We start from the raw sequence: 121,084 nt of genomic DNA, 5'->3' as shown, positions 1-121,084 counted from the left end.
TTACCATCGCTGAATCCCCCATCAACAACATCCTGGCTGTTACCATTGATCAGAAATTGAACTGGACAAGCCTTATAAATACTGTGACTACAAGAACAAGTCACAGGCTGGGAATCCTGCAGCGAGTAACTCAACTCACTTTGGGGCCTCCCCAAATCCTGACCGCCATCTACAAAGGACAAGTCAGGAGTGTGATAGAATATTCTCCACTTGCCTGGATGTATGCAGCTCCAACAACATTCAAGAAGCTTGACACCATCCAGGGCAAAGCAGCCTGCTTGATTGGCTCCTCATCCACATTCACTCCCTCCACCACTGACACACAATAGCAGCAGTGTGTACTATCTATAAGATGCACTGCAGGAACTCACCTCCTTAGACAGTACCTTCCAAATCCACAACCATTACCATCTAGAAGGACAAGAGCAGCAAATGCACGGGAACACCACCACCTGAAAGTTCCCCTCCAAATCACTCACCATCATGAGTTGGAAATATATCAGCATTCTTTCACTGTTGCTAGTTCAAAATTCTGGAACACCTTAATAGCACTGTGGGTGTACCTACATCACATGGACTGCAGCAGTTCAAGAAGGCAGCTCGCCACCACCTTCTCAAGGGCAATTAGGGAAGGACAATAAATAATGGCCTAACCAGCGATGCCTACACCCCATGAGTAAAAAAAACTTAAGAAAAACACTAGGATTTTCGTTTATGGTGGAAGATCTCTAAACTCCTGCAGAAAGCCTGCTTAATCAAAATTATTTGAAGTTGTATTTTTTTTAAATTAAGAATAATGCTAATAATCCACAGCCTTATTGTTCCATTCGGCTTGGGCAGTTTCGCAGTCTTTTGACAGTATGTTTACAGAATGAACACTTCTTATTGCCGTTTGCCCAAGTAAACCATTTTAAGGGAAGTCATTTAACATGCAAAATGTAGGTTTGCTGAACTAATTTTGAGCAGAGTTCATGGGTGAAAATGTTTTTCAATGCTTTATGAAAGTCATCACAATAACCAGCAGCTTTTGAAAGGTGGGTGGAAAGAGAAAAGAGAATTGGTTAAACTTAGTTCAAGCCTACAACCCCTAAAAATCATTCTAAAAATGCCTAGTCCAGTCCAGATGCACTAGTTCCTGGCAAGTAACTCGTCCAGGTGGCCCAAATGAAACCTACCTGAGAAAGATCTCAAAATGCTATAAACTCGTTATGTATGGCAATGACCACAAAATTCCCATTAACACTTTAATAACTGTATAGTATTGAGTCTTGTGTTTCATGAACATTTATTAAAGACAGGAAAGCTTACAATGATTAGATATTTTCAAACAGTAAAATCTCCCAATAGCCTTCTTACAACTTCACTACATGCATTTACTTCCAAAGCTTCTTGATGCTCATGTTCTTTTCACTGTCCTTTTGCATAACCTGCAAGGAAAAAGATTTGCTGGTAAACAGGATTGATCAACACAAAGAACAGCAGAGCCTAAGTGACCAACAAAGCAACCTTTATTAAATTAATCCTCATAGATACTAATGGGTTCTAAAAACAGACTTGAACAGTTGTGTTATTATTGAAAATAATATACATGACAACTGCAGTCATAGTCAATTTCACTGATCAAGCAGTGGCCACCAAGGCATGGGAAAGCCTGCCACAAGTCACTAATCAAAGTCCTCCTCTCTCCTACCCATTAGGTCAGATCCATGCTTCAGCATTCCAGCAAAACACCAGGCACAGAAACATTCTGGACAGCTTTTGTTTCTGGCACTTATACAGTGGAAATTAGAATGAAAATTTAAAAAGGAGGAAAAAAAACTCCCTTATTCCCTAAAAACATAACACATGGGAGGAATTTGTTTGAAAGACAGGAAACGAGTTTGTTGCTCAGACTGAAGGGCTGAAAACATGCATCACATGAACAGTGCTGGAGCCAGTTTAATTCATATCTATCAGTGTGAGAGGGAGAGAGAAAAAGAGAGACAGAAGAACTGTAAAAGACTTGGGGAGGGCAGACAAGGAGAAACTGCAATTTAATGTAGGAAAATGGGAGAAAACATTTTAGGCACATAAAGGAGGAACTATATACAATGGAAAGACACTGGAAAGTGTTGATAAAAGAGACTAGAGGCTCAAATTCCCTGAAAATGTAGGCAAATATAGCCATATAAAAAGGCAAACTTCTTGGGTTTTATAAATAGGGCTATGAGAGTACAACAATAAAGAAGTTAAAAAAGCACTTGCACAAAACACTGGTTCGACCTTGGCTAGAGTAGTTTTAGATGTACCATTATAATCATCTAAAGCCACGCATATTGATTCATCAGGATGATAATAGTTATGAGGTCGGACTAGACATTAGGATTATTTTTCAACAGGGAAGGTTAAGATGATTTAATAATCATCTTTAAAATTATTTTAAGGTTTTGATAGAGTGAATAGTAGGGCTATTCTGGTTGGGAATCACTGGTGAGAGGATCATCTATTTAAAGTGATCACTTGAATGCAACAATGCACAACAATTGAAAATGTGCCATGCAGGAAACTAACGCCACACACAAGCAGCGGTCCCTTTAAGATGTACTCATGCATGAGTAATCTTAAAGCACTTTGAAGTGCAACAAATAGGACACGCACAGTGAAGAGACATTAAAGACAACATTGCTCGAACGAGGAGGGGTAAGAAATTTCATTACCAGGAGCAGTTCTGGTGCACAGAGTGCTTTGCCGTAAGGAGTAGTTTCAGATTAAACAGTTTTGTGATAAAGCTTGTGGATTTTATATGAGAAACAATTTGCAATGTATTATTGCTTTTGGTCATGGAAAATTATAGGATTTTCAATCAGGTAAGATTCATACAATGTTTACAGTATCTTACCTTGGCCACTGCCATTTCAAAATCTTCTTGTGTGACATGAACTCTTCTTTCTCTTAAGGCATACATGCCAGCTTCTGTGCACACTCCCTGCAGAATAAAAGCATACCTCAAAAACTGGCAGAAGAGTCATCTGGACTCAAAACGTTAACTGTCTTTCTCTCCACAGATGCTGTCAGACCTGCTGAGTTTTTCCAGCAACTTTTGTTTTTGTTGTATGTACTAATCCATGTTGTATTAGAAAACTTTAATAAACTACAGAATCGTTCTAACTGAGAGGTTTTGCTGATCTACCATCCAGTCAGATGTACCAAGTGACAAATTAACAAATGGGCAGCAAGTTACACAAGGCAATTAATTTTTCACAATAAAACAAAGTTTAACTTAGTGAAGAACTTTACAATTAAAAAGAGCTTGCAATTTTGTTTTGAACAATTTGGCTCAATATGCTTTCTTGCTTTACTACTTGGTTGGAGTAGATTCAAGTGTTGGGAAAGACTATTGCTGTGTATGACATGCAAGATTTCATCAACACAGCCAGATTTGAGAAGAAAAAGTCATGGGGTTGGCAGTAGTACAATTTCCAATCACGCACACAGCAGAATTATGCCTGGGCCACTCTCTCACCTTAACCTCAGCTCCTGATGCCCCTGGCATCAGCTCAGCAATCTTGCGCAGATTGATACCACGAGTTAAGTTCATCTTGCGAGAATGAATCTTCAGAATGTCAAGACGAGCCTAAGGAAAGGGAAGGATGAGGAAGCAAAAACACCATTCTCACTAAGCAAAGCAGTTCAAGTTTGTGCACGCTATTAAAATGTGTTGATGATCAATGGATTTGCTTTTACGAGAGGCAGTCTATTGGATTTGCATCACTCAAAACAAAGTCTGGGAACACTTGGCTTTTAAGAAGAACAAAATTAGTAACTGGCCACATGGAATTTCACAAGTCACTGTGAATCAAAGTGCCGTGGCCAACTCATAACTAATGCTGCAGCAGCAAAAAAAAAAAAACTGCTTTGGAAACTCATGTTTAACAGCAACACCCTTTTAATTAAATAGTTCTAAGCAATAAGGAAACTATATCAAACATACTTGAATAGGCACAGAGCTCCTATTATCAGATATGGTTCATAAAGATGGCCAGGGAATTTACTGTTTTACTTTGGTGGCAGTCACTGTGCCACACTCTATGCCTCAACACAAAACATAAAAAAAGTAGAGTCACAGGATATCATCTGCAACTAATTAATAAAACAGGGCCAAAACAGATGCAGAGTTTCCATTTACAAACAAATGTTGAATTATTGGCAAACATAAAAAGCAGATATCTTTCCAAACAATGTTATTTTATGACTAAACACTGATGGTACAAGGCAAAGTTTAAATTTCATCCTGAAATATAAAGAAATATCATTGTGGTCATCCACTTGCATGATACAATTCCGAACTCACCTCTTCATTTGGAGGAGGGAATTCAATTTTTCTGTCAATTCGTCCTGGTCGCAGCAAAGCAGGATCCAGGATGTCAATTCTGTTAGTTGCCATAATTACCTGTGCCAAACATGAAAATAGCTGGAATCAATGGTGTGCAGAGCCAATATAATTTAGAATTTTGTTCAGGACGCACACAGGTTATTTTCATTTCTTTCTGGCCTCACACCAACCACATATTTATTCCTCTAGCTCTCTATTTATTCAATCAATCAATGAGAGACACTTCACTCATTGCCAAGACAATTGCCAGTTTGGCTCAGCCACGAATGCATGCACAAAGGGACTTACTTCTCCACATAAGCAGCCATGGCCCGTTGCACAGAAGACAGTTTCCAATGAATAAATTCTTGACATTTAATTATTTTTTCCCAGCAGTATTGGGACATGGAAAAAGAGAAGCTCACCTACATGAAAAGGTTTCAAATAGTCTTTTCTCTTCCTGTCTTCCCTGCCTGCAGTTGAACGACGATGTTTTGTGCACATCGTGTTAGTTCATGTAAATAAAGACAACACTTGACAAGATTAAACTGTACCTTAATATTCTTAGTGGCCTCAAACCCATCAAGCTGGTTGAGAAGTTCCAACATTGTGCGCTGCACTTCGCTGTCACCACCAGAACCGCCCTCCAATCGCGAGGAACCAATAGAGTCAATTTCATCCATGAAGATAATAGACGGGGCATGCTCTCGAGCCATCACAAACAGCTCACGCACCATACGGGCACCTACAAAAGTAAGGTGGTTTTAGAAAACAGAAGATTTCAAATGTTCAAGCATATCAATCCGAATTACAAGTTTTGTACGCCCATAGTTGGCCAATGTTTATTAAAAATGTATACGTATACACAACCTACAAATTAGTGCCTGCTAAACCTGGGCTAGTTATGTAGAAATTGTCACCTGTTCAGTGATGTTGTTTTCTGTTAAATACACAGGTTATCTGGCCCAATTTTCATGATTTGGGAAAGAGGAGAATGAATCAAGCCATCCCACCCAATCCAGATCTATTCTAAATTAAAAGCAGCTTCAAAGTCGTGACCTTATTTCAAGACTGAGATGTCTGTCAACTGATCCTTTTGATCAGATTAAAGATGGTAACTTTCCAAATGGTTCAGTAGGTAACTGCAACAATCTAGTTGCACTGGGGACCTCAGACCAGCATAGTACCAAATTTTAACAGAAATAACTCAAAGGACTGTCGAACAGTTATAAAACCCCAAGGAGTTCGAGATCATATTCTTTTTACCAGCATGTAATTTCTATTGCTGAATGCCAGTACACTTTCTGCAATAATAGAACCAGTTCCTTTGGACAGTTGACACACTGATCCCTGGAGGTATGCCAATATTTGTGAGGGATCCTCAGGAGTGTGTTGATATTTGCAGAGTCACCTATACAAAACCATTAGATTAGGAGATCTCAGCCAAAGCAGTGCTACCCTACTGCAATGGCCCCAGTGTCTCCCATGCTCAGGATGCAGGGGTCAAAAAGTCAGGATTCTTACTCATGATTAATATCCAGTAAAATCCACTGAAAGTATTGGTGTTTGAACATCAGGTGAAGAAATCAAGCTTGACTTTGACATTCTTTCTTGCTATTTAGTCATCCTTACTTTGTTGAATAACATATCATGACCTAATGTCTGGGCAGCCACATGAAAAACAAGCACCTGGACATAGTGAATGGCTGCTGACACCCATGGAATTGTACCTTGGATCTTTGCTTAAGCAGACATGAAAGAGAACTGAAAAAAATTACAGCCTATATCTCACCCCCAAAAGTCATATACATGTAATCACAAAGATCAGCTATTTTCTCAGATCTGTGGTGAGTGAACTGATCTCAGCCAGACCTTCTGAGGTTACAAAAGCCTTGATACTCTGGCCTAAAGGGGGGTGGTTTGTAACAGGCCAGCCTGGATTCCTAACCAATGGGTATGCTGGAAACTGCTCATGTGAATGTTGAATATGAGGACAGGGTCAGGCACTGTCATGACTCACATGAAAAACAGCCAACTGAATCTAGATAGCCAATGCGCTTAGAACAATACCCAGGCACCAATAATTAACTCTATATAAAACACAGCCAACCAGCTGAAAGAGTGCAGGGGGGAGAAGAAACAAAAATGGTGAATAAATTCCGTCACTTATATAATGTACACAAGACATTTGCTTAGCCTAGGTTCGAAACACTCATGAGTCAGAGGGTTCTGGGTTCAATCCAACTCCATGACTTGTGCATTTTATCTAGGCTGGCATCATCTGAGGAAGGCCACATTGTCAGAGATGCCATCCATCAGAAGAAGGATTAAACAAGCCCTCAAACACATACCCTCGCCAATGAATTTCTGTACAAGTTCAGAGCCAGATACGCGGATGAAAGTGCAGTCAGTGTGGTGGGCCACAGCTCTTGCTAGCAGTGTCTTCCCAGTGCCTGGAGGTCCATACAGCAGCACACCCTAAAATGTATTAAATATACAGATGAGATCTAATGTCTACTGTTAAAACTTTGTGGAAACAGACTTTACAACAGATTCTTTGCCAGTTGCAATTGTAGTTTAAAACCAAGGAATCGACAAAGTTTAACTCAGTCACACAGAGGATTTGGCTCTGTCTGAAAAGGTGTAACAAGAACATTTTCGCTACATAAAATTTTCTAGAACCTATTGTTAATGAGAAACTAAATTTTTTTTGAAAAAGGTGTATGGCCAACTAAAAGTAACCCTCCACCAACATCGTCTACTCAAAGCAGCACAAACTAAAGCTTATTGCCATGGTCACCAGCACCATAGAACACATTCACCTCAAGCACAATGTGGAAGATAGAACAGAGCTGCCCTGAACTTTGAAAGCTTAAATATTAACCAGCACCATTCATGCACAGAAAGTGAAAGATTAAAGGATATTTATTTTTACTGATGTTCAATTAATTTACAATAAATTTAAAGCTGTTAACCTTCGTTATTACTGATTTTTTTTTTTAAACTAGAAAACTGAAATTTGTCAATTTATAATTTACCAAAATGTCTAAAATGCAGACCCTTTCTGACAAGGAATAATAACTTGTACTTGCATAGTGCCTTTAAAATATCTCAAGGAGTTTCAGCTGATTAACTTGTGAACAGCTCACAAATGCAAGTTATTGCTGATCTGTTGCAACTATCAAGATTAAAGAGCTCCAGCAATAAACAGAACATCAATATGCAGTGCATTGAGTGATGAGACAAGGATCCTCCACACTAAAACTTCAACTCCTCTGTGCTCCCAATCTTCTCCCAATGTCAAGAGGCTAACAACATCCCCACAGCAATTTTTTTTTAAATGAAGGAAACAGAATTGTTGCCCCTTATTCCTCACGGTTGATTCAAAAAGCACAAACATTTGACGTTCTTAGCCTTCGGCAGATCGGTCACAGAACATGCATTCTTTTGTCAGAGAAATTAGATCTGAAGATGTGCAAAATTCTAGCAGATTCAGGATAAACCTTACAAAATTGAAATAAACAATCCATTTGCTTAACAACAAAGTATTGTTAAAGCCCTATAAATAAACCTTATTCCACAGGAAATGACGGCGTGCTGCAATGCACCAAGAAAACACAGCAACAGGCCAAGAAACCAAATCATTTATAGTCGAATAGAAGAAATGGGCAAAACACAAGAGTTTCAAGGCTTCCTTTACTATAGCATTCCTGTAACCTAGCCTTGAAAACAAAATTTCTGGCCTGGCAAGAGCCTATTTTGTAGCACATTTTGCAAGGAGTGTTGCTTCTGGAAAACAGCTTTCAAACGCAACTAGCTTTTGGCTCCCTGTCCTCATTCAAAGCAATTTATTCAGCTCTAATAAACATGACACGTTGTAAAATATGTAAATAAAAGAAGCTTGATGATAATGTTTTAATCTTCAAGAACTCCTGTCTTGATGTGACCTAGTGGCCAAAGGATAGCTAGTCACAACGTAAGATTTTCAACATGCTCTATTTTGGAGATTCATTCCAGCTTATATTTATTTTCAAACTTTTTGAATAAAAACGGTGAAAAGCTACACATGACTGTACAGCAATAACTGAACATTTCCATAAACATCAGGCACATAGTGGGCTTGTACACCAAGTACTTGGATGTTATACAGATCAGTTGTCAGCCAGCACCTTTCAGGCCGGCTGTTTTTTTCCCTGAAATAACAATCCAAACTGCTTCTTAGTAACCAATTACAGATTAGAAATCAGTTAAAGTAACACATTTGAAAATTGAAATTCTACAATCTGGAAGGGGCAGAGATGAAAGTGGAGAGAATCGCACAGGACTGAGCATTTTGAGTGAATATTTTGTTTCAAGGCACTAAAGTTCACTACTCAAAATATCAAGTACCTCTGAGAGGAAGTTAAAGGGTATTCACTTATACTGATGTTCAGTTCACCAATAAATTTATAACTGTTAACCTTTCAGATATTACTGATTTTTAACCAGAAAACTGACAAAATTGTCAACTTGTAATTTATCAAAATCAGAAAACCTTTCTGACAGAAACCACTTCTGAAAGATTTTAAGTATGAAATGAAGATATTAATTTCTATATTCTTGTACTGCAATTTTTTCTATATCAAAGTTTCTCCTTCTGGAAAGGATTACTCCTCATTGAAAAAGGAGCAGATAATAACACTTTTCACTCAAAGGCAGTAAACAAACATTGGTGCAGAGTGCTGGAAATCCAGAGCTACAAGTCACAACACAAGGGTTTTTAAACTTAATTGGATAACAAATTTTAAAAATAGCACCAGAAATTAAATCATGCAATCTCCCCCAATCCACACATTAAGTATGGATAGCTCATTATATTTTCAATAGAATTCTAGTCAGCCTGACTTGGACTGTACAGGAGCTGTGCAATTTGTTAGACATTAAATAAAATGCTTTCAAATAATCCACTATTATAGGAATGGTGCTACCAAATCCAAGCTCCCTTGCAGCTGTACACCTGGAGTCTGGAGCTGGAATTATCTTCCGAACTATTTGGAGCTTTGTGCAATTGCAAAAACATTACCAAAAATTGCACGTGGGAGTGAAACTTCATTATGTAGCATTTAAATTCCCTGCTGCCTGGCTGAAACACACATTTTTGCTCAATACATTCTTAGGGGAGTATGATACAAATGAGCAGGATTACAGCTGGCAGCCAGTGACGTTAAACACTGCCTCTCTACAATGGCAGAATCCATGAGCAAACCCCATCTGCACCAGACACTTCACCTTAACATTCACTAGGAAAAGCAAATCCAAACATCGAAACAGCGATGCTGGCAAGTAAGAAAGAAAAATAAAGCAGGAAACAAACATTTTACCACCAGCTTATTGAAACAGAGGTTCACTACAACAAAGTACCAAATACTTAATAAGATATGTTATATTCAATTTAAAACAACGAAATGCTAAAAGTGGCCCCATTTAAATACAACCAAATGTCGTTAATAGAATAGGTTTGTTTAAAAATGTTACAGGTATTCATTAAATTTGGTTGAAACCAGTTTGGGTTTTTTTTGAGAAGGACAGAACAGGTATATACAAGAGAGCAAAATATAAGGAATGCAAGAAAAGTCAAAGATGAGAAAAGGTCTCAGTCCACTGAGGATCACCCCTCTACTAGCTTCATTTTGAATGCACTTAAAACTTTTTCCTCTACTATATAACTTAACAGAGTGTTTCAAATATTTGCCATACCGATAGTTCTTAAATTAATTGTAAAACTATTTCTCACTAATTTAAACACTTTCATGACTTAATACAAAGTGGTATTCTGGGTTTACGCCATCAATGCCATTTCATTGCTACGTACTCTACAATGAGACCCCAGTGACCCAGCTTCTTTTCTCGAATACCACCATAATGCTTTAAACCAAGCAAGTGCCGAAGAAAGAAAACAACTCAATGACTGGTTCAACTTAAGTGAAGTCTAAATCAAAAAAATTTATACTTATGAAAATTAGGGCACTGATTTCACACCTATAAGAATAAATTGCTGAGGCATTGGCAAGTTCGTAGGCTGTTGACTGCAAATTAATCTTTAGCCAGTTGGAAGATAAAACGACGAGGCCTTAGCATTTGAAAAAAATAATTTTGACCTAGAAAGATTAAGGTACATCTTCCTTAACTACACATATAAAAGCACTTTCTTGGTTTTCAAGCAAAGGTTCTGTGTTAAATCTTCAACAAATGTTAAAGAATGATCAGCAGATTGTTGGTTAATCTCAACTGGGAACAGGAAGCAAATAGGAGGTGGCAAAAAAAAGAGAAAGGTGCACTTGCCTTTGGTTGCGCAATGCCGAGAGCTTCAAATAGTTCAGGATGCTTCACAGGCAGTTCAATAACTTCCTTAATTTCCTTGATCTGTTTGTCCAAGCCACCAATCATTTCATAGGTAGAATCTGGAACCTTCTCGACCATCATTAGAGATACCAGAGGGTCCACTTTGTTGGGTAGGATTTTGTGTAGAGTATAGCTGTCATTTCTCAAAGCTACACGGCAATTAGGAGTCACCTTTAAATGTATAAAATACCCAAGTTATAGGCAACAACTAACACAAAACACAGCTGATCCCTGTAAATAAGCCAAACATTATCAGCAACCAGCAAGTTTCCAAAATCAAGAGATAAAGAAAATCTGAGGGGAAATATCAATTAGTGATCAACCTGTTTACATTAAATGGTTACAGAAAATTAATTGCAGACAGCTAGCCTCAAACTTGAATCTCCCTCGTGCATACTCCATTACCAAAGAAAATAATGTAGCTATTTGGCAAGATCAGCTAAGGCTTTTTTTTTTATATATTGGGTCATGGGATGTGGGTAGTACTGGCAGGGCCAGTATTTATTGTTCATTCCCAATTGTCCTTGAGGAGGTGGTGGTGAGCCCCCTTTCTGAACTGCTGTAGTCTATGTGGTATAACCAGTGCTGCTAGGGAGAGAATTTCAGAATTTTGACCCAGCAACAGTGAAGGCACAGTGATATAGCACTCGAGTGACTTGGAGAGGAACTTGCAGGTGGTGACATTCCTATGCATCTGGTACCTTTGTCCTTCTATGTAGTAGAGGTCACAGGTTTGGAAGGTGATGTTGAGTGGGAATGGAAAATCATAATGTGGTAGGGGTTCATTCAGGATGAGCTGCATAGAGGTTTGGTTACATCCCGGAATGGATAACATTCACTTTGATGACCAGAAACATCGCAATAAAGATAACATTTCAATAAAGATTTAATACAGTATAATTTTAGCAGCAAACCACATTTAGGCAAATATACTGAATTCCTATCACCCAATGAATGCCAGGCTTTCAAAATAGATTTAAATCCAGTTTCAGAACTTAATTTAAAAAATCACAGGCACTCTCTCCACAGAGAGTTCTTCATCTTGGATGTAGATCTACTCAAAAACATTCAATCACCAACTACATTTACACACAAAAATTTGTTTTATAAAAGCATCTCCCAACTCCTGAGAGTATTCCAGCGAAACTCAATTTGCACGATTCAACTCTGACAGCTGCATTCAATGGAAAACTCTCTATTTCGCAGCCAGTGAGCCTAAAGCAGAAGGTTAGAAATGTGTCTATTCTCTTTTTTTAAAAAATGATGCACTGGTTTACATATTGGTATTTTTACACAATTTGAATTTGAGAAAATTGTGGGAGCACACAGGAATACAATATAACCGTGGTATGGCAAACTCATCTTGAATTGAGTTTTCAGAACAGATATTTATTTAGCTGAATATATGTTATTTACCATTTTTGCTGGTGTTCTACTTGATGGTAATTGGATTCTTAGCCTCATTTAAAGCATACTAATTTAAAATTCATGGTCTCCGGTGAAATCAATGTTGAACTCCCTTCCTAACAGCACTGTAGGTGTTCCTGTATCGTATGGACTTCAGCAGTACAAGAAGGCAGCTCAACACCACCTTCTCAAGGGCAATTAGGGATGGGCAATAAATGCTGGCCTAACCAGCAATGCCCACATCCCGTGAATGAATAAATTTTTAAACAACTGCCTTAACCTACATTATTTATTCCTTTCAGCATTATTTAAAAGCCAAAATGTGTCCCTCATTCCTTTCCCCAATGAATTTAAAGTTTTTAAGTCTCCATAATCTAGGGCTTCTGGTCTTTGAACCCCCTACAATGTAGAAGGTAGGGTACCTAAAAAATTCTAAATATGACTTCCTATGGGTTATACAGAATTAAAAATAATCAATTTTTAAACACACAGCATATGCATCTTGAGGTGGGACTTATTAATTCTGTATTGACCACGGGGGTTAACATTTTAAATCAATGATATCACATTCAAATACTTTTAATTTGATACAATTGGTGAGTACTGAAGAGTAAGTTGTACACTCAAATTCAGCAGTTGCAATACCATACTCACATCATTAATGTCAATGTTCTTGTCAACATCCACAACAAATTTTCCCTCTGGGTGAACCTACAAAAGAAAAACATACAAGATTTGGTCGGTATATTTATATAAAGAAAAATAGCTAACAGTCCTTTCATTTTAATACAAATAAGATTTGAAAAGATCAAATAACCACTTATGTAATACATGAAAAATAAACTCCTGAATTTTTTCAAGAACCTCTCCAAGCTTGCAAGAATTTATCAATCCTACCACGAATGACCTCAAAGCGCAAGGGTGCAGCCAAATCTCCCCCCACCCCGGGAGCGGTGCAGCCAAATCTCCCCCCACCCCGGGAGCGGTGCAGCCAAATCTCCCCCCACCCCGGGAGCGGTGCAGCCAAATCTCCCCCCACCCCGGGAGCGGTGCAGCCAAATCTCCCCCCACCCCGGGAGCGGTGCAGCCAAATCTCCCCCCACCCCGGGAGCGGTGCAGCCAAATCTCCCCCCACCCCGGGAGCGGTGCAGCCAAATCTCCCCCCACCCCGGGAGCGGTGCAGCCAAATCTCCCCCCACCCCGGGAGCGGTGCAGCCAAATCTCCCCCCACCCCGGGAGCGGTGCAGCCAAATCTCCCCCCACCCCGGGAGCGGTGCAGCCAAATCTCCCCCCACCCCGGGAGCGGTGCAGCCAAATCTCCCCCCACCCCGGGAGCGGTGCAGCCAAATCTCCCCCCACCCCGGGAGCGGTGCAGCCAAATCTCCTTCACACTGGGAGCAGTGCAGCCAAATCTCCTTCACCCCGGGAGCGGTGCAGCCAAATCTCCCTCACCCCGACAGCGGTGCAGCCAAGTCTCCTTTACCCTGTAAAGAACCTCCTGTCTTCTATCTCCACACAATGGCTCAGCTAAAATTTTGAAACTCGGCAGGTAGGAGGGAAGAGAAGGCCATTCACACCATGGCACTGCACTGTGCCTCACCACGGGCATTCTTATTAATGTCTTATTCATTTGCACACCAAATCAAGTATAACTGACTTGCCCCTCATTGTTCCAATTACCACAGAATTGGATTTCTTCACACTTTCCAACCTATATACCCCAAAGTCCAAGTTTCTTCTCCCAAGCCCTCCACCAATCCGGCCCCATAACTAGTTGCTGGGAGGTACAGACCTTAAGTTGAGGACAAACAAAAACTTTGCCCAATGTAAGCTCTGCAAGATGAAAGCCAATTTCTTCAGCTTCTACCAAAATAGTTCCACCCCATCCCACCACTTGAGATTCCATCCTCTCATTCAGTCTGAACTCTGTAGTTTTCAACTTCAGTGCCCTGAGCTGAACTTAAATCCTCATATCCAAGATTGTCAATGCTACTTCTTTTCACCTCCACACTAGTGCATCCCCTCCTTCAGCTGACATACTTATCCACGTTATCAACACCTCCAGACTCAAATTGTCAATTGGAGTATTGGAAAGTCTCCTAAATTCCATCTCAAGAAAACTACATTTCTAAAACAGTGTCACCTGCATCCTATCAAGTCCTGCTTTCTTTCACCCTTGTCCTAGTCAGTCAATCTTTACATTCTCCTCTGCAGCAAACTCAATAAACTGGACTACAATTCCTTCTATAATCTCATCCCTCTTGCTGCTCTTTATGCCAGTGGATGCCTTCTACTCTTCTCAATCTTATGGCCTTTGCACACCTCCCCTCCATTTTTTCAGCTGGCACAATCCGTCTCATATAGCCCCATTTTGGATATTTTCCTACACTTCTCCACTTGGCTGTCACTTCAAAAGTTTCCACAAAACTTACCTCTTTAACCACGATTTGGTTCACTACCCTTCACTCTTCTTCCTTCAGAGCTTAATGGTCTGTTACACCTCTGCTTCTGGACATATTTATGTTAAATGGGCTATAGAAATGCAAATTGTCACTGGACAGTGGGATGGAATAAATGAACCACTCTACGGGATTATAGCACCTTGCAGTGGAGGTCAATAAGTGATTATTGGGAGGGGGCGCGAGGGGGGAAAATGTCTCAAGTGCAAGCCAGTAACCTTGCACTCCATGAAGCAGCACATTGCGACTCCAACAAGCGGTGCCACTTAGAGCTGGCATACTATTTAAAACACTCATCAATTATTAATACGGAAATCAATCTTTAATAATTCCATTCAATTACATGCCCCACATACTGTAAGAAGCAACTGAAAAAAAAAGTTAAAGAGGAATGGCAAGATTGTACATGTTGCATTAGTTGAGGCAAGGTGAGCAAGCAGGCTGTAAATCAGCACAGAAAAAAATTCCCACAATGAATTCCTACCCTATTCCTACTATGTTAAAGCTTAAATAGTTGATTAAACAACAGCCCTGTAATCCACTACCATAATTCTAACTGCCTGAAGGATCGGTTAAGTGTGGAATCTCATCTTCCGCATCAGTGCCAAGGACATTATGTTCCACTAATCAACACACTCACGCTTCACCACAATGTGTATTGAAAAAGAAAATACAGAGTACAGGAAGCTGCTCTGTATGAAACGTCATGTGAAGACTCACTTCCATCAGACAATACTGCAGAAACAGTAGCCAGTGTGGCCAGCAAGGATAGGGCACAGACGTAAATGGGATATGAACAATCTTGGTAGGAAAGCTGTTCAACAAAAGCCATTCGTATAGTTCAAAGCTTTTGTTGTAGAAACTACAGGCAATCTTGGGCTGTCATCAATAGTTGGCCACTATTGCACATATAGATTCATGCCAGATATTCCTGGAATTACACAGGTTTTAATTTTGGGGTCTGAGGGCAAGCAACACTAAATAGGAAATTACTACCTGAATTAATCTATACAGATTCAGACAGAAATGACACAAAGTCAGGGTTAGGTATTCAAATACAGGGGGGAAAAAAATCATACAACAGATGCGAATTCACACAAATTACAATTTTGCAGGTAAATGCCATTAGCTTTGTTGTCAATAAAAGAGGTTTCAAAATTCAATTAAAAGCAAAATACTGCAGATGCTGGAAATCTGAAAAACCGAAAAGGCTGGAAAAACTCAGCAGGTCTGGCAGCATCTGTGGAGCCCTGAAGTCGTCTTCCAGCCTCAAAACATTAACTCTGTTGCTTTCTCCGCAGGTTTCTCCTGAGGGAGACTGCACACATTCAAACTGTACAATCTAAACTAAACTCAGAGTCATAGCTCAGGCTGAACATATTAAATCCACGCACATGCTAATAGGGCAGCTGAGATCTTGAAATAATAACTTTAATGAGAGCAGCGAAAGTGTCAAAAGTCAATGCAATTATTTATTTTTGAATTTTTAGTTTAAATCTCTATGTTGAACATTAGAAACATCATACACTAGACTAAAAGGTATTGAGAGTTTTCAAGTTAATCACAAGCCCTTTGTATCAAATATAATTATAGAAGTCAGTTTCTGAACGAGAATATTCACCAGAAGCACTATAAAATTTATTCCATTAGTGAAAAAATAAATATTTGCAGCATTCAAGTCATCAGATCTTTGCAGATTAGACCAAGTTCTGCATTCAGTGTGTATCCTTCGACAGCCATAAGAAACTGAAAAATTACCTTGACAAGCACCTTCTTCTTGTCCATAGCTCTAACCACCTCTCCTACATAAGACCCCTGTTCCTGTAATAGCTGTAGTTCTTCCCGCAGCATGCGCACTGTAAGAAACATTTATAATTACATTCATGCAAGTTTCAGTATTATACAAGGTTAAGTCATAGATTGATACCACCTCATAGATCAACCAAAAAATACTTTTCACAGAATAAAAACAGATAAAATAAATCTCATCATGAGGTCAGTTAGCTCTCATAATTTTTCATCATCTGAGCCACTAGGAAGAGAATTTTCAGGATAATTTCCAAACAAATTGAGTTCAGTCTTTAGATTAAATTTCTATTAAGCTTTGCTGAATAACTGTAGAACAGATAACAGACTCCAATATTAACCTTGTTGGTTGTTTACTACAGAATTAGTGTATTCCAGATAAAATAGAAGTTACTGAACTGAAACTAAATCCAAGATAAATACTAAAATTAACCAGTCGCATCTAAACTCATAGCCCCACATGCAATCCTTTGTTACAACAGGACTACGTACATTGTAGAAGGGAACTGGTGGTTGGATAGGGTAGGGCATCGAAATTCATTGGACAGAAGCCAACGGATGAGTGATGCCATACGGGTTACATCTGCATCCACCTTTTATCAACACCTAGGTGTCCCTGGTGTGAATCAAATTCTGTTACAATGGCTACTGGAACCACAATTAATGGTAGATAATGGACAGATCTTTACCATTTGCTGGAAATTCATTTTCAATCCCTTTGCAGCACTAACAGACAAATAATTGAGAGTTCACACATCACAGGTAAGAGATGGAGCACAATCGCAACTCAAATGAGATACAGCAACACCATACATAAGCATTTTTAATTACCTTTGGCATTGAGTTCATTTCTTTGAGCCTGTAGGCGCCGGAGATTCTGACTCTTATCATTAACAATAAGCTTTAAGAAAGAAAACGTTAGAACTGATGACTTTCAAGCACAGTATTATTCATTTGGAATGGTATCAATTCAGAAAGGCAAGATGCTAACAAACAAAAGTCAGAAGAGAACAAGGAGGGGGCACCTCGTTGTTTGTGAATTTGAGCGTTCAGTTATGCTGCTACTAAAAGAACATTGTTAAATCTAGACAGAGTTTTCATTATTACAGAAATGATTCCTAATGCACTCTGTCTTTTTAACCAAGAAAAGGTTTCACCAATTCTCAATAATAATAAAACAAACAGGCTGCAGTGTTGAAAGGTAAATGGCAGCATAAATGCTAATAGCAAGTTAATTGGTAAATTTTAGAAAGCAATTTCATAGTCTGACTGGCAACTAATTCTGGAAATCTGAGATATATAATTGCTTGTACAATCATGCAATTTGTATTTATTTTATTAACTGATGTAAGATATTTTTCACTACAGTTGCCCATTGTCCTCCCCACCCCTAAACCCCAAGGTTAGGAACATCCCTCTTACAAATTAGAGGTCATTGTCAGGGGGCAGATTAAATTATTGTAATGGGTCAGACTATTGCAAAATTGGCACCTCAATTATTTCAAACAAAAAGTTATTTACTCCTGATCCAGGTTAGCTATTTTCATTGTTTCTATGTTTTATAAGGTAATTAATTTTAGAGCTGTTTTTCCCATAAAACTTCCCAGACATTTTGATTCTGCCATGGTATATATATCACCTGTAGTTCTTCAATTTTTGATAGATAATACTGGCGGAGGCCTGTTCCTCCCTTTCCCTCTTCCATGTCCATCTGAAATCAAAACACATATAAAGTTGCTGTGACTACAAGGAGGCAACACAAAGGAAGGTTCCACAAGTTACTGATTGTGGTGCTGATGCATTCCAGCAGTGTGGCAACAGATCAATTAATCTATCTGTGCATTAAAAATTAGAGAAACTACATGCTTGTGACTTGCAAACAAAACTCAAACAAAAGCAACCTTACAAGGCAATACTTGCACATTGTCAAAACATCTCAAAAGTATTTTTCAGTTTACATTTGAAGAGCATGGGGCTTGGCCGAACAAAACAGCAGCTTAACTACCAGGAACAAGTGGTGCAGACCACCAAAAAGGCAAGAAACATTTCGTGACTATACTTCAAAAGATAGTCCACCATTTGTAAAGCATTTGGGACTTCCTGCAGATGTAATAATGTGCTATATGTATGCAAGTTTATTTTATGAATTTTGGAAACATTTGTCCAGAATGCATTAAGAGAGCAAAAATTCAGAAAAAAAATCAGTTTTGCTTGCACACTAGAGGCAGCAAATACAGACCGGGAGCAATTCCTTGAATTCAATACGCAGGCTTGTTTGACGGTGCAGTTCTACTTTTGTCTCTATTTTCCTTCCTAATTGTTAAGCATCTTACTCCAAATTTCAAAGCTGGGCTCAATAGACTCCAAACAATTCTGAATTGAAAAGAGCATGGTTCAACATTAGGTATTTTAATTACACATCGGCAACATTTAAAGTCTCTACACGGGGGAAAGTATGCAGATATAAGGCGGAATTTTACAGATCCTTCATGGCAGGGTCGGAAAATACGGCGAGTCGTTTAAAATTCGACTTTGGTGGGACCAGAAAATCCCAACGGCAGGAGGTGTCATAAAATTCCATCCAAACTACCTCCAACAAAAAAAAACAGGGCCTTAAAATTCCTCTCCACTATCAATTGCAATACAGTATACATACAGTTAGAAATCTCTGACAATCTAACATTTAAATCATACAAACATACTAATTTGAGGAGTAGGCCACTCGAGCCTGCTCCACCATTCAATAAAATCAACTGATTTTAACCTCAACTCCACATTCCCATCTATCCCTGATAATGTTTCACCCCTTGCTCATCAAGAATCTATCTAGCTCTGCCTTAAAAATATTCAACGGTTCTGCTTCCACTGTCTTTTGAGGAGAGTTCCAAAGACGAACAACCCTCAGAAAAAATTTCTTCTCATCTCTGTCTTAATTAAGCGACCCCTTAATTTTTAAACAATGACCCCTAGTTCTAGATTATCCCATAAAAAGAAATATCCTCTCCACATTCATCCTGCTAAGACCCCTGGGGATCTTAAAAGTTTAAATCAAGTTGCCTCTTACTCTTCTAAACTCCAGTGGATATAAGCCTAGCCCGTCCAACCTTTCCTCATAAGACAACCTGCCTATTTCAGGTATTAGTCTGGTAAACCTTCTTTGAACTGCTTCTAATGCATTTACATCCTTTCTTAAATAAGGAGAACAATACTGTACTCAGTACTCCAGATGTGGTCTCACCAGTGCTCTGTGCAAATGAAGCAAAACCTCCCTACTTTTGCATTCAATTCTCCTCACAATAAATGATATCATTCTATTAGCTTTCCTAGTTACTTGCTGTACCTGCATTCTAGTTTCATGGACTACAGTACTAACTTAATGCTTTCAAATTCAATCTTGTGTTGTAATTGGTAAGGGCCACAAAAATTGTAACTGCCACCTAGGGGGCAACTGTGACCTAACTTGCCAGATGGTATGCTGGTATTACACCCTGCCCATATGGATCAATCTTAACCTAGTCCAGTCAGGAAACTGACAGGTTTGGTGCAATGTTGGTTTTACACTCCAGGCAATTTTACTTTCCACTTAAGTCAACAAGTATTTTGGGCAGGGTATATATGTGTGTGTATATATATCAGCATTCCACTTGATCCCGTGGGTTTCCCAACCAGCCAACTATGGTGAAACAGCTCCCCCACACCCAGCCCCCTCCCCAGCCAAAACTACTACCACCCTCAGTTTTCCAAGTTAATATTAAAATAGCCTAACTAAGGGAAATCAAGCTAAATAATCAACTGCAGAATATTCGATGTGAAAACTGATTCCACTACTCACTCCAATCCAGCATTTTGTAAAGCATATTTTGGGAATGGAGAGCTAGGCAAAAGTATCTTAAAATATAAAACTAATTCAGGCTAACAGTGAAAATACCTCAATTTTAAAGGAAAGAAAGAAGCCTCCTTGTTCACAAAAGGTTGTATTTACAACTGTTATGGAATCGAAACAAATATTTCAATGCTCAAACTTACCCGCATGGTGCTGGAAATTGATATTTTATATTTGGTAAAACAATTTTCTGGGCAACTGCAGAGTCGTCAAGCCAGTGAGACAATACCTGCAGGTTATAAAAGGAAGAAGGTGCAAGATATCATTGTCTGAGCTTAAATATGTATGACCCAAAATCCACAGTCAGTTTTAATTTGTAGAACATAATTTCACATGAGGGTCCTGTGCAAATGTTGGTTATTTGCAAAATGGAGAATGCAGGAGGAAAACAAACCTAAGTGATTTTATCTGTCATGGGAGCATTGGGGATTTTTTTTCTCTTCTAGCCCATCCCTAATGACAGATACAGTATCACCAAATCAAATATCAGTGTCAAGGTGCCTTGAATCAACATCAAACTCGATATGGATGCTTTTCCACACCCAACAATTATCATTTGATCAAGGTCAAAAGCAAAGCTAAAACTTTCAAATTCAATCACCTTCTGAAACCCTATTCAGGTCACTGAGGAACACCTTTAAAAACCGTAGTTGTAATCCTGTAATCTGCCAGCTTAGAACTTGGAATGTAGAAGATATGACCAACAACATAGTTCAGTCTATACCATGGCAGAGTTACCAATACTGTTAATCCTACTAACTGCTGATGAATGTATTTCTTTAGATTAGGTAAATATTCTGTCTCAGATTCCTCAAGTCAGTAAACTTTCAATTTAGAAAAGATTAGCAACTGTGCAGAATAACCCACGTATTACTTTAAGCAGTCCAATACTATATCAATCAAAACTGAATATTGTTCCCAAGTAACATTTCTCACAACAGCTCTCCCAATGATTCAGTAAACAATCACACCATCTAGGCTATAACTAGTTTCTATAGACTAGTAGGTGACAGATTCAATTCCAGAGCTGTTGAGTTAGGCAATTTCAGTTACAGTGTAATTAACCCCAATGCATTTGACCTAAATGGGAGCAAACAAAGAGACCAAGTTACAACTTGCAATTATCTAATGTCTCCACTACCAAGTGCACGTGTGTCAACACTGGATGACAAAGCTGATTGTAATGGTCCATAGTTAAACAGTCTGCCAATATTCTCAGCTTATGCTGATGTATGAAAACTGGTCATTTGTGCAAGGTATGGGAGGGTTTCTAACACCCATCATATAATACACTCCAGTAAGAGAGAAAAGGAAAGGAGGAAAGAAAAAATGGCAAAAACTAAAACCACATAGACACTATCATGTGCTGTTCAATAATATTTATCAATCATGTATTACTACATTATTGCAAGGAGGACTACAGTTGGTTATCAGCCCAACAGGTGGGATGGGGTCATCTTGCAAATTTCCACCCAACTTGTTGGTTGAGCAGTTCACTTTTCCCAACAAACCAAACTATTTCAGATGTTCTAGCTGGATATATTGCAATATTGAGGGCATCCACAAGGAGAATACTGTACCACAGTTTTGGATACTACCATCATTGGATAAAGGAAGAATGAAACCTTTGTATGTTTCTATTGTAAAACAATGAAGGTGCCTGGACAATAACAACAAAGATACAACTCAGAATGGGAGGATTTCAACAGAAGAGATGTAGTCATGAACACTGGGTATCATTTGAACTGTGTCTCTGTTGGTGCAGCTCCTCCACACTCAATTCCTACAAACCTGCAACAAAAATCAGGATTTGTGAACAAAACATTCAAAAAAAGTTACTTTACTTCAAATTGCAGGTTGTTTCCCTTCAACTTTTCTACCACCTTCCAAAAGAAAAGCTTCAAAGGCTCTTTGATCTCAAAGAATGTCACTGAATATTTACCAATTGCAGGAAAGCAGCTTAGTATAGCATTGGGTGGGTTTGCTGACACAGTGACTCCCTTAACAATGAATACATATTTTAGGATGATCACACAACTTACAACTGCTGTATTTTACATTCAAGAAAAGTAAAATAGGTCAGCTGCTTAATAATTGAAAGTAGTTTATAACGAACTGAGTTTAATTCACTCTGAAAAATGAGAAGGTTTAGGCATTGGTATAAACTAAGCTATGCTCATCGTGAAACAAGGAAGCTGCAGACTACTGACCCCTACTGGAAGGTAATGTTACTGATCAAATCTCCCCAGCACACAAGGGAACTTCCTCAGCTCTGAAGAAGGGTCATACGGACTTGAATCGTTAAGTCTGTTTCTCTCTCCACAGATGCTGCTAGATCTGCTGGATTTTTCCAGCATTTTCTGGTTTTGTTTCAGATTTCCAGCATCTGCAGTATTTTGCTTTTATTTTCCTCAATTCTGTCTCTCTTCACACCCTCTAGGACTAGTTCTTATGCTGACAAACTCTAGAGAATAACAATTTCCACTGCATTAAACCTTCATTTTTTTATAGCAAATACAACGTAAACTGGGCGACTGTTCTCAGAGGTCCAGAAAACTCAACTCCAATTAAGGCAGCAATTTAAGGAACAGCATATGGGAATTGTACAGACCTGCCTCAGTCATTGGGTGGATGTTGGAAGAAGAAATGGAAGCCTGAAAGGATACACTACCTACTTGATAGTGTTTTCATTCTTTGAATGATATGGCAGTGTAGCCTGGCTGGATGAACTCTGGGGAAATCATGACCTGTGCACATACATGTAAAGATTATGGTGATATCACAGGTAGGCAGCACTGCAATCATTAACTTTGTGTTGTATGAAGCTCCAGGATTTATGCCAAGACATCACCTGCTTTTTGCCTGAAGCTAAAATGAAAGTAGCCAGCTCTTCAATAACAGACCCACCATCACTATATATCTGTAGCCCTCCAGATGGGTTACAGCATCAAAGAGCGAAGAACCTGCTCTTTCTTCTTCTTCTCACCCTCCAAATAACATTGGGGTATATCAAAATAGTGCAAACCTGGGCAGAGAGTAGAAAGGTCATCAATTGTTACTATAACACTTAGTGTTAAGTTTGACCTGTCAAAGGCACAGTTTGCTGCAGTTAAATCTAGATCACAATATTTGGTGGAATTGCCCCACATGACATATCACACCTTCCATAAGACCCAGAAGCAAAATACAGATTTTTTTTTTAATGCAATAATTGATTAGAATTTGATATACACTGCCTGATAGTGTGGTGGATACAAATTCAATCGTAGCCTTCAAAAGGGAACTGGATAAACACCTGGGGGAGAAAAATCCACTAGGATTAACTGGTCACTCTTTTGAAAGAGCCAACACAGATTCCATGGTCCAAGTGGCCTCCTTCTATGCTATAATACGATTCTATGCTGTCAACTGGAACCTGATTAATAGATTTCCAGGAAACTGCAGTGGGACAGGTGAAAGGTCCTTTACCCTGCACACTGAGCTTCTTCCCTAAGGCAAAGTAGCCAGTAGATGCACTGAACCACCACTTTGCCACCTAGAGCTTAGTCACTGGTTTACCTCAAGTCTTTGCACCACAGGCGACTAATAAGCCTTCGTAAATAATGAAAGAAATACAATATAACTTTAGGCTCTGCAAACATTTATACAGTGCAAGAAATATTTCCGTTCTGCATAAAATAATGGGACTATTGCCGAGCCCAACTGAAAGGGAGAACTGGTATTTTTTTTTAAAAACATACGAGTCTGAAGAGTAATCCTACCAGAATGTCAAATTAACAACTGTATAAGGGCTCGCAATTCACCAATTCTGCAAACCAGAATTATCAACAAAAATACATTATTGGCCCACAGTTCTCTACAATGGTGAGATCAGCAACATTATATCATAAATATAGCCCATTGACCATTATAGATTTCACTGAGCAGAGCCACCTTCATATCTTCCTGAATTATTGATTAGAATAAAGCAAAGCCAACATGATGACAAATTTGGAAGCACTGTGGCCATTTTTTGGAGCAATTTGATAAACATATTAAATAAAACAGCAATGTAAAGATTAAAATGGTCTTTTATGGAAAGTCAAGGGCTTTCAAAGTGCTACATCCACCAAACAGAATGCCTCAGCTTATTTCTCTTCAGGTCATATTTTAGAGTGTTCAAATTTAAATATGTAGATGCCACTGTTTCTAAATCATGCAAGTAATTTTTAGTAGAGAAAATTATCAATGAGCAGTAAATCACACCACTGTCAGGCCATCAATGCCATTATTTGTAAGAAAAGTACCAGGAACATGAAGACACTAGCAATGATCCTGTAAAATCACCAATGCTGATGTTTTTAAATAGAGAGGGGTGAAGCCATGAAAATTCACTTCCCTCTTTTTTCCTATGATGGGTAACAGTGGATCAACACAGAAGTCCCAGGAAAATACAGAGAGCTAAGTGACTTACTCCATAATTTCCTTTTGTTGTACCATTCAGGGTCCTCACGACAATGGCACATGCCACTGAGAAAATCAGGGCTACCATGTGAAAAAGACAAACTCGTTCGTACAAAGAAGATTCAAGCAGTAGGTGAATTATTTTATGAACTTAATTGGGAACTAGCAAGGGCCCAACTTGGCACTATTTCCCAATAGCTTGCTTGAAACTGGATGCCAACATGTGATCCCTTGGTAGTGCTACATGAACAGTTGCAACACAAATCTGAGATCAAGATGACAGAAGAACTTCACAAAGATCTTTCATTTTGTGTTCCTACTTCTATTAGCCTATAATTTATCCAGGTCTCCACCAGTGAAATGAGATATTCTGAACAAGCAGCCTTTATTTTTCAATAACTTGGGAATCAACTGGAATAGATTCAGATTTGGATGCAATAATTGATCTCTCAACTCGAGAGGAAGTCTCTTATTAGAGCAGTGAAATCCTGCCTCTATTTACTGCCACAATGTCTGAAATGATTATTACTTCTGCAAAATTAATAGTTACCAATAAAACATTCAGCTAGAAAAACGTCCTTAACTGCTTCAAGATGCACCTTCCATTCACAAGGGTGAACCATGAGATGACCAAAAGCATCTGTTGCTACATTGTGCCCAGCTAAATGTTGAGCCAAAAATAATCTAATGGCCTAAGCACCAAAGAACTTGAAATTCTTCTGTGACCAGCAAGATGGAGTAGTTTGAAAGAGGGTTCCCTACAGATCAGGAGATGATGCCATGGTGCAGTGGCCAGTCCTGTTAGAGTGACCGGTTTGGCTTGACTGCAACAACTGCAACTCGGGGGTGCTGAGTGTTTTGGTCATCTCCTTAATGCCGCTTTTCCTGGAACAGCTCTTGGCAAGCACCAGACCCAGGAGTGCGCAGCCTAGGAGAAGAGAGTTGGAGCCATTGCCACTCAGCAAGGGGATTTTGGGCTGGAATACCTTTGCACAGCAGTGGATTGGGTCAGCACAAAGCAGATGCTTTTCTTGGACTGGAGATTTTTTGGTATGGAGAGATAGCAGAATATTAAGGATGGCCGAGTTTCTGCTGATGGACTGTGACTACCCAGGATCGGAGAGCTTCCTAAAACTCCATATTTGTTTCATCACCGTTCCTCTCAATGTACCATCGATTCCTGGTCCAGAAAACAATCTAGAGGACACAGTCATATCATCAAATTAGACCTAGTTATCATATGTACCTGTGCTGGGGAGGGAGCACGAAGACCCAAGACTCTCTTTCTCTTTTGTATTCTTTTTAGCTGTGATTTTGCTGCTGCACTTTTGTGACACGGATTGGTATATTGCCGTGTAATTCTCTTTTTCTTTCTCGTTGGTTATGCATCAGAAATTCTACCCACAGCAAATTTCCTTAAGGACAATAAAGTGCATTGAATTAAATAGAATTTTTCTCTCTCTTACTGGCATTTAATGTTTTTATTTTAAATTTCCAGCATCAATATTATTTAGCTTTAGCAGCCTACTGCATATGACCATAGGGGTACATACAGTAGCATAGCAGTTATAGGCTATTAATCCATAGGTCTGGACTATGAGCTGGAGACATGAGTTCAAATCCCATGATGGAAGCTAGGGAATTTAAATTCAATTAATTAAATAAATCTAGTATCAGTAAAATGGTGGTCATGAAACCATTGGGTTGCTGTAAACATCCATCTGATTAACTAATGTCCTTTAGCAAAAAAAATCTGCCTTATTTACCTGGTGACTCCAAGTAGCATGGTTGACTCTTAACTACCCTATAAAATGTAAAATAAAAGCAAAATACTGCAGATCTGAAACATAAGCAGAACAACGTTGGAAAGACTCCACAGGCCAGGCAGCATTCCGTAGAGAGAAACAGAGTTGACGTTTCGAGTCCGATAAGACTCTTCTTCAGAACGCTTTCCCATCAGTTCTGAAGAGGAGTCATAATTGCGCTCAACACATTAACCCTGTTTCCCCGCAGATGCTGTCAGACCTGCTGAGTCGTTCCAGCACTTTGTTTTTATTTTCGCAACTCACTCAATCGTATAGGGATTGGCAATAAATTCTGACCTTGCCCACATCCCGTGAATAAATAAAAAAAGCAGGCAGCACTTTTCTAGTTAATACAGTACAGCACCGCACCAAAATATTGCCTGGCACTACATATGCGGGATTTCCTTTCACTGTGGTCTGAAAATGATCCCTAACTCAAGTTTTGGTAACAGAACAATACATCTCTGGGCCTTTCTTTTTTCTACAAATGAAAGACCATCAGGTCTAGTGCCAATTTCAGTTCTGAGGAAGGTGATGACAGGGACTGCCCATAGTTACACAATCAACCTGTGACCACCATATGAAGTCCAGTCAATCCTGACTGGTAAAGAGGGAGGCTTTGGATGCTGGAAAGCAAGCTTCCTGTTCGATCCTGGTCACCTCGTTTAGTTGGACTAATGGACCTGGGTTGCACGCTTGTTTCGGGATGGCCGAGCTGGTACCCTAGACAGAGTAGATCAGCAGACAGTTCTTATGTAGAACACGTTCTGTTTATTTACAAAGGAACTCAACAGCTATACTTGAGTGCTTGTAACTCAAACCCTGTCCCTACATTACAGACTCTAACTCTAAGCTACTCACTACTGACTGCTAAAGTAGCCCGTGTTACTCTGCTAAGAACATGTGATCTTCCATTATAACATTCTTCATATAAGGTATGTGTGACACATCGGATTACCGCACTTCCCAAGTAAGAGACTCTGCCTTCTGAGTTATTATAAAAGGAAAACACTTTAAAGCCTGCGTGTTTCTGAAGTAATAAACCTGCAAATAAGCAGCGGCTTTTAATATAGAAATGTGGGGAGCTTTGGGTTTACTGGGGATAATCTACAGAGGAATCAATGGGATCTCCCGTGTCCCTGATGGGAGGCCGGGTGGACAGACTGACAAGACCTTTCCCCGGCAGGTGGCTCAGGCCTCCCAGCCCAGGACAGGGCAGGACGACAGGCCAGGCCGCTCCCTGCGGCCCCGGCTCCACATCCCAAACCCAAACCCAAGGGCCGGCAAAGCCAGGTCAGGCCTCAGGCCTCGGGCTCCGAATGCCAGTCATGGCCGGGGCAAAGCGCCAGCCGACGGCCGACGGCCGACTCCCATCGCCAGCTGGGCCCAGAGTCACAGCACCACCGCCCCAACACTCTCGGGTGCGGCCTGGGGCTCACAGACCCGACCCGACCCAACATAACACAACGCTACTCACCCAAACCCGGCATCAGCACCAACTCCGTGCGTCTTAAAGCGAGGCCGTCCCTCCGCGCGCCCGTGCGTCTTAAAGCGAGACCGTTCCCCCCCCACCCCCGCGCGTCTTAAAGCGAGGTCGTCGTCCCCCCACCCCCACCCCCACCCCGCGCGCGCCTTAAAGCGAGGCCGTTCCCACCACCCCCGTGCCCGTGCGTCTTAAAGCGAGGCCGTCCCTCCAGCCGTGCGTCTTAAAGCGACGCCGTTCCCCCGCCCCAGCCGCTCCGCCCCGCCGCCCGTGCGTCTTAAAGCGAGGCCCCCCCCCCCCCGCAGTCCGTGCGTCTTAAAGCGAGGCCTACCACTGTACTGGTTAAAGTTACATACACTTCTCAATTATTAGTTCATCGGCTTTTGGAATTCTCTCCATCTGTCGAGGAAGGGGGCCGAGTGAAAATTTCATACCTGAGATTTGTAGACCTCTGTTAGACAGAGGTACTGAGGTTTATAGAACCAAGACAGGTCCATGGAGTTAAGCTACAAATCATTTATATACTAATTGAATGGCAGCCTATTGTTGAGGGTGGGGTGAATGATTTAATCCTGACCATAGAAATACATACATATAATTCATAGACTTTGGATCACCTTTATAGTAGCAAATTACTATGCAATACTAAAAGAGAAGGATTCTGATTAGAATGCTAAGCTATCTCTATCTTCTAGAGGCCAACTGTTCTTTAAGTCCTGTGTTTTCTGATTGTATATCACAATAATTGACACTCATCATTTACAGTTTAATCTTGATCATGTGCTTAAGTATGAAACAGGCCTTCCATTTAGTTATAAAAATGTCCTCTAAGACTAATTATTCACCAATTGTGTAAAAAGTCTAACCGTAATGCAATGTATTTGAACAGTGGTCAGTCAATACAATAACAGTTACAATACCAGAAGATGCTGCAAAGCTGTTACAAAAACAGAAAATGGCGGGGACACGGAACAAGTTGGACATCGTTCATCTAGAAAATACAAATCAGCTACTTCTTGGGGTATAAACCATTTTTGTGGAATTGAAAAAGGGTCCGTACATGAAACATCAACTGGCTTGCATTTTTCTGAGGATGTCTCTTGACCAGCTGAGTACCTCCAGTACATCCGCTCAATGTGACATGATGTGGGTACACTGAAGCGACAATAAAGATTTCATAGCTTGGGAGCAGTTAAAAGTTAGTGCTTGGAAGATATGAGTGGCAACTGCACCAGTTGCTGATACAGAGCAAAATAATGACATTGTTTAACTTCATGAAAGGTTGGGCCAAGATGGTTGGAAGCAGATTGCCTCCAGAAGTGCCGATGTACTGGCCCGTGAGGGTTGCACAGGAAATTTGAACATCCGATGGGCAATTCCCCCGCTTCCCCGGACCTTCTGAAGAAGTCTCCAGCTCTGAGTTGCAGTCGGAGACTGTGGCCGGTTCTAACATACTTACCTGATAGTTAGCCGGGCAATGTTAGACAGAAAAATACTAGTCTAACTCCTAGGTAATTATACAACAGACCCCTTGATTCCCCACCAACCTAACGTGATTATCCCACCTGACTCCTCCCCCTCCCAATAACCCTCAACCTGACCTGGTAAGTCCTCACCACCTGACTAGCCCTCACCTCGACCAGACCTGACCAATGCCCAACCTGACAACCCATCCCAATCCAGCTACCTCTCCGACCCACCTGCCACCAAATCCACTTACCTCAACCAACTACCCACCCCACCCATTCATTAACATTCACCCTGGACACTTAAACCTACCTTAAGGCAGCTAGTGCCCTAAAAAGGGGAAATGGCCTCTGCGCTGATTCCCTTTACTGCTCTCTGCGAAGATTCTGCACTGAGGGAGCTTTCCTGCGTCACGAATCAGAAATCAGAGCCTTTCCAACGTATACAGCTAAGTGGGTAGTTTGTTGTCCGATCAGCTTTGGACACGGATATTCAAACTCTGATCGGAAGTTTTGGGCCTTCATACCAAGATTTGTAAGAGATTCATAAGAGAGCACGAGAAACATGTTTAAACAGAAGGTTGAGAGATTGCATTCTCAATATTTAAGATTAACATTAGATCAGTGGATGAAAAAAATGGAATGAGAGATGTGTGAACAAGATGGGTAAATGTGCTTGGACCATTTTCTCAAGGAGGGTAAATGCCATCACAGACTGCTGGGCAAATGGCCAATTTCTATGTTGAAACTTACATCAATAACTAGGTGTCTTCATGTAATGCAATGTAACTTTAGCTTGGACATTGTCCACTGGACTATGTTATTACATAGTACAAAAACGAATAAATCTGTCCTAACAGCAGAATCTCGGTGGAGGTTAAGTTGATGGCAAACAGTCCAACCAGTCTGACTCATAGTTCAGAACATCTCGGCATGCCAAAAAAACTTCGTTCAGCCTACATGAAAGATGCAGGGGCAAACCTCTGAAAGAGAATTGTGGCCAAAATACAATGGAATAGCTGCTGGGCAAGAAAAAGTTTGAACCAACCTAGCATTCGGGTCCCTGGAAAGAACAGTCAGCGTGATGGAAGGCATATTCCTTTGGAAATAACCCTTTTGAAAATCTATATTTAGAAGCAGCAAATAAGCCAGGGACGCAGATTTGGAAATGGTGAAGGTCATAAGCTTCCCGCAAGAAAGCATAAGCCTGTATTCATTGTGCAGCTGATTGGGAAACTCAGAACTGGGATGTCAGGATCAGTACATTCAATCGGGTTGAAGAGATTCAAACAGATATTGATGAAACTCAGCATCTCCAAAACTGGAACCTCCTGGAGTGGTTAGTTGTCTAATGTCCAATTATTGTCAATTAATAGTCAGTTTTGCTCAATTGAATCAGAGGATTGTGTTCAAGCCCCCAATGGATTTGAGCACATAATCTAGGCTGAAACTGCAAAGCAGTCCTGGGTACTGCTGTGTTCCTCAAAGCACCATCTTTCTGACTAGATGTTGAATTAAGATAAGAGGGCAAATATAATTGCTTTCAGGAATAGGTGGCTTCAAGATGAAATGTTTAATAAGGAACTTCAGAGCCAAGTCAATTCCCTGAGACAGACTGAATGTTCAGTATTCTGTGCCAGGACCTCAGGACAATGTTAATGATTAAGGCGTTAAGTTGTTTCATTCTTGAAAGCCCAAGTAAAACCATAATTTGACACTGGGAATCTTCTGTTTGCTCAAAAAAAATTTACAAGCCATCACCCTAACAGGTATGTGGATAGCTTGTATTTATATAGCATTTTTAACAGAATGTGCTGAGGAACTTTACAGGAGCATTACAAAATAAAATGACAGAGCCACACAAATGATATTAGGGTAGATGACCAAAAGCTTGGGCAAAGAGGTATGTTTCAAGGCGCACATTAAAAGGAGAAAAGCAAGGTAGAAGAGTTAGGTAGGGAATTCCTGAGCTCAGGACCCAGGCAGCTAAAGGATCAGTCACCAATGACGGAATGATTAAAAAACAGAGATGCCCAAGGAGCCAGAATCAGAGCGCGGATGTCTTGGGCGTTTGTGGGGCCGCCAAGAGAGGAGAAATTTGGAGTAGTGAGGCCATGGAGGGATTTACAAACAAGGATGAGAATTTTAAAAACAAAAAAACTGCGGATGCTGGAAATCCAAAACAAAAACAGAATTACCTGGAAAAACTCAGCAGGTCTGGCAGCATCGGCGGAGAAGAAAAGAGTTGACGTTTCGAGTCCTCATGACCCTTCGACAGAACTTGAGTTCGAGTCCAGGAAAGAGCTGAAATATAAGCTGGTTTAAGGTGTGTGTGTGGGGGGCGGAGAGATAGAGAGACAGAGAGGTGGAGGGGGTTGGTGTGGTTGTAGCGACAAACAAGCAGTGATAGAAGCAGATCATCAAAAGATGTCAACAACAATACTACAATAGAACACATAGGTGTTAAAGTTAAAGTTGGTGATATTATCTAAACGAATGTGCTAATTAAGAATGGATGGTAGGGCACTCAAGGTATAGCTCTAGTGGGTTTTTTTTTTTTATTTTTTTTTTTTATTTTATATAATGGAAATAGGTGGGAAAAGGAAAATCTTTATTATAAATTATAAAGATTTTCCTTTTCCCACCTATTTCCATTATATAAAATAAAAAAAAAATAAAAAAAAAAACCCACTAGAGCTATACCTTGAGTGCCCTACCATCCATTCTTAATTAGCACATTCGTTTAGATAATATCACCAACTTTAACTTTAACACCTATGTGTTCTATTGTAGTATTGTTGTTGACATCTTTTGATGATCTGCTTCTATCACTGCTTGTTTGTCGCTACAACCACACCAACCCCCTCCACCTCTCTGTCTCTCTATCTCTCCGCCCCCCACACACACACCTTAAACCAGCTTATATTTCAGCTCTTTCCTGGACTCGAACTCAAGTTCTGTCGAAGGGTCATGAGGACTCGAAACGTCAACTCTTTTCTTCTCCGCCGATGCTGCCAGACCTGCTGAGTTTTTCCAGGTAATTCTGTTTTTGTTTTATGAGAATTTTAAAGTTGAGGCATTGCTTAACCAGGAGCCAATGTAGATCTGTGAGCACAAGGATGATGGGCAAATGGGACTTGGTACTTGTTAAGACTCAGGCAGCAGAGCTTTGAATGACAAGAAGTTTACAGGTGTGCAACGAGATGCTTAGTGTTGGTAAAGTGTAACTTTGGCTATCATTAACCCCTGGCATGTGCACAAGTGGATGCTTTAGCCTTTAGCTCTTAATAAAAGGCTCTATATTTTTAAAAATGTGATATTCTTAAAAGGGGTGGGGTAAAAGTGAGGTTAAGATATCAACTTGTTCTAAGTCCAAATCAAACCTCTACTAGTGTGGATGTCACAGTGGTTTGGTTTCGAGGCTCAAACTTGAGTTCAGGTGCAGGTTAAGCCTCTGGCTGACTGGAAAAAATATTTTTATCAATAAATTACCCGAAAATAAAATTGCTACCCAAAACTGTGATTTCATTTGTTTTGCTTCTGCTTGCTACTTACTTGTAGGTTTAACTGTTCATTTATCATCAGAGACAATTGGATACAATGACTATTTTGAATTTTTTTTTTTGAGTGATCCATGTGCATCAGATTGAGATTATTGGTACACACCAAGTAACTGATGTCAGTTCTGTTCAGGATATATAACTTTTTGTCCCCACTTTTGTCACTCTAGGCCAGCATTAGCCACTCCCAAGTCAGGTATAGTATGAGCCAAGTGAACGTGAAGGACCTTGGCTTCTGCCCCAACATATTTTTCTAACTTCCTGACCAATGTGAATTTTTCCATTACTCACAGCAACCACCCTTCCAGTGTCCAAAAGGAAATTGTCCAAATTAATTAGTGGATTGTTGCAGTTTTAGATTGTGAACTCCATCCCATTTGGAACAGGGTTGAATCAGCTGAAACACATTTTCTGTAAAGTGAAGGGATTTCCATCCATCAGTCTGGGCTGAAGTTCAACTTACAAAAAAAAGTTTAGATAAAATGTTGTTCTATGCAGCAACAGAACCCTAACTCTGAAATTAACAATTTTTTTGTTTTTTTTTTAATGAGGGATCAGTCGTTCAAACAATCACCGCCTGCTCCGTTAAAATTGGCAACAGACTCCACCCACATGAGTCTACTCCTCACTTGATGAAGATATTACCAAAAGGTGCATACCCCTGCGCTTGTGCTGCTGCCTCCTCTGCAAAAACACATTTTCCACACTGCCTGCAGGGACCTGCAATTCAATAGAGCACTTGCATACTAGCCTGGGAGCCCTTCAATAGCGATGATGTTTTTATTTTTAAGTGAATTAAGAGTAAAGTAGCCACATGTTTGTAACTTTGCTAGCATGCAACAAAAACCTCAACAAATTCAAATGAAGATTTGTTACTATGGTGGTGTTAGGTTACTATTAGCTGAGTGGAAAACATCACCTTGCCACAATACAGAGGTAACTACACTCCTTAAAATTTGCTGAAAGATCCGATTTTAACCTTCATTTCACATCTATGATTGTTCAGCTGATCCAAGCAGCCTCCTGAACAGAGAAATATGGCCCACAAGGACGAGTGACAAGAAATAAAATACCGAGTGCCCATTAGATTGAATGGGGCTGTGATCAGGGGACACATAGCAGCACAGACAACTTGGCTACATTCCTCATCTGGAAGAAGTTCTGCAAAAAATAAAACATCCTGTTTGGAGAAATTAGGGATGAAATGGTTGCGAGGGGAGGACGTGGGGATGGCAAGATGGAAAGAAGAGGGAAAATAAATGCAATCCTTCCCAAAAATGACAGTGTCATACTGCAGGTGCATTTTCCACCCCTCCACATAACACTGTGTTCAAGATAATTGGTTTCGAGGCCTCAGCAACGGTCTTTCTGAAACCAACGTACAGGGGGTGCTGGCTGGGTCAACAGGTTTTCACTTCCTTCTTATAGGGAAACACCTGGATTTTACTTGGCCCCTTTTGTGTGCAGGGTTATGATACTTAGGATTATGGAAATCATGAAGTCATTCCCCTCATTGGGATTTGCAATTGGAGGTGGGGTGGGGAGGGGCGGTGGAGTCATTGGTAGGGAAAGAGATCAATTTGAACTGACAGTTTTTGATTTTATCAACATATTCCAAAACATGTCAAGACAATCTTTTTATAAGTTTTCACACTTTGTAAGTTTAGGGAAGTCTCTGGAAATGCATGCAAATAAAACCATTACTGTTTAAATTTGCATGAACAGCAATACTAAGGGATTATATAATTCGTAAAGTATTCAAATGTGCATGTCCATAAACATTTAAATATCAGAAGTATAAAGAAAATTGTTGTTTAAAAGTAAAACCATGCAACAACCCGCAAGAACATCACATGGAAAACTTGGCTTCTTGGGCACGATGGTAATGGACAAGAGTGGGAGGGTGTGTTATTGCAAACAATTTACTAAGAAAACTGAGAGGAAAAAGCTGGAATCAGATCTAACGGTATTACAGTTGAATAAAGGCAACTACAGAGGCATGAGGGAGGAGCTGGCCAGAATTGACTGGGAGATGAGCCTAGCAGGAAAGACAGTGGAACAGCAATGGCAGGAATTTCTGGGAGTAATTTGGGAGACACAGCAAAAATTCATCCCTAGGAAGAAGCATACTAAAGGGAGGATGAGGCAACCATGGCTGACAAGGGAAGTCAGGGACAGCATAAAAGCTAAAGAGAAAGCATACAATGCAGCGAAGAGCAGTGGGAAACCAGGGGATAGGGAAGCCCACATTGACCAACAGAGGACAACTAAAAAATGAGGAAGATTAAATGAGGGTAAACTAGCCAGTAATATAAAAGAAGATTGCAAGAGTTTTTTCTAGATATATAAAGGGTAAGAGAGAGGCAAAAGTGGACATTGGGCCGCTGGAAAATGACACTGGAGAAATAGTGGTGGGGAACAAAGAAATGGCGGAGGAACTGAATAGGTACTTTGCGTCAGTCTTCACAGTGGAAGACACGAGTGACATCCTCAAAGTTCAAGAGAGTCGGGGGGCAGAGGTGAGTATGATGGTCATTACCAAGGAGAAGGTGCTAGGAAATCTGAAAGATCTGAAGGTGGATAAATTATCTGGGCCAGATGGATTACACCCCAGAGTTCTGAAGGAGATAGCTGAAGAGATAGTGGAGGCATTAGTGGTGATCTTTCAGGAATCACTGGAGTCAGGGAGGGTCCCAGAGGACTGGAAAATCGCTAATCTAACCTCCCTGTTTAAGAAGGGAGTGAGGCAAAAGATGGGAAATTACAGGCCGATTAGCCTGACCTCGGTCGTTGGTAAGATTTTAGAGTCCATTATTAAGGATGAGATTTCAGAATACTTGGAAGTGCATGGTAAAATAGGGCAAAGTCAGCATGGTTTCATCAAGGGGAGGTCTTGCCTGACAAATCTGTTAGAATTCTTTGAGGAGGTAACGAGTAGGTTAGACAAAGGAGAGCCAATGGGTGTTATCTACTTGGACTTCCAGAAGGCCTTTGACAAGATGCCGCACAGGAGGCTGCTCAGTAAGATAAGAGCCCATGGTGTTAGAGGCAAAGTATTAGCATGGAAAGAAGATTGGCTTCTGGGAAGAGGCAGAGAGTGGGGATAAGGGGATCCTTCTCAGGATGGCAGCCAGTGACTAGTGGAGTTCCACAGGGGTCCGTGTTGGGACTACAACTTTTCACTTTATGCATTAATGATCTAGATGAAGGAACTGAGGGCATCCTGGCTAAGTTTGCAGATTATACAAAGATAGGTGGAGGGACAGGTAGTATTGAGGAGGTGGGGAGGCTGCAGAAGGATTTGGACAGGTTAGGAGAATGGGCAAAGAAGTGGCAAATGGAATACAACGTGGGGAAGTGTGAGGTCATGCACTTTGGTAGGAAGAGGCATGGACTATTTTCTAAATGGGGAGAGAATTCAGAAATCTGGAGTACAAAGGGACTTGGGAGTCCTAGTCCAGGATTCTCTTAAGGTTAACTTGCAGATTGAGTCGGTAGTTAGGAAGGCAAATGCAATGTTGGCATTTATTTCACGAGGACCAGAATATAAAAGCAAGGATGTGCTGCTGAGGCTTTAAAAGGCTCTGGTCACACCACATTTAGAATATTGAGCAATTTTGGGCCCCGTATCTCAGGAAGGATGTGCTGGCCCTGGAGAGGGTCCAGAGGAGGTTCACGAGAACGATCCCAGGAATGAAAGGCTTAGCATATGAGGAACGTTTGAAGGCTCTGGGTCTATAATCGATGGAGTTTAGAAGGATGAGGGGGGAAACTGATTGAAACTTACAGAATACTGAGAGGCCTGGATAGAGTGGATGTGGGGAAGATACTTCCATTAGTAGGAGAGACTAGGACCTGAGGGCACAGCCTCAGAGTAAAGGGAAGACCTTTTAGAACAGAGATGAGGAGAAACTTCTTTAGCCAGAGAGTGGTGAAGCTATGGAATTCATTGCCACAGAAGGCTGTGGAGGCCAGGTCATTGAGTGTACTTAAGACCGAGATAGATAGCTTCTTGATTGGTAAGGGGATCAAAGGTTACGGGGCGAAGGCGGGAGAATGAGGTTGAGAAACTTATCAGTCATGATTGAATGGCGGAGCAGACTCGATAGGCTGATTGGCCTAATTTCTGCTCCTATGTCTTATGGTCTAAAACTTTATTTGAAATGTATTTGTCCTCTCCTTTGCCAATATTGCTACAAGTAGATCCTATGCCAACAAACTACTGAGGGATTTTAAGATTTGAATGGCCTCCCCCCTCTGTGTAATTGGGCAATTTAACTTACTAATAGCAAACACTAATCAAAGGCCACACATCCACTGTACTGTGCAAGTTCTTTTTACACACCACAAATTCTCATCCATCACTTACCACGGATCCTTTCAAAACAAGGCAGCATATCTTGCATATTGTGAATCATAATTAAGAAGCTCTCATGGATTTAACCCTGATGGATGTTGGGACCAAAATTGAGAAATTGTATAAGGGTTACCACAGATGAGTTCTGCAGCTTAATGCATGTCCCAATAATCCAGCAAGGTGGAACATTTGGATTTCTGCAGGCAAAGAACATATAGCTCCAGCAATGATAGTCTAGCAAAGAGTACTGACTTAGCCCCAACAGCTCTGCTCCAATCCTGGAGATAACAAATCAGCTTAAATGTTCCCTCATCCCCTTGAGGTGAGGCAATCACATGGCATCTGCCCACCTAACCCAGTTAAAACTAACTACATCGACAGTATCTTTCGTAACTTTTCAAAGGGGGATATTTAATAGTCTGTGATTATTCTTCTAAAAAGGAGCCATGCTAAATGGATACAATTATATAAAGGGAGAAACGTTAGTGAGACCTAGAGATTGTGCAGCTTAGTAGAGGAGACACTTTTAGCTAGCTATTGTCCAAGTAAACTACCCAATTAGATTTCAGAAAATGTCAAATTGCTAGTGGAAATTTATGGTCATGTTTGGTCTAGCAGCAATTAAAATCAGATCAACTAAATCTTAAAATCCCATGAGAGTGGTAGAGTTGTTGGGATGGGTCTTACCATCAAGACATATCAGCAAAGGAGAGAGCAAATATACTTTTAACTGTAGTTCCATCCATGAGATTTGCAGAGCAGACAATGTTCATTCTATCCACTAAACTAAATAGCCTGGTCCTGGACTGGAGAGTTTAAAACCAAACAACAACAGGATTGTTTCTGCAACATTGTGTGGTATTTTAATTTGAACAGCTGCACGATCCCTAAAAGCTGCTTGCAAAAATATCAGAATGGGACATCAAAACAAAAACTCATGTTAAGTCATTGAACACAAGTGCATGCAAACCCAAAATTCAGTTCAGTAGTTGTGCTGTAGTGTAGGAAACACTTTCTTGCTGAAGAGACATGAGTGCAAAACAAAGCTTTGATAACATCAGGACAGGTTCACAAGAATACCAATTTTAAAGTGAACAAAAATTTAGTGTTGAGAAGGGAGTGTTGATTGGTTGGCAAATGGACTCTGATTGGTAAAGGCATTGCCAGGAGAATGCACCAGCTAACAGCCAAGCTTTTGTTTAAGTTCAAACCAGGCAGATCCATTTTCATTTAACAAAGGCTTGGCAGTCAACTGTTCCCTGGTGCATTCTCAATGGCAACATCTCTACTTGCTAACTAATTAGCACTCTTTTCTCATGCAGTATAAATTGTTGTTCACTTTACAATTTGTATTTTTGTGAATCTCTCCCAATTAGTGCAAGATGACAAGCTTCAACAGCAGGTCTTCTTTCAGCAATACTCTAAGTTCTGTACTACCAAATGGCTATTTGCATTCTTGTTTCTGTGTAGCAGAGCTAGGTGTTGAACATGTGGTGCAGCAGAGAATCTTACGTTAAAGATTGGGTTTATTTGCCCTGTAAGAATTTTACAGGGCAAATAAACCCAAAGTGAATTGTAACCTATATATTCCACTATGTCTACAGACATCAGTGAATAAAGTGCAAGAGTTGGAATGATTTTGCTTAATGAAAATAAGAACAGAACACAACAGGTTTGCAATGGAAATTGGCACTTTTATTTTTGTATTTTCTGAAACTGAACCTACTTCTTTAAAAAAAACACACACAAATCCACACGCTAAACACAGCTCATGTGGTCAATACATTTGTCCAAGCTTAATGTTCTGAAACATATGTACAATGTCAACCAAACCCCCAAATAGTGTGTATAAGACAAAATAATCCTACAAAAAGATACAATCCCAGGCCAATTCAAATCTTTAAATACAAAACTGGTGTTACATTAACCAATTTGGTCAGCAATTTACTCATAACATTCACGTGGTATTATCTGCAGTTGTCATAACAGTTCATTCTGATCAACAAATACACAATAGAAAACGCAATAGTTATAATTCTTCAGATATGTTAATTTTGTTTCTCAATGTGGATACACATTTCAGTGACTAACAAAAGGAAATGTGTCATGGTAGAGTGTTTTAAAGGCAGAGGAATGCTATGCCTACAATGCCTTTGCTTTATAAGATCAGCTACGCTAGCTGGTTCCACTTAAGTTAATTTATTTACAAGGGTCATACAGATTTTTTTTGCTTTGAATTTTTATTTGCTTGATTCTCAAGTTCTAGTAACCACTCTGATTTCTTTATGGAAAGTACAATTTAAGCAATAATTGTATATGCCAAAAGTGATTGTGAGGTTCTTTTGTTTTAAAAGGAGGCAACACAGGAAGAAAAAAGGAGTGACATTTGATGTAGATTTTAAAACATGGCTATTGCAAAAATTCAACAGTAAATTTAATCAAAGATTAAAGCAGCAGGAGAAAAAATAGTTCTACCTTGTCTACCATAGGTGCAGTTGTTCTTCAAGACTTCAAAAGGTTGAATACTGTTTAATACTGTTACAGTACTTAGCTTCTACCACCAGAAGGTGCTAGTTCACTTCATAAATGGGACAGTGTTTATTACTACTCCCAAAAGATGCATTTCTCGAAATCATGGTAGCTTCTCCAACAGTAGATACCACAACATTGCAATTTAAACTCAAAATCTTCACTGGTCCAGATGCAATGTCTCATTTTACTACAAATTTGCATCACTGTAAAAAATGGTTTTAAGACATAGAAACAAAACATTGGTGGTTATAAAATGGGAGTCAGGCTGGCAATATGACTTATTTCACAAATGGTGAAGAGGAAGTAAAATCAGCTTTAGAGATATTGTCACATTACTTTTGACTTCATGCAACTGGTGCAAAATATGTGAAACAAAATTCTTCTGGAACTACAGAACCTTGTAAAGTCAAGTTAATGTTTTTAATGTTGTGTGGGCTAGAGCCCTCACAATAAGTATGCATTAGTAGAGATTGTTGTTGCTAGGCAGAACGTGACCTCCTCCAATGGTAATACAAAAATCAAGATATTTTCTACAGCTCTAGTAGACATGTAAATCCTACCTACCAACCAATTTAAATTAAAATTTTAAATCTGTTAAACCTTCATTTTTTTTTCCCTGTTAGATTTGTTGCTTGCAACAATGCAATGTACAGAAGACTATTGAAACGATAATTAAATGGGACATGAGCAAGTGCAAACAGAACTTATCTTGAGAGTTGCACAATATTTTACTTTGGACTACAGTATACTGAACTCCAGAACCAAACAAGGAGGTCAAGTTTCAACTGAAAGCAAAACTAAAATGGCACTCCAGACATTTGGTTCATTGTAAAAGAATCGAGGAAACAACTGCCACAATTACACTTGACACATTTTTAACGAGTGTAGCCTGTGCCAATATTGGGAATTGACAGCCATTTTATTTCAGAAATATGCATCCTATAACCAATACCTTTGGGGGGAGGGGGGGGAAGAAAGTAAATGTAGGCAAGGAATAAATATCAACTTCAAATAGCATGGTGTTTCACTGAACCTCCAAAGTGCAATTTGATAATTGCACTGCACTGTTCAATTTAATATCAAGCTTCTTTCAAAGCAGTGTCAAAGGTAATGATGACGTACAAACCAATGTTAGGACACTTACTGTCTACAGTTTCACTGCATAGGTGATGGAAAACAAACAATTACAGATTGCACTGAAACTCAAAATGCATGAGCAAAGAACACGCCATGACACAATTCTTTTGGGCACTCAATTTGTTTCTGAAACCATAATTTACCACACAATCTTCAATGTGAGACAATAAGATTAAAAAATCTAAATGCTGGTGCTTTTACTTTGACAGGCTCTATATCAGAATATACCTGCAAATCAAACTGGAATGCAGAGGAGCTAAGCAGTTTTCTTCTTTAATACATATATATCTGTACACTTTGCTTTTAAGCTAGAGGTTTCAGATAGTTACTTTTTTTAATACCCAAGTTAGACCTTAAATGAAGCTAGCCCTTTAAATGGGTACATCAATTGTTTAAATAAATACCAAACAAAAAAATACATTTCTGTATATGTAAGCCCAGACTTATATTAAGTAAATTTAAAAATACATTTCAGTAGAAAAAGCATGTGAAACAGTGACAATGAGAAAAGTAAAGTCAAACAGATTGTTGTTAGACATAACAGGTGCAAATAAACCTTGTGCTTTTCACTTGTTCCCTCTTTGCCTCTTCAAAACAACAAACCAAACTATTCCGAGTAGTGAAATCAAATATACTGTTGAATTAAGCATTCATTTCAATCACTGATGCTAGATAGCTCAGAATTATTTTCAGTAAGGAATTTTCTGCTCAATGTTTAAAATCTTAAATTTTACTTCATTTAACTCAAGAATAGCAATTAGGTGCAGAATACGTCAGAACAGACGGGCTTAAATCTGAGTGGCTAATAGTTTTAAATGCGTCCATAAAAACTCCTCCCCAACATCTAGACAAAGTTCACAATGTGTTACTGAAGTTGGTTGCAGCAATCAATCTACAAAATACTTGAATATATAACATTTGGCCAGGAAATGTATTCTGTTGTGTAATATGCAATAGCAGAATGCAATATACACCATAGCATGAGTGCTGTGTCAAGGAACTGAAGCGTGTGTCAGTTAATTGCACAGGTTAGATCAGTATAACCGCAACACCAATTCAGATGTATTCAGATTGGCTCCATAACTTGATTTTAAATTAGCCCAGTTACCTTTCACAAGTGTTTTATTTAACCTGAACCAATTAATTTAATCAATTCCCAATATTTCAGTTGTTAACCTGATAGATCTTTAAAATGAAGTTTTGACTTTAAAATACCCTCCTGCTCCTTTGTGGCATTATCAGAATGTTCCAAGGGCAATTCATTCCCATCCAGTCTCAATTAAAAAAGTGAGAAATGAGCAGTGATAATTTTGCTCAATATTGGATAAACAGGAATTTAGTTTCCCCTGTGGCATCTTCATTAATAGACTTAAGTTGTATCATTATACACCTTTTACCCATGAAAAGATATGAGTAATAAGGCTTTGAAGCAGATCAAACACCATTCACAGTTCAGTTTCTTTGCTGAGCTTATACAAGTGTCAGATTGGCAGGAAATATACTTGCTGCTACAGGATACTTGCTAAATTCCAGTATTTCACTGCTCAATTGTTCAGCAGCACCCAATGGTCTATACTTGTACCAATTCTAATCAGTAACCCAGGATTTCTAATTAGATTCAATATTCTACAACCTTTAAATCAACAGCAGTTGCACATGTCACCTTACAGTGTAGCACACTGCTTAAAAATGCTAAACCTAATGCTTTTCATAAAGTAAAGAGCAAGAAAGTTATTTTAGGAAAAAGCTTCCAATGTGCATTAATATATAAACAAATTTTCTAAATACTGTAGCAGTCTCACACACAAGGTACTATGAGGTTAAAAGCTGACTGAAAAAATACCCCAGCAAAAAGTGGCCAACGTTTAGAATGGTCCTATGTCTTTACAATTTTCCTTAAGGTAAGCTTGTGCTTATTGAAGTTGCACTTGCAACATTTGGGCTCAACCCAAGAAATAAAATGTACTGCTATGTTTAAAAGGTAAAAGAAGAACTAGCAGACATTTTTGAACTTTATTTTAGCATATATATGCCTAGAATGTCTATTCACTTAAGGTGTTTGGAAGTTTGGTGCTAAACCATTTGCCTTCAGCATAAATATTTATAGGCAACCCTAACAGTCAGCCCTTTCTCCCCCTTAAGATGGATGCTTCACTTGTTGGTTTAGTACCAGTCTGTCTATATACAAAACAGTTAATCTGCATTCAAGATACAAATACATTACGGCTAATACAGCCAATACTGGTAGCATTTAACACCATAAACTTGTTAGGGGGTAAAGTTGCAGTCAGCTATTTACCTATTGCAGATTTGCCAGTCTAAATTACTAATGAGCTCTGGAAAAAGGCACCTTCTTCAGCCTGAGCAAGTTTCCAAGGATCAAACTGTAGAGGTTGTTCCTTAGAAAGCTCCGTAAAGTCTGTGGTCCCTGAATCCTCCGATGGTTGCTGGAATGAGACCTGAGTTGTAGTCTGGCAAGAGGTCAAAGTGCTTGGTGATACCCCTGTGCTTGGAGAGGTTGATGAAGCAGATGTTGGCAAGTGCCTTAATATTAAGTCAACAGTTGGTAAAAGAGGCTTAAGAATGTGGACTGGGCAGAAGGCAGAGCCAGTGGGGTTGAAATTAACTTTGTTTTTATCTGGACACGAATACAACAAAGCCTGCCCAAAGGAAATAGCCCTGAAAAAGAGTACACAGGATAAAGTCACAATCATATTTAATTGAACAGATTTGAAAGCATTTCAGCCCAGATAAAATTTCTTGCATTCAAGATGAAATCTGAGATCATAATTTACATATTGAATTTATAAATTTAAATATTAGATTAAACTAAATTGTACCAAGGGTATTTTGTTACCAGTTCGACTCAAGGCTGTTACGCATTAAAACTGCATTTCTGCAGCAAAGCAAACACATTTTAAAACTTCACAGCTTTACTCCTATTCTCACACTTGCAATGATTTTGTACAGCAACTGTTTAGAAATCTTAGGAGTCATTCAGAACTCCTTGCTCTTTACACTAAAGAAAGGCACAAAATATCCCAAAGTAACAATCATCTAAATCCTCTACTAAAAAACAAGACTAGTTTGAGCATGTGATTTCACAGTCTCAAACCCATCTTGTCTTGCCTCTCTACTTTATATTTGATCCAATGGCTTCAAAATATTGTCTTGCAGCCAGACAAAAAAGGACTTTCAAAAGTTTTGATCCAAAGAAAATTAATTTAGAAGTTCCTAACTGCGTATATTACTTTACCAGACTTTGGACACTACACAACATGTTCAAAGGGCAAGGTACAACATTGAATGGTTTGCAAAACACTTTTAGATTTAAACCGTACTAATCCAACAGCCTTTCAATTCCAGTACCATTAAATGATGCATTGGTCACAGTGACCGTTCTGCTACAATGTGTACCTTGTTACAATAAGCTAGTTAGTTTGGAATTCAATCGGCCTACTGTTCCATGATCTGCACATTTCTAATATTCTGCACGTTGTATTTTATTTACTTGTTCATATTCTAGTGAAATATTGATTGCAGACTATAATCTGCAGTCTAAGGTAGGTTATCTAATCTATGACATTCAATATGGTTGAATTGTTTCTTTATGCAGCAGCAGAATTTTAAAGGAGGGATCATATGAGGCAGAACCTGACACTAAAGGGCCAGATAGAATGAGGCCCAAGTGCATTGAACAGAAAGCCTTCAGCTAAGCACCATTTTTGCCAACTTAATTTAACTAATGCAATGAAGCTCCTAAATTTCAGTAAAAATGAGACAAATACTAATTCAATTCAAAACAAACATAGTGCCCCAAAACAGGTCACATTAGCTTCAGAACTTGGCTTATCAACATTGCCTGAACCAGGGCAGGGTTGCATTTAGAGACAGATGGAGCAATACTTGGAAATTAATTCATCAGGGTAGAAGGGGGGGGGGAGGTTGTACACACAAGGGTGGTGTGCATTCAGGCATTTACACCAATTGCTACATAACTCCAACAGAGTCAAGGGCTCAGGATCTGAACAGAAAAAAAAGTGAATAAATGATCTATTCATTTAGAAATGTAAATTCAACTCAGGTACACAGTGCACATGCTTAAAACAAAATCAACCTTGAGCTTTGCTAACAATGTTGTGGAAGTTTGTAAGGAATATTACATTTAGCTTAGCCAACTTGGATGACCATAAAATTAAATATTTTATCAGACTTCAAGTATTTTAACACTCAACATTGCCAACTGTTTAGCTGTACATCTTTTACTTACGGTGTTTCTTCAAATGCAGTCACCCGTTCACAGCCTTCTGGAGGCTCCCGCTTGAACATGTAGCTGTGGTTTGGTTTGGGAGAGGAAGCATACTTCAGGAGAGGGGAGCTTGTGCCACTATCTGTGTCATTGAAAAAGTGAAGGAAGTGACTTAGCAATGTTGGTTTCATAACCAAGACAGCTGGAATTCCAATTAGAGTTTTAAAAGTGAGAATATCCATGCTTTTGTTGAATGGTTCAATGGAGTCCAGAGAGGGGAAACAGTTCTAGGAATTGCATTAATGTACCTTTTAGAGGCAACCTAAGCAAATCAGGCCATACTTTTCTTAACTAAGCAGTTTTCCGTATTTCTATATGGAACACCCTTCTTCGGAAGAATGAAATATTCAGCATAGCCCCAACGAAGAGGTCACCGAAAACTTTCAAGCATTGGGTCAATGCATGGCAAGGTGTAAATTAACAGTCTAGAGTGGCTCATTTAGCAACACTATTTAGTCTAATTAATTTCACATTTTTGTTGGTTGACAATATCAATACATAACTGATCACCCAACCGGATTGCTTAAGTTTACATAATTAATGCTGTCAAAGCATTAATCGATACACAAATAGGAGATTAAATAAGGTCAAACTGAAGCTTGGAAAAGAGGATAAGAGTCCCTGCAAAAACCTGGAAGAAGCATACTGCAAAAGGAGTTAAGAGTATTAGGAGAGATTAATTTAGTATGCTTACTGCTAGAGAAAAGCTGCAATAGCAATTGACTCCTCAAAAGGACAGCTATGTAAATAGTCTTGCACTCTGATTAGCCTAATTTGTACTCTTTCCTATGTTATTCAGTTTTTAAGTATTGTAGTCCATACATTGCTTAAACCTGCATTGGATATCCTGCTATTTCAGGCTGGACAAAAATGCAAAATAAACTATCTGATCCCAGCCAGGGCTGCTATTGACCTATACAATACATCTTCGTCTTATGCACATCAGGCAAACATAGGATCAAGCTTGGTTCCAATTACCATTAAAGTTAAAGAAATTGCTGACACACTGTAGCATTACAGAAAAAACATATGACCACAATGGTAGAAAACTACTCATGTCCATGTGGCCATACCCTGAGTCAGCACCTCCAGGACGTGCAAGAGGTGGTAGGGGGAAGAAAAATTCAGTAACATTTTATTACAAGTGATTCAGATGGAAAAAAATCTCCCACATCTGTGCACTATGATCTCACCTTTGTCCCGAACAAAAAACGATACATCTTCTATTATACAAGGCCCCTCTTCCTGGCTTCCATTTGGATATGAAGGAGAAGGGGATGGGGACGGATATGGAGAGGGACTACTATAGCCACTTGTCTGTTCAAGAGGGATAGGTGAAGGTTCACTCTGAGAACTGCTGCTGTGTCGTTGGGAAGGGAAGGGTGCCCTGTGTCCATCGGGTGCATCCATTATCTACAAAGCAGATATAGGAAAGAGGAAAATCAGATGATTCAAGATAGAAGATTCCAAATCACAGCTCACAGATGACTAATGAAGAATATAACAATCCAGTCCATCTTGCAGCAATTTCAACAAGGTTTATAAAATACAAAACTGCTTGTATTTGTTTTCAGCAATTGTTCATGTCAACCACATTCTGGACAAATTTCTGTTGGCAGTCATAGCCACTGAACCAGCTTATCCTGCAATAACCACATCACTAACAAGATTTAAACAAATTAAATGCTCTTGCCCAAAAGCAGTGGATTAGCTTGCTTCAGTTGGTGGCATGCTCATTGGCAAGTCTGAAGATTCGGAACAATCCACACATCTGTTTTGAGCTCTCAATGTAAGGATGAGATGATGCTACATTTTTTGAGATGCTGTCCTTTAAGTGAGACTTGATGCCAAAGCCCTGTTGTTCTGCCACTGCCTGAAGGGTTCCTGATGCTGTAGCCACTATTCTTCCCTTCAATCAATACCTTCCAATCTTCCCTTCAATTAACAACCATTTATCTTATTACTGTGTCAGATCTGTGGTGTGAAAAATAGCTGCTGCGTGTGTCTTAGTCACTGTAAATTAAACTGTTGCATATGAAGTGCTTCCTTTGGATAAAGTCAAGGTGTGAAAATATGGTATACAGAAGGCAGTTCTCCATCCTACCAAACAGATTTTGTTTAGACTAACTGAGCAAACATTTAAACCTATAAGCCATAAAAGTTGAACTTGGGTGACTTGTGATTACATTTAGTTGAATTTGAAATTTCACTAAAATATAAGAACCCGTTAATTTTTGAATACAGATAACAAAGAAATTGAAGTATTTCCTTGCAATATAAACAAATACACAAGTTAATTTGTGGACTAAATCCCACAAACAGCAATGGAAATATATTTCTGGGGTAGTCCGTTTTAGTAGCACGGCTAATGTTTCAATTCTGACCAGAACACTGGGAGAATGCCCATGTTTAGTTTTAACATCTCATTTGAAAGATGGCAACTAGACAGCATTGCATCAAAGTGCTGGCCTAGCTTCTGCTCAAGCTTCAAGAGAAAACCTTGAACTCATAACCTGTCTCATGTCACAGAAATAATGACACCATGGCTCAGCTGTAGCATTCACATCATCAGTGCTACATGATCTTTTACACCCAAGTGCACAAGGTGACAGGGCCTCAATTTAATAGTGGATCTGAAAGACAATGACTCCAACAATGCAACATTCCCACAGTACACTGAAGTCTCAATCTAGATTATGTGCTCAACTCCTGGAGCGGAGCTGGAGCCCTTAATTTGGACTCCTATAGCTGAGTGTTTTATTATTTGAACAAAGTTGACTCTTTCTTCCATGGCCATTAATTAAGGGAACCTGAGCATAGGTTTAATGGCCATGGGCAGAGGTGAGTGTCACAGTTGAAGACAAATTCTATCCTCACCAAGCATCTGTGTGCATACTTCCAGCAGGATGGGGATATAATTTTGCACGACACCAAGCTCAGCACTCAACACAGAAAAAAATCGTGTTTTTGGGGAGGGGTGGGGAAGAAAGGGTGTTACTCATCCTATCCCAAAAAGTTCAAGTCCTCCTCCCCATCTCCATCTTGCACGCATCCCTCCAGCAACATTTTCAGGACAATTCCACAAACATCAGTAACCTTCAGCTATCTTGCACATATGTGAAGTGAATGTCAGTGTGTTGATCAACCATAGGAACATTGCAGCTGAATAGAAAACTTGTCTGCACACACTTCTTTGTAAAGGCTTACTGTATACCAAACAAAGCAATAGCTGTTGCTAATTTCTTCTTGCCTAGCTCAGGGACACTTAAGCCAATTTCAGTATACCTTGGCCTACTCCACTGCAATTCTTGCCAATACCAGCAATCAAACCAGGGACACCATCCTAGACTGATTAGCTCAGTAATGCACCGCACAATACATCTGACCTTCAATAATAAAGGGAACAAATTCTCAGGCAAGTCATTTGAAATTCAAGTACACATTCAATGGGAAAGTTTTGCAGTTAGGACTGGATGTATGCATCAAGTCTAAAAACAATACTCGAGGGAAAATAGGAAAAACATTCAAGTGACTTAAATCAGTTTATTACCAACACTACCCACCCTCAGTAATTCTTTATCTCCAGATTCTTTAATAAACATTCCTTCAATTTCCTGATTTATTGCCTCCAAGCTGTTCCTCAGTCGTGGAATTAACTTTGTGATGGCGAGGTTTGCTGGCAGAATGGGTACAAACTTGGAAGGTCCCTTTCAAAAGTAAACATGTCAAATTAGGTGAAAAAGCAATGCAAGGTCAATGAACATGAAAAGTGTACAGTTTTAAGTACATAAATAGAATGGGTTGTTCATCCTCAGTGGGTCTATACTAAACATCTCTCCTTGGTCAAATATTCAAAACAAACATGCCCTTGGGGATCTTCCAATGTTTTATTTTTATGAACTATACTTTGCCTTTTATATCAGAGGGCAAACTTAAAATGACAAAACACTGTCATACATTTTAAGACTCATCCATTCAAGCAGCATCATCTATTCACTGAGGCAGTTACAAAACTGTAAAAAAGTCAGAAGACAGTGAGAAGGTAAAAATATGGTTTTCTGATATTTTTTAATGCTGGGAAGGCTGTGTGGACTGACCACAAAAGTGGACAGCAGAAAAAAAATGTTTAAGAGAGCAGGCTATTGAGATCTCAATCTCCCTCCGGGACGTGCTTATTTTATTTCACTTTAAAATAAGTAGCAAGCTAGAAATCTCATGTTACATTTCAATGCATGAGGTCTACAGCAGGCAGACTAATACCAGCTTGTTTGCTCTCAAACAATGCAGGTGCTTCAATTATTCAAGCACTGCCTTTAATAAGATGCCAACAGATCAATATGAATATCGTTCTCTAATAGGGCACAAGACATGCAACTGCCCTATGACCATGTTCAAGGTTCAGGAAATAACAACCAGAATAGCGTACAATACAAGTTTGATTTATAAGCAATTTCAATTACTGCAGCTTTAAGCATGCCAATAATGGACAATTTCCATCCACAAAGAGCATCCTACCTGCTGTACCATGCCCATAGCAGCATGATCTCCATGCAGAGGTGACTGACGCTCTTTGTCCTTGCTGTGCTTCTTACTTAGTTTAGTGCGTTGGAGTTGCTGTCTGAGCTTTGCAATCTGGTCAGATGCCACAAAGGAAGAAAAATTAATGAACATTCTTCATTTCAACAACGCTTTTACTTCATTCTTCTTAACTAGCATTTTAAGATAACAATTTAACAATTTCCAATGAAAATACTGAAGTGGTTCTTGCATTGTTCAAACAGCAAGAGGAGCTTACAAGAAGCCAGCATTTAAAAAGAAACTGGAAAGAGGGGTTAGGTAGCCCTAGGCTTGGATTATAATATGAAGCAAGGAGTTCTATTATAAAAAACAGAAAGTCCTGAAAAAGCTCAGCAGGCCTGGAAGCACCTGTGGAGGGGGAAACAGAGTTAACGTTTTGAGTCAAGTACGACTTCTTTGGAACTGAAGAGAGCTGGAAACGTGATGGGTTTTATGCTGTTGAAAAAAAGGAGGCCAGACAGAACCAAGGAGGTCAGGGTTATTTTAGAGGACAGGAGAGGTTAAATGACAGAGGGCATGAAACAAAAGGCAAAGGGGGTGGTAACAGATGTAGTAAGGAAACAAAGCATTGGTTCAGAATACATGTTAATGGCAGAATAAAGGACAGCTCTGTCTGAAAGCAAAAACATGAAAAGGTACAAACTGGTACTTGGTTAAAAAAAAAATAAATATCAAAATGGAGGACAGAATTCATGTCTGAAGTTGTTGAACTCAATATTGAGTCCAAAGAGCTGTAAAGTGCTGAATCAAAAGGTGAGGTGCTGTACCTCAAGCCTGCATTGGGCTTCACCGGGACATTGTAGCAGGCCAAGGACAGAATTGAGAGCAAGGTGGAGAATTAAAATGGCAAGCAACTGGAAGGTTGGAGTCATGCTTGCAGACTGAGCAGAGGTGTTCTGCAAAGCAATCACCCAGTCTGCAGTTGGTCTCTGCATTACAGAGATCACCACATTACGAGCAGCAAATACAGTATACTAAATTGAAAAGTGCAAGTAAAGTGCTGCTTCATCTAGGAGTGCTTGGGGCATTGGACAATGAGGAGAGAGGAGATAAAACAAGTGTTACACCTCCTGTAATTGTATGGGAAGAAGCCTTCCTGTTGCTTGCCATTTTAAATTCACCACACCTTGCTCTCATTTTTGACCTGCTGTAACGTTCCAATGAAAGCTTGTGAAATAGCACCTCATCTTCTGATTAGGTAGGCACTTTACAGCCTCTGGACTCAAGATCGCATTCAACAATTTCAGACATGAATTCTGTCCTCCATTTTTTTTGCTAAGTGCAAGCCTATATCTTGTTTTCATGTTTTTGCTTTCAGACAGAGCTGTCTTTTATTCTACCGTTAACATTCTGGACCAATGTTTTTTTTTCTTTACTGAAACCATTTCCACTCCCATAGCCTTTTGTTCCATGACATCTTTTGTCATTTAATCTCTCCTGCCCACTAACCTATTCCTAACTTTCTCTTTTGTCCTACCTGACCCTCCCCCATTTTTCAACAGCATAAAACTCATCACATTTCTACCTCTCTTCAGTTCTGAAGACTCATTGGGCTCAAAACATTAACTCTTTCTCACTCCATAGATGCTGTCAGATCGGCTAAGTTTTTCCAGCAATTTGTTCCAGATTTCCAGCATCCACAGTATTTTTCTTTTATTCAAGGAGTTCTGTGCAAACCTGTGCGAAGATCAGACAATATAGTTATACTGAGATATGATATGGGAATAAACACCAAAATAAAATGGAAAGTACAGCTAGAAAAGATAAGCCATTAGCAAGTCACAAAACAAAATATGGATGTCATATTTTGTTAATGGCCTTTATTTACTATATCTGGCAGTTTAAAGATGCAACTGCTTTTCATTTAGCACGCGAAACAAACGAATGCTTTATATTCAATTTTTGAAAGCTTGGCTCTGCATTGTTTGTGACAAAACACTTCGAAGATTATGGTGAACAGGAACTTCATTTTAAAAATATGTGAATGAAACTCAAATTAAAGATTACATAAAAACAGCATTTAATTGTAGCCTTTGTATTTAAGTCAAGACATGCTGTGATGAGTGGCCAAATTAAAAATGAGTTTTCAAAGGTCTTTGTTGGGGTGAAAATGTAAAGGAATTGGATATGTGCTAGCATGTAGCTGCAGTGATCTAGCTTGTATCATTTGAAAAAAAAATCCTTTTTAACTCACCCTAAGGAATCTCAATTTGCTTGGTGTTTCCAAAACCAACTTTTCCACTTTGTAATGAACACCAGGATGACAGCCCAAGGCAGGTCTAGGCTTCAACAGGGTCCTATGCATTTTTGTTAGCAGCAATGCTTTGAGCACTTTCCAAGAACCCATGACAATCAATAACAAGTATGTTCTATCTGTTGAATGTCAGTAATAGTGAAATGTATTTGGCTGCTTCTATGAACAAATTGCATTTATGTAGTGCTTTCCATGATCTCAGAGCATCCTAAAATGCTTTATAGCCATTGAAGTATTTTAAGGGTAGTTACTGGTGTAACATAGGAAAAAAAGGCAACCAATAGTCCCACAAACCATGATGAATTAAGTGACCAGATAATGTTTAAACGACTTGCGCCAAGAGTAAAATTACGACCACACCACCATGAAAGCCCCCCTGCTCATCTTCAAATAGCGCTATTTTTGTATTTACCCAAAAACGCAGACAGACCTGGTTTAATGTCTCAGCTGAAACATGCAATCTCTCATAGCAAAGCACTCCCTCAGTACGGCATTGAAATGTCAGCCTAGATAATGTACTCAAGGGCAATTAGAGATGATCAACAAATGCTGGCCTTGCCAGCAACACTCATCCCATGAAAGAATAAAAAAGGGCTCGAACCCATGAACTGTTGACTAAGGTGAGTGTGCTACCACTGAGCCAAGCTCAATACCTATCGCATGTTGTGATTTGTGTACAACCAAGTATTTCTCCCCGCTTGGGAGCATTAGTACACATCTTCCTGGCTGTCCTTGAAAACAGCACCAAGATCTGACTGCAATTTCTTCTGAAATGAATATGTGCAACTTTAGATTTCATACAAAAGTTTTGGTCCAACTGGAGTTTCTTCTTTGTGTCAGCAATGTTGACACCATGCTTTGTATGTGCAATGATGCAGATTAGAGGATTGCCACAGCTTCCAGTCGATTACTACAAATTGGTTTTTAAACATACAAATCCTTCCATTTTTTAATCAATCCAAGGATTAATTTGCTACACTTTCAAAAACATATTTCCTTCCACAAAGAGAGACCTTCCATCATTCCATTACTTCTCATACAATTCCCCAACAGATATGTCTTGGCCCAAGCTGCCTTCAGATACATACACTAGCATAGGTATCTACAGTCACATTCCTCTCCACCACTGGAGAAGTGATTAATGACCATTTGCCAAGATTGCTCCACACAGCCATAAATAACTAACTTGCATTTGTATAAATCTCTCAAAACATCTCAAAGTACTTCACTACAATGAATTGTTGAGAAGTGCAGTCACTGTTCAGTAGGGCTTGCTTTTGAAACAGATAATGATAGTTAAACTCCCTGGATTCCCAGACACTGCTTGGAAGGAGCTTTAAAAAAAAAAATCAATTCATAGTCCCACAAATATGTGGTGTCACTTTAATCTCAAGGGAAAGGGAGAAAAAAACCTGCACATCATGCTGCACGTAAGCAGTTACTATATGGATATCTGTCAGAGCAATCCGCAGTCCTAATCGCTGCAGTAACAGACTCCTACTGGAAATATTTTTGAAGTGTAAGTGATAAAATAGTCATTACACACCAGACTTCATGGCCTTAGAAGATTTTAGTCATTGAACCAAGACATATGGTAATAACCAATTAAACACAAGCCAAAGTTGCCCATAAAACAAGATGGGTGCATTGCCCCTGCTGTTGCAAGGAACATTATTCTACATAGTTCTGTGAAACAGACACACTATGCTACTGAAATACACTACTTAGGAGTGTTTAATAGATTTCTGGTATAAGGAGATTTGCAAAAAAAATTTAATTCATGATCATGATCAATTCCACGCAATAGTGTAAAATCACATTGCTGCACCACACCAAACATGGGAAGGGTTTTATCCAAGCTCAGTCAAAACTCCCAAATCAAGCAGTTATACAGGAAAGCAACAAGCAGAGGGCAGGAACATTGGTTATAGCTTCCCCAAATGACTCAGACATGGCCTATTTTAGTTAACCAATTGGCAAGTTGTCCTTTTGGCTCAAAGCCATGAAAAAAACAAAAGCTAAGTCCTCACCCACAAAATTGAAGTTATATTGGGGCCGATGTATTAATAGACCATACTGCAGTGGAACTATTTCAGGCCTCACTCACGGGCAGCAGGCATCATTTGACCCAGTAAGAAGTCAGAAGGATTTATTCCCTCCCGATCAGAAATCCCAAAGTACAATCATGTACCCCAGTATCCAAGGATTAATTACAGTTCAAACATTAGACCCCCTCATCAGTAAGGCACAATGTCACAAAGTTGACTGGCAAGTATAATGCTCAGGGTTGCTGATTTCTAATACACAGGAATGAAAAGGAGTACCTGGTGCCTCTCAAATAGACTGGGCAGCCAGTTCAATCATCACAGGTTAAGCTAGAAAACAAACCGAACAGTGCACAACACGAATACAATAACCTTTTGCAAAAGGTTAGATTCATATTCTAGTCTCAGCTATGTCACAGAATTATACAGCATAAAGTCATTCAGCCCATCATGCCTGTGCCAGCTCTTTTAAAGAGCTGCTCAACTAGTCCCATTCTTTTGCTATTTTCTATTGTCCTGTAAATTTTTCTTTTCAAATCTTTATCCAATTTCCTTTTGAAAGTTAATTAATTTGCTTCCACCACCCTTTCAGACAGTGCATTCCCAGATCACAACTCAAGTGTTGACAAATAAATTCTTATTACTCCTCTGGTCCTATTGCCTAGTACCTCAAGTGTGTCTCCTCTGTTTACTGACCCAATGTTAACAGTTCCCCCTCATTTACTCCATCTAAGCCCTCAATTTTAACACCTCTTTTACATCTCCCCCTCCACCCCTGAGATGAGCTTCCAATCACACCTGTGCATCACTAGGAATGCCTATTCAATCTCTGTAACTTTGCCCATTTTCGCTCATCTGCGACTGAAACCTTCACTCATACCTCTGTTACCTCTGGACTTACCAATGCACACCTGGCTCGTCTCCCACATTTTATCCTCTGTAAACTTAAGGTCATCCAAGCCTCTGCTGCCCATGTTGTAACTCGCAGAAGTCCCATTCCACTATCAATCCTGGGCTCACTGACCTACACTGGCTCCCAGTCACACATCTTGACTTTAAAATTCTCATCCTGGTTTAAATATCCCTCCATGGCCTCACCCCTCCTTATCTCAAATATCCTCCAGCCCCTCAACACTCAGATGTCTACATTCCTCTAAGTCTGGCCTAATTAGAATTGCACCACCATTGGTGGCCATGCCTCCAATTGCTTAGGTCCCAAGCTCTGGAATACCCTCCTACACATCTCCACCTCTCTACCTTGCTTTCCTCCTTTAAGACACTCCTTGAAGTCGACCTCTTTGACCAAGCTTTGATTAACTGGCCCAATATCGCATTGTGTGGCTCGGTGTCATGCTACGACAACAGCTTATTTATATAACGCCTTTAACGTAATGAAAGCTTCAGAGGAGCAATATAAAAAAAAATATGATACCCAGCCACAAAAGCAAATATTAGCTCAGATAACCAAAAGCTTAGTCAAAGAGATATAATGAGTGTGGTGGAGCAATTATACTTTGTTTTATCATGCTCCTGTGAACTGCCTTGGAACATGATGTTAAAGGCATTATAAGTTGTTGAACTGTCTCGGCTCAAAGCAAAACACAATGCTACTTCTCCCGTCTCTCTAAATAACTGCAACCTCTCCATGACTATTTTCCCCACCTATTTCTAATTATGCGAGCTGGCATTTTGATTAAGTCTAGTATGTCAGCATGTGCAGACGGAGGATAATAAACATCAAACCTGGGTGCCAAACAACCTCTCCGCTAGAGCAACATCAATTCTAGTCTCACCTCTTTCAGCTGATCTGCACTGCCCCACGATGCAGAACGTTTGTGAGAGTTTTTCCTCTTCAGGCCTATCTCATGCCAGGTGCTAGGAGTCTGAAAGCATGAAGAAACCCTTTGATTAAAATATTCTGCTCACTGTTTAAAATGGAACAAAAAAAATTAGCATTTAACAAATAAATACAAGGCTTATTTGTTTCTAACCACAACATTCTGCCAGACCAGACCAAAACTATTCTAAACACATCTTTACCTACTAGACATTTAAGCTTCATAAAATTCCATAGGGTACTTTTATTCAAGTTAAAATATTCCCATGGTTATGTTCTGCAGTAGTACAAAAGTTAAAGCGTAAAAGCAATACTGCCAACTCTGCTAGCTTAGCAGTGGAATATCTATTTGCAATTTCCAAACAGGAACAAATTAAGGGTTTTGGCAGGTTATACTTTAGATATGGATATTCTGCCCCATCCAACTAACAAAATTTCCAAAAAAAGCACATCCACAGACTTCCTACAGCAGTGAAGATGGGGACTGAAGTAGCTCCTATGTACACCAGAAGAGGTTGAACCTCTAATTACTTTTTTTTTTAAAAAAGAGAAAAATCCTGATTTGGGAATTTCTAGACATGACTCCTACTGTGTCCAAGGAAATGTGGTTTGCACCTCGATTTAAAAAATATAAATGCCCTGACAAAGAGGGACTGGAACTTTATGAATACGGCAAGTAACTTGGCACAGTGCAACATTCCAGAAATCATTCTGTAAACTTTTATACTCAACATTTATAGCAGGATTTGTAATTTGCCCATGATGCTCTGGTCACAATGGCCATGCTGCCATGATCACAGCAACAAATATCAGAAATAAGGAAAATCTTCTCGTCATGTGTCAAACTTAGGCACACAGTCAGAAATTTGAATTAATCACATTTTCGCAAGCACTGGCCATGTTTTAAGATGATCGTCGAACTACGAAGCAATCTATTTGCCAGGATTGGCTTGCCCTATTCACAATCATCCCAAATTTTGTTGAGGTTGCCTTTTTGTCTTATAGATTTCTAATTACCACAATTTTGAGTGCAAATTCCCACAGAATGTCTATCATTATATGCAATCTTTATGCATGGAACTGGTTGGACAAATGGGATCCACTTTTAAACATAACATTTTAAAAATCTTATTGCATTTCAATTCATGCTGCAACCAAAAAATGGTTCAAGGGCCTTACAAAAAAATGCAGCAATTCTAAATTGAGTCAAAACCTAGTATACAAGCAATGTGAAAAGCATAGTTTATAAACACTCTCAAAGATAGGTGGGGGTGGCGGGAAAGCAAATGAGAAAGAGGGTGAGAGAAGATTGCAAAACAAGTCAAGTTGCTACAGCAACTTTGGACTTGCTTTACATAGCAATTTCATCTCCCATTTTGAGCATTTGGTAACATGATAGGAATGAAACTGAAAACACACCTGTTGAAAGGTAAACCAAATCCTGGATAGTGCTTAGCAGTATCTAAAACCAGTACATACCTACATGATTAGGACAGCATTTAACTTGGCAGTTGCAGACTGTTTTAATAACCTCCCTTGCTTATCAAAGCAGATAACCAAAACTGAACTGAAATTGCATTTACTGAAGTTTATTTCAAGCTTACTGGCACAGGCCTACTTCTGATTCAACAAACTGCAAACAGGGGTGCTTCCTGGAGAGAAGAGTTTAAAACTTAACTGAAAGATTATTTACAGTTTTCCTCATCCTTTGAAAATTTACAAATGTTTCTGGTGAAGGTTTAATTATGCAAAAACAAAATTATGGGTATTAATTCTTTAAAGCAGTTTCCAAAATCTTATTATCAAGAGGCAGCAAAAAGCATATATGTACTTTGACTTTCCAAAACTGTTGGTGGGGGTGGATGCAAATCACTCGTTTGACCATTGCAGATAGCAGCCAGAGCCACCAAGAAAACATGCAGATTGGCAAGCAGCTCATCTGCATAGTGAAAGTAGTGAGGCCAAAGCTTGAGCGGCTGGTAGAGTAAATGCCGCCTATTCATTCAGTCTGTCAGGCAGCAATCCTCAATGCCGATCTCTAATGAAGACGACATTTGAACACTCATTTGAGATATGGCAAGTATTTGCTCTCTAAAGGCAGTTTAAATGCAGTCAATCTTGACATTTTTCAGCAACATTTCCCAAAAGTTTACAACTATATTTTGTCAAATGTATGAAAGCAAAACAACAATTGCTGGAAAAACTCAGCAGGTCTGATAGCATCTGTGGAAAGACAGAGTTAACGTTTCGAGTCCGTGTGACTCGTCTTCAGGACTGAAGACTCTTACGGGCTCGAAACGTTAGCATCTGTGGAGCGAACGACAGCTGTCAGACCTGAGTTTTTCCAGCAATTTTTGTTTTTGGTTCAGATTTCCAGCATCTGCAGTATTTTGCTTTTATCTTAGCATGAAAGCAAAATACTGATGCTAGAAATCTGAAATAAAAGCATAAAATGCTGAAAAAACCCAGCAGGTCTGGCAGCATCCATGGAGAGAGAAACAGAGTTAACATTTCGAGCCTGTATGACTCTTCTCCACAGATGCTGCCAGACCTGCTGAATTTTTCCAGCATTTTATATTTTTATTTTGCCAAATGTATACTTTTGCCCTTGCTAGACTGCAGATAATGGAAGTCTGGCAGTATTTTGTCCACTGGCCATTTACTCATTGAATTTGAACTGATGCTATTACTGCACACCTAATTCTGTTACAGTAAATTCATGATGCTCTAGAGCAAAATTATACTTTCTAAGTCTATGTTCTCCTATAATTTACATGATGCATCATTGCTGGCAAGAAATATTTGATGTTTGTTTCCAAAACCTTATATAATCAAATCAACTAAATAAAATAAATTTTCACACCCCTTTAACCAAGGATCTTAAGTAGTGGTGATGGTGGGAGGAGTGGGGCTGTGTGTTAATCATTTCCTTTCTGTAATTTTCACTCACTTTACTGAGGCTCCCATCTTTTCTTCAGTGCCCATCTGAAAATCTCACCTACTGGTCAGGGGTGGGCGGGTGGGAGCAGAACCTAGGTCCAAAACCACCACAACAAACCTCATCCTGCTCAGAGACAAAAGCTGAGTAAGTCATTTAGTGATCTTTTACATTCAAGCTTATTTATTAGTACAATCATGGTACAGTGCTATTTGTTTAGTTCGTATGTTGTTTCAGACTGAAAGGTAAAATCCTTGTTTTATGGAAAAATAGTGTTTTAGACCAGGAGGAGGAGGAAGCACATAGGACATGGATCAAAAGGGGGAAGACTTAGCCAAAGAAAACAATTAGTTTTAATGCTTTCACATCCTTGCACCAATTTGTCCCTTGCTGCACCCACTCCCTCCAAATGCACAATGCCTTTTTGTGTTTTGGCTGAAAGGTACGGCACCAGAAAATCTAATCCAGCAAAAAACCAAAACAAGGTTAAGGTCAAAAATTTGAGGTGTAGCACATCTCACAAAACGCAGTTCAACCTCAACTCACGGGAAAATGGGGAAACATAACACACTGTCCCAAGTGTGCCACTAGTGGGAAATTATGACAATACGACTTCCAGGTTGGAAGACACGCTTCAGTGTAATCAAAGGTGAAAAACCATTAATAAAAGCATGCAAATCACATGGATGCCTCCTTTTCAAAAGCCAAACTTAAATGCAGTAAAGTTAGGCCACTTCCAGATTTCCACCTGTTAACAGCAGGTCCTGCAATTTTTAGCAGCCAGTTAGCTGCAGTACAAAACTTCGTCTGTCAAATTAGGCACTCAATTATGGGGATCTTTTCCAGTCAAACCAGAGAAAACTTTGAAAATGAAGTACAGCATTCAGAAATATTCCCTCTCACAAAATGGAAAGCCCATTCATGGTCAATCACTGGTCTATCCCAAACTACCGAAGAAAAATAGCAGCAGTTGACAAATCAAGGTCAATATATTTCGTACTTGCCAAATACATTTTACAAAGTAATACAATATTATTAAAGTGTGAAAACAGCCCATTCTGCTTCACACATCCTTTATCTAACCCAATATATCCTTTTATTCATTAGCTTCTATTCATTCATTCCTAGCTTCCCCTTAAATGCATCTTAGTCATTCATCCGAAATACTCTTTCTGGTTACAAGTTCCACATTCTAACCACTCTGGACAAACAGTTTCTCCCAAATTTCCTACTGGATGTATTGACTCATTTACAGCCATTCATTCTGGTCTCAGCTGCAATTGCAAACCATCTCTACATCAATTCTATAAAACCTTTTCATAATCTTAATCACGTCACTCCTGTGTCTTCTTTTCTACAGAAATAAAGAAATCCAGCCTGTTCATTCTTTCCCAATTGTTATTACCCCCTCAGTTCTGGTATAATTTAGTGAGTCACTTTTGCATCATCTCCAGTGCCTCCATGTTTATTTTTATTCTTTCGTGGAATTGAGCATTGCTGACAAGGCCAACATTTGTTGCCCACCCCGAATTGTCCTTGAGGAAGTAGTGAGTGAGCTATCTTCTTGAACTGCTGCAGTCCATCTGGTGCAGGGTAGGTACACCCATAATGCTGTTGTGTTCATTTTATAAAAAGGCAATCAGATCTGTCCACAGAACTCCAGAGTCTGGTCTAACCAATATTCTGTACAAGTTTAACATGACTTCTCTGCTTTAGAAATGTGCCCCAGTGGTTTGTATTTTTTTTTAAAAAATGGCTTTATTAACCTGCATCATTAGTCTGATTTGTGTATCTGTATCGCCAGATTCCTGTTTCTCAAGCTATTTGGACATTTATTTTTCCAAGGAATACATGACCTTTTTATTCTACTAACCAGAATGCACTCAGACTTTATATGAATATTTTTACTTCCTCACTTCCTCAACTTTTATCCAATGTAAGGTAACGGTCAGCAATACAAAAAGTTCTAGGGACATCAGTTCCAAATCTGCAGTATACCCAGTGACACTAGCCTGCTCACACCAAATCTACATTACAAGCAGTTTTGCCTTAGTCTCAAATTATGCACGTACCCATGGTACATACGTCCCCACGTGCCTTTGATAGGGCGAACAGAAGTATAACATTCCAAGTTTCATTTACATTCGCTCATTTATAAGAAAGGATATCCAGTTGAGAGAAAGTTATGGGTGGGTACTGCAGCCAAATAGTCAGGATGCACATGCCCAATACACTTACTGTCAAGCATGTTGATTTTACCAGCTGGAAGCTGCTTTCTGGTTGATTCCCATTTTCTGGGCCAGAGAGCATACCAAAAGATTCACTTTGCACAAATCTAAAACAATTTCATGAACACTGCACCTGGCAACAGTTATCGTTGTAAAGCTACAAGACCTTGCGGTGGCTGAGAGAGATTGAATACAATGTTCCATTAACAAGTTCAAGCCTTTAAGTGACCCTGTAGTAGGATCTGTGCCTAAAGGATGTACCGGATAGGATGTCTTGTAAGGCTTACGGGGAACATTTCTTTCAGCTGATGAGCAAAGTCAGCTCTCTAAGATGCTTTTGCATTTTGCAACATTGAGGAAACACAGAAGAGCCAATTGGACCCAAGGACAAAAAGGAAATACTGAACTAAGGGTTGGAGGTGCAGAGGGCAGAGGAAGCTCTACAACAACATTACAGAAATCCCATGTCAAGCCAAAGGCATAAACCAAGTTCCTTGCCCACATTAGATTTCAGCTACTGAAGTTCAGCACATAAAACATGCAGAAACATCTACAGCTGCTAATCTGCCTTCAGGCTGCCACCATCTCTTGTAGTATTAAAAGTCTACAACATTTCAGAGAACAGCAACATTAGGCAATATGAAAATCACTGACCCACCTGCACGTTTTCTGGTCTAAAATAAACCTTGGGTCTTCAAACAATTAACAATTTTCCTTTGGTCTTAACCACCACCACCAGCCCCTCAACTGCACCCCCACCCCCCATCCTTCCCATACCTCAACTCAATCTCTGGTTAGAGCATTCTCAATTGTCCCAACATGTGAGAAATTGGAAAATGTTACTTCCTTGCTCAAAACCAAAAATGCAGAACTGTTGCAGTTGATAAATAGCATTTCTGGCCATAAGCAGCCAGCAGAAATCCTCTTTAGCATTTTGTATTGCAATGCTAAATTTCAATGTATAATGGCTTCTTGTTTCAGAATTGCCTGCAAGAGCAAACAAAAGTACATGAACCACAAAAAAGCCCAATGCAAAAGGATGTGGGCAACGTGAGTTTGCCTACATTTATAAATCAACATTGGTTAGATAAAGTGGGGCATTTAACAGTCACCTCTTGATACACCCCGATAATGCATAGTAACACATTTTCACAAGTCAGCACAGAAGTTAGTTCAGCAACTTGCTGCATGTAGTCCAAAACAGCAATGACCAGTTAAATACTGGTAACTTGCATAATTTTTGCCAAGAAAATAGAGTTACAGGACAGCAAGCAACCATCTTACATGCGATTTTAGTCCTACATGTCCATCAGAAACCATGCAGGCAGGCAATTAAAATTTATGGGTTGATCTAGCTGCCAATGGGCCACTTGAATCTCAATTTCTTCCATTTTAACATGCTCATCTGAGCAAGTGGCAAAGGCACGTGCCTTAAGTCATTGGGATCCTTCTTAATATATGACGAGAGTTCCCAGTCTGAAACATCAGGCCCCAACTGCAATTTTACTCTAGCCTGAGCTGGAAAGCCACTGGAGGAAGAAGATCTGCAACCAGGAAAGGTCATTTCAGGTTAGGTTTTTGACAATTTCCTGAGTCTGGGAGGTCACATCTTAAATAGAGAACCTTCCTTTGGTGTTGATTAGAGATCTCCTGCTGCTCCAACCTCTGCTCCCACTTAGCCTGCTGCAGCTACCCATTCAGAGAGCTGACAGGGTCTCAGCGTGCCCTGGAGGAAGCGTTATGCTCACCTTGTCAATTCCTGCTTGCAGTTGAAATTCTCGTTTCTACTTCTTCAACCAATTATGGGATCAACAACCACTGGAACAGGCGGCAGGATCTTACGAATCATAAAATGGTTACAGGACAGAAGGAAGTCATTGGGTCCATCATGTCTATGCTGGCTCTCTGCAACAGCAACTCTAGTCCCAGTCCCCAACCTTTCCCAGTAGCCCGGGAAAAAATTCCCCTCAGATAATTGCCAATTTTCTTCGGAAAGCCTTGATTGAACATGCCTCCAACATACTTTCTGGCACTTCATTCCCTCAGGATTCTGCTGAAGTACCAGTTTATACTGAGCTCATACCCTGATGGAGATTGTTGTACCTAGTGTAAAACCTAAACACTCCTGTCCCAGAACCAACCATAACACCATAGTGCCATGTATTTTACAACATTTCTAATCCACATTCCAGGGTTTCTATGTATCACTTGATTTGATGCAACATTTCATCTTTAAATGCCACAGATCTGCCATTACTATCCCAGATGACGTGCACATCAAAAATGACATTTTCTACAATACTTCTGTGAAGGATTTTTTTTCAAGTTTTGACCCATTATTGAAAATGAACTCGACTCACCAAATGGTAGCCCATGGACTTTTTTTTCTATACAATGTTAAAATAAGCACTACAATAATCAACCACCTTTTAGGTTGTGTTATTAAATGCATTGAGAGATAGTTTAGTTCAATTTTTTCAGAAAATATACAGGAAATAAGCATAAAAAAATTACCCAGTTTGTCTACAGCTTACTTGATCCGATAACCCTATTCTAACTGGTATATAGCTCCATACACTTGTAAAGGGAATATGAAGATATAATCAATAATCTGTAAATTTAAAAATTAACTAAGTTTTATAAAGGAAATTCTGCTTGAAAACAACTTTCAAATGGTTACATAAATGAATAAGTTAGAAAAGTCCAATATTCGATGCAATGAAGTTTGCCCAAACTGGAAGTACTTTGTGCTTTTAATCTTTCGTCTATTACAGGGATTAATTTCAGGTTTCCAATTGTGTCTAGGTTCTCCAATCTGGGAGGCATCAACCATGTATGTACATCCTCCCTGCAAAGTGCCAGATACTGTTAAGATCAGATATTCACCAGCTGGGACTGGGGTGGGGGTAAAGAAAGAATTGAAGAGGAAAACATAATCTTACACTGAAAGTTGTTCCCACACTCTCTCTCTCTCTTTTCCTTCAATCTTATTCAATATGAGACTAAATAAGCTACCTTTATAGCTCCTCAAATGAACTAAAATATGCCACCATTTTCCATGTAGCAACAGCCAGAATGCATGTTGTATGAGGTGACTGCATGATACAATTCATTAAAAAACAGGTCTTGGGGAAGTGCATACAATGCTAAGCACAGACAGATATATTCCCTTTAGATTTTTTGTTCACATTACTTGCATGTTTGAAAAAAGAAATCTGATGCAAAAAAAAAAATCCCTGCTTTAAAACCCAATTGTTATCATCTTCCAGTCTATTTCTACTGTCAGTGAAATGATTTTTCTTCCCCCCCTACCCACTCCACCTTTCAGTTCATCCATCTGTCTTCCTTTGATAAACCTTGGAAGCTGAAACAAAAGGTAACTGAAGCAAATTGTACCACCCAAAGCTTGGGAAGCCGGTCATTTAAAAAAGTTGGTGATATGGGGAGGTGGGGTTGTGGGGAGGGGCATGCAGAAGAAACTGTGAAGAGAAACCAACTCTGAAGTCTAGGACATTGTAGTGATTGGACTACACTTGAGCAATAACATTAGAAAAATCTTGAAAGGCGGTGGGGGGGGAAGAAACGAGTTTTGAAATAAGTGGTTCACCTTATTTGGCAAAATGGTCAATTTGGTCAAGTATCTATTAACAATTGCTAGACTAATCCCTGGAGAGCACAAAGATTGGAACTTACAGGTAGGGACAGGATGACAAAATGGTCTAACTACAACATGTGCCAAAAAGACAAAGTGAACAGTTAGTATTTGATGTCCTCGTCCAAAGTAATAAGTTTTCCAACACATGAAAATGGTCATAAAAACAAGATTGATCAGTGTGATAGTGCGTTCTCTCTACACAAGTCAAGCCATCTATTCAGCTTTGTTTAAACTAGTCTTAAAAATTTATTGGCGGTGGAGATAAAGAGGAAGGGCATAATCATAAATTCTGTGCCTGATGGAAGTGAATAGTTGTTAATCTTTCTGCATCAAGAGACTAAGTAGACAAACAAGCTTCCACTTTTTTTTTTAAAAAATGGCTCCGTTTTATTGTTCAGAAGTTCTTTTACAGCACTGTCTAGTTCAAAAGCAGACAGATGGGCATGCTTCGAACCTGTAATGTACTAGCTTGAGGAAAGAAAACACATTTTTAAGCCAACATTCAACACAAGGAAGTCAATTTCCTTTTTAGTGGTCAGCCAGTGTCCAACACAGGGTAGCCAACCACTTTAAGTACCTTCAGTTCAGGCCAGAACAGCTAGATCCCACCTGTCGAAATTGCCCAGCTGGAGTGTGCATTCTCCCTTCTATAAACGCTTAATAAAGCCGAGAGTGTGTTTTAGGTGCTGGGTCACAAAGCCAACACTGTGCGCAAAGGTGTACAAGAGCCTACTAGCCAAGACCATACAGCTTACAAGAGCAGATCACTTAGAAATTTCCTGCTGCTCACTTGGATAAGATTGCTATTCAGTAGAACTTTGAGCAACAAAATAAATGAGAGGATAATGGGAAGAATCACATCCAGTGACAAGGTCTACTCCTCCAGGTTGCATTAGTCAGTCAGGCTTGCTTGCTAATCAATGAGATTCTAGTCCTGACTAGTTCAGGTATTGGGATTACCATGCAGGGTTGATTTGATTCCAAACTGATTCAAAATGTATATAATGTCTCAATGTCAGATATTTCATTTGAAATAAAAACAAGGTCGCATGACATAACCTAAGTGAAGATTAGATTGTGCCTTTAATAGCCACTATGAATAATCATTCCATATTGGTCATCTGCTAGTCATTGCAGTTCTGATGGCTGCAACCACTATCTATATGTACAAAACCATGAAGGTTAATGCAACAGGCTTTTTTTGTTTTCCGTTAAAGAGAATCTGCTCTTAACCACACGTTAACAGGTTGTCTAAGTGTTAAAATTATTAAAGGACTAGTGACTCACTACTGCTAATTAGAAATCCACATTTTAATCACAAAGCAAATCGTACATTAAACCGTAGGGGACTTGTGCGCATGACCATGCAGTTTTCATAACTGTCAGGTCAAGTCTTGAACTTCAACTGCATTGGCTGCTGAATACAATGATATGGAACTGCCTGATTCAAGTTTTCAGATTACTATGGGGTTATCTTGGCACCATAATGCATACAAGTGCCAAGTTTAAATTCACATTACACAAATACCAAGCAAGTGATGGTAGGCTGCATATTCAGTGAAGTGGATCTCAAAAAATTGACTGTGAAATTTGTGTCTATTTGAGCCGTGAAATACACTCAGCAGCAAGATTACAGACTTCATCCCATCCAATCTGTGTTGTATCTGGAAATAGCATGAGCTACACCATACAAGGATAGAATGTTGGTGCTTCCAGGGTTATCATTGGTTCTAATTTAAGAACAATTCAAATTGCATTAAAAAGCATCACATGAATGGCAAACAACTTTAAAACAACACTGAAATGCAAAAATGCTAAATGGAAATATATCTTTCAACACTGCGAAATGCGTATTTCACTTACTAACCTACATCCAAAACAACCTGAGAAAACTTCAGCACCGGATGTCTTTACAAGTAAATGTCCTGACTAGATGGTCAGAATGACAGCACCCTTTCCATTGCCAAAAATTAGGTGTCCTACAAGAAGATACAGAACTTGGCTAAGTGAGGGAGGCCATCCTTTGGGAACCACAAACACAGAATGTTCACCTTCTTTTGTCAAGCCACATCTCACAAAATGTTGTTCAACCCAGAGACTGTGACACCATCTGTACAGGAAATGAAACAGCAGGACATCCTGTTTTGCTACTCAAGTTCAACAGGTGCTCTAAATATCAAGACCAGCTAATCCTGATTAAATGCCAATGCAGAAATTAAGCCACAATAAAACTGTCCAATGTGTACAGGAAATATAGGACATTTCAAGTAGCAATTTTCTGGAATGTTTCTCAGTTTATGAGAATTCCAGCAGCACAATATAAAAAACATGTTTGTCGGCAATAGCACCTGGTTATTAACTGACAAAAAGAATTTCAGAATTTAAGTTTAAGATTGAAGTTGACCTAGACTTACTTCTCAATTTAGGCTAGTTCTTGAACCAAGGTCGATACTCTTGTTCATCTGGCTCCAGTACATCAACATGCTTGCACCTCCCTCTTGCAGTCAGCAGTCAGGAGCACATCCTTTTGTTTATCACCTCAGATGGTTCTTCCTGAGTTTGCAGGAAACAAGGCCAGCAGACCAATTTTGCCTGGTCCTGCCAGTGGGATCATTAGCATACGCTGCACCAGGTTTGCACCCAGGTTGGATCATTCCTCAAAATGTTTTTAAAAGAAAAAGTCGAAGTTCATGATTGCAGCAGTTTTCTAGTTGGGTTATTGGGTCAGACCTAAATCAAGTGTCAGCTTAACACAGTGATATCATTTATCCATGTCTCATTTCAGCACAATCAAGGCTGACACTTCAGTGCAAGAGTATTACAGTATACGAAGTGCCATCTTTCAGATGAAGGGTTAAACCAAGTCATCATATCTGTTCATACGGCCTTTAAAAATATACAATAGTGTGTTTTGCCCCCAAAATGTTGTCAGTTCTACATGTGCACTAGCGAATAATTATTTCTCAACTATTCCCATCAAAAGTTCAACTCCTCATTCACCTCATTGCTGTTTGTGGGCACTGACATTTATTTGCAGTCCTGTTTGCTCACAAAGCCAGTGAGTACTCTTCAGAGCAATTACTTTGCTGTGAATGTCAAGACAAGAAATGATCCTACATAAACCAAGTATTTTTTTCTTCTGATGGAGCAGGGGAAAAACGCAGTACAAGCAGCTAGTTCTATCCAAAGAAACAGATCTCAAGTAGCCTCACCAACAGGCGAGGTTTGTGTGCTGCCCTGGCGGGAAGGAGGAAGAAAGTTAAACTGCTGAGTTTTTAAACAGTGCCAACCACATTTTAGCTTAATAAATTTCTGGGTCCAAAAAGAAAACTTCTATTTGGTTCCAAAAACACCAAGTGCAAGTTGTAATGAGGGACAGTTCAATGCCAAATTTCATTCCAAATCTGTACTTTGCCAGGATGGAGCACTTGCCTTGTTCAAAGCTAGGCTAAAATGGAGATGCCCCAGCATGGGGGATAATAAATATGTTCAGTCCATCCAAGTCACAATGAAATCTGAACTAAAAAGAGTAGCTTTGGTACAACAATCTCATTTCTCTGGTAGTGTGTCACCAAAGCTTTGGAATTCACTCCTAAGCCTCTTCTGCCTTGCTCCCCTTCTTTAAGATGCTGATTAAAACCTGTTCCTGATTAAGCTTTTGGTCACCTGTCCTTATATGGCTGGATGTCAAACTGTTTGCTAACACTGAGGAACCTTGGGATTTTTGACTATGTTGAATAAATTCAAGTTGTTGCACCTAGATTCAGGAAACTTGCAATGCAAGCTCCAATTTTACCAGGAACCAAGCAACTTACCAATAAATAGTTGACTCATTACTCCAGTTAAAATTAATCATCAAATTAACAAAAGGTATTGTACTACTGTGACAATTGAAGATGGATGCATTTTAATTAGCCAAAATGCAAATATGCAATAAACTCAAAAATCACAAAGCATGAAGATTAACACACTGTACTGCTATATTAAAACTCGAAACACTATTAACGCTCCCCCACAGAAAAGCAAAGGCATTGTTCTTTGCCTTCATAAATTCTAATTGTATGGCAAGAGCATTTTTTGGATAGCCACAGGCTAGGTTATTTGAGAAATAATACACATAGACATGTATTGCAACAGGATGCAATGTCTGAAGCAGCAATGCATATCTCTCGCTTGAACAAGATGTGGCTAGGCTACTCTTAGAGGTTTGGTGCACATGAAAGCTGTTTTGCTGGCTAAGCAAAACAGTTGGGAGTGAATGTATTGGGTGATGTGAGAAGAAGAAAAAGGAAAAAATTACCTTTCAGATTCAGTTTCCCAGCTGAATTTAGCACTTGGATCAAACTACATTCGCGTTTTTCTTTCCATTAATCATCCAGCAATAAATAGCAGTTTAGATTCAAATTGAATGGGCCAATTTTGTCAGCTATAAGCGCCAAAAGCATCTGTGTGCAAGGAATTTCTTATGCTGCATACACTCCTCAATAAGAATTAATTATTCCTTAATTTTCCTAGCCAACCATTACTGTATGAAAAATTCTGTACAACTGTATTCCATCTTAAATCATTACCCATCAGAACAATATAGGAGCCCTTTCAGCCAAACGTGCACGTACTAGCTGAAAGTAACATTTCATTAGTCACTAATGACAGATGCTCACATACCTAAAACTAGGCAAAGAAATCCTTCTTCTCTTTTAGGATCGTGTCTAAGGCATTGAACAACAGAACATTTACAAAACTGTATAGATTGGCAAGTTACTCAGCAAAGAACAACAACTTCATTTGTATCATTGAAGAAACACAGACCTAGATTTGTCAGCTGCTGCCCACAAGAATTTTCCTGTCCCTACTATTCATTTCCCACTTAACTCCAGCGAGTGGAGTAGGATCAGGGGAAGGAGAGGACACTATCCTTTTTACAGCAGTAATTGCTAATCCCAAGGAAAGGTGAGGCGAGATGGCTGGGTGGGTGGGTTGTTGGGTCATACAGTGAACCAGGTGTTAAACCAGGATTTAAACTACCTAACATTTCTTGGTAAGTATTCAAGTTAGTCATCTAGGCCAAGTCTCCACCATAAACTCAAGGTCGGACATACTGGGAAGGGTCCCAAACAGCAGGGCGTGGATCCATCAGATGTTTAAACTTCACGGGCAAACCCCACATATGTCCACGAGTCAGGACATCCACAGGGCCCTGACATGCATCTTGCGTTGTACACCGCTCTCCTTTGATCAGGGGACTGAAAGATTTGGGACAATTATGTTTTGCCTTTTGATTTCAGGGGTTGGGGCATGGGGGAGGTATGCATCAGCACAAGGAAGCACAAGCGAGTGCACGTGAGAGAACAAACATGAGATGTTTTTGGAGTGAGCGCAAAATAGAGCACTAAACCACTGTTTGGCCAGCAATCAAGCATGCAAAAAAATTACCCTGTATTAACAGGGTAAACTACACTTTGAGCTAGAAACAAAATGCATTTCCGACTGACAACCAATAATCACAAAGCACTTTGTTAAACCTATAAATACTAAGTCAGATCCACCACCAGATAGCTGTTGAAAAGCAAAGATGACCCAATTGCAGGAAAATTGGGGTGAAGGGGATTTGCAGCATATGCATTCAATTTTAAAAAAAGAATGCATGCCATTGAAGAAAGTTACATCGCCCAGATTGGAACGTGAATATGGACAAATGGACAATCATGCCAAAGCAGAGTTATTTATTTTAGCATGTGAAAGTGAACCTTAATATTATTTTTTTTCATGTAGCATAATTGCAAAATGGATTTTTTTTGCTGGGTGGAATGAGAGAAATTGGAAGACAACCTGGATGAATGCACGCCAAGAAAAAATTATAGCTATGAAGAAGCACTAACAATCGTTAAATGACAATAGTAAAATTTGTTAAAAATAAAGCAGGTTATGATAAATCAGTGCTGGGGAAACATTTGCTTGAAATTGCAAATTGAAGTTTCTCAGGACCTAAATTTGCATTTCTAGTTCTTGCAATTCTCAATATTGTAATTCCCAGCACAATGATAGAAACTGAAATTTACTGATGCATATTCAATGTGCACTGTGCTGAGATCTGAGAGAGAGGAAAAAAACAGATGCAACTTCGCTAGGAAGCAAATTTGTTGTGCCTGTCTGGAAAACTCACTGCCCTTTATGTAGCACAGGTTTCAGCATCCACTGAAGTTGCCAGAAATGAACTGGCATCCTAAAATTACAGGCTGATTCCAAAAAATCTGAAGATTCCTTTGGCTCCTCTCCCCGAAAGGTCTAGAAAGAGTGAGTAAGTGTGTACAGACAGACACACACAGACACACACACATTTACCGATCCTTCCAGCTAACCAATTGTCTGTGCATTTAGGTAGATAGTTTAAGAGACCCCAAAATAGCAGGATTTCCGCACAAACTTTAGCAAATTTTTATGTTTTCTTGCAAAGAAGGTCTATTTCCATTATGCTTTCAATCATAATTGGGGTCACCCAATTTTCTGAAATGTTTTTAATTCTGACAAATTTGGCTGAGTCTCTGTCTATAAATAAATATATATTATAAATATATATAAATAAGTAAAAATTCAGCCCTATGTGTGACAATGTTGGTTTACAGGGTTATCCAGAGTACATACAGCAAGAGTTCAAACACACCAATCACTAAAAGTTGTGCCACAGGTTGGCAAGGCCATAATTTAAAAAAGCAAACCAGCCACTAGGTTTTATTTCTAGAGGGACAGAATTGAGGAGGGAAGTTACATTAAACCTGTATCCAACCTTGGTTAGACCACATTTATAGAGTACTGCATGCAGTTCTGGTCGCCATATTATAAAAAAGGATAGAGACACTGGGGAGGGTGCAGAGAAGATTTACAAGGGCGATAGTAGAAGTGTGTGGGTATACATAATCAGGAAAGAATTGACACATTGGGTCACTTCCCTCTTGAAAAAGGAAGGCTGAGGTGTGACTGAGATCTTTAAAATTATGAAAGATTTTGTGAGTGCATACCGAGAGAATGTTTCCTCTTTTAGGGGAACAGCATGACTGGAGGCCACCAATATAAGGTAGTCATCAAGAAATTGAGTAGGGAATTCAGAGGAAACTTCTTTATATAAAGGGTGGTAAGAATATGGAACTCACTATCAGGAGTGGTTAAAGCGAATAGTATTTAAGGGAAGCTGGACAAACATTTGAGGGAGAAGAGAATGGATGATTATGAATGTAGATTTAGATAAGAAAAAAATATGGAGGACGCATGAGTGGCACATAAAACCACATGGTTCATTTGTGCCTATATAATCCTATGCAAAGAATTTCAGACACCAATGATAAGCTTATCGCTCTGAGCTAAGCTAAATGGCCAAAAATATAGAGCGTCAGCTAAACTACTTGGATTATTGCATCAGGATAGGTGGCTTCAATTTTTCATCTATGACATGCCACCTTGAAGCTTTCTCAAGCACAAGGCCTGCCTTCCCTTGTCTGACTTTTCCTCACTCCATTATACGCTGCAAATTCAGTTTCTAGTCAGCTTTCTGCTAACAATAGCACAATGTGATATCAGTAGCCAGCCAGCTGTCAATGTGGGATACTGCCATGCTGACAACTTGCATAGGGACTGTTTGTTAGCACGGAGATGCTTCCTGGCTTTAGGGTGGAGCTGGACTAGGTCTTAAGCAGTGTTCAGACAGGGTGCTGTTACCTACAGTCATTTAACTCTTGGAACAATGGACAACTTCAGTATCTGGATGCCAAATGCTGAAGCAGTTCTGATACTCCTGGTCAGACTTTTGCCAACTTTTGAAAAGTGACAGAAAATCAGGGTTGCATTGGAAGCTTAAATCTATCAGTTTTCAAATATGCACATTTGATGAGCTAATTTTTTTAAAATTCGTTCATGGGATGCAAGCATTGCTAGCAAGGCCAGCATTTGCTGCTGATCCCTAATTACCTTCGAACTAGTTTCCCACCAAATTGTAAAATTGCTCCCAGCTCCAAAATTGGTTAAACATTTCGTAGAAGAGGCATTATAAAGCAGTGTCATTTACATTAATTTTTTTTAAAAGGGACAATACAAGGGGCTCAGCTAAGAGTGACTAGGTCAGTAGTTTTATGCATCTCATCTTGGAGCTCCATCCCTTCCCAGTGTCAAATGAGAGTTCCAGTGAGTTGCTCTAGGCCACATCTAATTCTAGTTCGAGGCAGTGCTACAATTAGTAGCTCCACTTGCCAAAGCCGATTGTATAACAGTTTATCAGCTCGCAATTTGGTTCACTTAGGCGTGCTCGGAGCTACATATATTCACACACGAATATTTGTCCTTTGCAAGCACAAAGAACAAGTCCACGCATTAAGCCTTTTTCAGCTAAACAAAACCTTGGGAGACAACCATTCCCTGGTTCATTCCCCATGACAATGCCTTGACCAGAGTTGATCTGCCTGGTTTGAATTTTACTCGACAGTTAATTGCTCCCTGGTGAATTCTCTATGGCAATATCTCTACCAGAGTCCATTCGCCAGCCAATCAGCACCCTCTTCTCATGCTGTTCTCTTTGAGATTTGGGATTCTTACGAATCAGTCCTGATGCAAGGCAAAATGTTTCAACTGCATGTCTCTTTTGTCAACAAGTTCTGTACCACTAAGTGACTAATTTAGTATCAACTCAGTGCACTAAGTGGAGCCATTCAATTGGGGCCTAGAACAAAGCTCACATTAGCAGAGTTTAATTTCATTATACTCCATTACTTCTACATCAGATTAGGGACTTTATTTCCAACTCAACGTGACCATCTCAAATCAGCTTTGATATGACATATCCAAAATACACGTTACCGCATCCAGTTTAACAAATTTATATGTAGAATTAAAAACATCAACTTGTTATATAATACCTTTAATGCAACAAACACCCCAAGGCACCTACACAGCTAGTCAAATTCAAAACCACCACCATTTCCTGAGAGATTTCTTAATGCTACCAATACAAACCCAGCCTGGGTGCAGTGTGTTTGGTCAACACAAATCAGTAATTGGATATTTTACAAATTTCAACTGCAGTGTAGAAATCATCAGGTTACTCTTAGTTTTGCTTAAATTTAGCTCTGCACAAATCATATTATACAATGAAGTTGCTACATCATGCAACATCCAATTCAATTTCAAGAATGTTCCCAATTCTACTCAGGCTTTATTTCAATATTGGAGTCAAGTCTCCCACCCATAGCCAGCCAATAATACCACCCGGCTGGCTGACACTCCTGGCTTATGAAGGAAACCATTAAAATACTTTCCGGGACCTCGTAGCTATGACGCAGTTTGCACAAAGTCTCTCACATCTCTAGCACTGTCAGAGACTCATGTGCAAGTTATCACCTTGGGATCCCAAGAGTCATAGGACCTTGATTTTTGAATATTTACAAGGCTTGCCTGCCTACGGCAACAGCCTCAGATTCCTTCTGACACACAAGAGTTAAATTAGAGCAAAGCCCCAGACCAGTGGGGCAACCACAGAGCCCCTATTTTAATCCTATGCATGCTCCATTGGCATTGGCTGAGGGATTTAATTTTTATTTATTCTTTCATGGGATGCGGGCATCCCTGGCTAGGCCAGCATTTATTACCAATGCCTAATTTCCCTCAAGAAGGTGGTGGTGAGCTGCCTTCTTAAACCGCTGCAGTCCCTGGGGAGGTTGATACACTGCTGTTAGGGACAGAGTTCCAGGATTTAGACCCAAAGACAGTGAAGGAGCCACCTAGAAGAACAAAGGCAGTAGAGACACATGGGAACAACACCTGCAAGCTCCCTTCCAGGTCATCTTGACTTCAAGTAATAATCTGTCCTTCACTGTCAATGAATCAGAATCCTAGAACTTACTCCGTAACAGCACAGTGGGTACCTACACCACAGACAGCATCGATTTAAGAAGGTGGCTCCCCATACTTTCCCCAGGGCCAATTACGGATGCAATAAATGCTGGCCTTGCCAGTGACACCCACATGCTATTAATAAATTTTAAAAAGTAGAATTAAACACAAAGATGGAAGTTGGGCACATTCAAGCAAGGAATCAATGTTGTTCAGCAATGAGGGGTGAGTAGGTAATGTGTGGGGCAGAGTTTTAGATGTGTTGACATTTAGAGTGTGGAAGATGAGGCCAGTCAAGGAAGCATTAGAACAGTCGACTCTGAGGATGACAATGGCATGGATAGGAGATTCCAACAACTTTTCAAATTAAATCCCAACCCTAAATGCTTAGGAAGAGCAGGAAATTAATAAAACACAAAGAACTAATATCAACATGTAATACATTCATAGTTTACACAGGAAAGTTCAGTTAATGGAATCATTATTGTAACATTTGCATCAACTCATTTCAGTTGCTATATCAGTAATTCTCTCAATTGGCAACCTGGGTTTGTTTCTGTTTGAATCATTCATGCACAAAATGCTGGAATGAAGAATGCCCAGTTGATCAGAAAGTCACAGCAATCTATTTTTAAAAAGTGCCACATTTGACCAAATGCATGTAAACACGCACACACACATGAGCAATGGAGGAACAAATTGAGATTTAAGAAACTACAATCTGTATCTTAGTCTGATAATGTAATTGCATTCTAAAACTTAGTTGTGTGTTGAAAAACCTACTAAGAGGTCTCGAAGACTACCACATAGGGGCTCTTTCAAAGCTCAAAATGGATAGTAAATTAGAACATTATGCTTTCACCTCTGGAACCTAGGTTTGAATCCAGGCAGCTGAAGTAAAAAAAAAGTATGACAGCTTTTACAAAGCTTCTAAAGCAAGTAGCCTCAACCCAGTTCCTAGAGGTCACAAGCATACAGTGCAAGAGGGCTCATAATTCAGCACTAAGCTGACAGCTTCAGTCCAAGGACAAAGATAGTTGGTGTGGGAAATTGAAACTCCCTCACAGCAACTGTTTCTCTTCTGAACATAGTTGAGGCACATTTTGGCAGTCCTTGAAGCCAACATCAAATGCAAAAGTGGAAAGCGGTCTGCCCACCAGCATGGGATTCACTCACCTCAATAGGCATGAAATTTATATAGAACAGATGCAAATTAAAAAACTTCCAATTTAGGAGACAGCTCCCAGCCCCCAAAAAAGAACAATCCAGCAAGATGTATATCAGGATTTCACTTTCCCTTCACACAACCATGTACAATTTTCAATGAAGTAGACTAGTTGCAATCATGCCCATTTCCTACATGTTCCATCAGCAACACACTCCCTTTGCCTTCCTTTCTTTCCCCAACACACTCCTTGAAAGTTATGATGGGCTTCAGAATCTCAAACGAGAATCATTGTGGGATAACTCAGATTGACGTGAAATGTCTTATGCTAATACAGTCTTCAAGGGAATTACACATAAGACTGCACAATTCCTGGGATGCAACAGAATACTGTGACAGAATTTAATTACCATAATTTAGATAATTCCTCACTGTCCCAGGAATATGGGAGGTGCGCTCAACAGATGTTTGAATGTCCCAAAAGATTATATTTTATAGACATCGCTGCTGCAAGTCAACAAACATAGGGGGAGTATGGAGAAACCAACATGCAAGGAGCAGCTGCCTAATCATCTTACACAGACCCACCCACATATTCTGCCATTAGCACAAGCTGCAGCCTCACAGGAGTACCAAAAAGGAGGAACTACAAATTAATGGGTTTGGACATTGTACATTCTCCCAGCAATGATATACTGGACAGTGATCCTAAGCAAACAGAAATAATCACATTATATTGGAGTGATTTCAACAAACGCTCAGTTTCTACTCCTTTCCCCTCACCCGCAATGAGAAAGCTCATACCTATTTGCATCACACAGGTACACTGCGGCAAACTAAGCTATTAGTTCTAGTAAATTGAACGACAGTCAGGACAAGCCAGGAGTCAGCTTCCCCTGAGCTCTTCAGTCCAGCAGTCAGCAGATAAATATTTTATGACAATAACAAAATTCTGGAAATACTCAGATCATGCAGCATCTGTGCAGAAAGAAACAAAGTTAATGTTTCAGGTCAATGAACTGAAAGTCTTGGTCTGTAAATGCATGAGCACAGCACAATAAAATAAGGAAAACAGTAAAATAGAAAATATTTCACATAAATGAAACTAGCATGTAAATCACTATAATTATAAAAAGGCACTTTTTTAAACAATTTAAAAGGTGTCATCAAATTAAATGGTTTACCTTGGAAGCCTTAGTTCTCAGGCTATCCAATATGCAGAAACCTCAAATCTAAAAGTCAGCATCCCTTTCCCCAACAGATAAATATATAGCCAAAAATCCTCCCTTACACAGCAACATGAAGCTAAAGCCTCAGGGTCAAATAAGACATGGTAGAACTAAACATAGGGCAAATTGAAGAGTCATCAAAAAACAGTTACAATCAAGCCTTGCAATAACTGGATCAAAGTAGACACAAAGGTTGCTCCAAAGGCCTCAGCTAAAACTTCAGTGTACCAGAGATTTCTGAAAAAGGTTTGGGTGTATCTGTAAACTAACCAAGTAGAATCTTGCTGGAATACAGACAGGGCAGTGTGCCGGAGCATCCAATTTGGCTCTGCACTTTCACCATGAGCCAGGTTCTTTCCCCCCCAAGGATGTCAACTTCTTACTTTCACAACATCACAAGTTAAATTACAGAGATAGAAAGCCATGTTTGTACAACAGTCAATCAACACCCTAGAAAGTTCCACAGTGTAACATTCAACTGGTTCTTCAGTTAACTGAAGGGTTTTTGTATCTGTTACACAATCTGGAGGTCTATTTCATGTGTTGACTACATTAGATTGGCTTTGTTGACTACTATTAGGTATTGGTTGGATATGTTGAACAGCACAGTTTATGATGCACAGGTCTCTGTAACAATTTGAAATTCATGGAATGCATAGGTCATCTATTTTAACTTCCTATGTTCACCACTTGTATACATGCCCAATTATGCTTCCATTTTATCCAGAGTTCCTCTTCAGATTCCATAATCTCACCTAATTTGGTCATGTATCACCAGCACATCTTATTTTCTATCGAGTTTCTGTAGCTAGGTCATTCACACTAAAATAGAAACAGTTGTGACCCTTACATTGAGCCATGAGACACCTCATTCGGGGCATCTGCCCTCAAACTCATCTCATAACTTGCATAGCAATAACTTGTATGTTGCCTTGCAGCCAGTCTCTGATCTATTCTGAAGTTTACTTCCAATCCCCAAAGCTTCAAATTTAATAACATTTTATGAGGACTTTTTCTAAGGCCTTCTGAAAATCAAGGTAAATCACAATCATATTACAATTTTCAGCCTACTTGGGATGCCATTTTTTCTAAAGAGCTCTCACACTGGCAGACAATATATTTTCCTTTTGAAGCCATGTTAACTCTTACTTACTAGGCTACTGCTAGGAATGTTATAGTTTATTTCCAATCAACGTCCTTATTTTATATGGTACAGAAGGAAGAACTAATGGGTCTGTAGTTGCCTACATCAGTCTTCCAGACTCAAATTCTCTCCATCAATAAGGCTGGCCACTTCCACAACATTGCTCATCTCTGTCTCAGCCTCAGCTTGTGTGTTGAAACTGCATCCATGATTTCACCAACCCCAGACTCGACTATTCCAATCCTTTCTTGGTCAGCCTTCCTGCTCTTTGTCCAATTTTAAAATTCTGATCCTTGCCTTTATATCCCTGCCTAATCTTCCTCTCCACATCACTGTAAACTCCTTTAGCCCTAGAGCCCAAGATCTCCATGCTCCTCCAATCTGGCATCTTGCACATCCTCAATTTTAAAATCACTCTGCTGTTGGTAGGCATGACTTCAGCTACCTGCAACCACCCCTCCCCGCTCCAAGTTCTGGAATTTCCTCTCTAAATTGAGGACAGAGGGGTGGAGAGGTCAAGATTTTTCTTTAAACCTACTTCTTATTTCGTCACCCATCCTATCATCTCCCAATATGACTCGATTTCAAATTTTGCTTGATAACACTCCTGTGAAGAGCTTTAAGAAATTTTATTACATTAGAAGGTGCTGTATAAAAATCCAAGTTGTTCTTACATTATATTTTTGAATATGGGCTTGTTAACCCATTTCCAATTTTATGGTATTTCAAGTGTTCACTGACTCCCTCAGTCTTCACAAAGCTTTTTCCTTTGCTCTCTCAACACTCTTGGATAAAGCCTGTCTATCCATAAGGATTCTATTTCAAACTGTTTTAGCTTCTCTGGATATTAATTTGTTTACATCCATGTCGCTAACATGACATCTGTTTTCGTGGACATTATTAGTCTTGTCTTCTCTTATGACTATCCAAAGGAAGTAATTAGAGAAGTTACTGTTTTACACTCCTCAGTTTTGAGCCAAGTTCCAATTCCTTACTGTTGTCGTCTCAGCTGCAATATATTTTCTGGGACACTGAAACCTCTTATAAGATTTTGGCTAAGTGACCCTACGTCCCTGCAGGACTTCTCTCAATTTCATTTTTAATTTGTCTGCCTATCTATTTGGGTCACATGTCTTTAGTCTGAGCTGGCTGATTTTCATAATTTACTTGCACTGGATGCTTAACATTATACCTTTAAATGATCCATTTGTCTTCTATCGACATGTTACTAAAGGCCCCGCCCATCTATTCTGTCAAACTTAGCTCATTTCAAGTTTTGTCTTCCCTCTGCCACCTCAGCAAGTTTACTTCAATCTTGTTATTTGTTATTAACCTAGAAAATCAGATAAAGATAAGCATTGCCTCCCATGGCTTCCTTGATGCACTGGATCACAAAGCTGATGTAGACTGAATTCAAATTATAAATTAGCTCCAAAAAAAAAAATCGAAGGGGAAATGCAGGAACAGATAGTGTATAAAGAGGACCAATGAGTAATTACAGCAGTAACAGGATGTTTTTGAGTTATACAACTTGTCATACAAGTTATTTACAAGGACTGTTGGAGTGAACATTGCCAACTAATTATGGTTCACCAGATCTCCATTCAAGATTGAAGTAACACTATATCTACAGCACAAGAATAATATGGAACCTTCAGAACACAAAAGGATTTTAAACTGTGGAAAGCTGCATAATGTATGGCTTCACACATTAAAATGATGACATTAAAATGTAGTCAATTCAAATTTACACAATTCATTTTGATAGTTTTCAAAAAGAGATCATACAATCAGCTGCTGATAAATACAACTATTGATGCTCTGGCATCAGTACATTCTGGATCTCTAATGAAAGTACCTGTGTAGCTTTCTCATTCTCCCATGATATAGAGTGTACATCAGTGTCACGCGGCCACTGTCCTATCAAGTAAGGTCCAATGATGGTGTCAAGAGAGGAGGTGCGTCGTATGCAAGATCTTGTCTGATGAGGCTTGGGTTTCTCAACTGCTGGAATAGAAAAAGTTATTTTAAAATTAGTATTAACTTTCTCTCCAAATCCCTATAGTTATTTCAACTGATTTTTTTTCTTAAATGCCCTCATCCACTTTTCTATCACCCCCATGGCTATCAATACTTTGCAATTAAACAGTTTAAAAACTGAGTAGAGAGCAAGTTACATGATGCAGCCAATATGGAAGTCATTCCATAAGACCTATGTTTGAAACCAGCCCAGACAAAAATACTGCCTGCTCTCTGCTATCAAGATACTCAAAATGAATCTGGACAGCTTCCACTCAATTTTTACTGGTGATAAAGATAAAACCACCCTGTAAATTAGCCCAACGATGCTGGTGCAAGGATGAAAATATGACACTTGCATAGCAAAGTGGTTTTGCAAGATGCAGGGCATAGCAACAGGCTCTGGTCACATTGCACTCGAGATTAATCAACACAAGCTCTCTATGCCCACTAAGTATGATCCACAGTACAAACATCTTTCACTTTAAATAAACAAAAAGCAAAAAAAATTGCATGAATTAAGTTGCACTTGCACTAAATAGCAAGATTAAAAAATATTTGGTTGTTAGCATGCAACTGTCACAAAGGAGTGACATTTATACCATTAAAAGTCTCTTGGGAAAGGAACACAACCATCAGGGATCAAAGGTAAAACCCTTCTTTGCAAAATTATGTTGCACGCAAGTTTATTGTTGTAGGACTGTTGAAAACAAAGACCAAAATTAATGATAGTGTTTCAGAGGTGTTGGGTCTGATTACAGCCTCAAAACAATTCTTCCACGTTTGGAGATGGTGTGGTGAATACATCATGAGGTGCCAGAAGAATTTCAAATCAAGTCAGTTTACTCTTCGGCCATCAAACCCAGGGTGAAAAATTAGGATTGGTATAACTGACACCCTGAAGATCCTAGTTATTGGCAAGAAGTGGAACCCAGTACCGTGCATTATGATCATCGAAAGGCAGGTTTGTGGAGTTACAGATTCAGCACTAGGAGCGACTAGTCCATTTTCTCAAATTAAACATCACCCATGACGAACCACAGTGACAGGAGCTTATGCCTTTTAAACCTGGAGCGTTTAATTTTCCTTCACCAAACGCAGAGTTAGGAAAAGGAGGAGAGGAATAGAGGCCATTAAATTTGGAGCATGTGCTCACCTGCTTTTTCAATACAAACATATAGTGACATTAAAAAGGTGTTTAACTCAATTTGGTCTGCAACAAAATTTTGCATGCAAGTGCATTGAAAGTTCCGCTTAATAGGATGAGCTCTACCAGGTAAGTATGCTATCGAACTGTTGCCCACTTGACTTTAGAGAGGGCATTCCAACATGGATAGAAATGAAATTGAATATATTTTGTACTTTAACATCCAATTAAATACAATCTGATTATCTGCATCAGTGGTCTTTTTCAAACCGCAAACATGTTTGAAGTAAATATTGATTACTTTACATACATTGCATATTTATGCAGTCACACTTCTATCATTGACCAAAACAGATACTTCCCACAGGCTGTGTTTTTTTGAGATTCCACATCCTCTCCAGCAACAGGGCTCATAAAACAGCAATCTCTGATTTGATAGACAGAAAGCAAAGCAACACCCATTTCGTCAAACTGTTAATTCTGTACATCCCACATTTTTTTTAAAAAGTCAGTTACCATGTAACTACATGAAATATTATCTGTCCAAACAGCTTGTCTTGAAGGATTTAATCAGTAGAGGAGCATAGATCATTAACCTGCTAATGGCATACAGACCAAATTTTGATCTGATCAACTTTTTTTGCTTTAATTATAGATACCAGAGTTGCCTCAATCTGATGGAACAGATAAGAGTGGGCTTGTTCCTTGATAGCTAGCAAAACAACTTGAGGTTCTGTTAAACCTTCCAACTCAAGTCCATGGGAGTTTTTGATGAGTCCTATACTTCTGCAACTACAAAAAGTGTTGCAGCATAACTGATAACAGATGGCCTACATCTACCAAATCAAGAGATTAGCAAATCTAGAAATTAGCATCCATCCAACACTCAAACAGATCACAGTTCCACTGTACTTCAGGACATGCAGGCAGGAGACCTCATCCAGAGATATGGCACAGAAAATGTGCAACTGTAAGACAAATAATGGATTTTGAGCAGTAAAGCACAGGTCACAACTCACACCAGCCTTTCCTTAAACCTGCATGATACAGAATGCTAAGTCTCCTTGGGGTCCAGGGTGTACTCCCCCCCACCCCCCAACACACACAGGAAGCAACCTAGGCAAGAATAATTTCAAATGGAAAGAACCAGAGATTTTAACTTATTACACAAAGGAAGCCATCATAAAGTGCAAAACAACCACTGTTGTATTAAGTTTGATTTAAAAAAGAAACTTAGTGTTTGGTTATTTTAGCCAAGGTAGGCAATTAATCAGCTGCATCTCTGCAGTATTAACTTATGAAAAATTGATGTAAAGGGAAAAAGAGAACCAAGGTGAATATCAGGAGAAATTAATAGTGAAATCCTCCGAGGCAAATTTCATACAATTTTAATTATCTTTAAAAATTGTGACAAAATACTTTTATTCGAGAGCTGTGTCTCCTGGTATACCACATGAAGCAAAAGAACATTGGAAAGCAAAGTAAGTTAAAAGATCACCATACGTAGGGAGATGATATGCAAATGACCAAATCATACAAATAAAATCACAGAAAAACCACAAACTTCTGGGTACAAACAAATCCACAAAGCTGCTTAAACTCTTGAAAAAGCAATTTTATTTTCAAGGATTGGGATGGGGAAGTGCAGATGAAAGAGAAAGAGAAAAGGAGGATAAGAAAAGGTAACCTAAGAAATACCCCACTGCCTAATTAATATCAGCAACACAAAACCACAGAGATTTAGTTAAGTTCCTAATTGGGGTAAATTTAAAATTACATACTAGAAAAACAATTAGCCTGGCTATTTAGCAGTGGTTAGTCAATCCACATGTAAGATAGCAAACAAATGGGAAATATTGAGAACTTGACTATAGGGCAGGGGTGGGGGTGCAGGAGCAGCACTGAGGAGGCCAGGAGGAGGGAGAGGCAAGAGAAAGTCAGTTTGCACATTTTAGTTAACCACGTACCAAATTTGACTCATATGTTGGTCAAACATAAGGGAAAGCAAGTCAAGGCTGGATTGGCTTATATCTTCATCTATATGGCACAATTAATGACCACAATATGCTGAACATTCTAAAATGCATGATTATGGTAAAGGCTATCATCCACAACAGTAGACTACTGCTTCAACCATCCCACGGTTGAAAACAGTTCCACAAAGTAAATTACCACAAGCATAATGAAATCTCATGCAATACCCCTACTGCATCTACTTGGCCTTACTGCCATAAGGATGTTTGGCAACAGTAACACCCACATTGGCAAACTGCTTTATGAAAGTGAAATGATAGGAGCTTCCCTACTATCCACTTAATGGTTACCAGAATTTTAATCTTCCAGTTCTGGCTCACTAATAAAGGTCAATGAAGTAGAGAATTACCAGAGAAATTTTAGTCCAATTTGAGAGTCACAGCCATAGAACAACCACTTACAACCATTATGCTTCTTTATTTCTCTAAATCTATGCAAGAGGGCCAAGAGACATGCGCCTCCAGAAGGATTCAGTTGGAGTGACATTTTATCCCACCCTGCATCTCTCCCACTTTATAGACAAAACTTGCCATCTATTCTACCCTTTTCAAAAAGTGCATGACACAACAGTAATTACCTTGCACCATCTGCTTGTCTGACAGAATACTAAATAAACTCAAAATATGCAAAATCTGCAAACCACCTTCCAATCACACTACAGTGCAGCTAATTACAACTTATGCCTCTGGCTGACAACTGGAACTGAAACTTATTTCCACATTATAGAGTACTGGATAAAATACCAGCAACTCACCAAGACTTCAACAGCATTTTACAATCCAGTGACCTGCACCATCTAAGAGGACAGGGACAACAAAACAGAAAGCAACGCTGCCACGCATGTCACACACCATCCTGGCTTGGAAATATATCACTCCTCCTTCATCGTTAATGTGTCAAAATTCGAGAACTCCCTTCCCAACAGCGCTGTGGGCGTACCTACACTAGACCGGTTTCAGTGGTTTAAGATGGCAGCTCACCACCTTCCCAAGGCCAATTGGGTATAGGGATGAATGATGGCCTTGTCAGCAACACCCACGTCTCATGAATGAATAAAAAAAACTGTGCTAAGCCAGTCAAACTTCCCTTTTTAGAGAAAGACGCCCTCATTTAATATTGCTTTCAAAGTTGTCAGCCAGGCAGGTTCTGGCTTTGAGAATTAACGTGCGCTACTGTGTATGTGTACACATACAAATATGTTTGTTTTATCATCAACTAGGTTATTAGGTCACTTTAGGGGACATCAAGAGTGTTGGCAACACCAACAGCTCAGATGGTTGGCTCTCTTCCCTGAAAGAGAAGACAATCTAGTTGCATTCATAGCTCATCTTTCTGGCCCACAAATTCCCAAAACTACTGAGCTCAGTCAACACATGGTCTCTGGGTCACTAGCTAGTCCAGTATCTTAACCACTAGGCCAACTACGCCATCAAGTTATTTCTTCTTCCACCACGCTGTTACATGCTACTCCCACCTGTCGCCATAAAGAGGTACCAATTTAAAACTTAACGTGATATAGAAGTCAGCTTGAAGTTTCTGCCAAAAGTGAAGCTTCAGGGAGATACGTGAACAATATTTGGTTTCAAATTATTAAAAGACAAATGGCCTTAATGCCCAAGCTGAAACCTATCATAATAGAAAGAAATATTTTCTTCTATAAGTCTTGATTTATGAATCCTGATCAACTTCGCTTTGGTTACATTTATCTTCATATAACATGCTGTGAAAACTGCCAAGTAATTCTAATTACACCTATTCCTCAATCTCAAATTCTCACATTTAAGTAGGATTACTGTTATACTTTTCAAATAGCTAAAATATGTACATCACATGAAATGTCTTACTCTCATGTTTACTAAGAATTTTGTTTTCTTCCTCTAATATGCTTATTTTTATGGTCATAAAAATTCCTTCACAAAAAGCTCGCTTTTCCTGCAACCAATAAAAGGCAATTAGCTAATTAGACAGAAGCCAGGCAATGTTTATTGTTTCGTCTGATTACTTGCACTATGCGCAAGGATGACAAGTACCAACTTGGACTTGGAATGTTTTGAAACGAGTGGAGGAATAACAAAATTTGCATGCAAGGATAGTTATTAGAGGCATAAACCAATGCCAGAATATGCGTGAGGATTTATGCCTGCAATAACTTTCGCTGTACAGTAAAAATTGTGCCCTAAACAATCTACGCCTTGTGAAACAAAGAAACACCACTGTCTGCACCCACAACCAACAGCTCTCCGCTACTTAAAAGACTATGACTTCCTAACCATTTTTGTCATCTCAGTGCACTCCATGCAGCCTCGTGAGTCATGTGTAGGGGTTAAAGATGACATTCCCATTAATTTATATATAGCTGTTGCTAGAAGTACATTCTGGGTGCTTTGATGATTTATTTATCCTCAAAGCAGCAACAATCTTCCAGTCAACAAACTCCGAAACAGCAAGAAAAAAATAAGCACAAGTCAATATGTGCCCAGGCTTCAGGTTTTCAGAACTGAGAGTCATGTAGCTCTAGGCCTCAGTGGGCACCCCAAACAAAATCTCAATCGCTTCACTTCCAGGTGTGCACGTTAGGGAAACCGTCAAACTCAGGTTAGATACAAGATTCAATTTTCCCTACTTTACCCCAATGTGCCTCAACACCAATATCAAGAGATTACTCCCTACTCAGTTAACCTTTGCCACAAAACGTTTTAACACTTAGTAATTTACACAATAAACTCCCATACACTGGGAAATGCCATCAAAGCTGCCTACACATTCCAATTAGGCTCTCCTATTCATTTCACTATTCAGTGCTGGATTTTAGCCCAAATTCACCCATGGAATCAGTTAAGAACTTATTTACACTACGATCATCCAAATGTGTTTTGGTGGACTCCAGCTTACACTCGGTGTGTAAATCTTCAAATTCAGAAGTATGAAGAAAAAAATTAAACACATACCAGGCCAAAACATAAAAGGGAAGAACTATACAGCTTCAGAAGTACCCAAGTGAATTAAGGTTATTTGAATAGCCCAAGTGCCATAAATGAGGGAGGCGATGGCGTAGTGGTATTGTTGCTGCACTAGTGATCCGGAGACCCAGGGTAATGGCCCGATTTCAAATCTCGCCACGGCAGAGGGTGAAATTTGAATTCAATAAAAATTGGAAATTAAAAGTCTAATGATGACCATGAAACCATTGCCGATTGTTGCAAAAACCCATCTGGTTAACTACTGTCCTTCAGGGAAAGAAATCTGCCCTTACCTAGTCTGGCTTACATGTGACTTCAGCAATGTGGTTGACTCTTAAATGCCCTCTGAAATGGCCTAGCAAGTCTCTCAATTATATCAAACCACTACAAAGTCTTAAAAAAAGTGAAACCGGACAGACTACGCAGCATTGACCCAAGCACTGGAAATGACAATGGCAAACAGCAGACTCAATCCAGTCAACCCTGCATGGTCCTCCTTACTAACATCTGGGAGCTAATGCCAAATCTAGGAGAGCTGTCTCACAGACTAGTCAAACAACAGCCTGACAGTCATCCTCATGGAATCATAGCTTACAGATAATTTCCCAGGCACCACCATCAACGGCAGCGGTGGCAGCACAGTGGTATACAGTGAGGAGGGAGTTGCCCTGAGAGTCCTCAACATCAACTCCGGACCCCATGAAGTCTCAGGAAACTTCCTGCTGATTACCACATATCGCCCTCCCTCAGCTGATGAATCAGTGCTCCTCCATGTTGAGAAGCACTGAGAGTGGCAAGAGCACAGCATGTACTCTGGGTGCTGAAATTCAATGTCCATCGCCAAGAGTAGCTAGGTAGCACTACCACTGACTGAGTCCTAAATGACATAGCTACTAAACTGGGTCTGCGACAGGTGGTAAGGGAACCAGCCAGAGAGAAAAACATACTCGAACTCATCCTCACCAACTTGCCTGCCACAGATGCATCTGTCCATAACAGTATCAATAGGAGTGACCACCGCACAGTCCTTGTGGAGACAAAGTCCCACCTTCACATGGAGGATACCCTCCATTGTGTTGTGCAGCACTACCACCATGCTAAATGGGATAGATTTCGAACAGATCTAGCAACTCAAGACTGGGTATCTATGAGGCACCGTGGGCCATCAGCAGCAGATTTGTAATCAAACACAATCTGTAACCTCGTGGCTGGGCATATCCCTCACTTCACCACCACCATCAATCCAGGGGATCAACCCTGATTCAATGAAAAGTGCAGGAGGGCATGCCAGGAGAAGCACCAGCCATACCTAAAAATGAGGTGTCAACCTGGTGAAGCTATAACACAGGAATAGGTGCATGTCAAACAGCACAAGCAGCAAGTGATAAGACAGAGCTAAGCGATCCCACAACCAACGGATCAGATCTAGCTCTCCTGTCACATCCAGTTGTGAGTGATGGTGGACAATTAAACAGCTCACTGGAGGCTGTGGCTCCACAAAAACCCATTCTCAATGATGGTGCAGCCCAGCACATCAGTGCAAAAGATAAGGTTGAAGCATTGCAACGTACTAAATGGATGATCCATCTCGACCTCCTCTGGCGGTCCCCAGCCAATTCTATTCACTCCACATGATGTCAAGAAATGGCTAAAGGCACGAGATACTGCAAAGGCTATGGCCCCTGACAATATTCCAGCAATAGTACTGAAGACTTGTGCTCCAGAACGTGCCACTCCCCTAGCCAAGCTGTTCCAGTACAAATAGCCAGGTAGATGCCAGTGTATGTGGAAAATTGCCCAGGTATGTCTTGTACATAGAAAGCAGGACAAATCCAACCTGGCATATAACAGCCCCATCAGGCCCCATTATTACCACAGGCCAAGAGGTAATCTTTACTCTGCAGTGTCATTTTATGCGATGCAGTTATGTATGATCTTTAGAAAATGGCCAAGTTAAAGCTTCATCAGTAATGAAAGGGATCACCTACAGGGCTATCAAGCGGCACTTGCTTAGCAATAACCTGCTCATTGACGCCCAGTTTGGGTTCCGCCAGGGCCACTCGGTTCCTGACCTCATAAAAGCCTTGGTTCAAACATGTACAAAACAGCCAAACTCCCGAGGTGAGAGTGACTGCCCTTGACATCAAGGCCGCATTTGACCGAACGTGGCATCAAGGAGCCCTAACAAAACTGGAGTCACTGGGAATCAGGGGGAAAACTCTCCACTGGTTGGAGTCATACTAGCAAAAAGGAAGATGATCGTGATTATTGGAGGTCAGTTATCTCAGTTCCAGTACATCACTGCAGGGGTTCCTCAGGGCATTGTCCTCAGCTCAAATATCTTGAGCTGCTTCATCAATGACCTTCCTTCCAACACAAGGTCAGAAGTAGGGATGTTCGTTGATGATTGCACAATGTTAAGCACCATTCGCAACTCCTCAGATACTGAAGTAGTCCATGTCCAAATGCAGCAAGACCTGGACAATATTCAGTCTTGGGCTGGTAAGTAACGTTCACGCCATAGAAGTACCAGGCAATGACTACCTCCAACAAGAGAGAATCCAACCATTGCCCCTTGACATTCAACAGCATTACCATCGTTGAATCCCACACTATCAAGCACCTGGGTGATTTCATTGACCAGAAACCGGACTAGCCATATAAATACTGTGGCTACAAGAGCAGCTCAGAGATTAGGAATCCAGCAACGAATAACACCTCCTGACTCCCTAAAGTCTGTCCACCAGCAACAAGGCACAAGTCAGGAGTGTGATGGAATACTTCCCACTTGCCTGGCCGACTGCAGCTCCAACAACATTCAAGAAGCTTGACACCATCCAGGACAAAGCAGCCTGCTTGATTGGCACCCCATCCACAAACATTCACTCCTTCCACCACCAACACACAGTAGCAGCAGTGTGCACCATCTACAAGATGTACTGCAGGAATTCACCATCCAAAAGGACAAGGGCAGTAGATATATGGGAACACCACCACCTGGAAGTTCCCCTCCAAGTCACTCACCATCCTGACTTTGAAATATATCGCCGTTCCTTCTCTGTAGCTGGGTCAAAAGCCTGGAACTCCCTAACAGCACTGTGGGTTCAAGAAGGCAACTCACCACCACCTTCTCAAGGGCAACCAGGGATGGGCAATAAATACTGGCCCAGCCAACAAAGCCCACATCCCATGAAGGAATAAAAAAAAAATAGAAAATGGCCAAAAATCAGATTTTAGTGCTTGTGCTCCTGATTTTCAAATTGGCAGATCGTTAAGTATGGATGTCACCCAAGGCACTGACTAAATTCGAGACATATTTTCACCAGGACAATCTAATAGCCACATCACAGCTGCAGGAACTTAAGGCACTATTATCTCTGTTACAGCAGGGAAACCAATTTTTTTTTTCAATCACTGGCCTGCAAGTAAAGTGATAGTTCACAGTAATCTGGCAGTCCTGAATTTCAACCCAATAAACTGACAGGCAGGCAAATAGGTTATGAATTTCCACAAAAGGTGTAGCTTTCGGGAGGTGGGGAGGGTGGAGAGTTAAGACATTTTAACAGTAACATTAAAAAGTCAGCACAGTCCATTGTGGTGAATAAAATTACAACCGTTTCATCAGCATATCCAGAAATTTCTACAAGATCTACTTCCCCCATGTCCTTTGTAAGTAGAGGGGTTTCGTCTAGTTTTACCTGAGGGTCCAAGTAATTAATTACCTGAGTTACCTTTCCTTTAAAACTCTCCAAAAGAAAAAGTACAGAAATGTTTTCAGTATTGCTACAATTGCCCGAATATCCATTTGGATTTCTGAATCTGTGGATCTGTTATGCATGGTTTGGTAATGCCTCAATGTTGATTAAAACAAAGCACATATTTACACAACCTTAGAATAAATAATATTTTACTGCCTTTTAAATATAGTTGAGATGTTGAAATAAGAATGAGCTTACAATGCTGACAAAAAAAAAATCATCTGTATGAAATTTTAGACTACTGAATCTCACCAGTTACATGGTAAAACAAAGCTCTGCTCAGCCTCCAACTGGTGAAATGTTTAATGTGAGGAACAAGCTGACAAGCCAGCTATTTGTTCCATATTAAAAGCCTGAAGATTAAGAAAATTATACCGCCATACAGTAAATGACTTGAAAAGCCTCGGGATTCAGCTGTGCAAGTTGATTATTTTGTAGCCAGTCTGAAACTGAAATGATACAAGATTACCTCCTCCAGATGGTCTCGCATGTCTATTTTAAAAAAATAGTATCAGTACAGTAATTGTTCCCAATTTGGTACCGGGAAACAGTGGTACAAAATACCGCTTGCAGCACATTGATTGCATCATAACCACATGCCTACCAGACAAGATAAATAAATATTCACCCATAATACTGAAGCCAAGGAAGACTACTTTAGATGCCAGTGGCACACGGCAGACAGGCCACAGTTATATTGCTACCTCTGCATTGTTTTCAGTACACAGACAGCACAGCTGTGTGTGATAATGCCCACCTCTTGAAAACAAGTGCCAGCTTCACACAAGTTTGGAGCTGTGCCCAAATGGTGCAAGGTTACCACCTTGAGGTGGTCCTGCACCTCTTACGTTAATGCCCTTTGTGTGGCTGCACCCAAGTGGTTAGTCTTGGTGCAAAACTGGGATCACTGTCGCAAGACTGCAGTATAGCTAGCTGGTCACTTAACATTATGTGGTCACAGTTAGGATTATTTTGGTCATAAAATCCTAACAGGACACTTAAGGATGAAGGCAATTATTCTAGTTCAACTGTGGAGTTTAAGTCAACAGACTATTAGTGAACAAAATAATTTCACTAATAAAGTGCTCTGAATTTTGTGATCAAAGTTTGGTTAAAACTGCAGGATTCTTTCAAAACAATTATAATCAGCCAATTTCTCCCAAATTAAATGCTCTTAAAACTAGTTAACAAACTTGGGACTCTGTGGCCTGCGTACAAATTAAAAAAAAACTTGCACTCATTTAACTGGAGTAGGCGCCCAGTTCTGGGTTGCTCACCTTAAAGAGAAGTTTGAGAGGAGGTTTGATACAGGTGCTCAAAAATATAAGAGATCTGGACAGAGTAGATAGGGAGAAACCATTCCCATGGGTGGAAGGATCGAGAACTAGAGGACAGCAATTTAATGCGACTGGCAAGAAAGAAAAGCAACAGCAACAACAGTTTAAAGAAAAATTGACAAAGCGAGTAGTTAGGATCAGGAATGCATAGCCCTCTGCGGTTCAGGCAGAGTCAGTTATGGCTTTCAAAAGAGAATTGGATCATTATCTGATGAGAAAAAAATTGCTGCGCTACAGGGAAAGGCAGGGCAGCAGCACTGAGTGTATTGCCCTTGCCAAGAGCCAGCACAGACACAATGGGCAGAATGGCCTCCTATGCTATAATCATTCTACGATTCACTTATATAGTGCCTTCCATGACTTACAAATGACCCAAAAACAGGCACTGGGGTACTTATAAACATAGCCACTGTTGTAGTGTAGGAAACACAGTGACCAATTTTCACCCTGTTCTTTGCCAATCTGTTCCTAAAGCATCAAAACCCATTACAGGCTCCTGTGTGTGCTTAACCATTGTAACCCCGTACTCTTCCAATTCTGGCCTCTTTGCACATTCCCACTTTTCATCAGTCCACCAACAGAAGCATTGTCTTCAGATAGATAAGCTCTGGAATAGCCTCCTGAAATCTCCTTAAACGTCTATTACTATCACCCTATGTAGCTCAGTAATACTCCTCCTTGTGGTGTTTAGGCTAAGGCTGCCCCTGTATCCAGAAAGTATCCCAAAACTGGTTTGCATTTAGGAATTATTCCATACTTGTCCCCCACACTTCCGGAAAGGCCATTAATAACTTGCAAGTGGGCCACAAGACTAATTGTGTTAAATAGAGTCTATATATATTCCAGTAAATACGATATACAAAGCTACTCATCACCACAAAAACAAAATCCAGCACTTCAGCTTTTGACAGCTGCAGCAAATATGCGTGGGAACAAAGTGTTACAACCAGTAAATATTTAGTACGGTTAAACAAACTACTGTAGATGGTGGCTGATCTCATGAGAAAGGGTGGCACCGTCTTAACATGGGACTGTGCAGATAAATGGAAATGGCTGCATGCCGTTTACAACTAGATCTACCCCACATGCAGTTTATTGATACGAGCCTATCTTCACTCAAAAGAAGGTCAACCAGTTTACATGTTGCGCCCTGCACAACAAGGAGTGTAACTGAATGCTCAATCAGCTGTTTTTGGCCAGCTTTTCACATAAATTACAGTACCACTGCCAGTTCAGTGTTTCGCATCTAAAATGAGACCTTGCAATCTGCACAAAAAACTGGTTTCCTCTTTTTCAGCAATGCAAGCAAAAGCTGTCAACTTATCACAGCGATCATCACCTAATTAATGGATGTGCAGCATTATATTTGAAAGAGTGATCTTCAAAGAAATATTGGTACACAATTAGATATCTGAAGCCCCATAGTGGAACAGGAAAATCTAAATAATGTGCAGGTTAAGTAACAAATTATTCTACAAATTTAATGCTAGAATATGACTTAGCATGCATTTAATTTTGGTAATAACCTTGTTAAACTGCCTTATAATCTATTATTTGAATTAACAGTAAATATTTTACTTTCTCATCTTTCACTTTTTCAAAAATGATTCCCCAAGGGGTCCCCTCTAACCTAGCTCAGTGGTTTCTTTATGGAAAAGCTACATCAAAAGTCAAAAGCCTATAGATTCTCCCAGCTGGAAGCATATTTCTTGGACACTTCCACATTCATTTTGACAGTTTCACCAGCTCCAAACACATTCAATGCAGTAACTGTACATAAGTAATATGCCATAAATGCTGCTATTCTATTGGCATCTAGTTGCAGTTGGATTATTTTCTATTAAACTTCAAGTCTGAATTAGACTTTTTCCTTCCAAAACACTCCTACCTATTTATTTCACTCCTGCAGTCAAAATGAACTGCACCAGTACACAATTTTTATTTAAATAGCGCAGGTAACTTAGCAAAGCAGCAACAACAACCAAGTGCTGGAATTCAACATTTAGTCCCATTTACTAGATGGATAACTCTTTCAAAAATGAAGTTACAAGCCCAACACAATTCATATTAAGACTCCTAATTCATAACTAGACTGAATCATTGGGGAAGGTCAATCAACTTATTGCTCAGTTGTATTGAGCACAGTAAAGTCTCATTCAAAAACTACAGAAGCTACTTATCTTGGACTAAACAATACCATTAGCAAACAGCCATTTAATTGAGCAGAGAACAATCTGAAGGATCACCAGACATCTGCAAAGTGACTACTGTGTGTACCAGTAATCAATTTCATGCAGTTTCTATTGCTACACACAAATGTCCTTTAAACAGATAGCAAGCAGTTAAGTGCTAATTATAAATGCTGTACAATATATTGTATAAAATAGAAAATAAGACATCACAAGCCAACTACTTTTCCAACAAAAATAAACTTCCATCTTCTGTCACCCATGTTCAATGCTTCTCGATATCTCTGCAGCCTTTTGAACATTGCTGATAACAAAAAAAAATGCAATTTACTTGCAGAAGTTGCAGTTAACACTGGTAACAGAGACTGCAATTCCAGGTTCTGTCATTAAGGAGAGGCACTCCTGTGGGGGGTAGTGGGTGCTCAAATATAAAAAAATCTGGGGGGGGGGAAGCAAACAACACACAGCCTCCGATTGTTAAATAGAAGCTGCAAATGTATACAGGGAAAGAGGGTCTGGGAAAGCCTAAGTTGAGCTCATTAATTAAGATAGCTCTTCTCCAGACAAAATAAGCACACAAAATAAAACTTATTGTCCCTATTTGCAATGCTTGGCTGAGGTTAGGGCCACTGCTGCTCTCTATTGAGATGTTTATGCTGCTGTGGCCAGGCAGCAGGTGCAGGTACCTTTACTGACGGGAGATGTGCAGCAGGAGGCGGAGTGATGGCCTTTCCTCTCCCCGGACGGGGCCGCTCTCCAGGCCGCCTCTTGCTCGCCCGGCCCGGGGCCGGTGCTGGTGGAGGTGGTGACGCTGTGGAAAGCGCTGCGGCTTCCCGGCGGAGAGACGGACGGAGCCGGGACCAAGGAGGAGGAGGAGCCGGGGGCCAGCCTTGGGCCGCCGCCGCCGCCGCCCGGGGTATTGTTGCCGGCGGCCGCTCGCAGCTGGAAGGGGACGGTTGCTCGGAGGGGCTGAGGGCGGCTGGAGGTCGGGGAGCCGCTGGGCCGCACTCGCGGCGCCACTTGCGAGGACATCGCCGATCGACTGGACTCGGAGTTGAAGACAATAAATGGCGGAGGCTGCTTGTGGGCCCCCCGCTGGCTCCCGGAGTGCGGATCCGTTCCCCGCGCTGCTCCCCCTCTGCCTCCCACTGCAGATCAACACTCACTCTAACTTTCCCTCAGCCACGGCTGCGCCGCTCCCCCCACTGCCACTCCTCGCCTCTCATTGGCCACACTTCCACAAACCCTATTCACTATTGGACCCTCTTCCCGTCACTCAAATTCGCTGCACCCATTCGCAAGAGGCTGGTGGCACATTTCTGGCACGGTGCCAGCGATGGCAAACACTGATTGGCTGCATGTGTTGAAGCGGGACGTTATTCTATAATTTATCTTGTTATTGGTCAGCATCGACGTCGCTCAAGGCAATTGCTCTCAGCGGTGGTGTTTGATTGGATGAGCGTCATAGAAGGCACCATGGCAACATTAATGAGTGATGTCACAATCAGTGTTTGTACGCGGGCACGTGACTGTTTCTCAGTAGGTTTTACTACCAGCCTTTGACGTCACAGCAATAATAAAAATAATGAAAAACTCATTCTATTTCTCAATGAATGTCTGATCAAATGGCTGCTTCTGGCTCATAATAATGCAATAAGCTGATGTGCGAATGATTTTTATTACAGTTTCTTCACACTGCTTTTGTTTTAACTGTTTCTATCCCAGCCCAGTTTACATCACCTCCCATTAGCACTGACATTCTCTTCCTCCTCCTCCTCCTCTCATCCCTGCCAATCACTGTGACAAATTCAGGGTAAGGTCACCATCAGATGCAGCGCATGGATGCCCATCATGAGACATATGGTTGCAGATACTATTCGGTTGCCAAGCATGTGTATTGGGCCATCCAGCAGCTGGATAGCCTGTGACCCTGGTGTTCCCATACTGACAGCCTCAGCTATCCACAAAGCATTGCCACTGTGCTTTCTGAATCAAAAAAGATAGCATAGCTACTGTGTCCAGAGGACCAGAAGGCTTAAACACTGATGACCACATGGAAGAGGACCTCAAAGCCATCATATATTATTTCTCAAATATTTGTAAGTTTTGGTCTCTCTCTCTATCTGAAGTAAAGAGTAGCTTTATATCCCAGCCTGCCCCGGAAGATCCTGGGGCTCCCCTGTAAAACCTTAAGTGGCACTGAACAGTACCATGAAAGGGCGATCACCTATCTAGGAAACACCATGTCGTGTGATGCTCTCCTAGATTAATGAGGTGAATCACAGATTCTTTAACACTATATCTCATGCCAATGCAAGATTTTTAAAATCCACTCATGGGGTGTGGGCATGGCTGGCTAGGCCAGCATTTATTACCCTTGAGAAGCTGCCTTCTTGAACCACAACAGTCCTTGTGACGTAGGTACACCCACAGTGCTATTAGGGAGAGAGTTCCAGGAATGGTCACCAATTCCTGCTTGTGCATGCGTACTTGGCTGTGTATGTGCAGAATCCTATGTCATCATTTGCAGGAGAGACAGTGCTGGTTGGAAGCCATTCACCCAGTTCCTGAGCCCATGGCAGGTGGGAAATCAGAGCATGGCTTCCCCCCAGTTTCCAGGGATTAGGATGAGGAGGCTTCTGATCCACCCTGTGACAGCCGCAATTCCATTTGTAGCTCTGGGGCTTGTTTCTCCCAGTATTGCACATTTAAGCACCAGCAGGGTAGGTAGATGATAGAATACCATCTTAATTACACACCATCCCTTCCACACCACTGAGATATGCTGCTAGGGCAAAATGGTTTATTGGGAGAAAGGTGCCTTCCGAAAAGAATGGGAGAGAAAAAGCAAGAAAAATGTTAAGCAAATCAAATGGGATAAAGTAAACTGTGAGACCCCTGAGAGATTCTGCTGCCTGTACTGTAATATTTACAATTCCAGGGCCAGTGATCACCACACATGTGCCCTGCTGCACATTGCATCCTATAAAGATGGCAGCCATGCATACAACTGCGCATGCGAGGCATTGGCAGCAAATTCTGCCATCATTTAAAGTCAGCAGTGCTTTAGGAGGTTAACATGAGGCTATAGAATAAAAGGTGTATTCAACTAGCAACAAAACTTTAGGTCTACAAGTAATAGTTATACAGCTGTCCCTCATTTAGCACACCCAATGTGTTCCCGAACCATTGCATGCTAAACAAAAACATGCGAAGTGAAAATCACTTTTCCATAAGAAAGCATATAATAAGGATGGGTTACTTTCCTGACCTGTAATTTTTATATTAAAAACCTTTATTACATACTCGTCTAATGTATTTTGAACATGGCTAAGCATGATTGTAGTTTTGCACCCCTAATAAAACTGCCTAGTCGAACAGATCGGGTGAATCCTTCACTAGGAGGAAGAGGAAGGACAATATAAAATAATATAAAAGCAAAAAACTGCAAATGCTGGAAATCCAAAACAAAAATAAAAATACCTGGAAAAACTCAGCAGGTCTGGCAGCATCTGCGGAGAGGAACACAGTTAACGTTTCAAGTCCGAATGACCCTTCAACAGAACTAAGTACAAATAGAAGAGAGGTGAAATATAAGCTGGTTTAAGGGTGGGTGGGACAGGTAGAGCTGGATAGAGGGCCAGTGATAAGTGGAGATAACCAGAAGATGTCACAGACAGAAGCACAAAGAGGTGTTGAAGGTGATGATATTATCTAAGGAATGTGATAATTAAGGTTAGAAAGCAGGACAAGCAAGGTACAGATAGCCCTAGTGGGTGTGGGGTGGGGTGAAGGAATCAAAAAAGCCTAAAAGGTAGAGATAAAATAATGGAAAGGAAATATATTTAAAAATAATGGAAATAGGTGGGAAAAGAAAAATCTATATAAATTATTGGAAAAAAAAGAGGGGGATCGGAAAGGGGGTGGGGATGGAGGAGAGAGTTCATGATCTAAAATTGTTGAACTCAATATTCAGTCCGGAAGGCTGTAAAGTGCCTAGTTAGAAGATGGGGTGCTGTTCCTCCAGTTTGCGTTGAGCTCCACTGGAACAATGCAGCAAGCCAAGGATGGACATGTGGACACTAGAGCAGGGTGGACTGTTGAAATGGCAAACAACAGGGAGTTTCGGGTAATGCTTGCGGACAGACCGAAGGTGTTCTGCAAAGCGGTCACCCAGTCTGCGTTTGGTCTCTTCAATGTAGAGGAAACCACATTGGGAGCAACGAATGCAGTAGACTAAATTGGGGGAAGTGCAAGTGAAATGCTGCTTCACTTGAAAGGAGTGTTTGGGCCCTTGGACATTGAGGAGGTGTTGCACCTTCTGCAGTTGCATGGGAAGGTGCCTTGGGAGGGGGTTGAGGTGTAGGGGGTGATGGAGGAGTGGACCAGGGTGTCCCTGAGGGAACGATCCCTGGGGAATGCCGCCGGGGGAGGTGAAGGCAAGATGTGTTTGGTGATAGCATCATGGTGGAGTTGGCAGAAATGGCGGAGGATGATCCTTTGAATGTGGAGGCTGGTTGGGTGATAAGTGAGGACAAAGGGGACCCTATCATGGTTCTGGAGGAAGAGGCAGGTGTGAGGGCAGATGCGCGGGAGATGGGCCGGACATGGTTGAGGGCCCTGTCTACCACCGTGGGTGGAAAACCCCGGTTAAGGAAGAAGGAAGACATGTCAGAGGAACTGTTTTTGAAAGTGGCATCATCAGAACAGGTGCGACAGAGGTGACGGAACTGAGAGAATGGGATGGAGTTCTTACAGGAAGCGGGGTGTGAAGAGCTGTGGTTGAGGTAGCTGTGGGAGTCGGTAGGCTTGTGATGGATATTATAATGGCTGCCTTGAACCTAACTGGCCAAAAAAAACCACTTTCTTCTATTATTGTTATTTGAAGCACTTCTGCAACTACTTACCAATGACTTCGACCATCTCACCAACCGAGTAAAATATTCTTCCCATCCACCCAGGTTTCAAAAGACATTTAAAAAAAAATAAAAATCTGCATGTGCCAGCTGGCTGCATGCATGTCCAATTCTTTAATTTTTTTTTTAAAAAACTTTTGTTGCCTGATTTGAACAGTTTGTTAAGGGAGTCTGGAACCAGTAACTGGTTCTGAAAGCATACCACTTTGAGTACTGACTTCAGTTTTTGTATTTTCAATTTTGCAATTTGTATTTTCAGCAAACTGAAGTCAGATCTCATATTTTCAACTACAGGTGAAGCACAATTGAAAGGTAAACACTGAATTATGCACTCATTTAGCCCTGGTGTGTTGCTGTAGATGATGTCAGAACTTGTGCAGTTACCAACACAGTTCTTGGTGCATGCACAGTAACTGTGCTAAAGCGAAAATGGATGCAGCACTATTTGCTTAAGATACCTACTTTTCAAACCTACTAAAATGAAAATGCATTATATCTGTACCATCCTTAATACATATATGATAGCTGCATCATTTGCATCTGCCTCATCAAAAAAACTCAATTTCCACTTGGGTCGCCGAAATATCATGATTGTTCAATGGCTGCACAAAATTCCAGACATTGAGATTCTCAAAAGAGTAAATATGTCAGGTACTGAGATAATAGTAATGGTACAGCTAAGGTTGGCTAGTCATCTAGATGAATGCCTGATACTAGAGTATTCAAGAAGGTATTCTACAGTGAGCTGAAGGTTGATAAATGCTCTCAAGCACATCAGTTCAAAAGATATAAGGATTGCCTGAAGACCAGTCTAACATAATATGGCATCTTAACTGACAAATGGAAGCATGATACTTGTGACAGGATAAAGTGGTAAAAGATGATTCACAATGTCATGACAAAGCTTGAAGCAAGTTTTAAGCAGCTAGGCAAAAAAAGAGAGCCTAAAGGAAATCAAGATTAGTCCACAGATGAATCTGACATCCAATGTTCTGTGTGGGGGAAAATATTCCTCACAAAAATTGGACTTTACAGTCATATGAGAACACACAACCTTTATTAAATTGGAAAGGAATTATAGACTGAAATAATTGACAATGATGGATAAACCATCATGATTTTTTTCCAACATTTTTATTCCTTGCCCATGATGGTAGGGTAAAGTGTTTTTGCTAGTAGCCTGGCTAATAGCTAATAAAATGCACACATGTTATTGTTTTATTCGATTGTCAGGCAGTATTCAGGGTTAGCTCCAATCCAGACACCATGATGTAAACATTTCCCTGCTCCCAGGACCATTTCCTTTTCTCAGTTTATACAGTTTCCATATGCATAGTCTTCAGTCATGAAGATGAAGCTAAACACATCTCAAAGAATGCGATAATCATGCTTTACAATTAAATTGCCAGAAAATATATCTGGATTAGAGAGATGAAACATAAATGCAAATATCCTTAGTATTGCAATTAGGTGAACCTGAAGAAAAAGTCACCTGGTCCATCAAACTCATCCCATTTGGCATTGTGCAACCCATTTGCATTATGAACATACCACTGGCTCCATCCCCACCAACATTCAAGTCATGCAGTCTCCAAGGAGAAGCTAAAAGACAGAAGGAAAAAAATCAGAGACCAATTCAGGAAACAGTCTGGGAAATTCTTCGCTGATCACTGTACAAACAAACCAGTTCCAGTGATTTATATGAACTTTCCCTCACTCAATGTCTATAACTTGGGATGTTCTTCACTCTCAACAATTCATCCAGCTGCCTGTCAAAGGACTGCAGTTACCAACCACCTTGTGGCACTAAGTTCTGTTGGATGAGCAACATTTTTCTTTTTACAGGCCTTCTCTGTCACTAAGTGCCATTTTAGATTCTAGACAATCATACTTTCATGTAAAGTATGTGTCAATCTTCTTTTCCTTGAGGGTGAAGCATGGTCAGAAATACTGTATATCATTTTCTGTTACAATGATAAGATTTGAAATCAGGGAGCAAGGTAGCCAGATGGAAGACTGGAGCTCCCTAGAAAGTCCTTCATTTCATGTTTCTCCAGGAAGGAGGTGATATGTCAACCATAGATTACCGGGAAGGAGGATAAGGAACAGTTCATGAAGTACATTCAGGATATAGGCACATGGGAACAGGAATTGGCCATTCAGCCTTCAAGCCACTTCCGCTATTCAACTGACATCCATATCTTAATTTGATTTTTACTTCGTTGTTCCATATCCCCTGACACCCTCACCCAATGCAAATCTATTGATCTCAGCCTTGAAAATTTCTATTGGCCCAGCATCTATAGAATTTTAGGGGAGAGACTTCCAGATTTCTGTTGATTCTTGTGTGAACAAGTGCTTCCTGAATTCACTCCAAAATGGCCTGGCTCTAATTTTAAGATTATACCTTCAGGCACTGGATTCACCTACCAGATCAAATAGTTTCTTTCTATCTACGCTGTTGGATCCATTTGTCATTTTTAAATACTTCAATTAGATCACCCCTTAACATTCTAAACTCAAAGGGTATGAACCAAGTTTATGTACAATTTAAACATAATTTCCTCCTCTTTTGTATTCAGTCCTTTTAGAGGCCAATATATCATTAAACATTTTGATTGTGTTGTGTACTCGTGCACCAGCTTTTTGTGACTTGCGCACATAATTACCTAATTCATTTCAATTTTCCATAGGTCCTCATCTCTCACCATTAAGAAAATATTCAGATTTATTTTCCTCAGATCCAAAGTCAATTTTCTCACACTTTCTCACTTTGAACTCCATCTGCCACAGATTTTCCTATTCATTTAATCTGTCTATGTCCCTTTGTAACTTCCTGCTGCCTGACAGTGCCTCCTAACTTAGCGTCATCTGCAAACTTCAAATATACAACTCCATTTCTTTATCCAAACCAATATTATATATGGTGAAAAGCTGAGGCCCCAGTACAGATTAAGCTAAATGAACACATCACAGCTGCAATGGATTGAAAAGGCTTTTAGTTGAAAAAAGTTACATTATCATTACAGAGTCAGCTTGGCTAAGGGACAGAACTTATTGTTTATAAGTCAGAAGGTTGTCGATTCAAGCCCGGGTTCAGGACTTTACTACGTAATCTGAACTGACACTGCATTACTGACAGAGTGTTATATCTTTGGAGATGCTCTCTTTTGGCTGAGATGCTAAACTGAGGCCTGTTCAGGTGGATGCATTTGAAGAAGAAAACAAGAGTTTCTCCAGTGCCCTGGACAACTTTCTTTCCACAGTTAAAAGTACCAAAATAATTTGACCTGCTATTTATCTCATTTATAGAATTGAACTGCATCAGGTTGACCGTCAAGTTTGTATACAAGATGTACAACATAGATATAACAAAAATACATACAACATTCATACAACAGTATTTACATCTCAAGAGTAATTAATTGGCTGCAAAACACTTTGGGTATCTTAAAAAATACAAAAAGGATGATATAAATGTCCTTGCTCTGTCGTTCATATAATTTCCTCTTCCGTATTTGTCTGACAAGTTATAATGGGTTATAATAGTCATAATGGGTTGAATTTTCTGCTCTGGCAACCAAGCGCAGTGACAGGCACGGACCTGGACCAGGTCGTCCACTTTTCACTTCATTAAATATGCATGAATGAGCAGGATGTTGTATCTTGTGGCAGAGCAGGCTGGGATTCATTCACCCCACCGATATCCCATCGGCTCATACTTCTGGGCGCCATCTTTAAAACGGCACCCACTCACACATTTACTTTCTGCAGCCCAGGTCTGGTCATGGCAAACACCGGGATGACCCTGAAAACAGACAACAGCTGTGCCCCAAAGCTCAGCATCAAGGCACTGGCGGCACTCCTCCAGGCAGCTGAGAACTGGTGGGAGATCCTTTATGTCCATGGTGGGAGCCAGAGGGCCACCTTCCTCACCACCAAGGCTTAGGAGCAGGTCACCAGGGTGGTCAGCACCTGTGCTCCTCAGAAGAGATCCACTATCCAGTGCAGGAAGAGGACAAATGATCTTATCTGTGTTGCCAGGGTAAGTCAAAGTTTACCTCAATCTCAACTCACACTCTTATAAGGGCCTCAGGCCTTCGCAGGGTTACAGTCCACAGGGATCTCACACACTACCAATACAAGGGACATCACCAGTGATTCTCTCACACATACTTTTACATCTCCATCTCTTGTCACACCCTGCACAAGTCGTGTCTTCAGCCCTTACATAGGTCCACTCAGCACACACAGAAGGCTGGCATGCTTATCATGTGCTTTGGCACCATCCTTTTCACAGTCTTTGCTTCTGTCTTTATGCAGGAAAAGATTGCCCACAATAGGGAGAGATCGCAGACAGGAGGGGGATGCCAGAGCTCAGACCACTCAGCCACTTTGGAGGAGCAGGCAGCAGAGCTGGCTGGTGAGGACAGGGGCTGTTCCTGAGCCAAAGGCAAGATCGATATCTCCCAAAAAGCCAGTGAGGCCCTATCCACTAGTCTTCACCCACCTGCCGAAACTGTAAGTGCTCTTTAATGTAGTTGACTATCCAGCCAATCACTAATTATCTTTCTCTCTATTACAGCCATCAGCGAGAAAAGGATGAGGCACACTGTCAACCAGCCCATCGGCCATACACCACCTTGGATGAGGATCCTGAAGAATCACTAGATGTAGAGCCAGCACTGTATTCACCTGCTCCCTCCACCAACGCAGAGGCACACAGCTCAGTGGGGCCAAGTTTTAGAGCAGGCTTGGGGTCACCATATCCGGTGAGCACCGCACAGATTTGGTTCCACAGCAGGTAAAGCAGTGACAGCCATGGTCATCAACACTCGGAGGACAGCTGGAAGCCAGACTCCTGCTGAGTCCGAGCCCAATGACGAGCCTCTGGAATTGGCCCCCAGAAAGATGTTGGAGCTCCAAAGACTGGCAGGGGCACAGTAGGCAGGGCTGTCAGAGGCTGTCACCAGATTAAAGCAGAGGATGGAGGAGCCCATCCACGTTCACTCTGATGTTGTGGCACCGCCATGCCAGCACACTGAGGTCACCATTGGAAAGGTGGCAACCTCCATGGAGACCTTGGTCCAGAAGTTTGTGACGGATATGTGTTTGGACCTGCACACTGTCGCTATAGTGGGATTCATCAGTGGCTAGGCGAGAGGGGGGCGGGACACTTCAATCTCCCTCCAGGAGCCCCTTCTCATCAAGGAGTCAGGGAGGGGCTCCCGGGCACCCACAAGAAGGAGGAGTATCAACAGGACACCCCAGGCCAATCCACCCAGGACTCTCCTGGGCTGTCCAGCCACTCGAAATCACCTCTGCCTGTGATCCCCAGCAACTCCAGCTGCTCAGGCCAAGGAGGGTACACCTGACCCTGAGCTGGAGACCCAAAGCAGACCAGGATCTCTAGGCCTCAGCCCTCCAGAGGACACTTGTCAATGTCATCACAGACAATAGAGCACCGCAGTCTGCAGGCTGCCTCCACCTCTGCTGTGGATGTCGGGGAAGCACCTATACATAGCAGCAGGATAGGAAAAGTTAAGAAATATTGAGAGATCAAAGGTGGCACTGGTATTCACTCACTGTGCACTTTGCACTTTTGGAAATATATTTTGCTTCTCTGAAATTTTCATCAGTGAATGGCTCTTCTATCTGATGCAATGCTCCAAGGTCATACAAGTGTAACAGAGGCTCCCCCCACCCCATCTCACTTTCCTCCCATCATGTGCCTCAGGTCTACAGTGTCTCACGTAGTCTCAGTTCAGTGAGTCGCCTTTCTGCCCACAGCAGTGACATGAGCGAAGCCTCTTGCTCTATCAAGATGGTGGTTGGGCAATGCATCTCTTGGACTTGCATCAGAGGATCATATCATGTGACCTCATGAGCCTGGATTTTGCAATTTGATTGCTTCTCCTGATGTTGCTGAAGTCTGGTCTATGTGGACATTATAGGTTTTAATGGCAACCTGCATTGGAGTCAATCTAACATGGTTCATCATTAAATGGCCTCCATGTAGTGTCTGTCAGGCTTGAGTGTGAGCTACATTTCAAATGATAGTTGGGGATCTTTGTGACCATGTATACAGCTAGATGTCACATTCCCAATAACAGTTGTCATTTGCCACCTGAATGATGCAGAGCTATGGACCTCCCTAGCACTTGGTGACTCCTGAAATGTCTGCTATACGGCAATGACTACGCAAGATCAGAGGTGCGTTTCTAGGCTCATGATGCCAGACTATTAAATGGGAGTATTCCACCCTGGACCTGAAGGTCTGGCATGGCTTGACATAATCCCTGAGCTAGCTCTTCGATGGGCAATAGGCTTGGTTATCTGATTGTGACAATGCCATCAGTGTACCAAATTTTCTTGTGCCTATCTGAAACTGCCAGAATGAATTTATGGAGGCCTCAATGGGATCAGAGCAAAGCTCCACTACATCTGATGAGCGCTCTTTAGTATCAACCAAGTTACTAACTAATGCCTAAATGCAGGTGTCGACATTTTCTGGGCACAGGTGCCAAGGCAATCCCGGATGGGAACTTGGGAAGCTCCATACAAAGGCTGGGTCATGAGTGCTTGTCGATGATCAGATGATGCTGCTGTTGAAGCTCTCTCTGTGCACAAAAAGGTAGCCTGACTCACGGGCTCATATCCATGACTGAGAACAACAGATCACTGCATCCTAAAGAATGATCTCATGCTGGGGATTCAGTATGAGGATGAGCCCAGAACATTATTCTTGCATGAGGGATGGCCTGTGGAGAGATACTGCAGTCTGGATTCAGATCAGATCTCAGGTGAGAACCAGTGATAGATGATCATCCTCCTTGAGGCATCTTGCAATGCTCTAGGCATACTATCATGAGTGCACTGGGGTTTGCAGTCCTGCTCCTGCTTCTTGAAGGCTGCCATAGGCAGTGAAATGTTGGTGCAATGCTGGAAAAGACTGCGCCGTGTCTACTTTCTTCACAGTGTGTGCTGGGTGCCATTCTTATCCCATAACTAAATGGCGACATGCTCCAGAGGCTGCCTAGCCTTCCAAGAATGAGGTCTTTGTCACACAAGATTGTGATTAGTATTTCTGACATTGACGTCCTTCATTGAGAATAGCAAAGAAGGTGTTAATGCTGAGCCTTCATGGAGATCACAGGTGAAAGGGGCTCATATGAGCTATTTGTCTTTATCATCCTGGAGCCTTGTGGCTATAAGGATACCATGGGCACGTCTGCCATGTCTGGCCTATGTTATGGCCTCATCCTCTGGGGCCTCACCATTCTCGCCCTCATTCTACTCAACCCTCTCGAGATCCTTCTTATTGGAGGAGACGTGCAGCTCCTTCATCTCTCCAGCTGGCAACTCATCCCCCCCTTTGGAGTGCCAGGTTGTATAGACCACAGAAAACCATGATGATGTGGGCTATCCTCTAGGGACGGTATTGGAGAGTGCCGCCTGACTAGTCCAGACATTGGAAATGCATCTTCAGCATGCCAATTGTCTGCTCAATCAAGAAGCATGTCCTTGTAGCACTCTATGACCACTGAATGGCGTCATTAGCCACGTCTTTTGGGAGCAGCCTTTATCACCGATGAGCCAACCCTGGATGCGCTGAGGGTCCTCAAATATCTGTGGCACCTACGAGTGACTCAAGATTTAAGAATCATGTGAGCTCCCAGGGTATTTTGCACAGATCTGCATGATCTGCTTTTGGTGGTTGCAGATCAGGTGATTGTTGAAAGAGTGGAAGCCTTTTCTATTGAGGAATTGTTGCGGCTACTTCCAGAGAGCTCTTAAAGCCACATGAATGCAGTCGATAACACCCTGCACCTGTGGAAAGCTAGAGATTGTGGCAAATCCCACCACACTGGCAGCCTGGCTGGCTTCATATAGGGAGAACTGGATGTAATTGTGAGCCTTACTGAATAGAGCAGAGGATTGTGATATTTCACAGAGGTCCCCAGTAGAGCCTTAGAACAAGCCACTCGCAAAAAAGTTGAGTGCAGCCATCACCTTTTGAGCCACCAGCAACGGATGGCTTCCCAGGCCATGCAGTGTCAGGTCCTCCTGAAGAATGTAGCAGATGTGAGCCACCAGAGCCCTTCACAAGTGAAGTTGGCTGTACCACTGTCCGTCACTCATCTGCAAGTATGTGAGGTGTCTTCGGTACACCTTGGATTGCGCCAAATGCCTCTGTGGAAGTGGTCTCTCCGCCTCAGCTTCTGGGTCTTCATGGGGCCCCGCTGGTCCATGGTCGTCAGGCCAGGCAATTCTCTTTGCCCCGACTGATAGCGATGGGCCCTTCTTCTCCTCCTCCACAATTCTATGAGAGCCATGAAAAGACAGCATTGCCTGCTGCTTGCATTCCTGCACTCCTGCTCATCTCTGCGGGAAAAGTGAACAATGAAATGATTGACTTAACTCTGCAATGATCACCTTCCATTGCCAAGCTAAGGAGTCATTGTGAAGCCCTTGGGCTGCCCTCATTCCAGGCGGTCCATCTCCAGATCCTCCCTTGCAGCTGTCGCACAATCTTAAGGATCACTAGAAGCTGAATCCCACTTACACCCATCCCCATTGTCTCCCTCCCCCAAACCCAAAATGCCCCAGGCATGATGGCACTTTCACAAAGGGGGTTGGATCTGGATGAATACAGCCAGGTGCTATGAGCCTCAGTCACGGCACTGTCAGGCTGCCATCTTTGGTGTGGACGAGAGCCCAAACTTGCACTAATGTAGTGACTGTAATCCTTTAGGTGTGTACTTTCAGCTGTGATGTGTAGAGATCTTTGAAGCTTTTTGCATATGCACTTTAGCCGTTGTTCCTGTGCAGTTGGATCCTTGTGACCTTTGTGCATTCCTCTGAGAGGGACAAATGGTCATTCAAATGCAATCAATATTTGACCCCAATCTGCAATGGGTTCTTGCAAGAATGTGCACCAAGAGCCCAAATCCATCAGTTGGCATTTGAGTCTTCCCAACATGTCTCAGCTGAGTCTTGCTCTCCATGTCCTGAAGTGGAAATTATTAGGGTGCTTTTTCAATTGCCCAAAAGTGCAGTATTCCCACAGGCCCTTCACCCCTCCCCTGGTGATTTTTTTCCAAGGTTATTTTTCAGCTGCGTTTTCCATTGGCTGGTGCTGCTCTGGTTCTATAATGAAACCACTTCCAACTGCCCCTGTGACCATCCAAGCCTGTCCTGTCATCTTGGAAGACCATCATGTGCAAGTTTCCCTCCCTCCGATCACTCTCCTGCTTACCCCTCTACCCTGGAGTCCATTGAGGTTTTTGTGGATATCCCTGTCCACCCCCCTGACCATTTTCTGTTGATGTCCTGATGCCCCATGTCAATCTGACCCCGCCCCATCTTGAGGCCCTATGCACAATGACCTACTGTGACCCCTGCCCATGAGAACATCGAATGCCCTCCTCTTAGTTACCAGTTCCCAACTTACAGGCTGCAAATGCCTCTCCTAACTGTGACTGTGCCATCTGCAGCCCAATACTAAGCCACCAACCCTTGGGGGCCGAGACGTGTGAGGGACTGACCATTCCCTGCACACCATAGTGTGCACGACCAACATCTAGGGATTAAATATGATGCACCACGTAATTATTTGTTTGACCATGACAACACAAAAGTAAAAGCTTCAAAATCATGAATATGAGTAATGTACAGAGAAAACAATAAGTGCTGCAAATATTCAACAGGTCAGTCAGCATCTGAAAGGAAAAGGATTAGAAACCTACCAGGTGGGACCCTTCATCAGGGCATCATCAACTTCTTAGTGAAGCAGGATGATTTTAAACAGAAATTATCTGTTCTTATTTAAAAGTATCAGGTGTCCTCCTGCAATATTGCTTGTGAATTGAAAATAAGTGTGTTGTTTTTTTTAAAGTTTCTCCATCAGCTATGACCTTCAGAGCAGGAACAAGGCAAGAGTTTGGCTTGTCATTTGCAGCTAAAATAAACAAGGCTAGGCCTCAAGTATAAAATAGGAAGTTCTGGAAACACTCAGCAGTTCTGGCAGCATTTGCAGAGAGGGGAACAAGAGTTAACATTACAGGTCGATGACCTGATGAAAGCACTTTTCATTTTTATTTCAGCTTGCCAGAATTGTAGTCTTTTGTTTTAGTAATAGGACTTGAGACTGGAATGGGTGGTGTCATGAAAGTATAATAATTCTCATAATATTATTGTGTTTTATTGTAAAAGTAGGTTAATATTGAGGTTTGAATGGTTTCTCCCTTTGTGTGTGTGAAGGATTTAATTGAACTGGAGATAGCTGGTCTGGAGGCTTTGACTCATCAAAAGAGGCTCGGTTTGAAATGCTAAATATGTGAACATGGCTGAAGTCTTAGAATGTAAGGTGAGGACAATTTGCATCTTTAAATGAATCAGGGCAGTTTGACTTTCAAAGAGATGATGTTTATATTTAGCCAGAGAAGCTAGGCCAAGCAGTGTGTTTATTTTTCCAAAAGGTTACTGACAATATTAGCACCATGAGAAGATTTAAATTATGAGAAAGGTAAAGTTCCAAAGACATATGGGAACAATGGAATTTACATTAAAAGGGAGAAACATGTAAAAGGAAAATGAAGTTGTGTGTCAGGGAAGGCATTGTAAGATCTAACAGAAGTGTGCGAAGCCTCCAGTATTTGTGCATTAAGCCTGTTGTATACAGAAACCGAAGCTGGAAAAAGCCACTTTGAATTCTACTGTCCACAGTATTGCATTGACTTACCTGGATCTTTTTAAAACCTTTTTTTTTAAAGTTGCCTTAATGGGGGTGTAACTGGCAGCCTGATTAACTAGGGGTTTTAGGAGTTATTATAGTAGTAATTTGTAGACATTTGTATGTGCTTGAAATCTTTTCTTTTGTTAATAAGGGTTTAATTTAGTTTTTAAAAAAATCTCTGAAGTCTTGGTGGACCTATCACTTCTGAATTCAGGGCACGCACCTCAAAAGAAATACAAATTGCAAAACAGTTGTGATAGCATGATCAAGTTTCCCTCACAGATTCGATCCGCCTGGCACACATCATCTGCCAAGTCATAACAGCAGGGAGCAGAACCTAGATAAGACATAGATGAGCATGACTGGTGTGCCTGTGACAAAGGGTGTTCAAAGGTGAAGGTAGAGGCAGAGTTGGAGCAGAGCCTCGGAGCTGAATATAAGGTGGTCCCAGAGGGGAGTACTGGTGAATGTGGGAGAATGCTCTTTAAAATGCCTGGCCTGTGGAGACCCATTTCACTCTGCTGCAGGTAGTACTATTGCTGAAACCCCCACTATCAACAACCTGGGGCTTGCCATAAGAAACTGATCTGGACCAGCCACATAAATACTCTAGCTATGAGCAAGTCAGAGGCTGGGAAATTCTGCGGCGAGTAACTTATCTCCTGACTCCCCAAATCCTGTCCACCATCTACAAAGCACAATTCATGAGCTTGATGGAATAGTCTCCACATGCCTGGATGAGTACAGCTCCAACAACATTCAAGAAACTCAACACCATCCAGAACAAAGCAGCCTACTTGATTGACACCCTATCCATCACCTTCAATGTTCATTCCTTCCACCAACAATGCACAGTGGCTGCAGTGTGTACCATCTACAAGATGCACTGTGGCAACTCACCAAGGCTCCTTCAACAGCACCTTCCAAACCCACAACGTGTACCACCTAGAAGGAGAAGGACAGCAGATGCACGTGAACATCACCACCTGCAAGTTCCTGTCCAAGCCACACACCATCCTGATTTGGAATTCTATCACCGTTCCTTCATTGTCACTATGTCAAAATCCTGGAACTCCCTCCCTAACAGCACTGTGAGGGTACTTACATGGACTGCAGTGGTTTAAGAAGGCAGCTAACCACCACCTTCTCAAGGTCAAATAGGGGTGGGTAATAAATGCTGGCCTAGCCACTAATGCTCACATCTCTTGAATGAATGAAAAAGGTAATCAGTCTGCCATTTTGTTCCTAGGAACATATGGTAATTTATTCACCAGGTCATCTGAGAGACTAAACGTTTTATTGTACCAATGTTTTGTCTTCAGGATGAACTATAGGAGGGGCCCATGTTCTGCTTTATTTTGCTCTATCATCTCATTAGAAAGTGTCTTGCAGAGATTTTTAAGGCTCACCTATAAACTAGAATTTGTGCAGGCTAGCTGCTGGAACTTTATACGTTGATATTAAATGCTATAACAAGTTAATTTGCCAGTAAAAGGGACAATTGGACTTTCCATTACAAAGGCAACAGCTGTATTGTCACAGAATTGCAAATGAAAACAAGACACAATCTTCCTCCTTCCCTCAGGGGGGAATCAAAAATATTTCTTATTTGTTTAATTGAATTCTACAAAAGGTGAGGAATGGAAGAGCAGCATTTTTCCCCGTGATTGTCAGTGCTGCTGTAAGGTGCAAATAAATCAATTATCTCAGGCTCTGCACAAAGAAGCCATTAACTGAGGCATGCCTGTTGGCCAAGTGTGTGCGGGGATGTAAAGGTCCAGGGAAGGGATAGAAGCAACACCGAATAAAAATATGTGTGAGTAATAGAAAGTAAGTAGAAAAGTAAATAACATAATCGGGATAGGAAGACAATTGAGAATGAAAATTTAAGTTAGACAACAGACTGAACAGAATGAGTAATTCAGTCCTTTCAAGAGATGTTTAAAACATTGATGACACGTGTTGAGTTTTTAGACCAGCTCTGTCCCCCAGAACAGAATCTGACTGTCTGAAAAGATCAGGGTTGAAATAATGCTTGGTGATCTGACCATACAATCAAACTCCTTCAAATTATCACTCCCTGACATGAAGATAACATAGGAAATATACAAAAAGGAGAGAGAAAAAGAAGGGAAAGACAAGGGAAAGGATGGTAAGAAAGAGAAGAATTGAAGGTTCCGTTAAATTCATTTGGGATTAAAAGCACATCTCCTGGAGCCCATGTAACAGATGCTGTCTTTTTTGCTTTTAACCAGATTTATTTTCTTGGTGTGAATTGACAAGTTAGTATCCTAACTCTCCCAGGGTAGCATCCAACTGCATTTGAAACATGCATGAAGCCCTCACATTTAGGATTTGTTTATTGTTGACAGCCTGTGAACAACGTTGCGATTGGTGACAAATTGTGCGACTACATTTTTTTGCTAAAAGACGGAGGATTGGAACACAACATTCCCCATCAGAAAAGCAGATGGATCCTATGGGATATTGTTTATAAGTGCCCAGTGCAAAATGAACTGGACCTACTGCTGACAACTACATCAAATGATTTGAATAGGCTGTCAAATTGTCTTTGAGGAAGATAGATCTGAATTGAAAATGAATGCATACCAAAATGATTTGAATTTGCCTTTAAACAAATTATTTCAACAATAACTCCATTTCATGTAAACTAGAAGGTTCACTAAAGGCTGTCTTTCAATGGTTTATTTACTGAATATGAGCTCAGTTCCAGACTAGGCCATTCGCCTTTCAATTCGTTAATGATTCCAGGAGGATATATCGTAGGTTAAAAAAAAGAATAAAGGTCCCACAAAAGGAACCAGTGATAGAGTTCACGGCTCACAGTACTGTACTGAGTTAATTTGTTGAACACAATGATTGCCCTATTATTTCTATCTGCAGGGGTTCTTGGCGATTGCAATGGCCTGCCTGTCAAGGGAGGTGGTGCTAGAAATGATCTTAGACTAGCCCAGGATTACATACTACCAGCATTACCGTCAATAGGCTGTAAATATACACTTGTATAATATATAATAATTCTTTCATCCTCCCTAAACATTTCAAAAGTCTAACAAGAAGGCTTAGAAATTCAATGACATATCGTGCCTTTTCTTGGGCACCAAGCTGCCTTCCAAGCCTCCAAAGGTTGTGTAGGAAGCACATGCTCCTTATGAGCCAATGATGCACTGTCCATCATGTCAGTAAAGGCCAAAAAGAGCAGTGGGCAATGTCCAGGCATCAAACAGCCATTAGAGCCTTTGCATGTGCAAATAATGCCTTGAGGCACCCACTGCAAGACTGGTTTTCTCTGAGGCCACTGGCTCCGGCTAATTTCAGGGAAACCTGATCTACAGACAGTCCAATAGGTAGTCCTTAAAGGGACCTTCTCTTAAGGCGCAACAAATTAAGTAGGATTTTAAAATGTACAAAGCAGCTCCTCCTGGATACAGGCCTCTTCACTTCTGCCCTCGCTCCCTCCACTACCAGCCCCTATTCACACTGCTATCACCCCCTCATGGATGATCTGCAATCACTGCCGCTGCCACCAACTGCTCACCTCTGGCTAGCGTTCCTACTCCTACCTGCCCAGACCACTAGTACCTCTGACCTGGTCACCTCCTCCCAACCCATTCACCTCCCTTCCCAGTCACTTCCTTTGGGCACTCACTTGAGGGTCACCATGGCCCAACAATCAATTTTGGTTTGATGACGTGTAGCCTGTTACTCTGTAAAGTTGGCCAGCTTGATGGAATGAGGCCAGTATTGGGTGCACCTCAACCCTCACCATTTCAGCATGGGTTTAGATACCAGAAGGATTCTTGAGAGGATGGTAAAAGGGATCAAAACTATACCAGATTATAGATCTCTCAGTCAGATAAGCATCAAGAGTTGTTTATTATTCACTTTATTATTACGTTTAGAGAATATATCATAGAAGTTTTAAAAAAAGATAAAGGGATTGAAAATTGAAAATTTTCTAGACAGGCTATTAGAGATGTTTGATGATTGGTCATGAAGCCTGTAGGTAAAAATTAGGTCAGGTTAGAACAAGATTAGGCTTTTTAGCCTCTTGAGTTTGTTCCACCATTTTAGGAGATGATGGATGATCTGCAACCTAGCTCCATATACATCTGCCTTTGCCCCCTGTCCCTTAACACTCTGATTAATAAAAATCTATCAACCTCAGTTTTAAAATTAACAATCGAACTGGCATCAACTGCCATTGCAGAATGAAGTTCCAAACATCCACAATCTTTGTATGTAGAACAATTTCCTACTTTAACTTCTGAAAGGTCAGACAGTAATTTTGAGACTCTGCCCCCAGTCCTAGACTCCCCAGACAGTGGAAATAGTTTCTGTTTACCCTAAGTGTTCCGTTTAATTGAAAACCTTAATCAAATCACTTTGTAATCTTGTAAATTCCAGGAAATACAATGCTTTGTGTAATTTCTCTTCATGATTTAAATCTTGGAATCCATAAATAATTCTAGTAAATCTAAAGCCAATATATCCTTCCTAAGGTGTGGTGCCAGAACTGCTCACACTAGTGATCTGTCCAGAGTTTTGTAAAGCTGAAGCAAGACTCCTAACCCTTTGTATTCTAATTCTCTAGATAGAAAGATGAGCATTCCATTAGCACTTTGATCAGTAAAGACATGAAGTTTCTTATTTTTCAGAGAATTATCACCTCGCCTAAACTGGCAATACTTATGGTGAATATTGAGCACTAGCAGTGCTTTAAAAGGCAACTTGACAAATTCCTGAAAGAAGGCATTTCCAGTTACTGAGGATAACTTTGTGACTTCCTTCAGGTGTTCGAGAGGAATTCCCCTGAGATTTCTTGAACGGGCTCTATCCTTTTCCCCTGTTTTTGTATCAACCAGAAGGTGGTGGGTTAATTTTCATAAAGAGTCCACATTGGGCTGACGGCAAGTGGAGTGATTGCACTGCCTGCCCGGTGCCACTAGCAAGTTTTCTGAGTTATTTTCATGGACATTGGCAAATATAGGGTGTGCAGGAAATTCAGAAGCTCCTCTACAGATTGGAACTGAAAAGTAGGCGTTCAGGGGCGGGGATGGGGGTGCTGAGAGACCAGCAGCAGGGAAAGATATTTCTCGAGCCAAGAGGATCATTCTGTCACACGAAAATCAGTGCACAAGCTAATGGTGAGCCCAAAAAAGGAATGCAGACAGTAAAGGCTTTATTAAAAAAGAATGATGTCATTAACCTGACACTGCTAAATTATCATTCTACCCCCTCCAGAATGGCCTGGCTCTGTGTGAATTTTCTTGGGAAGGAAGCTGAGGACTCAACCCCCTATTCCTCCGTGCACGCTTATGCCGTGTCTAATAGCAGCGGATTTGGATAAGGTGAGGGAGAAGACATATGAGTACCATTCCAGTCAAACAGGGAACTATAATAATTGCCAAAGAGTACACAAACCTACTAGACCTCCAGCCTGGAGGGTTGCTGTGGGTTTGTGATCAAACTAATGTTTTCTTGAGAAAACACGACACCTAGGATCCTATCTTGTGAAGACAGAAAATGGTATAGTGCAAAGAAACAAGAGTGCACTCATTTCTACAGAGTTGACTAGTTCTTCAGTGGACCTGGAAGTTGGCCTGGATGGTGAACTGACAATTCTCATTCTGGCCCACAGAGTTCAAGAGAATGCATGGAGAGCTCAAATTCTCAAGGTCCTGCAAGAACGCTGAGAACATGGTCGGGTAGACTGGTGAAATCACCATGGTAGTTGTCTCAGTGAATCAGAAATGGAGGCCTGGATTTTTGCTGAGTTGGGTTTTCTCGGGAGCTCTTTAAAAATGGCAGGCAGGTACTGATTCTGGGATTCCTGATCCCATTCCCGGGCTGTCTGGTTTTCAGGAGAACCTTTAAAGAGTGCAGTCTGGTTCCTGTCAAAAGCCCGAATCCAGCATTCCTGACCTAGCCAGCTCCATTGCAGAGATAAGCATGTACTATTCCTCTACAATTTTTTGGAGTTGGGCCAGGTTTTTAAAGAGTCGTGGTTCATGGCCCCTCAGAGGAGTTGTAAACTCTAGTCTGCATGAGAGGACCTTTTAAAAGGTTAATTCAAACTTCTTCCTCATGCCCCCTATGCCAAGCTTTACCCCTCCATCCACTCCCCATGGCCCCTCATGACCCCTATGCCAAGCTATGGTACTTCCATGCCCATTGATCCACTGTACACTCTCTAGCACCAATGAACCCTATAGCGTATATTGGGATATAAAAAACAAAAGCTTTGAAAACAAGTAATTCGATCATAACTGTCTCAGATGTTGTAAAAAAAAGCCTCCACTACAATCTAATACAAGTGTCAATCATCCAGGTCCTTCAACCTATCAATAACAAAAATCACAAGCCTTGAAACCACTTACCTGTGTAAGCAAACATTGTGAAACTGATAGCAAAGATCAGAGCATCTGAGCTGTCAATCAAACAATGTTTCCTTTGGAGGGCAACTGTGACAACAAACGTAATGGATGCCTGGGAACAATGTTTGTTTACACAAGTTAAGTAGTTTCAAGGGCTTGTGGTTTGTGGCATTTATACATTAAATGGCCTGGATGATTGATACTTTTATTAGCTTGCAGTGAAGATTTTTTTTAACATAGGAGAAAGTTATGCATGGATTAATTTATTCAAAGCTTTTTTTTTACACATCCCACTATACACTATAGGGTTAAATGGTTCTAGAAAATGTACAGTGGGTCAATGTCACCACTTGGCATAGGGGACATGAGGGGCCATGGGTGTTGGGTGGAAGGGCAGATCTTGGCATAGGAGACATGTCGGGGCATAAGGGGTGGTTGGGGACATGAGGACTGTTTAGGGGGTGAGGATGTGTGAGGGGTGAGGGCTGGAGGGCCTTTGTGTTTGCATTTTAACTGGGACAAAGTCCCACTGCACAGTGGCAGACCTTTTAAACAGCCTGCCTCTGCACCCGGCAGACCCTTTGGTTACCTCCAAACTTCTTCCCAGGTCGGCTGTCCTACTTCTGCCCCCTACCAATGAAGATCCCGCTTTTGCGGGCATTTTCTCCAGAGGTGGGCAGGCGATTGTACAGTATTGGTCTCCTTGTTTAAGGAAATCTGTAAATGCATTAGAAGCAGTTCAGAGAAGGTTTACTAGATTAATACCTGGAATGGGTGGGTCCTCTTATGAGGAAAGGCTGGAAAGGCTAGGTTTGTATACATGGAGTTTAGAAGAGTAAGAGGTGATTTGATTGAAACACATAAGATCATGAGGGGGCTTGACAGGGTGAATGTAGAAAGGATATTTCCTCTTGTGGGAGAATCTAGAACTTGGGCTCACTGCTTCAAAATAAGGGATCGCCCATTTAGGACAGAGATTAGGAAAATTTTTTCTCTCAGAGGGTTGTAAGACTTTCGAATTCTGGTGGCTGAGGCAGAGGCCCTGAATATCTTTAAGGCAGAATTAGATAGATTTTTGATAAGCAAGAGGGTGAAAGATTACCGGGGGTAGGCAGGAGTATGAGGTTAAAATCCGAATAGCTGTGATCTTATTGAATGGCGAAGCAGGCTTGAGGGGCCAAGTGGCCTACTCCTGCTCCTAATTCGTATGTTTGCATGTTGGTATGTAATTTCCTGTACTCCATCTGCCTGGAGGATGAAAATCCAGACAGAAGTCAGAGACTTGGGGAGGGAGGGGGTGGGGTGGGGGGGGGAGATGTAGTATAAAAGGTTAATGTAAGTATGTAAATTAGACATTTCACAGCAGCTTGGGGAACATCACATAACTATCAAGGTCAGGTTCTCCCTTGCAGCCTTGTGGCAAGGATGAAGTCTCATTTTAGATGTAATTATTCTTTATTATGTTTTGAATAAAGTTGATGCTAAATCCTACCTCAGAAGACTCCAACAATAGTCATTAACAACACCTTGAACACAAGAACATTAAACCTGCCACCCCATTTCTCAATATGAAGAGGACAGCAGGGAGCTGAAAATCCACCCTTCATGTTTACAGCAGATGGGTGAACAGTGTGTGTGGCTGCACTTAATGGGTAGGTTTGATGGTCTTATCTTGCCTTTCTTTTTTATATGCTCAGAAGTTGCTTACTCAAGCTGCTAATCAATGTTGGGTTCATAATGAACACTGATTTGAAGTCAATCCCGAGATGTTCAATTTAACTAAGCCAATTCAGATTGCAGGTTTAACATTAATTTGTGGCAGTTTTGCGCTGTTGACTTTTCTCTAGTGAGTATTCCCAGATTCATTTCACTTCAGAATCCTAAGAGAACAGAGAGAACAGACTTTCAGTTAGTCTCAACTGCACTTAACCTCAAATATCAGAGAAAGAAATGGTGGGCAGCCAACTAAGCAACTCAGTTCCCTTGTTCATTCGCTATTAATTTACAAAGCAAGGCAGCATTAGAGTATGCCAAGTTGTACAGCCTGCACTAAACAAAGTTCACTTTCTTTCAACCATGGATTGGATTCATTTTGGGAAAATATATACCATTGCAAAAATGAAGATTTATCTGTGAACATCCAAACACACTAACTTGTAGGCAAGTTAACACATGACAATACGGTCTTTAGGAACAAAAGTCTTGGCTCTCAATTTGGATCCTGTTTGTCTGTCTTATTGCTGAATCCTCATTCCTATTATTGTCAGCATTTGGTGTCACATTATTTCATTTGATGCTTTCCAATCACCCATTTCCTCAAATGGAAACGTCATTAGTGAACTCATTTTACGCTGCAATCTTACTTACACATTTTTCATCCATTTTTCTATTTGTCATTTAAAAAAAAATTGACAATTAGTTTTATTTTTGCTTGTGAAAGATATTTTTTTCAAATGCCTAGTGCTGGGCAGTACCACTGGCAAAGCTACATATTTTAAGAACCTGTTGATGCTGGGTGAAAAATCCTTACAATCTTGTAAGGATCATCTTTATAATCAGATCTCCTTCTAATTTGAATAAAATTCCTTGCCAGTATATTACAGAGAACAATTTGGTAGTACAGAACTTGAGAATTGCTGAAAAAAGACACATGTTTTCAAAGTCTTTTTTCTTGCACCCATCACGGCAATTTGTAAGGATACCAGATGTAAAGAGAACAACAATTTATACTTCATGAGAAGACAGTGTTGATTAGTTGGCAAGTGGATTCTGATTGATAGAGGCATTATCACGGAGAATGCACATGTTTACTTATGACTGACAGTTAACTGCTGTATCTTGCAAAACAGCTCTCTCATCTGTAAATTTGTATCACATTTTGTATGATAAGCAGTGTGCTTAGATGGGGGCTAATATATTATCATTCAATAATATCTTCAAGTTTTTCTATTTCTTTGCAAATTTGGTTCTGCATTGACACTGTGGCCAATTTATTTTCTGCTCCCTATCTTCTGCTGAGTTTGCAAAATAAATTCTGCTGGTTTTGCAAGTCTCTGTGGTAGATTTTATACAAATTTCTTCTAATTCTTCTCTGGAGAAGTCTTCAGTTATGTTGTAAGCTCACATCAAACCTTATTTCACAATTTATTATATTTTGCCTTTTTGAAAAATGAAACATATTTACCTCCACAGTTGAAGGTCAGCAGAGGTAATGCTTTCACCCTGTTTATTAGTCCATTTGTCCATAAACAATAAATTTCAAAAACTAATGGATAGATTTCAACAAAACTTGGTACATGGATAGGGTATGGCTCAAGAAAGAACTGTAGTTTTTGGCAAAGATGCAGATCCAGATCTTGGATTTTTTTTTAAAGGATCTGTTAACATTGGGATACAGGGCAAATTGACTTTTTTTTTTAGAATTTTGTGGGTTGTTTTATTTAGAATGTTGTTGCTTGTTTTAGAATGTTGTGGATTGTCTCAGCTTCTGTAGTGGAATTTGTCATAGTTGTCAAAATGTGAGCAGAGTTTTCAGAACAGGTTGTTAGATGTGGGCTGGCCTGAAGCCTCCTCACTGAGATGGGAGCTCTTACAAACATAAAAATTTGGAGCAGGAGTAGGCCACTTGGCCCCTTATCTAAATAAATCTTAATAAAAAAATTCTCTTTTTCAGATTTGTGGTTACAGAGCATCAAACAGGCAGGGAAAAGCCTCAAGGAAGAGCTGCATAATTGTTATAATGTTGAGTTAATACAGTGTGCTGGAGGTATGTGCTCTACTGAATGCCCTCTCCACTTGTTACATAATGTGGCTCATCTCATGAAAGCTCTGACACCATTATGACCCCATAGGAAAAATTTTACTCTTCATAAGAAGCTGAAAACTAGCCTTAAGTTCCTAGCAGAAGTGCCCAAGAGTGGGACCTCTGTCTGTTCATGCTGGTAGCCATTGATCCTGTTACAAAGTCCAGGGACAGGGTCATTACCATAATCTGCCCAAGGTCAGAACCAAAGGAGGAATTGATTTCCACACTTTGGTTCTAAAATAAAGCATTTTACCAATCAGACAGCCCTCTGAGATTGATTACCATATGTAACAAAGCTTTGAAGACTTTTTTGGGTTCTCTTGTCAGCCTTGGTTCAATGGTGGCACTCTTGGCTCTAAGTCAGAGTGCTGTGGATTCAAGAGGAATTCCAGAATCTCAGCTGGCACTTCAGTGGAGCACTGAGGGAGACATTAAACCAAGGCCTTGCTTGCCCCTCCAGCTGGATGTAAAAGACTCCCCAGCATGATTCTAAGAAGAGCAGGGGAGTTCTCCTGCTGTCCTGTCCTCAACTAGCATTTAAAACAGATGATCAAGTCATGGCTCTGATTGCACTTTGTGGGGCCTTGTTGTGAGGAAAAGGCCTGCCTCATCTCCTACAACAGTGACTGCACTTCAAGGGTACCTAATTAGCTGCAAAGCACTTTAGGATTTCCTAAGCTCCTGAAAAGTGCTTTGCAAATACAAGTTATTTCCTCTTTCTTTAAGAAGACCTAAAAAGTGCTCAGCCAGATCTCCGTTTGGGTGCATTGATTTCCTGCAGTAGCCTTGAAACTCCCCCCGCCACTGTACACACATCCTGCCCTGGGGAAAGTAGAAGATTCAGCACTGATCGGACACTGGCAATTAAAAGCCCAGGTAAATTGGATGAATTCACGATAAAACCAGCTTTTGTCATTTATTCTGGATTATCAGGTTGAGATGAACCACTTCATGCTATGCAACCCTAACATTTCAAGGACAAACTCCATTACTAAACTTTTGGGAAATTTCCCATTCACAGAAATCTACAAAAACAGCATTAAAACAGGAATGTAGTCAAAATCAGAGGAAAGGGAACCGAACTGCAGCATAAACCTGGTTTCCCTGTGGGGAGGAAGAAGTGCTGTTTGGACTGGAAGCTGGATTTGCAAGGATCCATCCTTCACAACTTTCCCACTAAAATGTTCTCCTGGAATATGGGGACAAATTTTTCTTTATTTGCCTCCACGATGCCCAATAACTTTGGTGGCATGGCTGAGGAGCGCCAAAACCAGCTCAAGAATTCCACTGAACTTGCCCCAGTAGAACTGATGCCTTCTGAGAGCAGGCATTGTTGTAATATGCCTTTACAGCATAACGTCACTAGAAGAGAAATGTGTCATGTGATCCAGTCTTACTTTCACTTTAGCTTTGAGCACACACACAGCTCTGAATGTCTTCAAGCTTTATACCTATGTA

At 40.5% G+C, this 121,084-nt stretch overlaps 2 protein-coding genes across 6 annotated transcripts; both read right to left on the bottom strand.

Moving 5' to 3' along the window:
- Positions 1–1,268: 1,268 nt before the first annotated feature.
- psmc5 (proteasome 26S subunit, ATPase 5) lies at positions 1,269–28,146 on the bottom strand. Of its 3 annotated transcripts, XM_041173421.1 has the most exons (14): positions 28,013–28,068; positions 25,977–26,145; positions 20,431–20,516; positions 18,044–18,115; positions 17,236–17,305; positions 16,357–16,454; positions 12,794–12,850; positions 10,673–10,903; positions 6,703–6,829; positions 4,906–5,096; positions 4,331–4,429; positions 3,503–3,613; positions 2,879–2,965; positions 1,269–1,427 (listed from the first exon to the last, which is right to left on the bottom strand). In XM_041173421.1, the coding sequence occupies exons 3-14, from the start codon at positions 20,434–20,436 to the stop codon at positions 1,374–1,376; spliced, it is 1,203 nt and encodes a 400-aa protein (XP_041029355.1). In that variant the 5' UTR covers positions 20,437–20,516; positions 25,977–26,145; positions 28,013–28,068; the 3' UTR covers positions 1,269–1,373. The 3 variants fall into 3 exon arrangements, with proteins under 3 accessions (XP_041029355.1, XP_041029354.1, XP_041029356.1); XM_041173420.1 differs by lacking the exon at positions 25,977–26,145 and having other exon boundaries at positions 28,013–28,146; XM_041173422.1 differs by lacking the exons at positions 25,977–26,145; positions 28,013–28,068 and adding an exon at positions 23,195–23,213.
- Positions 28,147–39,074: 10,928 nt separating this feature from the next.
- On the bottom strand, positions 39,075–94,938 carry LOC121269000 (glucocorticoid-induced transcript 1 protein-like). 3 transcript variants are annotated; one of them, XM_041173348.1, is made up of 8 exons: positions 94,456–94,938; positions 80,184–80,329; positions 56,050–56,139; positions 49,895–50,011; positions 48,943–49,086; positions 46,573–46,792; positions 45,341–45,461; positions 39,075–43,749 (listed from the first exon to the last, which is right to left on the bottom strand). In XM_041173348.1, exons 1-8 carry the CDS (start codon positions 94,799–94,801, stop codon positions 43,389–43,391), a joined length of 1,545 nt encoding a protein of 514 aa, XP_041029282.1. In that variant the 5' UTR covers positions 94,802–94,938; the 3' UTR covers positions 39,075–43,388. The 3 variants fall into 3 exon arrangements, with proteins under 3 accessions (XP_041029282.1, XP_041029281.1, XP_041029283.1); XM_041173347.1 differs by having other exon boundaries at positions 80,184–80,332; positions 94,456–94,937; XM_041173349.1 differs by lacking the exon at positions 56,050–56,139 and having other exon boundaries at positions 80,184–80,332.
- Positions 94,939–121,084: the final 26,146 nt, after the last annotated feature.

This window comes from Carcharodon carcharias, chromosome 23 (assembly GCF_017639515.1).
Source record: "Carcharodon carcharias isolate sCarCar2 chromosome 23, sCarCar2.pri, whole genome shotgun sequence".
Taxonomy (NCBI): Eukaryota; Metazoa; Chordata; class Chondrichthyes; order Lamniformes; family Lamnidae; genus Carcharodon; species Carcharodon carcharias.
Note: the sequence above shows the minus strand (reverse complement) of the source record. Positions and strands in the feature narration are given on the sequence as shown.

Excerpts from the sequence above, each read along its gene's own strand:
- psmc5 (XM_041173420.1), bottom strand. Across the intron at positions 12,851-16,356 it reads AGAAGAAGGTGCTTGTCAAG|GTTCACCCAGAGGGAAAATT; the intron begins GTAATTTTTCAG and ends TTTCTTTTGTAG. Across the intron at positions 2,966-3,502 it reads CATCAGGAGCTGAGGTTAAG|GGAGTGTGCACAGAAGCTGG; the intron begins GTGAGAGAGTGG and ends TTTATTCTGCAG.
- LOC121269000 (XM_041173347.1), bottom strand. The coding sequence starts at position 94,801 with ATGTCCTCGCAAGTGGCGCCGCGAGTGCGGCCCAGCGGCTCCCCGACC. Across the intron at positions 56,140-80,183 it reads AGAATGAGAAAGCTACACAG|ACTCCTAGCACCTGGCATGA; the intron begins GTACTTTCATTA and ends TCATGCTTTCAG. Across the intron at positions 50,012-56,049 it reads GTGCAGATCAGCTGAAAGAG|ATTGCAAAGCTCAGACAGCA; the intron begins GTGAGACTAGAA and ends GCATCTGACCAG.